The following is a 120,479-nucleotide window of genomic DNA, read 5'->3' as shown; positions in this document are numbered from 1 at the left end:
AGCCAGAGGTTGCACTGGCAGCACATCCCAGAAAGCCTGCGTTTCAAAATGGCACAGCTTTTTTTTTTTCTGCTGCTGCTGCTGAGGCAGGAAAACCTCTCTTAAAGGAGCTTCAGCATGCCGCCAACAAACAGTAAGAAGCTGTGTTAAACTCTGTAATTTTTTTTTGTCTAGAATTCCTTTTCAAACCCTTGACATGGATTTAGTTGGCCACGTGGGCACCAATTTGCGTGTTTGTGTATCTCATTTAAAAATGTAATGTATAATTTAAAAATAAAGGTTAATACATAATCATCTATATTAGTCAAGCTTGTAGTCATGTTAGTTAGATTTTCTAGATTATAGAGATATATTTCAGTTAGATAAGTATTCTTTAACTCTTTCAGAGACCTTCAGAAAACAGCATTTAAAATGTTTAAGAACTTAAGATTTTTCATGACAGTGAGACACATCTGCTCCTGGCAGCACAAACTACTTCAAGAGGAAGACGGGCATCGAAGAGGCTTCTTATGGAGTTGGTTAGCCATTTGGGCAATAAACTGCTCTTAATTGGACATGCAGGACCCACAGAAAAATGACTGCTGAACTTGCCTAAAGGTGAGACGGTCCTTCAGGATTCCTGCTTCATGAAAGAGTCTACCAGGCATTCTGCAGGGCACAAAAGAAGTGACTGACAAACTGCCAATATAGGCTGAACTGTCTTTGAAATTTCCTATTTCATGAAAGAGTCTGCTGGATACTATGGGCCAATAGGCTGAAGATGGGTGCCCCAACAGTACAGAGGAACTTTGGGTGACTGTCCAGGCAGTAAGATGTGTCTGTCATTTCTAGAGTTTTGGAAGTTGCTTATAATGTACTTCCTGTACATTATAGGTAATATTATATCCTTCTGGATATAATCTTTTTCTTTTTCTTTCTATTAATTTTGTTGTGCTTTGTTTTTCATGAAAGGGTTTCTGTGTGTAACCCTGACTGTCCTGGAACTCTTTCTGTAGACCAGGCTGGCTTCAAACTCGTAAAGGCCTGCCTACCTCCACCTCCTTAGTGCTGGGTCTAGAGGTGTGAGCTACCACACCTTAATCTTGTCCCCCTTGTCTCTGGGTTCCCACAAGCAAGGATGAAACCATATATCCCAAAGCCAGTGCACATTTCACCTCACATGAGGCTTTTGTGTGATTTATTTCTCCACAGTTGGCGTCACTGAGGCGAGCTATTTCTAGAACCTACTGCTTTGATTTATTAAGGAAAGTCTGCTGGTCACAGAAGGAATGCCTATCCTCCTATCTGTCCTTTGTGATGATATCTCATTTGTACAAATAAAGCTTGCCTGAAGATCAGAGGGTGGAGCTAGCCACTAGCTAACCATAGAGGTCTGGAGGTCTGTCCAGATAGACAGGAAGTGATATGGTTGGGTGGAGAGAGGAAGTGATAAAGTGGGAGGAGACAGGAACTCATTCATTTTTTGGCTGGAAAGTTGAGTAGATAAAGTGACTGTGGTTCGCTCCTTTGCCTCACTGATCTATCAGCATTTTCCCTATATCTGGCTCTGAGCTTTTATTATTAAGACCTATTAGAACTTGTGCTACCATCCTTAGGTTAATTGTGAATCATGACCCTCTCTACTTTCAAGTTACGAACTCCTGTGTTAGTCAAAATTCTCTAGAGGAATTGGACCAATGGAATTTTTTTTTATTAATTGATCTTGTGATTTTTTAAATATTTATTTATTTATTTATTTATTGTGTATACAATGTTCTTTCTGTCTGTATGCCCAGAGGCCAGAAGAGGGCACCAGATCCCCTTACAGATGGTTGTGAGCCACCATGTGGTTGCTGGGAATTGAACTCAGGACCTTTGGAAGAGCAGGCAGTGCTCTTAACCTCTGAGCCATCTCTCCAGCCCCCAGACCAATGGAATTTATATAGAAATTATAAAAGAGGACTGTGCTGGATAGTTTTTGTCAACTTGATACAAGCTGAAGTTATCTGAAGAGCATTTTAACACCAGACAAGAGATGCAGAATTTGGAGTTTGCCCAGCTCTTTTTTGGTCTTGGTTTGATCCAGTGTTTTCCCACTGTGCTACCGTCCCTACATTGTGAAATGGTAATGTATATCCTGAGTCATTATATGCTAGAACTCTGTGATCTGCTTTTCAGTTTTGATTTTACAGGAGATTACAGTTAAGAGGTTGTATGAATCTCAAAAGAGACTTTGAACTGTCAACTTTCAAAAAAGTTTGAGACTGTTAGACTATGGGAACCATGGAAGTTGGATTGAATGCATTTTTGCATAATGATATGGCTATAACCCTTTGGGGATCAGGGAGTGGAATATGGTGGTTTTAAAAAAATGTCTCCCACACTGGGAGGTGTGGCTTTGTTGGAGTAGGTGTGGCCTTGCTGGAGGAAGTATGTCACTGTGGGGGTGGGCTTTAAGGTCTCCTATATTCAAGCTCATATAGAAAATGCCTCCATAAGATTGCACTGTAGGCGAGCATGTAGGATGTTTAAATAGTTGGGTGGGAAGATTAATGGGGGAGGGCCCAGCCCATTGTGTTCAGGGTTCTATAAGATAGCAGACTGATCAATCCATTAATAGCAAGCCGGTAAGCAGCACCCCTCTACAGTCTCTGCCCTGTTTGAGTTCCTGTCCTGGCTTTCTTCAGTGATGGACTACAGTACAAGTGTAAGCCAAACAAACCCTTTCCCCTCCAACTTGCTTTTCAGTCATGCTGTTTCATCATGGCTATAGAAACCCTAACTAAGACAGGGACTTGGGTTTCTCTTCCTGTGAAGAGACACCATGACCACAGCAACTCTTCCGAAGGGAAACATTTAATGGAGTGGCTTACCGCTTCAGAGGTTTAGTCCGTTACCATCATAGTGGGACATGGCAGTGTGCAGGCAGACATGGTGCTGGAGCTGCAAGTACTACATCTTGCAGGTAACAGTGTGACACTGGGCAGTGTCACAGAGCATACACGGGACACAAACCCCACCTCCACAGTGACACACTTCCTATAACAAAGACCACACCTACTCCAACAAAGCCATACCTTCTGATAGTGCCACTCCCTGTGGGGTGACCATTTTCTTTCAAACCACCACAGGTTGGCATATTCAATAGGGGCTAGGACACCAACAATGGCCATCTGTATTTTGGAAAACCTGAGAACCGAGAAGTCCATGAATCTGGATGACTTGGCAGTCAGTCTGGTGCTAAAAGTTTGGATGATTTCTAGATGGCAACTGATTTTCTGTCCAGGATGGAAAGATGAAGAGCTTTCAGAAAATTTTTAACTTCTTCTGCTGTCCTAAACACTCCACCCTGGAAAGAAGACTTCACAAATGAGAGTCCTCACCCAAATATTACAACATATATATTACACACACATATATATATGGTGGTTTTAAAAAAATGTCTCCCACACTGGGAGGTGTGGCTTTGTTGGAGTAGGTGTGGCCTTGCTGGAGGAAGTATGTCACTTCCTCCACATATGTGTGTGTTTATATATATATATATATATATATATATATATATATGGAATTGGAAGGAATTGGAAGGGTTGGGGAGACTGCTCTAAATGTTTGTTGCTTGAGCATGACAACCTGAATTTAATCCCTAGCATCCATGTAAAAAAATAAAAAGCCATGCACGGTCATGCATGTGTATAACTTCATCATTAGAGGGCAGAGATGGGTAGATAGCTGCACTGGCTCGCCAGCCTAGGCAAAAATACCAAACTTCAGGTTCCATGAGAGATGCTGTCTTCTGTGAATAAGGTAGAGAGTGATAGAGCCGAATATTAAAACCCTCCTCTCATTTCTGCAGGCCCATGCATTCCAACTGCCACACACATGCACTCACATGTCTGCACACACACACACACACACACACACACACACACACACACCACAAATTGAAGTTGGAAATAGAACAGGTTGAGGTAGATGATTTCACATCAGGTGGCCTGAAGAATCTTTACTGGATAGATTGCTCAAAGACCTGTTCCCTGAAATATCTGCAATAGTAACAATTACAGGTACGGACTCCCTGCAAACTGCAATGATTGTTAATAATGGGAAAAGCCAAGTATAATATTCAATTTTTAATGGAAAGGCGAGGAGCTGAGGAAACACGATTCAGTCTGCTTCTTTGAAATATTAGAGTGTTAATCTTTGAAAAACAGTGACCAAAAAAAGGGAAAAAAAACCCACCCACAACTTATATGTTCACAGAGGGTAGCCAAGAATCTATCATCCGAGGTAGGTTTACGGAAAGCAATCATCAGCTGAACTTACTGTAAACCTTAAACAAATAAATGGTAGAAAGGAGTAAAATAGTACATTTGGTTAGATATCTGCTCAGTGCTGACCTCACATGGATTTGTGATTTAGAGATAATTCAGTTATCTGGACTCTGCTTTGTCTAGAGTATTCAGATTAGTGAGCACACTTATATTTGCCATGAATATATGTCAATGTCTGATTCATTCATTCACCTAACATGACTTAATAAACTAGGTGTTATTTTTGTTTTTCTGTGGCCAGGTTACTAAAGAGCATGAAGCTTGACAGAGACAGAAACAGCGAGTCTTTTCTTTCTCTTGGAGAGGCTGCCTCTGCGTCGTATTGAATAACTATATCCCTTCCCAGTCACACGCCCTATAGGCTGCACAGTTTTCTAGTTTTTAAAGTTATTTAAACTCTAGCTTAGACTAATTAATAACTTTCCCCTTTGCTGCCCAGAAGTTATAATAGCTCTGGCTGCTCATGGAAGAACCCTGGTTTGATTCCCAGAACCCACATGGTGGTTCACAAGCATCAGTAACTCCATTCTCGAGGGATCCCATCACCTCTCCCAGCCCCCACAGGCAGGCAAAGTACTCATATTTATATAAAATAAAAATAAGTAAAATCTTAAAAGAAAAAAACAGGAAAGAAAACGAGTTTATATTGGGAGGGAATTGGGCATGGAGGAAATAGAACAAGAACACAGGCTGGGGACCACGGCCAGTAGGCCTGCCAACCCATCCCTATGCTTGCCTTGTTCTACTTACAGCAGAAGCACGGAGCTTGTGAGTGCATATCAGCTGTTAGCAATTGCTTTCTAGCCTGGCATGGTGGTGCACCACATCCCTTTAGTCCCAACACTCAGGCAGCAGAACTCAAGAGATTTCTGAGTTCAGGGCCAGCTTAGTCTACATAGTGAATTCTAGGATAGCCAGAGCTACATAATGAATATGCTAGAGAGTCATCGGAGTGGAAGGGACCTCAATTAAGAAAATGCCTCCTTAAGATTGGGTTGTAGGCAGGCCTGTAAGGTTTATTGTTGTGCATAGCATTGGCTGTCCTGGAACTCAGCTCTGATTCATGTGGAATTAGTGATTGACGTGGGAGGGCCCAGCCCCTGGGTTGGTGGTCCTGGGTTCTATAAGAAAGCAGGCTGAACAAACCATAAGAAGAAAACCAGTAAGCAGCCCTCCTCCCTGGTCTCTGCATCAGCTCCTGATGCCAGGTTCCTGCCCCGTTTGAGTTCCTGTCCTGACATCTTACATGATAAACATGCTGTGGAAATGTAAGCCAAATAAATCTTTCTTCCCCAAATTGCTTTGGTGGTGGTGTTTCAGAGTGTTTGGCCTATTCTCTCAAGCATGGTTTCTCACCCTTTGGTCCTGACCCTAAGTCCTGGTACAAGGCAACCATGGTGCTCTCAGGCTCAGAGCCCCTGGCCCCTGTTCTTTACATGATAACACACAGGACAGCCTGTGCATACTTACTGGTCCTCTCTGAATTCCTGGTATGCTAGGAATTGCAGACCCTTTGATCTTACTTCTCTGCCTCACTCATGGGAACCGCATCCAGTTCTGCAGTCAGATCTGACCCAAATACCCCTTAGATATGAATCTGAATGACTGCTTCCTGGCACCCTATATCCCTATATTTTATGGGACTTTTGGAACATCCTGCCAGCAATCCAATGAATGAAAAAAGCTACCCTATTCTTAATCTTTCTCTTACCCTTGCTCCAAGCCCTCTCCTTGTTCTTTCTCTTGCCTCTTACACATTTCTTTGTCTCTAATTTCCTCTCTTGCTTTTTCTTCTCCTTTTACTTCTCTTTCTCTTGACTGCCTGCCCTTTTAAGTCTCCACTCCGACATGGCCTTTCACTCTTCTGCTTTCCCCATGCCCAATAAAACTCTTCCATTAACTCCATTGCACGCAGCGTGTTTGCCTAGTGGCAGGACCCACGAAAAGGCAACCACTTCATGCTCCACTCTCAACAGATTCGCTCTCTTCCACCTGCAATAAATCTGCTTTCTCATTTGCTGATGGCTTCGCCTTCCATTCAATAACAACAGTTGGTGGGTTATCCACCTCTGACCTTTCCCCTGGATGTGAGGCTTCCTTTCTCAAGCACAGTCCTCTCCTTACATTCTGGCTTTTTTCAAAGTCCTGGTACCAGGTGACTGTGTCTCTCTCTCGGACTCAGAGCCCTTGGTCCCTGTTCTTGCATGATGTACTGAAACAGTTTGTGCCCACTCAGTCCGATCCTCCCTGGATCCCTGGGGTGCCAGCATATTTAGGCCTTTGGATGTTCTTTTGGAGACCCACTGAACACTCTTCTCAAATCAAATCTGGCCTCAGTATTCCGTGAACCAGACAGTCGGGGAACTGAGAAAGAATTCTCCACTTTCTTTCTTTTCCACTGCTCCAAAACCTGCTTGTGTCTTGTAGAGGCATTTCAACCATATTTTAATAAATAACTGCCTGAAGATCTGAGGGTAAAGCAGTCCCACCGGTTAGCTTTACAGACCAGATTATGGTAACACACACTTTTAATCCCAGTAGCCACAATGACACAGATCTCTTTAATCCCAATAGCCACAATGACACACACCTTTAAACCCAGTAGCCACCCTACTTGCCATAGAAATCGGGTGGTGCATGCCTTTGATCCCAGCTCTAGAGAGGAAGACAGCTCTCAGATGCAGTCTCATTCTGAAATCCCAGGAGGCAGGATGTCCATTTCACACTGTGTTCCAGGTAAGAGCCAGTGGCTGGCTGTTTTGCTTTTCAGATCTTCAGGTTGAACCCCAATTGCCGACCCTGAGTTTTTATTAATCATGCTTCAGTGTCTGCTCTCCCTCTCTAAATGTCCTATTTAGGTCCGCTGCAATGTGGGAGTCAGAGATGGAGACAGTCCTCAGGAAAGATAGAATGAACTAACTGCTCCTTACAAAACACCTTTGTTAAAAGGTCTTGGGAACTTCACCTCGACTGGGACCCTGCTTTTTGAAGCTTCAGCGGACACCAAGATCAGCTGCCTTGTACCCAATTCCAGAAGAACGAGGCTTCACCCCACAAGCGCACTCAACTTTACTGGAATGGGACCCCCCTATGGAAGTGGATGCTTTTCTTCCTGACCCCTCTTCTTGTTCTCCTATTTTTAACAACCACACCCTGCTTCATCAATTTCTTCTCTATGTATCCCCAATGATAAGTCCAAAAATCTCTGATCAAACAACTAATTAGCTATTGTTACAGGACTACCAACTGTTAGTCATAGAGCTGGAGGTACAAGAACACCAAACAAGTACAGGTGGTGAGAACCAGCAGCACCCCAGGGGTATCACATTCCTCAGATCCAGAAAAGAGACTCACAGAGTGGATTCGAATGTAACTCTTTCCTATCCCTCCATTTAGAAGGTACTAACTCTACAATGACTGCTCTCAGTAGTCAACCACTTGTGTCTCCTGGTAAATTGGGTAGAAAGAGGATGTCCAGGTAGATGATGCTGTGGTGATGGGAAAGGATCAGGTGCTTTAAGATTTGTTTATGTAAAGATTAGAAAGCTTAATTAGTGATAAGGAAGGCTGAATTTAGATATTTAAAAGAATAAATATGTTCCAAATTTCTCTCTCACTATGCTATTGTTATATTAAGACTCCAAAAGCTCAGAGTCTTAACATTAATTGGTGGAATTCCAATAAGCTATTAATCTGGCAGTGTACTACCACTCTGAGTATACTGCCTTGTCTGTAATGTGGATTTCAGTACAGATTACAAACAGTGGGAATGCTAATGTGTCTAAACTCACCTTTTCACAAACTCAAAGAATTCTTGTAAACTCCAGGGGATCGGCTTGGATTTATCTCCAACATCATCTTGCCAGGTCCAAGAGGCACCAGATGGCCCCACAGAGCACGGACAGTGAAGTGAAATGGCCAGATATTCCTAGATTTGACCAGCACCTCCTAGAGATTGCGATGCCCTCAGGTCAGCAGGAAGCAGCCTCAAGAACACAGTGTCCTCATCCCCATCTCACCTGCTACCCCTTCCTAACTCCTCACCCTTTTATAGTAAACGAAGGGAGGAATGGTAGTAGTCAGTCTTCTGTACTGGTCTGCCCGTAGGGCCAGGATACATTGTCCTCAGCTGCAGCCACTGACAGCACTGCTGTGCCCATTCGCTGTGTTCCCTTATAAAACACAGGCTTTGCCCACCTCCTGCCTCTCTCCCACCCCTGTTGTCTCCAGGGACCGGTCTCTGCCCCCTTCTCTGTCCCCTTTTCTGCCCCTTCTCTCTCCTCTTTCAATAAAACTCCCATGTGAGCCCTCTTGTAGGTTGTCCCTCCTTCCCATCATTTTTTTTAAAATTATAGTAACAGTGAGACTCTGTCTCAGGGAAAAAAAAAACCCAAAACACTGCTTTCTAGAACATTCTTGGTTTTGCTGTTAAACCAACTACTCAACAAACAAAACACAAACAAATGAAGAAGGGCTTTGAACATCTGCCCAGCTGTTTCTCTGAGCCACTGTCCTTTCTCCCACTCTGTTATACTGGGTGATACTTGATAGGTCTCAAGGGACTAAGGGCTAAGGTGCCCATTAGCACATCAATGCTGATGCTGGCCAGGTTCTCTGAGCATTCCTCAGTCTCTACAGGGCCTTCCTGGTTGGGCTGGGCTTCCCTCCTTCTTGCTCCTCTGACCCTTATATAACTCAGCCATTGTGGGTATGCTAGTGTCTTGGCCAGTCTCTTGGCCCAGGCCACCTCTCTTGGTCGGAGGTTCTGCTCCGTTGCTCTTCCCCCTTCTCCTGTCATGGCCGAACTCAGGGTCATGTTCACTCTGGACTCTCCCGGATGTCTCTGCCTCCTGCTATGTGTTGACTGAGGTTTTTGTCCCATCTGATCCCTCAACTGTTCAGTCCCAATGAAACACACAGAGATCTACATTAATTATAAACTGATTGGCCCATTAGCTCAGGCTTCTTATTAACTCTTATAACATTTATTAGCCCATAATTCTTGTCTGTATTAGCCACGTGGCTTGATACCTTTTTCAGTGAGGCAGTCACATCTTGCTTGCTCTGTATCTGGCTTCCTCTGCAGCTGGGTGACTATTGCAGACTGACTGTTTCCTCTTCCCAAAATTATCATTGCCGTGCCTCTACTTTCTGCCTGATTACTGGCCAATCAGTGCCAACAATTAAAAATAAAAATAAATAGAATTTAAAATAAAACCACATAAAGATGAAAAATACACAAAGAGTCTGAATACTGTATGTTATTGTGTTGTTAAATTGTTTGATGGCTGAGGAAGGAGCAAAAGCTGCTAAAAGATATTTGATTATAAATGCTGCGGGATTAATCCAACATATATATATTTTAAAATTCATTGATATGTTACTTTGGGGAAGAGGTTTTGCTTTTGTTTCCACAGAAAATGGGAGGTTGCGAATTCATTCTGGGCTAAGAAAAATAAGGTTTGATTAAGGAAGACCAACTGAAGAATCTCTGATAGGAGCCAATGGTCCAGATATCTGAGTTCTACATCCAGAACAGATTCAAGACTGCTGCCTGAGATAATCAAGCCTCACAGAATACTTCAGTCAGGACTTAATCATAATTCTAAATTTTCTTTAGGTCCCCATAAGATTATCAGTGCCACCAATCAGTGGGAAATAGCCTGGAAAACTATGCCCATATTTCCCAAAAATGGATTCTGGATATTTGCCTTTGGTTAGAGTGTTGGTTACAAGTTGTTATGGATAATGGCCAGGAGAAAAGCTAAACAAATAGATTCGATTCAGAGTTCTTGTTTGTTTGTTTCTTTAAAAAAAAAAAAGGGGGGGGAAGTGCTGTGGAGCAATAGTCTGTACCCTGTCACTTGTATTTTAAATAAATGCTGACTGGCCAGTAGCCAGGCAGGAAGTATATACAGGGTTACCAGGCAGGAAGTAGAGGCAGGGCAATAAGAACAAGAGAATTCTGGGAGGAGGAAAGGGTCAATCTGCAGTCGTCACCCAGCTGCAAAGGAAGCAAGATGTGACTGCCTCGCCGAACACAGACAAGAATTATGGGCTAATATAAGTTATACGAGTTAATAAGAAGCCTGAACTAATGGGCCAGTTTACAATTAATGTAGACCTCTGTGTATTTCTTTGGGACTGAATGACTACAGGACCGGTTGGTACAGAAACCTCTGTCAACAGCTATACTTTCCCTTTTATTATAATAAGCCTTCTCCGTCATACCTAGGAGCAGTCATGCCCTTCCTTTTTTTTCTTTTTTTCAATAAGTACTCAGATGTTCCCTTAGAAGGATCTAATGAATCCACACTGCTGCTGCAGGACTCTCAAGGAAGAGTCACCACTTCATGAGGAAGGCTGCATTTCCCATTTCTGTGAGCTGATTTTCTTCCAAGCCAACAGCTGCTCTGTTCTTCTAGAGGTCCTGAGTTCAATTTCCAGAGACCATATGGTAGTTTATAACCATCTGTAATGGGTCTGGATGCTCTCTTCTGGTGTGCAGCATACATGCAAACAAAGCACTCATATCCATAAGCAAATAAAGCTTTTTTAAAAAGCCAAGCATAATGGCACATGCCTTGAGAGGCAGAGACAGGTGGGTCTCTATGAGCTCCAAGCCAGTCTGGTTTACATTGTGAGTTCCAGGATAGCCCATCTTTAAAGCAAAGAGAAACAATCCAACCCTTACTCAGGAAGTTTCGAGAAATGGCTAGCAGTTAAGAGTGCTTGCTGCTCTTGCAGAGGATCTAAGTTCGCTTCCCAGCACCCACATCCAGTGGCTCACAACCACCTGTAACTCCAACTCCAGGACCCTCTTCTGGCTTCCAAGGGCAACTGTGCATGCATAAATACACAGACCCACACATACATAAAAATAAAAAATGCTTTTAAAAATATTTGACATAGACTGTCTTAGTTAGAGTTTCTATTGCTGTGAAGAGACACCATGACCATGGTGTCTCTTATAAAGGTAAAATATTTAATTGGGGTGGTTTTATATCTTCAGAGATTTAGTCCATTATCATCACTGTGCGACGTGGCAGCATGCAGGCAGACATGGTGCTGACGCTCAGAGCTCTCCATCTTGCAGACAACAGGAAGTGTTCTGTGACACTGGGGAGCATCTTGAGCATGTATGAGATCTCAAAGCCCACCTCCACAGGGACACATTTCCTCCAACAAGACCACACCTACTCCAGCAAGGCCACACCTCCTAATAGTGCTACTCCTTTTGGGGGGCACTTTCTTTACACCACATAGGCTCTCACTCTGTTGTCCCCAGCTAGCCTGGAACTCACAGAGATGCTCCTGCCTCAGTCTCTCAAGGGCTGGGATTAAAGGCATAAATCACCTTGACTGACCTAGAAGAACTGTTCACAGAGAATGCTGCCCTAAAGGGCTGGGATGAGGAGAGGAATTTCCATGTGATCAGTAAGTCACCACATCACGGTCTACAGAACATGTTCTGACTCCTTGCATTTTGGTTTTTCGAGACAGGGTTTCTCTGTAGCTTTGGAGTATCTCCTGGAACTAGCTCTTGTAGACCAGGCTGGCCTCGAACTCACAGAGATCTACCCGCCTCTGCCTCCCGAGTGCTGGGATTAAAGGTGTGCACCACCACTGCCCAGTCCTCCCCACTTTACTTTCTCTTGTGGTGACAGACACCACAGCAAGAGCAAGGAGACAATGCTCACTGTTCTGGGGCCTTTTCCAACCACCTGGCATGAGGAATAGAACCCAGAACTCTGTGACCGCGTGCTTCAGAATACCTCGGTACTGCCACAGTTTGGTCCCAGATGGAGGAGAGGCACTTAGTTAATTACTCAGGTGGGTGGTAGGTAACTCTTGGTGCCCAGTTGTGTGAGTTGAGATGTCTTTCATAACACAAACACTATCACTAAGGGACGTTTAGTGGAGGGTTTATCCCCTCCCTCAATTTCTGTTTATTTCATTTTCATGTACTTTTTTTTCTTTCGTGTTTTGCTTTGTTTTTGAGATAAGGTTTCTCTGTGTGTATTCCTGGCTATCCAGGAACTCACTCTGCAGACCAGGCTGGCCTCAAACTCACAGAGACTTTTCTGCCTCCGACACCCGAGGACTGGGATTAAAGGCATGTGCTACCCCTGCCTGGCTCATGCACTTTTTCTTACACAGTGCCATTGCCCTAAGGTGGACTCATATCATCAGACAACTGGAAAAAGAATCTGGAGAGGACAGCTTTGACAGAGACCTGAATTCCAGTCTCAGCTTGAGACCTTTAGTCTCAGCTTCCCTTCTTTCTGGTTAAAAGAACATTGGCCACCCCTCAGACCTGTCCACCTTGCTTCTTTAACCCATAGGTCTAACTATCACTCTTCACATGCCTCACACTGCTTCTCCAGAACCTTCTAATTCTGATCTGAACCATCGTTATTCTGATCTGTACAATTTGGTTTTGTTTTCTTTTTTGAGTTGAAGTCCCACTGCCCGAGACTAGCCTTGACCTTAACCTTGTAATCCTTTTGGTTCAATTTTCCGCAAGCTAGGATTACAGGTACCTGCTGCTGCACCCTGCTTGATCAGTACAATTTGATAGGGATTGGATTATTGTTCCAAGTACTTTTTTTTTTGATTCAGGGTCTCATGGTACCCAGGCTGAACTTCTTACATAGCTGAGGATGACCTTGAATTCCTGATCTTCCCAAGTACTGGGGTTGCAGGCGTATGCCACAACACTGGGCTCATTCTTCTAGTGCCTTAAGAAAAAATTTCTGGTCCTGTGAGATAGCTCAGCGGATAAAGGTGCTTGTTGACAAGCTTAGTAACCTGAGTTGGATCCCTAGGATTCACATGGAGGAATGATATAACTCCTACAGGTTGTCTTCTCACCTCCACATGAGCTTGAACACACACACACACACACACACACGCACACACACACGCACACGCTCACAGGCACAAATACACACAGAAATGTAATAAGTTTTAAAGAAAGAATTGTGATATACTTCAATTCTCACTTCCGTTTCTGAAAGTTTGCTCCCCCACCGTGTGTGTGTGTGTGTATGTGTATGTGTCTGTGTCTGTGTGTGTGTATACACTAGTTAATTTTTGTCAACGTGACACTAACTAAAGGTACCTGGGAATATGGACCCTCAATTGAGGACTTGCCTCTATTAGATTGGCCTGTGGCATGTATTGAGCATTTTCTTGATGGTTAGTTGAAGGAGGAAGGCCTAGCCCACTGTGAACAGGACCAGCGCTCGTCAGGTAGTCCTGGTTTGTGTGAAAAAGTAGCTGACCATGAGCATATAAGCAAGCCAGTAAGCAGCATTGCTCTGTGTTCTCTGCTTCATAGCTTTTATCTCTCAGCAGAGACGCAAACTTCCTCTCTTCCTCTCTCTGGTAGACTTTTGGGTTTCCCAGCACAAACATGTCTCCCCTTTTGGAAACTTCTTTCTCCAAGGAGTTGATTTCAGCTTATCATTTTTCTTTGGGCTGAGCAATCCAAGGTCACGATGCCCCTTGCAGAATCTTGCCTGCCAAAGGCTGAGTTTCTTCCTCTAGAATTACACCCGGGGTACAGTCCAACAGGGGAGCTCCACTTTAGGCTTCAGACAGCTTGCCTGTCTCCTCCTGAGGCTATGCAAATAAGATTCTACAAGCTTGTTTTGGTTTTCCTGTGGGTCATGATTAGACTAAACACACACAGCTACCCAAACATTCCCACTGCCCAACGGCATACAATTATTACCTGAATCTGTGGGAGAGAAAACTTTCCCCCCCAAATGCAACATAATCTTCACAGATTCTCCTGCCCACAAGGGGGTGTGTTGTTTGCCAGCTAGTTTCAGTTTTATTTCCCTCCCCTCCAGCAAAGGGAGAGATCTGTCAGTGGTTAAGAAATAGGCCTTGGAGCTGGAGTAATAGCTCTGTGGTTAAGAGCACATACTCCTGCAGAGGACCTGAGTCCACTTCCTGTGGGGTCCCCTTTTCCTCGAAGTCCGTTGGCCCCCAGTCCAGGAGGATGAAGGGGCAGAAGCGGTAACAAAGGGCTATGTACAGCCTGTGAACACGATGGAAGTAGCCAACTTTATTCCAGAACATAGGGGACATATAGGATTGGCGACTCTTGCTGGAAGCTCACCTAATGTGCATTAAGTGCTTTAGCTGGATTCGTAGCAGCATGGCCCCATCATGTCACCTAATTACCATATGGGCAGTAGAGGAAGAACATTTGCAGGGAATTGCATCAAGAGTCATCAGCCATCTTTTATTTGTTTGTTTGTTTAATTTTGGTTTTTCGAGACAGGGTTTATCTATAGCTTTGGAGCCTGTCCTGAAACTAGCTTTTTTAGCCCAGGCTGGCCTCGAACTCACAGAGATCCGCCTGCCTCTGTTTCCCGAGTGCTGGGATTAAAGGCGTGTGCCACCACTGCCCAACCTCCTTCAGGTCTCTTTTCTGTCAGTTGTTCTCTCCTGACACAGTTCTGCCCCTCCCCCTTACTTTATTTCTGGTTGTCTTAGAGCTTTACATAAATGACATTATTCAGTGATGTGGGATGTTTTCTGTATATGTGTTATACTATTGATTGATGAATAAAGTTGTTTCTGCCAATTACTTAGAGTAAAGCTAGGTGGAAAGTTCAAACAAAGAGAGGGAGGGAGGGAGAGAGAGAAGGTGGAGTCGGGGAGACACCATGTAGCCGCCCAAGAAGCAAGGTGTGAGGTGATAAGCCACAGGCTCATGGTAAAATATAAACTATAGAAATTGATTAATTTGGGGCTGGAGAGATGGCTCAGCAGTAAAGATCACTGGCTGTTCTTTCAGAGGTCCTGAGTTCAATCCCCAGTAACCACATGATGGCTCACAACCATCTGTAATGAGATCTGGCACCCACTTCTGTGTACGTAGTAAATAAATATTGTTTTAAAAGAAGAAATGGATTAATTTATAGTTAGAGCTACCAAATAAAAAGCCTAAGACATTGGCCAAACAATTGTAACTGATAAAAAGTCTCAGAGTGGTTATTCCAGGAGCTTCGGGAACAAACAGACGGAGAGAAACTGCTCCGGGAGACCAGCAGGACAGAGAATTCTTTAGTCTACATCAGTGTTAGCTCTTTTGTACAACACGATTCTGTGCAAAGCTTTTATTACCAACTGACTCTTCTTTCTTCTTTTTCTATAATTTCTGAATAATATTACATTCTGCAAATGTACCAAACTTGAGCATTTGTGCTGTTTCCAGTTTGGGGTGATTATAAACACACACGTACACACACATGTATATAAACACACACATATGTATATAAACACACACACACACACATACACACATATATGTGTAATTTTTGAGACAGGATTTCTTTGTGTAGTTCTGGCTGTCCTGGAACTTGCTCTGTAGTCCAGGCTAGCCTTGAGTTCACAGAGATCGGCCTGCCTCTACCTCTGGGGTTCTGGGATAAAAGGTGGGTGCCACTACTGCCCTGCTTGATTACAAACATTCTTGTATAGGTCCTTAAAATTTTTTCTTCTTTGTGACAGGGTCTCACTTCATAGTTCAACCTGCCTTCAGATTTACTATATAGCCCAGCTGTAAACTCACAGCTGTCATTATTCATGCATGGACCACCACACCTAGCAGATGCAGGTCTCTAAATAAACACAAATTTTTATTTTTCTTTATTAAATATAGAGAGAGAAAATTGGTGAATCATAGGGTAAGTGCATATTTCCTTTTATTTTTCTTAATATTTTATTATTTATTTTGTGGGTATGGGTGTGTTGCCTGCATATATGTCTTTTACATCACGTGCATGACTAGTGTCCAGGGAGGCCAGAAAAGGGCATGGGATCCCCTGGAACTGGAGTTACAGATGGCTGTGACCTACCATGTGGGCGCTGGAAATTCGACCCAGAGCCACACAGGAGCAACCAGAGCTTTTAACTGCTGAACCATCTCTCCAGCCCACATACAACTTAAAATGACACATTTTCTTCAATTTGGATCAGGGCCAGAGCATCCTGATTGGTCTCTTGGAAGAAGAGAGTAAAAACAGCATCTAAGTAAATCCCCGGGAGTAGGCAGGAGTAGGTGACTGAAGGACTTAGCAGGCTGTTTGTTCTGCCAGCAAGACTTTTCCCCCAAGACGGATGACCTTTACCCACTGTTTTCATTTACTTTGTAGATCTGAGCATCTAATCCAGGTCCTTGCACATGCTAACCCAGCACTATCTCACCGTGCACATGCTAGCCCAGAATTCTCTCACTGTGCACAGGCTAGCCCAGCACTCTATCACCGGCCAGCATGCTAGCCCTACCCCATTATTACCTAAAACTGCCTTCCAGTAGACACATGATAAAAGGGTTTTTTAAAAACATATTTTATTTTAAGTTGTGGGTTTTTGTATGTGTATGTGAGTACACATACTCATGTGAGTACACATGTGTGAGCGCATGTGTGTGCGTGAGTAGTGTGAGTGCTACTGCCTGGAGAGACCAGAAGTGGGGCATCAGGTCCTCTAGAGCTGGAGTTACAGGCAACGATGAGACTATGGGTTACAGACTGTGGGTTCTGGTAAGTGAGCTTAAGTTGCAAGAGCAGTGAGTGCTAACCAGTGGACAATCTCTCCAGCTCCTTAAGATTTATGGGGTTAAGATCACTCGCTGCTCTTCCAGAGGACCTGAGTTCAGTTTCAGCATCTGTGTTGGGTAGTTCACAACCACATATAACTCAATCCCCTTCGTGTGTGTGTGTGTGTGTGTGTGTGTGTGTGTATGGCTTGCACATGAGTAAAATATTTAACCACTTTTGACTTAAAGAAAATCTTCTTCTTCTTCTTCTTCTTCTTCTTCTTCTTCTTCTTCTTCTTCTTCTTCTTCTTCTTCTTCTTCTTCTTCTTCTCCTCCTCCTCCTCCTCCTTCTTCTTCTTCTTCTCCTCCTTCTTCTTCTTCTTCTTTTGAAATAGGGTTTCTCTGTAGCTTTGGAGCCTATCCTGGAACTAGCTCTTGTAGCCCAGGCTGGCCTCAAACTTACTTCCAGATATCCACCTGCCTCTGCCTCCCGAGTGCTGAGATTAAAGGCGTGTGCCACCCAGCTTGGCAGTCATTTTCTTTTGTGTTCTGCTTGTCTAATTAGGACAGTATATTGTCAGAAGTCGAGGTGGGGCATTTTCTTGCCCAGTGGCTTACTTTTGCCACAAAGAAAGTAAATATGTTGATGTGGGAGAATTATCTGTATTCTGTCAATCATATTTTAATAAAACGCTGATTGGCCAGGCAGGCAGTACAGGCAGGAAAGCCAGGCAGGAAGTAGAGGTGGAGGAAAGAGACTGGGAGTATTCTAGGAAGCTCCTTCTGCGATTCCTGCGCAAACCACCGAAGAGGCAGCATGTAACTTGCCCAGCTGAGAAAGGTACTGAGCCATGTGGCTAATGTAGATAAGGATAATGGGGTAACATAAGTTATAAGAGCTAATAAGTAGCCTGACCTAATGGGTCATCAGCTTTATAACTTATAGAGATCTCTGTGTGATTGATTTTCTCTGGGACTTGTCGGCTGTGGGGTACCGGGCGGGACAGAAACCCCAACAAGTCAGCCGTCATATTACAACATGTGGAGTTTCTTTGATGTCCATTATCTTCTCTGAAGTAGATTGTGCTACTAGGAGCAGACATGTCTCATTGACATAAAAAGAAGAAGAACCTAGGTTATTAAAACATCGTAAGTGCCATATTTTGCAGATCTCTGAAGTATTTGAAGATGACCTGTCTAAAAATATATTTTTGTTTGACCTTGAAAACATACCTGATGTGATTACAAGTTCGATTATAATAGGTGACTAATTACTAACCTGTATTTCCTTATTATCCTAAACAATACTAATAATTTTCAAAGACTAGAAATTTGCATTATATTGTTAAATGAGTTGTATAGGCACAATACCTTGAACAAGAGTAGAAATGTATGTACAGTATGTTCTAACAAAATTATCTCAATATATAAAATTGTATACAATATTCAAAAGTTCAATCCAATGCAAAACATTTAAAACTAGTAGTTGCTTTTTAAAATTAGATTTAATAATCTTCCTTTTTAATCTTATCATATCTATATCCTCCTTTTTCATTTCAAAGTAGATTCAATAATCTACCCTTTTATCCTATCATATTAATAGTATCTATAATTCATTGAACAACCAAAAACCACCCACCCACCTCTTGGGAATGTGGGCATCATGTTCTTAAATTTACTTCTTGCTGTCTGGGGGGTGTGAGAGTATCTTTAATGGATCCTGTAAAGAAAACTTAGGAATCTTTAAACTGGGTTCCATAATGATTCCACTAAATTCCAAGAATGCCCTTGTTGGTGTAGACTGCTCATTCATTTCCTGGCTGCCCAGACCTGAAATACCACACAGAAACTGTATTAATTACAACACTGCTTAGCCAACGACTCTAGCGTATTCCTAGCAAGCTTTTGCATCTTAAATTAATTAACCCATTCCGATTATTTTATATTTTACCCTGAGGCTTGTGGCCTGTTGGCAAGGTTCTAGCTGGCAACTCGAGTCTTTCTCCTCTGGTGGCTACACGGCATCTCTCTGACTCTGCCTACTCTATACATTTCTTCCAGCCTGGCTACCTTCTGTTAAGCCATTGGCCAAAAGCAGCTTCTTTATTAACCAACGGTAACAAAACATAATTACAGAACACAGAGGGGAATTCTACATCATGCCCGCATCCCTACACCATGTCTTACTTGTTATCTTTTTTTGATACTAACAATCTTGACAATTATTAACAGAGAGTTACTAATTCACAGTGCTTGTTTATTGGTGTCTCCCTGGTGCTAAGTGCTCTTGAGCTCCCTTTCTAGGCACCTGCTGATCAGTTTTATACCATTTTCAGAACAATATCTATTCAAGTCTTTCACTCATTGTTTGATTGGGATATATTTGCTACTGGGTTGTATACGTTTTCTCAGTATTAATCGTGGATATTCACCGTTTGAAAATATTTTCTTCCATCCTGTAGGCTGCCCTTTTCCTTTACTTTTTTCTTTTCTTTGCTGCACAGAAACATTTTAGTTTGATGTAGACCCACATTTTGTTATTTTTGAAACCTGAGCCTTAGCTTTGGTATGCAAGAAATTACTGCCAAGGCCATGCTGGTGAGTGTCCTCGTCCTCCCGCGTGTTTTCCTCTGGGGGTTTTATGGCTGCAGGTTTAATGTTTAGCCTTTAAAAATGCATTTTGAGAAAAGTTTCTGTGCATGGCATAAGATAAGGGCCCAATGTCACTCACAAGTGGGAACCTGGTTTTCTATCTCTACTTACACCCCCGCCTTTTTTTTTATTATTATTTAAAGGAGCATGTCTCATTTAAGAAAGAAGATAAACCTCACATGGTTGAGGTTGTGGGTAAATATGATCTCAAAGTATCTGGAGAACTGGTTTTTACTTGACTCTATAATTTCAAATATTACAATATTTATAGATAGATGCAAATATTCGGGGCATGAATATGACTTTATGAAACAAGTAGACTTAATTTTAACACTATACTGAGAAGAACCAACTAAAATCTCATTATTTCTCCCCTCCCCCCAAATGTCAAGTGCATTAATGATCGGTTTTGAATAAGTAAACTGTGTTTCTTTCTTTTTTTTTAATAAAAGTATTTATACACTTACCTGGCCTCTAAGATATTAAAAACTAGCATATAAAGTCCATAGCTATGGGTTAGGAATTCAAGCAATATACTACTACAGGAGACACCATTAATTTGTTACAAATTCTCTAGTAACGACCCAGTGGATAACAAATGCCGCAACATTTAAGTATGACTGAGCAAGGTGGATATCTATGGTATTTAGGATTGCTATTTAGCTTTATAACTTCAAACAGTCTATGATAATGGTGGCTGTGGTGATACTTTGTTTGTTTCTGACAAATAAAGCTTCCCTTCCCTGGAGATCAGAGGGTGGAGTTAGCCACTAGTTAGCCTCCTCCTTCCCCCTCCCTATTTCTCTTCTCTTAGTTTTTCTTTTATTTGAAGACCTAGATTGGCCTCTACTCCTATGCAGCCGAGAATAGCGTTCTGATCATCCTGCCTCCATTTCCCAAGTGCTGGAATTACAGACAGATACTACCAACCTTATACTACTGTGCCGAGCTTGGGTTTAGGTGGTGCTGGGAATGGAACCCAGACTGCATGCCTGTTAAGCAAGCACTTTACCAACTAAGCTATTTGCCTGGCCATCAAATATCTTAATGGCAAGACGCGGTTTTTAGAGACATTATTTTGGCTTAAGACAAAGCTGGGAATTCAATGAAGAATCGTTTTGTGTTTGTGTAGAAGTGAGAATATAGTGCCAACCCCAAGACAAATGAAGTTGTGATATATATATATATATATATATATATATATATATATATATATATATATATATATATATATATCCCACAAAGGTTTTGTGTGGTTAAGAAAGCGAAGCTATTAATAAGCTGTTAAAGATACTCCATGGAACGCCAATTCAGGAGCATATTTAAGCTTACTTAGCCCCTCCACCCCCAAAAAACAGCTAAGTAGGTATTTTCTAATCTTTCTTTTTTTGGTCAGTATTTGTCACTAGTTGTCATTAACTCATTATTAATGGTCCAAGCGCTCAGATGCTTCCAAACCTTGCTCAATACAGGCCCCAAGTGTTCCTTTAAGCCCCAAGAGGGAACCGGCTTTGGCTGAAGCCAGTGCCCAAAGCCACACCCACTGCCTGGCCTTGGGACTTGGGGCTGCCCCTGCGGCGTTTCTGCTCACGCGTCGCCTCGGATCCGGCGGCCGGAGCTCCGGTGTCCCCCGCGGGAGGCGCGACAGCCCCGTTGGCCCGCCGATGGACCGACAGAAGCCTCTCGGTGCACACAGCCGCGCTCTAGCTCATTTGCATATAGACGGGCGCGGCGCCGCGACAGCAGGGAGCGCGGGCGCGGCCCCGGGCCGTGGCGCGCGCGCGCCCTGACAGCTCGGCCCTGCTCGCTCACTCGCTCGTTCCCGGCTTCCGAGCACAGCATGGCGGTCAAGGTGACTCCAACTCTCTGCTGCTGCCTTTATTGCATAAGAGACATTCCAAGGGCCCCGAGTGCAGCCCCCCGCCTCTTTCCTTTGCTTTCTTTGCCTGGTTCTTGGCCAGCGCGTCCCGGGGCTCTAGATTGCGGGTGGAGAGCTGTGCGGGGCTTGGACCGGAGAGAAGAGGATGCCCGGCTGGGGGAGGGGAAGGAGGAGGGATCGTGAGTTGAAGGGGCTCGTGAGGACCACGGTTGGGAGGAGGAAAAGAGTGTTTTGCCCTAGGTACATGGGATTGCGAGGACAGAGTTGGAGAGAATAGGAGAGGGAGTGAGAACAAGTGGACAGGAAAGCCGGGGATACCCAGGCATCCGCGGTGGGGGAGGGGGTGGGTGTTGTCATTTGGGGCCTCAGAGCAGCCCAGGGACACTGGCTGACATTTATGTGACAGGTTGCAGGATGTCGAAAGTATCCGTTTGTTTTGTGGCAGCTCGCAAGGTTTAGGTTGGATGGAGAAAGGGTCGCCGAGATGACGATGTGTTGTTACTGCTTTCCCTAAGAAAAGCTGCTAGGCCCGGGTATTAATTTGGGTGTTTTACGTCCCCTGTTGCTCCCCTCTTGAGGTTCTCTGGATTTACAGCTTGGTGGTTGCTACTGTAGAGCTAGTAGATGTGGAATAACGCAAACGATTATATTGCTTGGTTTCCCTTCCCAGTTCAGAGGAAGTGCCGTCTGTAATTTGCTGTATCTTGGATTGTTCACACCCATTTTTCCCACCCCTTAGCTCTAGATCCCCAGTTTGACAGGTGTTATCAGCAATTAAGCTTTAGGGTTGTTTTTACACTAAATACCCTTTGAAAAGATAAGCACGTTATTAGCAGAAGTAAACTATAATCTAAAAAGATTGTATGGTTTCTAGCTAAGCATTAACCCATCCCCACCCCATACCCTTATAGGTGCATACAACCAAGAGAGGTGATCCTCATGAGCTGAGAAACATATTCCTACAGGTAAGTGAGAGATTTTTTTTTTGCATTTTATTTATTTGGTTTTTGAGACAGGGTTTCTCTGTAGCTTTGGGACCTGTCCTGGAACTAGTTCTGCAGACCAGACTGGCCTCGAACTCACAGAGATCCGCCTGCCTCTGCCTCCCAGGTACTGGGATTAAAGGCATGCGCCACCACCGCCTGGTTTAAGTTAAAGAATTTTACATCAAGGAAAGAATAAAAAGAGCATAGTCATTATTCCTTTTCAAGCTCTAACTCTGAGAAATAGTCTACTTCCAAGTGTTCTCATAAGCATGAGTAGAGGACGTAGTTTGTGCTCTTGCTTGGTTTTTCGAGACAGGGTTTCTCTCTGTAGCCCTGGCTGGCTGGAACTCGCTCTGTAGACCAGGCTGGCCTTGAACTCAGAGACCTGTCTGAGAGTTGAGGGCTGGGATTAAGGATGGGCACCACCTTGCCCAACTGTTTGCGCTTTTATTAACAACTGATTGAAAGATTTCCTTTATATTGGGGATTGATAAGAGGTTGGTTTTCCTGGAGTTACTGTTTTTGTGAGCATGGTTTGAGATTATTTATAAAGTTTTTCTCCTCATAATGTCTATGTCATTGGTTGTACAATAATATAGCTGTTATAGCTGTGTTTTCCCTTCTAATTATGACAACCATAGGTGTGTGTGTGTGTGTGTGTGTGTGTGTGTGTGAGTGTGTGATACAACTTGTTTGCTTCAGATTTTTCTACAAGGAGGCTGGTGAGATGGCTCAGCACACAGAAGCACTGTTTGTTCTAGAAGACCTGGGTTGGATTCCCAGCACCCGCATGGCAACACTCAGTTGCCTGTATCTCCAGTTCCAGGGAATCTGACAACTACTTCTGGCCTCTGAGGGCACCACGTGTATGTGGTGCACAGACACACACACAGGCAAGCTAACCATACACATTTTAAAAAAGGAAAAGCTGTCATAAGTATTTGCCGTCTAACACCTCATGTTAAGCTTTTAGAATCAGTGGCTAAATTTAGACTTAATTAAAAAACTGCTTACGTTTTTTTAATTTTCTTAAATTCCTAAGGTATTTTACTAAAGATTGTGTTTTTCTCGGAAGAGCTTTTCTTTTTTCCTTTTCTCTTTTTTTTTCTTCTTCTTTTCTTCTCCTTCTTCTTCTTAGAATTTTGTATTGTGGATGTGGGTTCTGTGTAGACACTTAACCTTGGGTAGACTCCTTCTGGGTACTATTTCCCTCTAGAAATGAAAGGTGACCTTCAAGGTTCCTTCTGATTTCAAAAGTCTATGATTCTATTTTAGGAACAGATTCTATCGTCTACTGGTGCACCTAGGCTAGATAGTACTTTTTTTCCTGGTTTTTCGAGACAGGGTTTCTTTGTGTAGCCCTGGCTGTCCTGGAACTAGCTCTTGTAGACAAGTCTGGCCTAGAACTCACTGAGATTTGCATGCCTCTGCCTCCCAAGTGCTGGGATTAAAACCATGTACCACCACCACCCGGAATAGATGGCACTTTTATCTGAGACATGTAGTTCCTTAATTATCGTTGGGAAAGAGACTGCATAGGTGAGCACACTGCATAGTTCATGGAGAGGAATTAGTAAAGGCAGGGATGTAGCTCAGGTTTAAAACATTTACCTACCTTCTTTGAGGCCCTGGGCTTGAGTGTTTGCACCAAAGAAAACAAAATAGAATTAGAAAAATGAGATTTATTTTTAACTTTTATTTTTTTAGACAAAGGCTCACCATGTAGTCCAGCTTTGAATTTAAATTTTTATCTATCTATCTATCTATCTATCTATCTATCTATCTATCTATCTATCTTCTATCTATCTATCAATCATCTATATCTATCTTACCATGTAACTCTGACTGGCCTGGTACTCACTGTTACACTGGACTAGCCTCAAATTCATAAAGAACTGCCAGGGGTATCCTTGAACTTGTTTGATCTTTCTGTCTCAGGCCTCCTGAGTGCTGGGGTTATACGTGTGTACAACCATGCTTCTTGGGAGCCTTACGTTTCACAAAGTGTATTAAGAGAAAGATCCTTGCCTGGCAGTGGTGACGCATGCCTTTAATCCCAGTACTCGGGAAGCAGAGGCAGGTGGATCTCTGTGAGTTCGAGGCCAGCCTGGTTGGTCTACAAGAGTGAGTTCCTGGACAGGCCCCAAATCTACAGAGAAACCCTGTCTTGAAAAACAACAGCAACACCACACACACACACACACACACACACACACACACACACACACAAGAGGAGGATCCTTTCTGGAACAAAAGTAATTAGTAATTATAATAGAACCACACCATTTGTGTGCTAGGATCTTCGTTCCTCACAAGTCGTCTTTGGGACACACAAACACCAGTAGAAGCCCTGTCATATGATTAGAGTCAGTTGTCTTGTGGAGAGTTCATGTAATTTAGTTCACTTTGTTTTCTGACTAAGCAAGCATGGAAGAGATCAGCTGAGATGCGGAATGGTGTGGGGAAAGAGCCCTGTTCCAGGTTTCAGGAGCATTCTTTTGCTGTTGTTTTTCCAAGATGGGCTCTCACTATACAGCTCTGACTGTCCTGGAACTCTCTGTGTAGACCAGGCTGGCCTTGAACTCACAGAGATCTGACTGCCTCTGCCTCCCAAATCATGGGATTACAGATGTGAGCCATCACCGCCTGGCTTGTATCTTAATTTTGTATTGAAAATTTGTGACGTTTATTAATTTACATTTAGCACTAAACATAAATTCCTGACTCAAACATCATCATTATTATTATTTCGTTTTTCTAGTCAGAGTCTTGCTACATAGCCCTGGCTGGCCTGCACTCCTGTAGCTCAGGCTAACCTTGAATTCAGTGTTGGGATTACAAGCAGGAGGCTCCATTCAGCTCTATTGGCAGACCAGAGAGAAACAGTGTAAAGATACTTAATCTCCTGGAAAGCCGAAAGCTGCTGGGAAGACATTGTATTGAGTTGCAGCAACTTTTTGTTCCTAGCCTATTAGGATTTTATTCCTGGTTTGTCTACTTCAAACTATAGTAATTTAGAACAATTGGGTACTTTTATAAAAAGTTTCATTGTAGATCCCTACGGCTTATTAACATCTTAGAGATAATAAAATCCACGCTAGCTACATTTTCCTTTAACAAATAGCATATTTATCACATATATTCTTAAGATTAAGAGTATGTGTGTGTGAGTGACTGTGAGCGTGGGCACGCACCTGCCACAGTACACGGGTGGAAGTCAGAAGCCACCTTTCAGGACTCAGTCCTTCCCTTTCACAGTGAGTTCTGGGTGTCGAACTCGGGTCGTCAGGCTTGCGTAACAAGCTCTGTTGTCTGCTGAGCCATCTTGCCAGCCCTTCAACAGTATTTACTAAGATCTGTTATGTTCCATGCACTTGTATTGCATTTAGTAGTCATCATCAAATTAAATCATTTGATAATAATTAAAGCAGAGAATTGAGCCAAGACTGAACAGTGACAGATATTGTCTTCTCTGAGGCCCACCCCCTTTCTAATGGGCTGTGGTTAAGGAAGTCAGGACCCATGAAGGCGAAAACATAGCTATTTGTAGAGTGATTGCATTGGTTTGCCTAGAATAGAGGATCATGGAATAATGGCAGTGGCTGCTGCCATTTTTTGATCATTTACACTACTGTAGTGTACAGTAGCTCGGTGCTTTAAAAATAGTCTGTTAATATTCTTACCACTCTATGATGTAGTCTTGGTAGATCTGTTATGTGGATTCAATTAAATGACTTGGTTAATGTCACTGTGATAGAGATCATCATCAAATCAAATGAGTTCCAGAATCCATTCTGTCTCTCTCTCTCTTTTTTCCTTTAAGAAGAGCAGCTTTGGCCAGATATGGTGGTTCATGCCTTTAATCCCAGCACTTGGGAGGCAGAGGCAGGCGGACCTCTGAGTTCAAGGCCAGCCTGGTCTGCAGAGTGGGTTCTAGGACTGCCAGGGCTGTTGCACAGAGAAACCATGTCTCAAACAAAGAGCAGTTGTTGAGGCCATGGTGTCTCACACCTTTGATCATAGCAGAAGCGCGACGACCTCCTCAAGGGGCAGAGGCAGAGGCAGGCAGATTCCTAGGTCAGTTTGGTCTTCCTGTCGAGTTTCAAACCAAAAAAAAAAAGAGGCAGCTTTATGCTAACTTTCGCGATTAGGTTGTAGAAGAAAGAATCTAAAACTCCTGTTCTCCCTTTTTTGAGACAAGGTCGCACTATGCAGCCCTGACTGGTCTAGAATGTTCCACATAGACCAGCTGGCCTTGAACTCATAGAGATCCATCTGCCTCTTTAGTACTGGGATTGAAGACATGCACTACTATGCCAGGCTGAAAATCCCTGTTTTGATTCTTTTTGGGGGGGTGGAGGGGTTCAAGACAGGGTTTCTCTGTAGCTTTGGAGCCTGTCCTGGAACTAGCTCTTATAGACCAGGCTGACCTTGAACTCACAGAGATCCGCCTGCCTCTGCCTCCCAAGTGCTGGGATTACTGCCTCACTTTGACTCCATTTCTATTCACCTCTAAAAGACATTTTATTATTGTTATTATTATTTTATTCATTTGTTTGTTTGGTTGGTTGGTTTTTCGAGACAGGCTTTCTCTGTGTAGCTTTGGAACCTGTCCTGGAACTTGTTCTATAGACCAGGCTGGCTTTCCAACTCAGAGGCCCCCTGGCTCTGCCTCTTGAATTCTGGGATTAAAGGTGTGCATCACACTGCCTAGCTTATTATTTTTTAGACTAAGTTTTACTCACTTTGTAGCCCCAGGCTGATCTCCAAGCTGCAAGCCCCCTGCCTCAGCCTCCCACGTGCTGAGTTTACAAACAGGCCTGTACACACACACACACACACACACACACAAACACATTAATATACACACATTTATACATATGTGTATATGTGTATATGTATGTATATGTGTGTGTGTGTGTGTGTGTACTCTTAAATATTACATGCTTGGGAGGTTGAAATGGGGTGATTTTTGAAAGACAAGAGTTATAGTAAGGATTTTAGCAGCTTTATTTTTCTGAGAATATACAAGATAAAACTACTTAGGAGGTACGAATTAACATGCTCCTTTGTGCTGTAACTACCTAGAAAAATTAGCTAGGATGTTTGGGTTTGAGATAGTAGGTAGACTCTGTGGGGTTCTGAGTGGGCAGATTGGAGTGGTAAGTCCTGGCAGTTGTGTGTGCTGGATAAAGCGTGGGGAGGTCGGAAGTAAGTGACGGTGTCAGCTGAGAGGCTATTGAAATACACCACGTGGGAGTAAAGACCCGGAGGAGCTGAAGTCTGGGGAAGCGGAGAGGCAAGCCAACACCAGGGACTTGGTTCGTGCAGAAGCTATTGGGTTTGCTGTTTACTACAGAAGGATTAGAGGAGCAGAGGAACTTGCATTTTAAGGGCAGATGTCAATGGCTGGAACATCTGTTTTGGGAATTGGAGAGGGTGGCTACTGAGTTGCGCTTCATTGCTAAGTAGATGCGAGCCACTAAGTTAAAGTCGGGTTCGGATAGACACATGTTTGTGTGACTGTTAGACCAACCCTTGTTAGGAGGACTAACTGTAAAGCAGGGCAGAGAACCAGGAGCCGATTTATAGCCAGCACTTCTAGCTGAAGAGGGCAGGAGGAATTGAGTAGGAGGAAGCAGTGCCATGAGAATTTGAAGGAGGGGTTTCACAAAAGCGATCAATCAAAGATTAAAATAGCCATCATTCTGTTAGTGTAGTCTAGTCTGCATAGGACTCTGAAGTACATTTGAGTTCAGTACCATTTGAGCTTGCTATTTGAGCGTCTCCAGCGGGCAGAGGAAATGGCTACGTGGGTAAAGGCTTGCCCTACGTGGGTGAGCACCAGAGATGCCTAGAACCCACATAAAAGCCAGGCAGGTGTGGCAGCTACAGCCTGTAATCCGTTTATGGGGGAGGTAGAGTCTCCGTTCAGCAAGAGAACTTATCTCAAAACTACAGAGCAGTGGTAGAAGAAACCCAAAGTGAACTTAGGGCCTACACATTCACATGTGTCCAATACATGTGAACACATATACACATATACTATCCATGCACACATGTAACAGATGTTCTTTTGGCCACCAACTGGCTCTCAAATCAAGAGGGGATTAGTTATAAATTACGCATGCTCAGCTTTAGCTTATGATCATTTCTAGTTAGCTTTTTTTCCTTTAATTAACTTGCTTTTCTTCATCTACATTTTGCCTTGGGTTTTTTTTCCCCCTTTCTTTATGCCTATTCTGTGTCTGCAGGCTGGTGGCTGCCTGGTTGGCCCTGGGCATCTCCCTCTCTTTCTCCTTCGTTCCCTCCTGAGCTAGAGTCCTCTTCTTATTCTCTCTGCCCACTAGTCCTGCCTACCCCGCTACTGCCTACTTGTTGGCTGTTCAGCTTTTTATTAGACCACTCAGGTGCCTTAGGCAGGTAAGGTGAAGCACAAACCCATCTCTACATCGTTAAACAAATACAGCATAAACAAATGTAACACATCTTTGACTAGTTAAAGTAATATTCTGCAACATACACATACCCAGAAAACATTTAATTTAAAATTTTAGGACACAATTGAGAGCTGAATGTAGCAATATACACCCATAATTTAGTACTCAGGAGCCTGCCCAGTTCCAGGGCAGTTTGAATTACATGGAAAAAACTTTGTCTCAATTAAGTCTTTAAAATAATGACAAAGCAAGTTGGAGAGATGGCTCAGTGGGTAATAGCGCTTACTGCCTTCGCCGAGGACCCATGTTCAATTCCCAGTCCCCACACTGGGCAGCTTACAACCACCAGGAACTTCAGCTCCAGAAAATAAGATACCTTCTGATTTTCATGGGCACCCCTGTACACAGACACTTACACATAATTAAATATAAAACAAATCTTTAAACAGCAACACAATTATTTGTCATGTAAGACAGTAAAAGAATCTTTCTTTTGGGGGCGGGGTTCAAGACCAGGTTTCTCTGTAGCTTTGGAGCCTGTCCTGGAACTTGCTCAGTAGACCAGGCTGGATGCTAGGATTAAAGGTGTGCACCACCACTACCCAGCTAAAAGAGTCTTTTTTGAAAGTGCAGAAACATCTGTAGTAGAGCCGTGTGTAATTCATGGAGGGCTTCAGAAAGAGAAGCGTCAATCAAAGTAGAGGGAATGCTCCTTTTCTTCCTATGTGTCCTTTTGTTCATTCTTTCTACGTATCAATTTATTTATTTGGTTTTTTGAAACAGGGTTTCTCTGTGTGGTCTTGGCTGTCCCGGAATTTGTTCTGTAGACTAAGCGGGCCTCAGAGATCTGCCTGCTTCTGTCTCCTGAGGGCTAGGGTTAAAGACATGTGTCACCATGCCCAGCTTCCATGTGTTCGTTATTACTTCTCAAAATTTGAGGAGGTATTTTTGTTTGTTCCTTTTTCTTTCTTTTTTGAGATTGGGTACCATATATCCCAGACCAGCCTGCAGTCCCCTGAGTAGCTGAGGATAACTTCAAACATCTAATCCTCCTGCCTCTACCTGTCCAGGTGCTGGGATTCAAAGCCAGGCATCGGTATTGGGCAAGCATTCTGCCATCTGAGCTACATCCCTAATCCATATATTTTAACTTTTTTAAATTTTATGTGCATTGGTGTTTTTCCTGCTTGTATGTCTTGTGAGGGTGTTGGGTCCCCTAGAACTGAAGTTATAGACAGTTCTAAGTTACCATGTGGGTGCTGGGAATTGAACCCAGGTCCTGTGGTAGAGCAGTCAGTGCTCTTAATCACTGAGCCATCTCTCCAGCCCAAGCTTTCTGTTAGTTAATAAATAGAGGTATTTGGGGCTGGAGAGAGGCTCAATCAGTAGGAGCTGTTGGTACTCTTACAGATTCCCAACACTCACACAGTGGCTCACAGCTATTGGTAACTCCAGTTCCAGGGGACCCACCAGGCATGCGTGTAGTGCACATACATGCACACAGGCAAAACATTCAGGGACCTCAAGTCAATAACTAAATTTAAAAAGCAAAAGACATTCTCTAGGATTCTGCCTTCCCCACCTCAACTCCCCCAAGCCTAAGAAATCAGAGCACACCAGATGAATCCTTAGCTGTTCAACTGCCCTGTAATTTTACAAACAGTTCTCAAGCTCAGATTTTACTATGGTCGCCCTTATACCTACCATTTCTTGATTTATCTCTTTCTTCTTTTGCCTTTCTCTCGCACACACTATCATTGACCCAATTTTTCTCCATCAGAAGTGTCCACTAGCGAAAGGGTACAATGGGAGTAATAGGAGGGAGAGGAAGTGGGGCCAACAGGGACACGGCCGGCTGTTTCGGACCTGATGAGTGAGTGCCAGAGAGGAGTTAGCCTTCTCTGCACTGTGTGGCAAAGGAGACTTGTAACAACTCTTTTCTATCTTAAAAAGATCTCTTAATTCTTCTCAGTTGGTAATTTTTCTGTGTTTGTTTATTGGTTTATCGTATGCTGAAAGCACACATGTTGAGACCATACCACTATGTATGCCAGACAAAGTTTGCTGAGATCCAGAATTCAAATATTCCTATTTCTATTCTTTTCTTTAGTGCCAGTGGACAATAATGGCTATATAATGCACGAAAATACACTTTTTGGTCTTCTGTGTTTTCATTCATTCATTCATTTGCTATGCTTTGAACCCAAGATCTTTCTCACACCAGACAAGTGACATCCTTAGCTCTGTCTTGTTTATTTTAAATTGAGTAAGTGGAAGGTGGTAACGTTGTAAAGCAAGAATGGATTTCTTAGGGTTTTGCAACAGCGTGAGTGTCTAGTGGGAAGAAGCAGCCTCTGCTCACTAATACGTGTTTACGTGCTCTGTTGTTTACTTGCCTTAGAAGGACAGCTGAGGAGGGACTTAAGCAGGCTTTAGCAAAGGATCCTCCTGGTCTGTGTTGAGAAGTGTGGGAGGCACATTTCTGGAGCGTTCCAACTGAGAGATTAAGGAGTTGGGAACATGGCGGTCAGCGAAGTGCTTGCCACACAGGCACGAAGACCTAAGCTTGGACCCCCAGCTTCTAGGAGTGACCCACAAAAAGAGATGGCTACAGGTCTGACAAGCACAAGAAGGAAACAAAGAGAAGGATGAAAGGAGCCCTATTCTTCACCACATTCAAGAGCTCGGCAATGGCTCCTGTGAGCGAGTTAGAGTTTAGAACTGAACACTCAGGGTCAAGTGGTGGAGAGAATTCCGAGCACAGGGCTCACGTCTATGTGGCTTGGATGCAGAAAATGGTTTTTGCTGTGTTCCACAGCTAGAAAGGAAGCTGGTGGGCTTGAAGCATCCGTGAATGAGAAGTTCAGCGAGAGATGGGGCTGAAGGAGCCACGTCTATGTAGCAGGCCTTTGCGTCTAGGCCATGCAAGAGTTTAGATTTCTTCTCTTTCTTAGCAGCAAGATAGAAAACATCAAAGGCTATTTTCTTTTTTTTTTCACGTTGGAATGGTCGAAATTATAGTTTCAACAGAACATATTTAAGTAGATCATATTGATATGTAAACTGGTTTTTGCATTCCCATGCTTCCCTGTGGATGGCCACTTTGAGTAGACGCTGCTACTTTGAGGTTTCATTTCCCGCCATCTGTCAACAGTGCTTGTAGAACATCTGGAAGTGGTAAAGACACGCAGGAGATCTCAGAGTCAATCCAGTTGCAGCCAACATGGGTGTTGTAAGCTCAGTGCTTTGTTTTGCTTTTTAGCTTATTGTGTGTTTGGACTTTCATTTTGGTTTGTTTGTTTTGTTTTTATAAATTGGATTTCACTAGGTAGCCCAGGTTGACCTTGAACTCACTTTGTTGCCCGGGCTGGTCCTGAATGCTAAATCCTCCTTTCTCACACTCCCACGGGTTGAGTTCTAGGCACTAGCCACTACACCTGGCTTCCAACCTGAGTTTGAATTCTCATTTGCCCCATTTTGAATGTGCCTTGGGAATGCAGACTGCCTTTGGAGTCTGTTTTCTCTCTGTCTAAGGACTGAAACACTCAATGTAGACGAGTCTTTAAAAGATTGAGTAAGGTGACCGCTAAAGCCGCCTGATACCCGAAGAACCAAGTCAAGCTCAGTGCCTTGTCTCAGTTCTGCATAGCAATGAAGACTCCTTTTCCCAGTGAATGCATCTTAAGTCCTTGTCTAGGTAGCTGGGCTGAAATTCATAAAGAGACTCTGCTGTTAACGTGTGCGTATCCTCATGTGTGAGTCATCGGGTCCATTCTTAAGGCGTGCATCTGCATGTCTTCCCAAGAAGATGCCATGTGCAGATGTTACCAACCTCAGTGGTAATTTGCCTGTACAGTTCTGAGAAGATGTGTGGTCACAGTCTGAGGCTGGAGAGCTGTGGCTGTGACAGGCAGCTGCTGTTTCCTTCTGAACTGTCCGTTGCTTAGTTGGGACGAGGAAGGCAATAATAGTTTAATTATAAACTGTTAGTACGTTCAGAATCACTCTTATTTTCTGCTCCAAAAGCATCTTTTTGTGGGCCTAGAGTGATAGGTCAGTGATTGAGAGCACTTGTCAGTGTTGCAGGGGACCTCAGTTTGGTTCCCAGCACCTGTTAGGTGGCTCACAACCATCTGTCACTCTAGTTACTGGGGATCTGGTGTCTTTGTCCCCTTTGGGCACATGTGTGAGCACAGACATACAGATACACACACACACACACACACACAAAAAAAAAAAACCAAATAAACAAAACCCCCAAACAACAACTTCAACAAACCCCAAACACATATTTTAAAAACTAACGAGATGCAGGCTAGATTCATTCATTGCATCTGGTTGATCTCTCTCTCTCTGATCTTATCAACATCTGCCCGCTCAGGATAAAAGGCTTTCTTGTTCCGTGGCAGCATGTTGGTTTTCAATAAAATTTTAACAACATCAAGGTGTGTTATCTCCCTAGGAACTGTACCTTGATTATCAGAGATACACTTTGTCCAGGCTTATGAACATACATGCTCCTTGTGTGTTCCATGGTTACTTAGAACAAGAGACTGAAGTATTTATTTAAAGAACAATACAAATGAATTATTCAGCTTAATCTCCCCTGGGAAGCTTCCTGGTTCCAGTTGTTGGATTCTCTGAGGTCATTTTTTTTTTTTTGATTTTCAAGGTTTCTGATCCTTTTGAAGAGAAATTGATTTTGGAATCCATTACAAACTGCATTGTCCTAGCTCAGAGTAGGACTAGCTATAATGGACAGAGAAAACATTGGCATTTTAAGTTTTACAATCTTTTTAAAAATTAATTTAATTTATTACTGTGTTGTGGCTTCTCCCCTTCCATCTCCACATGGGTTCTGGGGTTTGAACTCAGGCCATTAGCCTTGTGTCATTAGGTGGTAAGCTCCTTTACCCAGTGAACCATCTTGCAAGTCCAATTTTGAAATATTTTTTTTCTATTTTTTAAAACATATACGAAGTAGAAAGAAAAAACAAGCACTAGCGTTTATGGAAGCGAGGATTCTGAAGAATTTGTTTGCAAAAATCGAATAGATTTTGTTCCTGAGGGATCTGAAGGTTCTATATGTAAATTTAATATTTATATTAAACCCAGATATACGGGGCTGGGGATGTAATTCAGTCGGAAGAGTACTTGCCCTGCAAAGCACACGATACTGGCTTTGGCCCCCAACACCCTAAAAACCTGCTATGGTGGCTCACACCCGAAATTCTTGTCCTGAGGAGGCTGAAGCAGCATTGGCACCACAGGTTTGAGACCAGACTGAACCTTGAACCTAGCAAGGCCTTGCCTCAAAAGGCCTAAAACTGGGCTGGTGAGTTGGTGTAGTGGATAAGGACGCTTCCTGGCAGGCCTAGTGACTTCAGTTCTGTTCCTGCATCCACCCGAGGCATACGCTATATAAAAGTAAAATATAAATAAATAAACAAAATTAAGTGGATGGAACTACTTTTCTTTAAAACACATGATTTTAGTAATCTTGGAAAATTTTATATTACTCACTAACTTATTTTAAAGTGTTTCTATGTCTTAGTGAAGTTCTTAAAGTTAAAAAGTCAATTTGGCTTCTTCGTTCATTTTTGAGACAAGAGATTGTTGTGTAGATCTGGTTTGTCTGGAACTTACTCTGTAGTCAAATTCTTAATCCTCTTGACTTAGTCTTCTGAGAGTGAGGTTTACAGACGGGAGACATCACACGCTGCTTCACGTATGTGCAGAAAATTCTTTCTTTCCCCTTGAGACATTTATGATAGAATAGGCTTTCTTCCCGGTTGACTCACTGTATCAAAATAAGGTTGCTCCTATATCCTACGGTCGTACAAGTTTCGGGTGTCAGGTGTGCTATGGCCTCTGCTCCTCATGCAGACGGCGTGTGCAGCGAAAGGGCATGCATTCCTGACTAAATTTGGCTGCGGTGGGAAGCATGAGCAGCAGTAGTGGACAGTGAGAGGATTAGCTTCACGCTCTCAGCTCTCGCCCTGGTACACAATGTCCTCTGTTATTGTCCCCATACCTCATTTTTCCACATGGGAAGCGCTCTAGGTGATATCTCTTGTTACCAAACTCAGGGACGCCATCTCTGGAGTCAGTGAAATTGGAAGGACGTTAAAATTTAAAATATTGGGTCATATCAAACACAACGGTCATGGAGAGACTGCTTGTTTTGACTCCTATTACAGCCGCGTATTGGTTATGCAGAGACGCCGTTTAGAGCAGTCACAGGTGATCTGCTGGCGAGCCGACCCCGGGCAACCTCAGTTTGGAGAGAGGTGAACCCTAAGAAGAACAACACCTTCTTTGCCTCCTTCGTGTTTGGGTAAAAGCAGGAAAGTCGGTAGGAGGGCACTGTGCCCCTCCCCTTTCCTGTTTCTGAGCGGTGGCTTCAACACTTGTGTTTTCCCATTTCCAAATACTTTTGTATTGAAAGTCTCCTTTTACCGCAGCAGCGGGCCAGCTATTTTGCTTGTAACTACTTGTCAGAGAAGAAACAGAGATATTTGCTCATTTAGAGATGGAGTCACGGGTGTTGCCCAGGCTGATTCCTGGGCTACACCAACAGTTGCCACCGTGCCCAATTGAGTTGCTTTATTTATTTATTTTTATTTTTTTTCTGCTAAAATTCCCCACTAAGTTACTGGGTTGGGGTTTACTGACTCTGGTTTTACTGTTCATCCTCCTAACGATTGTGTGCCTTACTTATCAGCACTGAGACCTGTCTGTTTAGATGTCAACTCTCAGGCATAGTACCCAGCATGGGCTTTTGACGAAAATTTGATTTCCACAGACTGTTTGGCTTAAAAAGAAGTTTTTCTAGATATATGACTTCAGTTTTGGTATGCCCACTCAAAAAAAAAAGTTTGATCTTGTTACATTATATAATTTCTGAGTTCAAAGATAGCCTGATCTACATAGTAAGTTCCAGGATAGCCTGAGCTACACAGTGAAACCTTGTCTCAAAGAAACAAAAAAAACAAAACAATAAAAAACTACTTGTAATACATCACAATTTTAAAAAATTATATTTATTTTTAATTATATGTATATATTATATACAATATATTATATATGTGTGTTTAATTACACACACACACACACACACACACACACACACATACACACACACACACTCTGGAAGGGCAGTAAGTGCTCCTAACTGCTGAGCCACCTTTCCGGACCCAAAAGCTCAATGTTCATTTTTTGCAATTTATTTACTTATCTATCTGATTTTTGTTTGTACCCTACACTGACCTGGAGTTTGCTAGTCAGCACAGGTTGGTCTCGAACTTGTGGCAGGCTGTGTGCATCAACCTTCTTGAGTGTTTGGATTATGGGCATGAGTTTCCATGCCCAGTGCTGAAACAAACAGATAAATAAAATGTATGCACACACACACACACACACACACACACACACACACACACATTTGAATCTAAGTCATCAATGAATCTGTTTTTTTAACTGGCATCACTCAAACAGATCACATTTTATCGTTTTTAGACATTTTACAAAATTTGTTCCTGTTAAGATCCCCCCGCCCCTTAGTAGAAACTCAGAGATCCGTGAGTGCTTTGTAAGCTATAATTAACACAGTTAGCTTGTAAGGTGAGTGTCCTGTATTTGAAAGGGCGGCTAAGGTTAATGTTAGTAAATTGCAAGGGAGTTTCTCCTCTCCAGTTTACGCCAGTCAGGGGAGGCCTTGATGTATTCATCATTTGGCTTCGAAAGGCCAACTGCTTCAAGGTGGCACCGTCTTCTTCCCTCAGGCAGCAGACAACTCAGCATAATTGCAACATGCTTTTGAATATGAAACTTGCTGATTTTAATATGTGATTTTGATGATGTATATGAGGACGCCAGGCTCTCATAAGCTCTATTTTGTTTCTCAAGCCTCAGACCGCCAAGGTGTTCCTAAGCACACGTGAACTATACTTCGTGTAAATGTACGTGTCTCTGGAAATGCCAAACGCCGTGTGCATGTTTGCGTTCCGAATCCTTGTGTTGGGTTGAAAACGTTTAATCTAGAAACCAGATCACTTATTTCTTGTCAGCTTCTGTGAGCTTCTTCTGGGTGACGTCTTTCATGTGTCCTTGACTTCGTGCCCAGGAGGGATTTACAACTGCTTGAGGAACATCTTTAAAATGTCAAGTGATTAACTATAAAGTTATTTGGCGGAAGGATATTATTCGGCAATTTTATGTCAAGTCATTTTAGGTTACCCTTTGAAATTATAAGAACAAAAATGAAAAACAAATGTGTAAAACTATTAAATTACTTAGGATATTAAATGTTATTTTGGGAGACTCCAAGCTTTATTTTTAATATTTTTAAATATAATATTTAATGAATTAGTTTTGTTTTGTTTTTTGAGACAGGGTTTCCCCGTGTAGTCCTGGCTGTTCTAGAATCTAGGCTGGCCTCGAACTCACAGAGATCCACCTGCCTCTGCCTCGTGCTGGGACCAAGGGTGTGTGCCACCACCACCCAGCTGAGCAGCACACGTCCTTAACCGCTGAGCCCTCAAAATATCATTTTAAATCTCTTGCCATTTTTAATGCAAATATTCAAAATATTTTAATTAGCACAAAGAGAAGACCTCAATAAGACCCTTAATATTTTTAATTTCAATTCTGATATTATCTTTTCTATTCTCTCTCTCTCTCTCTTTCTCAATCTCTCTCTCTGTGTGTGTGTGTGTGTGTGTGTGTGTGTGTGTGTGTGGTGCAGGGGTGCAATGGTGTGGGGGCTTGAGCTGAGTTTGCCCCAGGTGTGGCCCTCCCACCACAGAACCACCCCTACAGCCTCCTATCTCCTATGTCTGTGGTGCCAGCTCTTCTCTATTAGTCTAAGACCTAATTTGTTTTAGCATTTTAAGCAACCCTGGGTAGCTTCTAGTTTCCATTCAGAAGTCTCATTGGTTCTGTCTGTTCGGGCAACAGGCTTCCTGACATTGCCAAGTAATTGCCTCTAATTGAATGGGTTAATTAGTTCACTGTTTTCTGTAGAAGTCAAGTACTGACTCCCTGCTGAGGAGAAGACTTTGGGTTTATTTCCCCCCTTCAGCTATACACTCTATCTTTCGATTAAAATCAAGTTAAAGTAGACTGGGAGAGTCGGGGAGTTGCTGTCTGGCATCATTTGTAACCCGAGGTACTGGCAAGGCCTCTGTCAGTTCATGTCAGCCAAAGCATTTGTTTTCCTGTTGGCGACTGTGTCCTTAGCTTGCGCTAATGCTGCCGTTTCCTGGGTTTTAAAGTCGGGGGCATCCTGAGGATTCTCTGGGTACCGCCTACTTTCACTGTATGTTCTGGGTAGGCTGTGTGCTTGTCCCGGCAGCCAGACTCGGGCACCGGAGAACACGTGCATCTCGATCAGAAGGAACGGGCAAGTAATTTCTTACTCAGGGCTCTCTCCTCACTCTCGAGAAAGCAGTGTCCTCCCAGAGGTGAAGTAAACTGCTGTCGGCAGTGCCGGACACTGGGGACTGCAGCTTCTAACTTCCCCGATTTCCTGATGGCCTCAGGGACTTTCTCCTGGCTCTGTGAGATGGACACTAACTACATGGTCTCCTTGTCTCAGTCATGCCCTCCCATCTTCATCCACCTGAGCAGGACAGGGATCGTTTCTCTCACAGAATAGAGTCTGTTATCTGGTCAGCTTTCACAGCCTTCCATAACTTGGTTCCAAAGACTTTTTCAGTCTCATCTTCTGCTCCGTACCTTTGTGTGTAGGTTGGACATTGCTATTCCTAAACAGTGGAGTCTGAGATACTCCAGAATCCAAGGTTTTGAACACTGACATGATGTATGTAGAAAGTACTATACCCAACCTTATATAATTGACTGAGATCAATATTCAGGCACACTGAAAAATACTGTATTAAAGTCACCTTCAGGCTGTGTGTAGAAAGGTGTGTGTATTTCTTTGCTGTTGCTGGGATAAAACCTCATGACGAATACTACTTCTAGAAGAAAGAGTTTCTTTGGGCATATGGTTCCAGAGGGATAAGAGTCCATTATGGCAGGGAGGCACAGGGGCAAGCTGCAGACAGGGCTGCAGGAACAGGAAGCTGAGAGCTCACTTCTTCAAACCCAAACAGGAAGCATAAAGAGGGAACTGAAGTGACTGGGAAGCTTTTAATTTCAAACTCCGCTCCCAAGTGACACGGTTTCTCTAGCAATGCTGTACCACCTAAAGCTCCCCAAACAGCCACTAACTAGGGGCCAAGTGTTCAAATGCTCCAGGCTATGGGGAACATTTCTCTTTTAAATCTCAAGAGTGTGTCTGAGGGCTGGAGAGATAGCTCAGTGGTTAAGAGCACTGACTGCTCTTCCAGAGGACCCAGGTTCAATTCCCAGCACCCACATGACAGCTGACAACTGTCTACAACTCCAAGATCTGGCATCCTTACACGGACATACATGCATGCAAAAACCAATGCACACAAAATAAGAATGAATAAATTATTTTAAAAAGTGTGTATGAAACAATGGAACTTTGTGTTGAGCTAGCTCATTATGGAGCCAGGTGTGGAGTACCCCAGTATTTGAGGGGAGTGGAGGCAAGAGGATCAATTCAAGACCAGCTTCTTCTGCATAGTGTGTTTGAGACCGGCTTAGACCACCTGAGATCCTGCCTATAAAAGAAAAATCAAACAAACCAACAAAAATAACAATTGCCAGAAATACTTCCCATTAGTATATGCAGATATTCAAAAAATAATCTGTATTAAAAATACTTCTGGTCCCAGGCATTTTGGGGTACTCAGTCAGTATTCATTCATTGTTCATATTTTTCTCTTCATATTTGTGAGTGTGCTGTGTGCTCATCGTGGGGTGAGGATGGGGTGTGTGTAAGAACCTAAGTGTGCCTTCTCTTACTAAACCTGGAAGTAGACAGGCAGGCAAGTCCCAGCAATCCTCCTGTCTCTATCTCACAAGTGCTGTGGTTACAGATGCTTGCATGGTCACCCTTGGCTTTTTGCATGGGTGCTAAGAGTTTGAACTCAGGTCCTATGCTTGCAGAACAAGTGAACACTCTTACCCTCTGAGCGATCTCTTGAGCTATACCTCCCTCCCTGCTTCCCTCTCAATCTCTCTCTCTCTTTTTCGTTTGTCTTTCATAAACAGGAAAAGAAAACACACACACAATTACATGCTTAAGACAGGACAGTATCACCCACCACTTTTGGTGGTGTTAGGAGTTAAACCTATCTCCTCCTTCATTCTGTGCAAATGGTGTACCCATGAACCATATCCCCCAGCCCCAAACTCTACTTATTACTGTTTCTCCAGTTAACCCCCTCCCAGAAACAAAGACTTTTCTCACTTCTAAGTTATCTCCCCAGGCTGAAACCTCCTTTCTCTGGCTGAGATCAGATGTTGCTGTTTCTCTCCTCCCCACCCATCCCAGCTGCCCTTACACGGATACTTCTTTGGTTTCCATGGCGTTCTTATGATCTTGCTTAGTGTTGGCAGTCATGTTCCCGATGTTGGTTGACTCATCAGGCTCCGTAAATCCTGCTATCAGGTTTCTTTGTACTGACCTCCCTCGCCACTTCCAGTAGCCCCGTGACTGCGGTGCCTCTCCCTACTCCTGCCTGCCCTTCGCTCTGCTGAGTTTGTGTTCTTGTTTAACCTGTCCAGGGACTGAGGATGTAGCTCAGTTGGTAGAGAGCTTGGCCAGCTTGGATCAAGGCCAGCGCTACAGGGTAGCTCATGCATGCGATCCCAGAACTGAGGGTACGGGGTGGGGTGGGAATGGTGGGGTAGAGTTAGGAAGATCTGAAGTTCAAGGTTATAGTGAGTTTGAGGCCAGCCCAGAATACAGGAGACACTGTTTCTAAAGCAAAAATAAATGAAAAAGCCCACATGTGTCCTATGCAAATGTTGAAGAAAGAACAAGGGATGAAGTATGTTCCAAGAGCTGATCAACTACACTTATCAGTGTCTAGAATTTGTTTACTGTTATTGCTAATATCTTATACGATATTTTGGTTTGGTTTTTCAAGACAGGGTTTCTCTGTGTAACAGCTCTGACTGTACTGGAACTCAACTTTTAGACCAGGATGGCTTCATAGAGATCTGCTTGCCTCTGCTGCCCCCTTCCCCCGCATTCCCGCCCCCAGTGCTGGACTTAAAGGCATGTGCCCCCACTGCCTGGCCAGTTCATTCTTTTTAAGGTTGATGTTTTCCCCTTAATTTTAACTGTGTATATGTGGTGTGGTGCGGGGTGATAATGTGCGTGTGAATGTGTCTCAGAAGGCGAGAGGCCTTGGCTCCCTCGGGATCTAGTGTTATAGGCATTTGTGAACCACCCAAACTCACGGTCCTCCTGAAAGAGCTGGAGACAGTGCTTTTGTGCGGCGCTGTTCGGCCAGCCCTTGGTTTGCTTTTTAGTTTGTTTGTTTGTTTGTTTGTTTTTGATCCTTTGTTTTTAGACCCACTCTTTCAGTTTATCAAAGATTTACTTGATCGTCATGGCACAGGAGTGTGCACGATCTAGAGTTCTAGGAAAGGAAGGAGCTTGTCTAAAGACTCACGTGAGCCGAATTGTAACAGAGCCAGGATTGAAACAAGGCAGCTTCAGGAGCGGCTTTTGTAGTCATGTGGTCCGGACGTGATTCATCTGGAGGATGATGCTTCTCAAGTGCTCTTGATGGCATCAGCTAGGAGAGAAGTCCACCTTCACTTGTAAGCTGACACAGAACGTGCTGTGACCTTTGATGTTTTCCGAGTAAGACAAAGGAAACATTTCTGGTTTGAATTCCCTCTCCTGGTCGGAAGACAGATGGCTTACTCAGTTCACATGTATTTGAAATAGTTAACCAAAGAGCAAACCAGCCGTCCCTTCACTGATCCTTCTGCCTTTAATTCCCCAGAGGCAGCCACTTGAACCTCCTTTAGCTATTGTTTTGGTGTTTGCTTTTATATTTTTATGCTGATGTGTATAGGCTTTTCTCATTTCTTAAGTATGCAGGACTGGGCCCAGGGCTTTGTGCATGAGCTAGCCTTCTTTATGATACTTTCAGATTTCCCCTCCGTCCTCCCAATACAGTTTTAGCATTTGATTATTATTTAGTATCATCATTCTGACTGCAAGTAATTATTTTGAGCTTCGTTGTGCTTTTTCGATTGTTCGTTTGAGACAGGATCTTGTTATATAAACCAGGCTGGTAGTGAGCTGGGAATGAGCTTCCTGATTCTGCCTCTGCCTCTCCAGTGCTGGGATTGCAGGTGTGTTGCTGCCATGCCTGGCTTAATATGTTTTTTTTAAATACATTTTGTTTATGATGTGTGCGTGTACGCTTATGCATGCTGGCACAGTGTACGTGTGGAGGGCAGAAGGAACTTAAACGACTGTTTTCTCTTTCCACCATGTTGGCACAGGCCTGAACTCAGCTTGGCAAACTTGGTGGTAAATGCCTTTACCCGAGGCAGGCTAGTCTCAAACACTATATGGTCCTCCTGCCTCCGCCTCCTGAGTGTTGGAATTACAGATGTGAGCCCCCACCACCCCAGATCAAGTCATTAATTTTGATATTTCTTCTTTTTTCCAACAAAATACTTTTTTTTTACAGTTAAAGATTGTCCAGCTTTTATTTGCTTGTTTGTATACCCCCTACCGATTCACTAATTGAATGGATGTTTTTTTTGAGTGCCTAGCACCATTTTTCTTGCTGGGGGTATATTAGGGAACAAACTGGACAAAGATGCTCCCCCGATATTTCAGGTAGGAGATGGTAAAATACGGTGCTGGAGGAGGATAGACACATGCTAGAGGGTAGGGGTTCTAGATGCACAGCCAAACTAGAGCATCAAATAGGTGATGAAGGTGGAGCTCTGTGATGAAGTGACATCAGAGCAGGCTTGCACTCTTCCCAGCATCCCTTTCTTTCTCACGGTGCCTTGGGTAATTTGGTCTTTGGTGTTTCCTGGTCGCTTTGCTTCCTGAGCTCTCTGTCCGCCCTGGAGGTCTGCAGCACCAGGGTCCTGGTTCCCTTGCCCGTTTCCTCACGTGCCCCTGGTTCCTGCATAACCACTCTCTCTGATTTCACTCTCTCTGAAAAATTAAAAGTCAATTTGACTAGATCAAGCGAGTTAGCAGAGCTGATGAAGGCACCAGGGCTCAGCATAGTGGCTGAGTTTGACACCTGGGATCCACATAGTGGAAGGCGAGAAATGGCTTTGGGAAGCAGCTCTCTAACTTCCACGTTCATGCTGTGCCGCGGGCGCCCACCCCAGGTGAATACAAGTAACACAAAAGGCCACAGTTCCCCCGAGAAAGGGTGCACAGAGGCAGGAAAGTAATGTTGAGAATATGGATATCTCAAAACAGTGTAGTTAACGTTACATGTGATGGAGCACTTAGAATTCCCAGTTCGAAACGATCTTGGGCCTCCATCCTCTGTCTACAAGTGTTGCCCTAATTCTTTATTCTGACCCAGTGTTTATATCTGGGGACTTTAAGGATTTTTCTTTTTTTATTTTGCTGTCCTGCAGTTTTATGAGGGTGAGTGAGGCTTTGGCAATTTTTTTTTACATTAATTATTTCTCTCTCTCTCTCTCTCTTCCTCTCTCCCTCTCTCTCTCTTCTTGTGCTTGACATTTAATGAGCTCTTCTAATCTTCAGTTTGGGAAATTCCCAGATCTTACTTCTTTGCTGGTGATGAAGCTTGGTCATGCCACCAAGCACAGAGTCCTCAAAATGATAAGGGGTTTCTTTAATAAGAATACTTTTTAAAAAATTGACATGAGATGTAGAAGACTTTTTGCTTCTTTTTTCCAGTGGCTGGGACTTGGAATAATAGAAGGTCTCTTTAGAATACGTCTGGGAAGTGAGGTGTCTGCAAGCTTACAGCTTGTAACATGAGAAGGCCGGGCCTGCTAGTTTGTGTTTTCTGTCCTGCCCGGTTCCCTCAGCCTGTTTAGCCCCAATGAAAATCAACCATAGAGGACTCAATAAGTTATAATGCTGATTGGCCCATTAGGTCAGACTACTTTAGCTAACTCTTACATCTTGATTAACCCATTTATCTGATCTATTTTAGTCATGTGGCTCAGTACCTTTTTCAGTGGGGCAGCTCACATCCTGCTGCTTCGGTGGCCTGGGCAGGAGTGGGAGGAATCAGCGTCCTCCTCCCTAGAATTCTCCTGCTCTCCTTGCATCATTTCCACTTCCTGTCTAGTTTTCCCACCTACACCTCCTGCCTGGCCAATCAGCGTTTATTTAAAACATGATTGACAGAATACAGACAATTCTCCCGCACCATTACCTTCAGGGCCTTGGCCTCTCTTTCACTTTCCTTAATTTTTCTGGTATCTCTTATCTTAATGTTTTTATTTTTTACTTCCTTATATTAGGTTTTCAGTGCTGTAGATTAAACTCCTGATAGGATAAAGTGTACCCCCCCAGCCTACATAGTATGGTTTTACACTTATTTAGGGTGTGTGTGTGTTGTGTGTGTGTGATAGAATGTTTGTGTGGAAGTCATAGGGCAGCTTTTGGAAATCAATTCTCTCTTACTGTGTGGTTCTCTAGCATTGAACTCAGATCATCAATCTTGTTAGCAAGGGCCTTTACCTACTGAGTCATCTTGCTGTCCCCTATGTATTTTCTTTTCTTTATTTATTTAAAAAAATTCCTTTATTTTTATTTTATGTGTGTTAGTGTTTGCCTACATGTTGCGTCTGTGCACCACATGGTTGCAGTGCCCTAGGAAGCCAGAAGGGGGAGTTAGAGCCCCTGGCATCGGAGTTCCAGACTGCTGCCTGCTGCCACGTGGGTGCTGGGAACTGAACCCAGATCTTCTGGAAGAGCAACCAGTACTCTAACCCCTGAACCATCCCTCCAGCCCCACCTCACGTATTTTTAACTGAGATTGAATAGTCACATGGCATAAAGGTCCCTGTTGTAATCATTTTAAAGCATACTACTTAGTGGTTTTATCTTAAATATTTATAATGTGTGACTTTCATCCATAATTCCAGAACACATTCCTCGTTCTCAGAGAGAAACCACAGACTCATTGAGCAGTTAGTTCCTGTCTCCCTCTCTCAGGTCCCGGCAGTCACCATTTTGTGTTCTTCCCCATGTACTTGCCTTTGGGGACTTTTGATATAAATGGGATCCTACATTATGGCCTATTGTGTCCAACTCATTTCACCTAGCAAGGTTCGTCGAGGTTGACCATTTATCAGCGCTTTACTGTGGTCTTAAATTGGTCTCCGCGTGTTTGGTTTTTCCCTACTCAGAGGTAATATCCACATTCATTATCCTTGTGTTGATTTCAGTACCGTACTTTGGCTTACATTCCCCCAAACGACTGCTAGCGACCTCATGATGTTGACCCATCCTACATTTTCATGTGCCTTGTTTACCTATGTTTCAGTATGCCAGTACTGAGGTGGATGGAGAACATTACATGACCCCAGAAGACTTCGTTCAGCGCTACCTTGGCCTGTACAACGACCCCAACAGCAACCCAAAGATCGTGCAGCTCTTGGCAGGAGTAGCTGATCAAACCAAGGATGGGTAAGAATTTTATACCTGTTTTGAAAATTAATCGTCCATTTTATTAAAAATGTAAAACTGCAAATTTCCTATTTTTTTGAGACAAGGTCTTACTACATAACTATGGTTGGGCTGGAATTCAGTCTGTAGACTAGACTAGCCTTGAACTCAAGGAGATCCTCCTGCTTCTGTCTCCTGAGTGCTGGGATTAAAGGTGCGTCGCCATGATCAGCCCGCATCTTGAATTATTTAAACAATGTATTCACTTTTATGTGTGTAAGTGTTTTGTCTGCATATATGTATATGTTCTATGTGCATGATGTGTGAGGCGCCAGAAGATGGCATCAGTTCTCCGGGTATTGAGTTACAGAGAGCTGTGAGCTGCCCTGCGGGTGCTGGGAACTGAATCTGTGTCATCTGTAAGCGTAGCAAGTGCTCTTACCTGCCGAGCCATCTTTCCAGCCCTGTATCTAGAGTTTTAATAGTAATCAATATCTTTCCTTTGAAACTTATAAAATCGTATTATTTACTACCATTATCCAACTTGCTGCCATTTCTTATTTTCTGAAAAAAAATTTACATGAGAGAAACCATATCTTATATTGAATAATCTGAGGATGGGCTCCTTATTACTAATTTTAAAAATTCATTTATTTGAAAAATACTGAATCCCTGCTAATGTGTCAGACATTATCCTTAGTGTTAGAATGTGTCAGAAAACAAGTCACGAAGGTAATAAAGAAAATTTAAAAAGTAAACGATAGCATGTTAGGAGGATATAAGCACTGTGAAGATCGTAGGGAGTGATTTGCATTCATCTGTGTACTTATCCAGTTGGAAAACATTCTGTTAAACACCACACCTTGCCAGGTGCTATTGGGCTTTGTAAATACAAGCATGAATAAAATGAAGTTGCTGACCTTAAGAGTTAAGCTCATAGTTTAGCGGGAAAGAGGACCAGACAAAGAAAACACCTGTCAGTATTTCTGGGGTAAGACAGAGTGATGATATATCTAGAAAGCGGAAGTGCCCAGGATGCTTCCTTAACTCTGAGTACTTAGTGCGGCATCACAGGAGAGTTGACTCTTGAATGAAACCATTGGGAGTCTTTTGGTAGTGGGACAAAGGGGGACAGGAATTCCAGGGAGGGGGAAAAGGATTGCCTTGGGACACGAAAGGGCGCAAGCGCGTGCGTGCGCGCGCGTGCATGCGTGTGTGTAAGTAGTGGGGAACTTATGTTGTAAGTACTTTGGTGTGACAGCTTTGGCACTGCTTTGTTGCTACAGAAGACGTAGTTGGAGTGAAACTGGGAACTTTGTGTGCTGGGCTTTTGTTGTGTCTTCTACGTAATGACTCCCAGTCGTGCGGTGCTTTTAGCCTGGTAGTGTATGGGTGTGAAGCCACAGAAGCAATAAGATTCATCTTACTGTGGAGTTAGTCCATTCCTCAAGGGGAGCTGTTAATGTTAGCGAAATTGCATGGGGCTGAACTATGGAACAAATACAATATTTATTGAATTACATAAAGAAAGCAATTGCTCACTGTGGTAGATTTCAGCTATATCTCCAGGTCCCCAAGGACCCAGGATTTTTCCCCTAGATGTAGAGATGATTGTATAAAAAACTGGGCGGCGAAGAGTCTTTATCCATCACTATAAATACGATCATATGGTCATATAAGTATGATCATGCTTTAGAAAAGAAGGTCAGAGAAGACAAGACTGGTCTCGCACAGTCTAGTTGCTGACTACTGTAATGGCTGAAGGAGCAAGACTGGCCCAGGAGCTGCTTCCTGCCAGAGCTGACTCTGAGTTCACTTTTACTGTCCCATAGAACTAGGCCCAGTGCAGGAATTGGTACATTCAACGACTGTTTACTCAATGAGTCTTTAATGACTTGGAAAGATGTATCATTGAAAATGGCAGGTGTTGGAGAAAAGTTATACATTTCTGTCTAATCTTTAAAATGTCAGATCATTTTGATATTAAACTTAATATTTAATAATGTCAGATCATTTTTAATATTAGATTAAAGGCACACACCTTTAATCTCAGCACTTGGGAGGCAGAGGCAGGTCGATCTCTGTGAGTCTGAGGCCTACCTAGTCTATAGAACCAGTTCCAGGACAGCCAGAGCTGTTACACAGAGAAACCCTGTCTTGAAACCAAACCAATCCAAAATGTAAGATTAGCTCCCAAACTGCCTATCAGGTAATTTATCTAAGTAGCGGTTAGTTGGAATGTCTATGGAAATTATTAATTTGTTTAATTAGAATTCTTCTTTCTGAATTATTAAAGGTAGCATATACATTTCGCTCTTTTAGAAAATGCTGACATGTTTGTTGTTGACCTGATTTTGTATTTATTTATTGAAACAAGAGTCTCTCTATTTAGTCCTGGCTGTCTTGGAACTTACTATGTGGACCAGGCTGACCTTGAACCCACAGATTCACCTACCTCTGTCTCCCGAGTGCCAGGATCAAAGCTGCATCACCACACTTGGCCCTATTTTTCTCCCTTTATTTTTATTTCATATTTTGCCTGCATGTATGACCCAAGGAAGCCAGGTCAGAGCATTAAATCCTCTGGGACTGAAGTTGCAGCTGGCTGTGGGCTACCATGTGGGTGCTGGGAACTGAACCTAGATCCTCTGGAAGAGCAGCCAGTGCTCTCAACCTCTGAGCCACCTCTCCAATTCTAGACATGGTTTTAGAATACCCATGTTTTCACATAAATACCTCACGCCTTTTGTGACCGTCTTGTTTTAGTTCTCGTGAAACTTATTACTCTTCTAGTATGAAGTGCATTGTCAAAGTAGGCCATTTTTCATGTGGTCAAGAAGAATCCAAGTAGTATTAATTTGGCAGAGTAGATCAATAATAGCTTTGTGTAGTGAAGAATCTAGTAATATTGAATTGACTTTACTCCCTCCCCCCCCCCTTTTTTTAAAATACAGAGTCTCACTATGTAGCCCTGGCTAGCCTACAGCTCACAGATCCGCCTGTCTCTGCCTCTCAGTGCTGAGGTTAGAGGTGTGAGCTTACCTTTTAAAGATGCCCTCCCACGCTCCCTTTTCTTGTGGTTGTGAGAGATGCATTTAAACTTATGTTAATCCCCCAGCTTCACGCTCCCAAGTGCTGGGTTACAGGCATCACCACATCTGGCAGCCCTTTTCACTTTTTTTTTCCATTTATTTTTCATTTTGCCCACAAATTACTTCCAGAAGTAGGGGTGTGTGTGTGTTGGGGGGGATAGAGTTTTCTAGAAGACTTGGATTCTTGCCTGTTTGTGGATGCATGATGTTTAGAGGTTGTTGAACTTTCTGACTCCAATGCTTAATAGATGGATTTGTATAAGAAGTTTTCTAGGAAGAAACTTCAGGCTTTCGGAAGGCTCAGTGTTATGGTTTACATCGTAATCCAACAGAATCAAAGTCTTTGATGACGTTTGACTCATTCCAAGAAGTCGGCCTTTGTTTGACAGTTAAGGAAAAGAGGCTTCCTCGGTAATAAAGTATTAGCTCTTTGAGCATCCAGCCCCCTTTCCTCCCTGTAAACTACAGCCGCCAACTCCCTTTTCTCCAGCGGTCTCTCTCTCTGTCACCATCACCCAGGTGAGCGAATGAAGGATGAGAATGAAACATAGTTATTTTTATTTTGGCCTCCGTTAAGGCTCTGTTACAATCTTTGTTTGTTTGGTTTTCGAGACAGGGTTTCTCTGTGTAGTCCTGGAACTCACTCTAGACCAGGCTGGCCTCGAACTCAGAGATTTGCCTGTCTCTGCCTCCCAAGTGCTGGGATTAAAGGCATGCGCCACCACCACCTGCCTGGCCTGTTACAGATTTTTGATGCCAAGTCCAGGGTGTGCCGCGAGATGGCCACAGTGGTATCACTTAGAATCCCCCTGACCAAGGGAAACCAAGCGATGAGTAGGATCCATAGAGACAAGTTCAAGATACTTGATGGCCTGTGAGGCTGACGCTAGCTTAGGGGTGGTCAGGAGTCTTCCTTTGTTGATCAGGTCTGAGACTTGCTTTTAGAATATCCGTGCTTTCAGGCAAGTCTTTTGTGACCGCTTTTATATTGATTTTGGACCTCTCTGAGCACAAAGGAACGTAGTATCTCACCTGATATTTTCCAGCCCAGGAACTTTTCTCTCTTGCCATCTCCTGCCCACCATTAGACGGTGAAATAAGAGAGTCACGCAGAAGCAGCCCCTGTGTGGTATAAATAGCCTGATGGGGTGTCTCAAAGTCAAGCCGTCAGCCAAGTGTTATTTGTGAGACCGTGGCTTAAACTTGGGAGTTCTAGTTGCGTAATGAAAAGCGAGATGATTTTATGCATTAAATGCAGATCACGGAGGCTATTATCATGTGCTCTGCTCTAAAATATTTAGACAGTTGCTTCTGTGAAACTCTAACTTCCAGGACAGTGCTTTCTATATTTAGTCCAGCCAGGATTTCATCTGGAAGTGCTCTCCGCGCTACTGGGAAGACCCAGTTCCTTTCTCTGATTCTTCATTAGTGGTTTTTGTTTGTTTTGTTTTGTTTTGTAGAGAACTACAAAAGTCACGGAAACATTTTGGCATCACATTAGTTTTCGTTCTGATAAGGGCCTTGGTGGGAAAGGCATACTACACATTCCCAAAATGCGTTACTTCAAAGTTATAAAATACCCAATTTCAAATAAAAATTCTCAGTACTCAGGAGGTCGAAGCAGGAAGATCAGGATTTCAGTGTGGTCCCCCACCCCCACTGCATCCCATAAAAGCAATTTAAAGAATAGGTGGACTTTGGCCAGGGATGAGGTGCTCATCCTGCAAAGTCTGGGGACCTGGCGAGCCATCTCATGCCTGATTTCTCCTGCAGATGGACCAGTAGGGAAGTCAGTGGCTATAGATGTGCCCCACTGGCTCCCCTACCCTAGCCACTCAGTAGTTTGGTGGATGTCTGGATATGATGATGGGCAAAGTGTATCAATTTAGCAGGTTCCGTATAGGGCTTGCATTTTAACAGGAGCTGCTTGCTGCATATAGTAAACTTCCGTAAGTCACCAGTGTGACTTACCAGGCATAGGGAGCCGATGACTACAGCTGACTTTTTGGAGGTAGCTCCTGCTTGGCACCAAGAGCTACCAAGAGTCACTTAGGACCAAAAACCGCCGGTTGCCCAAGCTTGCAATGTGTCAAGGGAAATCAGAAAGCTGGATATTTGTATTGAATCTTAGAATTTCCTAATGTTGCCAGCAAGTGCGTGGGGAAAAGTAAGTCTTTGTTTGCCAAAGAAAGCATATCTGTTGGACAGATTCCACTTGTTAACCACCAGCTGTGGCCTTTGCTGGATAGGGAGCTAGTTTTTGATTTTCTCTTATAAAAAAGAAAGTTTTGTTACTGGGCATGAAATATGTTTCAAAGTGATACAGTCTGTATTTCAAGGTTACTTGTATTTTGGATGCCCAATTCTGGATACTTAAAAAAATCAAATTGTTGCCAGGCAGTGGTGACCCACGCCTTTAATCCTAGAACTAGGGAGGTAGAGGCAGCAGATCTCTACAAGTTCAAGGCCAGCCTGGTCTACAGAGCGAGTTCCAGGACAGCCAAGGCTACACAGACTCAAAACCCTGTCTCATTAAAACAAACAAACAAAAAGCAAAATAATAAAACAAAATGCAACAAGAATCAAGTTGTTGCAAGTTTGTTTGTTTTTAAAAAATACATAATCAGCTCATCTATTGCTTTTAAGTTTTAGAATTATTACATATATATATTTGAGACAGAGTTTCTCCGTGTTGCCCTGGCTGTTCTGGAACTTGCTCTGTAGACCAGGCTGACCTTGAACTCACAGAGATCTGCCTGCCTCTGCCTCGTGAGTGCTGGGATTAAAGGTATGAGCCACCACAGCCCAGTGCCACCATGGTTTTCAGGGAAGGATGCAGGGCAATTGCCAGCAACATGAGGTGGGCAGATCCCAAATGCCAGGGATGGAATTTAAGGGTCCACCTCTGAGCCCAGGTGTCACCCCTCTTTGCAGACATACTTTTGATGGTGCCTTGGGGTTTATTTAATAGCAATGGTGTTGGCCATAGCCAAAGGGCAATGGTGCCTGTTCATTGCCGAGCATCGTACATTTACTTCACATCACGGATTTCTCAAAGCAGCTTGAGACTTACATTTAAACTTTTCCATATGAGGAAATTGAGAGGCTAAGGAACTTGTCCAGGGCCATCCTTCATCCCTGATACTGTACCTAACTTACTTTAAAGTCAGACTGTCTTTAACAAGCTTTCAGAAGACCTAGGAGGGTGGTTTTGTAGGCGCCCAAGCCAGTAGTCCCAACACTTTGTGCATGGATGCAGGAAGATCAGGAGTTCGACATCATCCTCTACCACGTGGAGACTTTGAGGCCAGCCTGGGCTATGTGAGACCCTGTCAAAAAGAAAGGAAAGGAAGGAACAGAAGTGTGGAATCTCAGCGTCAATATTACTGTGATTCTTACAGCTGACGCATGCATGCTCCATGAGGCCATTAGAGGAGGTTTGGGCTGTTTTGACTACTAGTTAACTGCAGAACTCACTAAATATATATCTTAGGGCTTAAGTTCTAGAAATTCGTTATGTAAGATTTCACCTTTTGTTCTGAGGGTTCACTAAAGATGTATTATTGTCTTTTCAAACATAACAGAATAATACAGTGATTTCTTGTGTTCATCACTCTTGGTAATTATCAAAATAATTATTCAATCTATTTCATTTAAATTTCTGTCCTTTGACTTATTTTGCCAAAAGCTCCAGATGGCATAATTTGTGTACAAATACTTTTTTTTTGTATTTCTAGAAGATTCCCAGCCCTCCTTATCTCATGTAGCCTAGGTTAGCCTTGAACTTGCTATATAGGAGAAGCTGGCCTCGAACTCCTAATTTTCCTGTCTCATATTCCCAGTGCTGGAGTTATAGGCATGCACCACCACACCCGTTTTGAAGTCAGTATATGTGTGTGTATAAATACATATATATGTTTAGATATAGATACAGATTCTTCAGCTGAAACTTTGAGATAGAAAAGATTTCTTATACCTGAGTTACACTTGGGCACAAATGCGAAGAGAGGTAGAAAACCGCAGATCTGAGGCAGAGGGCCATCGGGGACTGTTTTGGTTCTAATCAGGGCAGTCTCTCAGAGGTGCGTTTGGTGAGCTGATGGTGAAATCTCAGATCCTTGGGGATGAATTACCAACAGAAATTACAGTCAAACCACTTGCCCCAGCATCCCTTCTTTCTGCTCCGTCAGCCCCCGGGGCTACACAAGCTGATTTACAGGGACCTCTACGTCATCTCTCTTCTCAGGCACTTTTACTCCCTCCTGCACTTCGCTCCGTGGCGCAGGACTTTCACGGAAGACGCACGGAGGCCAAGAGAGCATCTTTTCTAAATCTTATTTTCTGGGACCCCCGTGCTGTCGCGTGGTTTCCTACAGGCTGCGTTTCTGTGGCGGCGGTTAACATGCTCCTTTGTGCATCGCGTTTTCTCTAAATTGATGATTAGTTCTAAATCACTGGTTCTCAATGGGGGTAATTTTGTTTTCTGGGACATCTTCGACAATATCTAAAGACATTTTCGGTTATCACAACTGATAGATGAAATTGACATCTCGTGCTCAGAACCCAGGGATGCTGCTAAATATGCTACAAATCATAGAAGACCCAACAACAAAAGATTACCCAGCTAAAAATGTCAGCAGTGCTGGGGTTGAGACACTATTGATCAAATTCAGGCTTATTTTTGGCCTGTTCCTGTCTTTCTGATGTTAGGAGCTATTGATTAATGCTCATGTTCGTTAATTTGTTAAGGGCTCACAAAAATGTACTATTCCTTCCCTTCCACGAATGTATCCACCCTGCTTACCCTGAGCTACAGTCCATACGACACATAGTAAATGCCTGGTGTTGATGACTCTTGAGGAGAGGTACCCAAGGGACGTTTTCCTTTCTGTGACTTCTACAGGAAGTATACACCCATGCTCTCAGGTGTGTCTTACTGATGTCTGAGGGCCCCTTTCTCTTAATCCTCATGCTTTAACTCATATATATATATATATATATATATATATATATATATATATATATATGGTATTTACATATCTTTATTAAATTCCAACTCTGATTCATTAAAAGGTCCAGTATTGCCCTATTTTCTACTATCTAGTAGTTAAAAGCAATTTAGTGTGTGTGTGTGTGTTTGTGCACACCCGCAAACATGCGCTGTCTTGGAAGCCAGAAGTGGACATTGGATCAACAGGTAGTTGATGTGGGTGTTGGAAATTGGATCTGGGTCCTCAGTGAGAACACCACATGCTCCTAACGGCTGAGCCCCCATCCCACCAGCCCCAGTAACATTTTATCTTTTGTTCCAGGTTGATCTCCTATCAAGAGTTTTTGGCATTTGAATCTGTTTTATGTGCTCCAGATTCCATGTTTATAGTGGCTTTCCAATTGTTTGACAAGAGCGGCAATGGAGAGGTGACATTTGGTAAGGGGAAACGAAAAAGATTCTAAGTAATAAGTGAAGTTCCCAATTCCGGTCCAGCTCTCTCCATTCCCAGATGTAATCACTGAATGCATGTCGCTGCTTACTTAGGGCCGAGTCAGTGAGTGAAGCAGTCATTCCTAAAGGGATTTATACAAATAAAAGTGGGCATTCCTTGCTTCAGAGTGTTAGTTAATAGCAAAAGGTGAAGGAATTTATGCATGACGTTGCTCCAGCTCATTCAGACACTGATACTGTGACTTCCTAAGAGAGTCGGGGGGAGCTTTCCTTGTTCCAGCTCAGCCTGGGCAGAAGCTCTCCGTGAAGTGCAGGTATGAATTCCAGTGCGTGTCTTCTCATGTTTGAAGGGCTTCTGTTCTACTTCAGGTTTGAACAGGGAGTTTGGAGATTCTCTGTGGCACCTTGGGAAAATTGCTACTCTGCTATTTCCCACCTGCGAAGGGTCATGGGGATGGTGGACTTAAGGCACGATTAGAGTCTCCAAAGCCCCCACCCCTCTTTGGTTTTAGGACATAAAGCCTAGACAGGTAGATTTGTCATCTGAGGTAGATGCAGAAATTGATTTAAGTCCTTCAGCAGCAACGTTGTCTCAGAAGTGTACAAACTAGAAATTTTTTCCTTTTTTTGTTTCAACTGTCATTCATCTTTAAGGTGCTCATTTGTAGAAATTACTTGATGATTAGTAACAGTGTTGATTGATCTTTTCTTTAGCAGCTTTTCAATAAAAAAGAACAACAATGTAGTGATCTCAAGGATTTAGAGCCCCCTTTCCTTTTTCTTTTATTATTTGAAAATATTTTTTTCTTATGATTAAAAATAAATAACATGAAATTTTCCATCTTAATCACTTTTAAGTGTTCAGTTCAGCAGGGTTTGGGATGTTAGACAGATTTCCACAACTTTTCGTCTTCCACAAGTAAAACTGACCTCCTTTTGTGGTGTGAATTACCACAAATATTTGTAGAGAAACCCTTGAAAATCAGGCTTTCCTGAGATCCCAGCACTGGTTGTCCCCTCTGCTGCTTCAGTTATAACAGAAATGTCCTTTATTACACACGGTGGCTCACATCTTTAATCCCAGCACTTGGGAGGCAGAGGCAGGTGGGTCACTGTGAGTTTTAGACCAGCCTGGTCTACAGAGTGAGTTCCAGGACAGCCAGAGCTATATGGAGATCTTGTCTCAAAAACAAAACAAACAAAACAGAAACCATAAAGGAAGCAACGTCACCATAATTCTAAGAACGGCGAGGAAGTACAAGTCCATCAGAGGGACCGGTTGCACCTTGCCTGTGACTTAGGTGGGCACATTGTCTCCTTTTGTAATTTTCTCCCTCTCTTCATTGGCCCAACCCTCCTCTGTGAGGAACATTTAAAATTAAAAATACTCTGCAGAGCATGTAGCTGGGCATCCTCCTGGCTCTGCAGCGAGCTCTGGCCATTTTGCCTCCTGCAGAACACTGACTTTCTGCCCAGATACCCTGAGCTGTAGAGAAAGCACAGTCTCTATCACCTAGTTAGTCAGCATCAACTCTTTGAGTGTTGAGCATTCTCCCTGTGCAGGTAGCACACGCATTCACATGACTCCCTTCCAAACGTGGCGCCCGTTGGGAAACTGGGACACGTGAGTGTGAGCTAGTGACGGTATCCCTGTGCTTACACCATGTGCACACTGAGAATTAGGTTTCTCAAAATCAGATTCTAGTTTATCTTGTCTCCTGCCTTGATACTGTGTTTCCTCCATTTGGTTGCTCTCCCCAGCTTGTGTATGTCTTTTTTTAAAGTGTCCTCGAAGACACTTGATGAACAGACCATCAACAGATTCCTGTCACTGTTGATTAGGAGACTGAAATGATACAGGAAGCAGCTGAGTGCTGGTCCACACCTTACTTCAAGAAGATAAAAGCTCGTGGATATGCAATTAGGTCCTAACTTTATTATTTTATGACTCTCTTATTTTTCCCTTGGGTTATGATTTATGGCTTAGGATTTTAAGAAATATAGTCAGGGTGAGAAAATAGTTTGAGTTTTTAACAACCCCTGCCATAGTCTGAAGGACATATGAACCTTCCACCCCAGAGTCTTGCGTTCCTTATTCTGTCCACTAATGTACCGATAATATTATTATGGGCTATCTAAAAGTTCCTGGGGTCCTTGCCCAGTGTGTCTGGTCCTTCTGTTTCCCCCTCCCTTTTCCCATCCCCCCTTTCTCTTTCTCCCACTCTTGTTTTGTAAGGGACTTTGATCTTTTCCTCTTCCTGTCCTCCGTCTCTAGTTCTGAGGATCCACTTTTAGGTCATTTTTCTTTCTTTCTTTCTTTCTTTCTTTTTTTTTTTGTATCTGGGGATTGAACCCGGGGCCTCATGCATTCTAGGTAAGCATTCTACCACTGAGCTCAGGCCCAACTCAGACCAGCTGTCTCAACTGATCTGAAAACAATGAGAGTAAAGAAGAGGCTATTTGACTTATGCCTTTAAGAAGATAAACACTGCACCTGTTACTTACAGCAAATGCCATGTAATAAGATTTTTAAGGTTCACTCATTCCAGGATTCCAGATTCTCTGCATAAGGAAGTCATCATCTTGAAGTTTATTTTTATAGGACTTTTAGGTATGTGACGAAGGTCAGTTTTTATGTTTGAATCCATTTAATAAAATGAATTGTTCTTATATATTTATAGACGCATGTTTAGGGAAAAGACATTTGATATCCACTTTAACTAGAGTTAAGTAATTTGCACCAAATGGCCTTCTATTTCGTAGTTGGATCTAAGGTACAGTTTTCTCTTCTGCACATGAGGGAGCGTGAGGAGAGATGTTGGATGTAAATTGCAGTAGAATGAAGACCAATCGTTTTGCCATTGCCATACTTTGTGGGCTCTGACAGCAGTGCTGGTGTTATCTGTGCATTTGTATATTCTGTTCTCATCTGTGCCTTTGTTTTAGATATGTTTTTATGCATCAAGATAATATATTTAAGATTAGCATCTTGGCAAGTATTTATATACATAGCAGCATTGGACATTTAGTTGAGTACCAGACAAGGGTTTTTGTTGTTGTTAGACATGCCTCCATTCTGGAGAGAGGGCTTCTACCACGGCCTTGGTAATACAATGGTAATACATTTCAGAATGAAAGCTCAAGAAAGGATTCCAGAGTTCTGTTTCTGTTTTGTTTGTTTCTAAATAAATAAAGCATTAGCTGAGATTTTCCTCTTTGATAATCTCTAATAAACTTTTAATGCATGCTGTGGGTAATTACTTAATGGCATGTATCTCTGTCACTGCCTGGTGGCATGAGCCTTGTGGAGGTCATTGCATGACTGGTGTGTGCTAGGTACAGTGTACATGTGCCCGTGTCTCACTGTTACCTACTAGTGTGCTGGTATCCTGCTGGGTAGACTTAGGCAGAGGTAACCTAACCTCCATTAAGCGGTGATATTGCATGGTGCTGCTATTTACTGCCATGCATTTATTTATATTTTTAAAAAGAAGGTATTTATTGCCTTATCAAAGATTTAGTTCTAAAAAATAAACCCAAACAAACAAAAGTAAAAGAAACTCTTAACTGTTTACTAATGAACAAATACGCTCTATGGATTTTCAATGAAACACTCATGCACATTGTTCTCTGACATGTTAGGACTGGGAACTCAACAGAATGCACTTTCCAAGGACACACCCATACTGTAGAAACCTTCTAAATCTGGGGTGCCGTTTGACATAGTACTGTGTTGGTGTCAGGATAGATAGCATACAGCAAACAAAAAAAATGTATTCCACATGTGCCTTTGAAACAGATTTTCTCTAAAGGGAAGGCAGAGCCACCGCTGGTATTCCAAGTGTCAGGACACGGTGGTGTAAACACCATGAACCCTGTGTGTGCCCGTCCTAGGGAGACAAAACTGTAGACTTGGATGACGTGAGAGTCTTTGGCCATAAGACTAGGATAATTGTGTGCTATATGGGCACATGGCGTGTTTGATTAAATCGCAAAGAGATTTTAAGATTCTTCGTATTGTTTTTAGACATCACAGAAAGGGCCATTTTGGGAAAAAAAATACACAAGCTACAAAGTAGCTTAGAGTTTGAGGCTAAAGGAGAGGACGCATTTTATGTCACTTGATGGCTGACTGTTAATGTCAAGGCTTGTAGTGTCTGTGATGCTCTTTAACCGTGAACTCATCTTCCCTGAGAAACGAACCTTTGCGTGTATTTGGCAGCAGGACTGCTCTATTTGACTGCTCATACAGTAATCCCTTCTGGAGGTAGGTAAAGCTAACAGACGCTTCCCTCGGAGTCCAGAGGCAGGTCACCCAGGTCCCTAAACTTCCTGGAGAGTCTGCACGCTTCGGCTGGGACTTCCTCCTCCAGTTCCGGCTGTTGCTCTTTTCTGTTGTTATTGTTGTTGGTGTTTGTTTTCTTTCCTGGGTTCCTAGTTGTTCCTCTTCTTCCCTCCCAACTTTTCCTTCACTGAAAAGCACATCGACAAGTCTCACTGTTGTGTCTGTTCAATTATACACCAGGGCAGTCACCATTTACCACAGGTATCCTCAGGGCCTCTCTGACTTCGCCCTAAACGCTGTGTAGGTGAAACCCAGCTGCTGAGGAAAAAATTTCCCCTGGCAATAAGAAATGCTTGGTCTCAAGCCTTTAAGGTGGAAGCAGCGGCTCGTGCTGGGCTGGGATCCTTGAAATCAGGATGTCAGGCTGGGCTGATGGTAGGCGGGCTGTGTCATGGGGCTGATGGCTTGTATACCTACAGGAGGAGTTCTCTGGCCACACCGTTGGTACAGCAGCTCCTTCCAGGCTCATTCATGGAGCAGGCATGGTGGCAGTCTTGGAGAAGAGTGCCAGCCCCGGTCAGAGGTAATTTTGTACTGCAGAAAGGTGATCAAGACCCTGGAGGAAGCGCCCATGAGAACCAGGGGCGGGATGAGGGTGGATGAGATGGGGAGACGAAGTGTGGGCTGCTGGGGAAATGGACAACTCTGTTAAGACGAATTTACATAATATGCTTCAATGTGTATTTCACCAAGCCCAGTCTTTATAAGAGACTGATAGAGCTAAACTGACTAATAGAAGTTCTTGGAACATTTTTTGCTTAATCACATTGTCACCGTTACCTGCCCTCCTGACAAATCACGTGCTCATCTCCTTTGGAGCCAAGAGAACATACTGACAAGCTCCTTTTGCTATCTGGCCCCGATTCCCTCTTCAAAGGAATTGTAAGGCGTCTTTTTCCCAAAGCCAATGCTCTCCGCAGGAAGTTTAAAAGTGGTCTATTGTTTTCTCTGTCAGAAGCATGAATGGATTCCCGTTTCTCTGAGCAGTGCCAACCTAGTATAACCTCCTGGATCATGATCTCGCTGCCAAGATGTGACTGTCACGCCAGGCCAGAACTGCGGCCACGGAAATAGTGCTCGTAAAGAGTGCTATTTAGAGCTAAAAATCCTTGTTTGCCCCTGGAAAGGTGGGATTCTCTTTGGGTAGGAAACTTCACACAGAGCGGTGAGAAAGGGCAGGTATGCTCGGGGTTAATGGCAGTTCCCCTTCTCAGGTCCTGTGAGACCTGCTGACCCAGGAAGATAATTGCGGCCGCTGCTGCTGGAGCTATAGACTCATGCAGGTATAGGCTCCTTAGTCCTCGGGCTCTGACATCATGTTGTTTTGTAAACACATCCCAGTGTAGGAACATGTGCGATTATAAATTGGACGTCAGTCGTTGACTCTCTCTGTGACATTTCTGAGCCGGCTTCAGGAGACGGATCCTGGACTGGTAACAGATTTGTAGACTACATCTCGAGAGATGCCAAGAGAGGTTTACAGTCTTAGCAGCCCTGGTGACTCCAGTTGCAGCCCCGGGCTGTGTTGCAAAGAACTGAAAGTACCATGGAATAGTTAATAAACTGGTGGATGATGTTTCAATGAAGCCATGCAGAGCTAGCAGGGGACCATTTGGGGAGAAGTGGAAAATGTCCAGATACTACTCGTAGAAAACGCCACTTCTGTATTTGAGAGCCGGCTATGACTAATTTAGATGACTATTTTAATTGCTTGAACAGCAGTCTAAGATTTCATAGATTGCTAGGATGTTAGTAAGAAAGTTTACCACTAAAAGCCTTTATTATAGGGCCGGGGCGTGGCTCCCTGGTAGACTGCTTGCTTAGCCTTGGCTTGGCATAGTTTCAATCGTTAGCACCATTTTAACAATTTCTTTTTCACTATCAAGATTTTCTTCCTAATATGTTGTGTAAATTTAGTGTGTAAGCCCAGTATGGTAGCTCATGCCTATAACGCCAGTCTTCAGAAGCAGGGGGATTGCCAAGAGTTCACGGCCACACTGGGTATCAGTATGAAACACTGTTTCAAATAACAAAACCAAGCCAAGTGGAAACTCTATCAGGCACAGTAGTGTAGGCCTGTAATTCCAGCCACGAGGAGGCTGAGACGGGAGGATTGTAAATTTAAGGCCCACTTAGGCTTCAGAGTGAGTTCAGGCTCAGCCTGGGCAATGACACCCTGTCTCAAAATAAAAAATTAAAAAGAATTGGGGATGAGGAGTAGAGATCACTAGCAGGATACTTAGGATACTTACCTCAAATGCTTAAAGCCCTGGACTCAATACCCACTATGACAAATAAATGCATAAATAAAGACAATGTAGTTATTTTGGTGACATCAGGAAAAAAATAGAAATGACTACATTTTTTGTCTGTTGTTTGAAGGCTTTTGAGTCTTTGACTTTATTTAAGGCTTTTTCACACTTAAGATAATTTCTAAACCATACAAAAGGGATTCGGTTTTATCTATTGATACATTAAAAATTATGCCTATATTTTTCCTTGTCTTTTGTTTTTGTTTTAGAGATATTGCCACGCTAAGCAGACTCAGACCTGCTATGTAACAGTGTGTACATTTCATATTAAATAATTGAATATTGTGAATTACAACCTTAAAAACGGAAGTGACCATGAAATGCAATAATTTGTGTTACCCTATTCTGCATTCTATTCTGCTTTTCATCTGTTAGTTTAAACACCTCTTTTGTTAGGCTTTTTCTTTCTTTCTTTCTTTTTTTTTTTTTTTTGAGACAGGGTCTCCCATGTAGCTCTGACAGGCCTGGTATTCTTTATGTAGACCAGGCTGGCCTCCAATTCACATAGATCCTCCTCCTGCCTCTGCTTCCTGAATGCTGAGATTAAAGACAGGCACAGCCCTGTCTGGTTTGTTAGACTTCTAAATCAAGTAAAGTTAGTTAATTTGGGAATATAGTGACTTAGTTATAATTAGATGGATCCTAAAAACATTTTTACTAGTATTCCATATTTTAAACATTTTACAATCCTAACTGTTTAAATTATTTTATAAGCTTTAGCATATTTTACAACTTGAAATTTCATTTACATCCCCCCCACACACCCCCTGAGGTAGAGGATCTGGGGACTGGATCCATGATCTCATGCACGATGGGCAAACGCTCTACACAAGCTACATCCCCAGGGTCTTGTTTTAAGGCTAACCTTTCCCATTGATTTGAGCCAGCATCTCATGAATTGATACTGTAGTCTTTTCAGAATAAAAGCCCCATACAGTGTTTAGTTTATGTTTAAGGTGGACATACTTGGCATGGGTTGAAAACGCTGAGATCTTGTTGCTACTTTGCCAAGAAATCCTGCATCCATTTATTTGAGAGAGAAGAGGAGAATCCCATCTCCCCAGTGACATCCAATGCCTCCTTTTGACTTCGCTACGCCCTGTAAACTAGAGCTGTCCCCTTGAGTTCAGACTTCTAGGAGAGTTGCCCAGATGCAACACTTTCATTAAGAAAAAGGATCCATGAAACAAAGGGAATCCATCAGACCCTCGCCAGTTCCGAGATGGGTATTGTATTCAAAGACTGTCAATATCCAGAGAAAACAACACAGTTAGAGGTGATTATAAAACATTCAGCCTATGCTTATTAATTCTTTAGGATAATTGATAGCTATTGATGGCAGAACGCTTTCACTAATAAAATTGGCTTAAATTGGGAAATAATTTGGTTCTTAAGACATCACTAAAAAAGGCTCCTGCTCGCTTAACTCTGCTAATGAATTTTTGGTTTTTTTTGGCATGAGCTTCTGAATTCGTCTACCCAGTCTATGCCTGTTAAAGTAGTAGTCATTTGCAAACCAGTTTTTGTAATAAATGTGAAACTGTAAGAAAGTGAATGATCTTGCTGGTGCAGGAAGACAGGCAACAGAGCTCTGGTTGTATCATATAGCGCGACCGGTACCTACCAAAAAGTTAGCGTCCCGTGGATGGTTCTTCATTGACAAGCGGATCACTAATTTCACTTATCTTAAAATATTTTAATAGTTCAGACTAATAATCATGGATTTTAGGGGGATTCTGAGGCTTTGTGGCAAGACCCTATTTTTGACACTATTAGTTTTAATAAGGTGCTTTACTGCTGAGCTAATGATATGCTGTTGGTAGTATTTCTTATAGCTATCTTCAATAGTCATATTCAGGCTAGTGTGAATGTAATAATCATGCCTCAATCAAACCATACTTAGTATGACAAATATTGCATTATACTGTAATTTAGGTATTCACACTTCTGATAAAAGGCTTAATTCAACTCCTTGAGGAACCAGGAAAGCGCTATTGATTTTATGCTGGAATGTAAAGTAGCAGTTATTTATATTGCAAGATAGAAGTCGCTTCCTAATTAAAATTAAATCTAGAGAAATTAAGACTCTCATGGCCTCATATGTAACAGTACACAGTCTTAAGTGAAAAATTATATTTGTATCAGTTGCGTTCCTGCATGGGTTTCTGGGCACAAAGAGATTTGCGGTTCCTCTTAGTAGAAGCAGACGGTCTTGGCTTTTTAAACTTTCCCTAATTCTTCTCTGTAGGAGCATTGCAGTGGATCAGATGATTCGGTGACAGTGTGACTCATGCGACTTTCTTTTCCCTTTTTAAGAAAACGTCAAGGAGATTTTTGGACAGACTATTATCCACCACCACATCCCTTTTAACTGGGACTGCGAATTCATCCGGCTGCACTTTGGGCACAACCGCAAGAAGCACCTGAACTATGTGGAATTCACTCAGTTTCTGCAGGTAAGCACCCCTGCCGGACACTTGTCTAACACAGGGACAGAGGAAGTCCCCATCTCACCCCCTTCTTCATTTCCCGCTCACTGAAGCAAGGTCTTGCAGTCATTGTTTTTCCAGTGTGTACTTCTGTTTATTTAAATACTCACCTTACATTATCCCTTCTTAATTTTTCTACTTTCAGCTGTGTTTGATTGAATTCTAACTATGTGAGATTAGGAGTTCTTTTACCTCTCACTTCCAAGCACAAACTTGGACATATTCCACCCTCGTTCATCTATCCATCCTTCCTTTCTCCCTCCCTCCCTCCCTCCCTCCCTCCCTCCCTCCTTCCCTCCCTCTCTTTCTCTTTGTTTCTTTTTTTTTCTCCCCAAGAAAGGGTTTCTCTGTGTAACCCTGACTGTCACAGAACTTGCCCTGTAGACCAGGCTGGCCTTGAACTCACAGTAATCCTCCTGCCTCCATATTCATCCTTTCTATAGTTCTGTCACAAGTCTATTTAGAGCAACAGTCATTGGAATTACTGCCTGAGTAAAGAAAATAAAGAACTCTGAGACTTTTCTCACATGGGAAAGGCTCTTTCTTAGTCCGTCATTAAACTTAAGTCATTTGACGGGACGGTGGCTTTTAAAGCATTTCTTGCTTGCTTTCTGCCTTGTGGTGCTGACATTAAGAAGCCCAGTGCCGTGTTCATGTCTGATTTCTCTTGCACTCTGGAGGGTTTTAGGGTTCCCTGTCCATGCCCTCCCCACCCCATCTCGTTACTAGTTTATCACCTGGTTGTTTCCAGGTTTTAATTTCTTCTTATTCAAGAAACTGAATAAGGGCATACACAGATTGCAGTCTCAAAGAAACTTTGTTCCGGGCCAAAGTGATAATACCGAGGAGAATAAATAGAAGTACAGGAAAGCAAGCAGCGGCCCCACGAGTGAGAGAATGCTCGCAGGCCGCAGGCTATTGCCTGAGACTTCGCTTATAGGGTCTAAGGCAAAGAGGGACTTGCTACTAAGGGGCGTAATATGGGCAACTCTCTATTTCGATTGACAAATTTGAGTTACAAATCTTTACTGCCTATATTCCTTCCCACAATGCACCTGATTTTCATCCTATGAATACCCAAGTATAAATAGGTGTGAGATGGGAAATAGCAGGACCAGCGAGATAACTCAGTGGGTAAAGGCACTTGCTGGCAAGTCTGATGAACTGAGTTCAATCCCTGGGACCCACATGACAGAAGGAGAGAACCAACTACTATAAATTGTCCTCTAACCTCCACATGCATGCTCTGGTGTGTCCCCCCTTTTTATAGTGTATTACCTTTTTAATTGAAAAAGAATTAAAGATGGCAAATGGAGTTTTTTTCCTTAAAAGCTCACTTAGAGGACATAATTTGCCTTGTTGGCCATGTACCACCAAAACAAATTTGTGCTGGGTTGGCCCCCCCTACCCTTCTACAGAATATATAACTGGGAATGCATTTGAATACAAACTATCCATATTTAACTGCTGTCAGGAAAGAGAAACTTGCGTATTATTTGGAGGAGGGTGCATGAACAACTTGATACAGATGGGAGTCCTGGGTTACCTACAGGTTGCTAGGTGCATTGTTAGGAAAAGGTGTGCATGGCCCATACCAAGTGGAGTCATTCCCACACTGGTCCGTCTTGCCTAGTTGATGACATTTATTGATATATTTACTTTTAATCATTTTTCTGGGCATTTGGTAGGATCTCATAAGAAAATTTTTATTCTCAATTTTCCTCTTCTTTCCTTCTGGCTCTTTAGAGTTTTTTTATAATTTAAATATAAATTTATATTTGTTGTATTTTGAATTTTTTAGGGTTTTATTTGGTTCTGAACATTTCTTTTTAAAATTTATTTGTTTGCTTATTTTAATAGCATAGCTGGGTGTGTAGTGTAGATGGAAGTTTCTGTCCTGCTCAGTCCTGCAGCCATTCAGTCCCAAATAAACACACAGAGGCTTATATTAATTATAAGCTGTTTGGTCTGTTAGCTCAGGCTTATTATTAACAAACTCTTACAGTTTCAATTAACCCATAACTCTTGTCTATGTTTAGCCACTGGTTTGGTGCATTTTTCTCAGTGAGATATTCTCACCTTGTTTCCTCTGCATAGACTGGTGACTGCATCTCTTTGCCTTTCCTCTTCCTAGAATTCTCATAGTATGGTCACCCTGCCTATATACTGGACAATCAGCATTTTATTAAACTAATACGAATGACAAATCATTACAGTGTACAAGAACATTATCCCACAGCAGTGTAGTATAGTCTATAGGCTGAGGTAGGGATAATATTCCAAATTGGAGTTGGTTTGGGATAGTCTTAGTTAGAGTTTCTATTACTGTGAGGAGATACCATGATCACAACAACTCTTTGTTTGTTTGTTTTTCGAGGTAGGGCTTCTCTATGTAACAGTTCTGGCTGCCCTGGAACTCACTTAGTAGACCAGGCTGGCCTTGAACTCACTGAGATCCACCTGCCTCTGCCTCCCAGGAACTGGGAATACAGTGATGCACCACCACTGCCCAGTTTATGGAAGGCAACTCTTACAAAGGAAAACATTTAATTGGGGTGGCAGCTTACAGTTTCAGAGGTTTAGTCCATTAGCATCATGGTGGGATATGGCAGCGTGCAGTCAGACATGGTGCTGAAGGAGCCAAGAGTCTCCCCCCCCATTTACTAACCCTGGAGAGGACTCAAGGGTTGCCTGTTGGTCCGGAGAGTTTAGCAGAGGAACCAGAGGCTGATGGAAGCCAGTACAGAACAGGACCCTGAAAGCAGCAAATAAACTTCAAGTCTATGTCCATAGCAACTGCTGAGGCCGCCAGCTCTACTCCCTACTCAGCAGAAGTCTCTTGCTCTCTCTTTTTAAATTTATTTCTTTTTATTTTATGTATATTGGTGGGTTTTGTTTTGTTTTGTTATAAACTGATTGGCCCCTTAGCTCAGGCTTCTTATTTACTAGTTCTTATAACCTATATTAGCCCATAATTCTTGTCTATGTTAGCCACGTGGCTTGGTACCTTTTTCAGCAAGGCAGTCACATCTTTTTTCCTCTGAGGCTGGGTCACGACTGCAGACTGTATATTGCTGCTTTGCCTACACGTATATCTATATCAGGTCACTTAGAACTGGAGTTGCAGACATTTGTGAGCCATCATGTGGGTGCTGGGAATTGAACCCCCGTCTTCTGGAAGAGCAGTCAGAGCTCTTAACCTCCGAGTTCTCTCTCCAGTCCAGAAACCAAGCCTCTTATTCGGTTTCGAGGTAGTCAAGGATTGCACTGAACTTCTCATCCTTCAGTATGGAACTTCTGGAGTGCTGGAATTACAGGTGTTGGCATAGATTTTGTACTTCTAGCAGGATCCCAGTCTTTACTTCACCTGCAGAGCTGTCTGGAGTTCTTGACCCCTTGAAAGATTTAGAGGGTTTGATATACTTGTCTTTAGCTCACCACCTTGCTAAGAATTTTCAAATTTTTATTGTGAAATCTCATATGTATACAGAAAACCATATAAAACAGATATATAGCATAATGTGGAGCATGCCCATAATCCCAGTACTTGAGAGGCGTAGACAGAAAACTCAGGAGTTCAAGGCCAGCTTTGACTATACAGAGGGTTCAAAGCCAACCTGGGCTACATTAATTTAAGTCTGTTTTTTTTTTTAAAGATATACACACACATATGTAAAAAAATAAACAAAAAGGGTGAGACTGCAACAAAATATTTCATCTCTCTGTCTATATCTATATATATCCATCCATCCATCTGTCCGTTCAGCCATTCATTTGTGGCTTCAGGGCATGAAAATTGGGCCTCATGTATTGCATGTAAACTTTCTACCAGTGTGTCCCCCAGACTCCCAAAGAATTTTAAATATCAAGAAGAGGTAAGGCAGAGCTTTGGTGAATGAATGACAATGAGAATACCTAATCTTACCTTTGGATAATCTTTAAATATGACTGCGGTTTCCAGCTGCATGGAGCATGAGCATGGCATCTGAATATACATCATGTGTCGTGCCAGCACATCCATGTGGATTACATCATGAGCATGGCATCTGAATATATGTCATGTGTTGTGCCAGCACATCCATGTGGATTACATCATGGGTGCCCAAGACAGAAATGCTCTGGCTTTAATTTTTCCAGCATATCCTGGGGTACATTTTACTGTTTTTATTGAAATATCAATATTGGTTTTACAGTAGTTCAAAACATCAGAGAGTTTCTGGATTATTTTACAGTTTGAGAGTGACTGTGCCCCAGTCTGACAGGGTGATAATAAGCACAGCTTGTACGGTTTCCTGTCTCTAACTTCCATTTCAGAATTAGGAAGTATTGCATTTGCCATTTGGTGGAGTTTCACACTGAGTTTGGTTTTTTTTTTCTTTTTAAATCATTTGAAAAAAAAAACTGGTGTCTGACACAGAGAGAAGGAGAGAGACTGACTCTGATTGCGACATTTAAGAGTGAGAAACTGAAAATGAATGTAAACTCTTGATTCAGGAAGCTCTCATGGATGGCAAGAAAGTAAATCATTGTGTGTTATAGCAGCTGGGAGAAAGCAGTGAAACCGCTGTGTGCTTTGTTTCCAGAGATGGAAACTTTCCAAGTAAAACCCAAAAGTCTCCCCCTTCCCCCACAATGCTTTGGTTCCTGCCAGCTCCGTTCCGTTTTCTTCCCCCAAGGAATACCAGGTATCGCCTCTGTCAGAAAGCCTCGTAGAACAGTTCAGAAGCTTGGTTGTGATGGACATGCCAGGGGAGGCCGTCTGTCCTTCCTTTCTTTGCAGAATGTGTGCTTAGGATATGTTCCAACCATTTCAATGCTGTTTCTCTTTTCTCTGTAGGAACTGCAGTTGGAACATGCAAGGCAAGCCTTTGCGCTCAAAGACAAGAGCAAGAGTGGCGTGATCTCAGGTCTGGATTTCAGTGACGTCATGGTCACCATTCGGTCCCACATGCTCACTCCTTTTGTGGAGGAGAATTTAGTTTCAGTAAGTAAGAAGACAGGCTTTCACTTCCCATTTCATGAACTGCTTTGAACCTCAGGTTCTGGATACCTCCTTATGTCCACATGGCTCTTAACTAACCAGGCTTTATGTTTAGGTGGCAGAAGTTTAAAGAATGTTTGTGTGTGTGTGTGTGTGTGTGTGTGTGTGTGTGTGTAGTAAGATGAGTGGTCTTTTCTCAGTTTCTAATTTCATCCAGAGCTACCATCTTGCTCTCATGTATTTCCAAACTGTTGATTTCCGTTTACAGTGTTCAGTCTAAGGGACATGAGAGTTTGTAGACAACAGACTGTGATCACTGTATTTCAGTGCACCCGTGCCTTCATCTTGGCTTCTGTCACCTCCCGCCCCAAGCTCCGGCAGCCTAGTTAGGACGCTCCTTCCTCTGTGTGCTGGAGAGGTGGTCACTGGTTCATGTCAGAAGGCCTGGAGGAAGCATGGGGCCACCAGCCTCTGGAGTCATTGCTCTCTGCCCCTTCACCTGCATTCCGAGTGTGCGTCCCAGACACAGGTCTTTTGTTCTGTCAAAATGGGGACCCACAGCCAATTCATGCCACTCACTTCCTTACGCGGGGTGAAACTCTCCTCACTCACGTGTTTCTTTGTACACACTGTGTTGTGTGGATGTTTTTAATTACTGCTTCTTTGGGATGGAGGAAAGCCAATGGGTCCTTCTGTTGTTTCAGCTGAAGACCATTATCCCCGACTTAGACTGGGGTAGAAAGATCAACTTCTGGTCTTTCTCCTTGGTGGATTTGAACATGGAGCCTGTCACTCTCCCCTCCACATGTCACCTCCCTGACAACCCACCCCCCCTTTTGTACCCTCACCTCATACCACAACCAAAGATGAAAGGAAGGGCCCAGAAGGAATCAGGGAGGGAAGGAGAGAAGAAAGGAAGAAAATTCAGAAGGAAACATTCGCTCAGCATAAAAATACAAAATCCATTTTGTATTTTCCAACTTGGCTACATGGTTGTTGCCTCAGTTTACCAAAATACGGTCACAACCCTCAGAGGAAAATATTAAGGAATCTGAATCCTGCATTTGGTATCCAGATTGACATTAATAAAAATAAAATCTATATGAGGGCGGGCAGAGACATTTGTCCATTGTTGCCTATATGTATAAGGTGGAGGATTTAAATGTCAAAGAGAAACCAGAGCATCACACTATTTGTGATCGACTTTTCTGACTGGGGTTGTGACCTTGATGTTTCTATCAGTATTTCTGTGAGTTTTAGATACTGACAATTTTCCAGCCCCTCTGCCTTGTTTCTGTTTGTTTGCTTGTTTGTTTGTTTTGAGACAGGGTTTCTCTGTAGCTTTGGAGCCTGGAGCCTGTCCTGGAACTAGCTCTTGTAGACCAGGCTGGTCTTGCATAAACTCACAGAGATCCTCCTGCCTCTGCCTCACAGTGCTGGGGTTAAAGGCATGTGCTACCACCGCCTGGCCCCCTTCCACCTTGTAACTTTGAAGTTAGACTTTTAGAAACGGAACAAACAAACCAAGAAGCAAAACAACACAAAATCCTTCTCTTTTGAGGCTATACCTGAATGATGGGCAAAGGGAGAAGTTTCTCGGCCTCCAGAGATAATGAAGGCCATTACCTGCTATGCTGAGCTTTGTGACCTGGAAACCCTAAGGATGTAATTTAAGAGTGAACCCTTGCCAGAACTTCTGTACATTGGGGCGCTTTGGGGAGTTGTAGTTTGCATGATGCAGGATCAGAGAGCCACACAAACTAGGTATCTTTTGTTTTGTTTTGTGAGACAGGATTTCTATGTGTAACCCTGGCTGTCCTGGAACTCACTTTGTACACCAGGCTTGCCTTGAACCCAGATATCTGCCCGCCTCTGGCTCCAGGTACTGAAATTAAAGGCATTCATCACCACCTGATGCAAACTAGGTATCTTAAGAGTAACAATAGCTTTTAAAAAACTGAGAAAAGTTGATGTCATGAAATGGTCTCAGGGCTGGAGAGATGGCTCAGTGGTTAAGAACACTGCTCTTCCAGAGAACTTGGATTCAATTAGCAACCACATGGTGGCTCACAACCATCTGTAACTCCAGTTCCAGGAAGCTGGATGCCCTCCTTTGGTTTTCTCTGGCACAAGGCACACAAGTGGTGTATCACACACATGTAGTCAAAATACCAGTATACATAAAATAAATTTTAAATGGTCTTAAAATTTAAGGTTGCTAAGACTGGAGGGGTGGCTTAGTGGTAGTGTCCATAGTAAGTTTAGAGGAGGCCTTGGCTTCAATCTGCAGCATGAAAAAAAAATAAAGTTGTGTTTTTGTGTATGCACAGGGGAAAAATAAATATTTTAGGAAATATTCCTTATATTATCCATTGATATTTTTCCAGGACCAGCAGGCATTGCATAGTTGGGGTCTAAAAGAATCCTGTTTAAATAGCCAGGTTTTGATCTGCAGTAATTGTATTTGTTGTTTCTGACCTTAGCGGTGGATGAACCACGAACTCCAACTTCCAGATGTTGCTTTCTTCTTTAAAATCTAAATTGCATAGGCTTCCCTGAGGGTGCAAAGTGCACCATGTCTTAGTCATGTATTTATAGGCTGGTAGTTAATTGTTTTAATGACGGAGACTCCTTCGGGTCCACTTTGAGAGAAAGAATGAATGCAGAGTCCCAACCACGTTTCTTACATTTGTGTTTTCAATGTTTCGTTTCCTAGGCTGCTGGAGGAGGCACGTCACACCAAGTTAGCTTCTCCTACTTCAACGCGTTTAACTCCTTACTCAACAACATGGAGCTTGTTCGTAAGATCTACAGCACTTTAGCGGGCACGAGGAAAGATATCGAAGTCACAAAGGGTAAGATTTAAAAATTGACTGCCATCTTTGAATCGGTGCTTTTCATCAGATAGACGTGGGGACAGTCTAAGTCTGCCGCAGGACAACCGGAAAGTCAGTTGCCACACACACACACACGTGTGTGTGTGTGTGTGTGTGTGTGTGTGTGTGTGTGTGTTTCACCCACACTCATGCTTCACACGGGCCTCGAACCCCAGGTGCCTTTAATGAGATGCTGAGGCCGGAATGCTAAAGTGCCTTTGACAGTTTTGAAAAGAGCCTTGGCCCGATCTGTCAAACAGGTCAGTGGCAGTGTGGCAGCAGCTTGTTTGTACTGGGAGCGAGTTGCCACCGAGAGGAGCAAGCCTGCTCTCTTTGGGTGGGTGACGACAGGATGTTTTGGGAGACCTGAGAACAGCCACCTTTATCCCGTGACTCTGGAGACCAGAGTGAGTAAGCAAGGGAAGTGAGAACTAGAATGTCTTGGCGTTGTCATCGGAGCTGGTCTATCTGTTCTGCAACGTCATTGGTTTTCAGGAATGCAGTTATAAGCAGAACTTGTATTTAAATTCAGTTTTAGATGTTCAGAAAAGTGCTAAAATTCTTTTGCTTCCCGGTTATATTAGGCTCTTGAGATACTAACCTTTGTTTCTTTCTCTTCCAGAGGAATTTGCCCAGAGCGCCATACGCTATGGACAAGTTACTCCGCTAGAAATTGATATCCTGTACCAGCTTGCAGACCTATATAACGCTTCCGGGTAAATTGTCCTGTCTTGCATGGTATTCAGGAAGTGGGGACTTTTTAGATTTGACATACCTTTCCTTTTACCAGCGGTCTTTTCAGCGTATAGATTCTTAGCAAGAGAAATAGAAGGAGAGAGAAGACAGAGGGTTCAGAAGGGAGAGGGGGAGAGAGAGAGAGAGAGAGAGAGAGAGAGAGAGAGAGAGAGAGAGAGAGGGACAGAGGGAGTGGGGAGCAAGGGGCAGAAGCAAAGAGAGAATGGATTGAAGCAAAGAGTCAAGCAGAGTGGAGAATTAAAAAAAGAGGTTAGGGGTGAGGGGAAGAGGGAGAAGGAAGAAAAATGAGTAGGGTAGTGAGTTAGAGAGAGGATTTAATGTAACCTTTCTCAAAGTGTTCTGAATTTAAAGAGGTTTGCAGGAATTTGCTTAAGTCTGTAAATTCATGGAAATCAGCTGAGTACATGGAAGAATGTTGCATTGAGGAACGGTGTTTCCTTTGTGATTGCCACAAACACTCATTTTCTGAAGAGTGTGTACCCAGTTTGTGTTGGAGAGTATTATTTTCTTAAGATGTGCCTCATAAATGATCACGCTTCCCCCAGAGGCAAGCTCAGATGTTCATACTTTTGCTTTTTATAAACTAAAACCAAAAACGTGTGCAGAGGGCATTTAACATGCAAAGACGGCAAATCCACGAAAAGCCCTCATCTACAAGGACCCAATCAATGGAGAGGGTTAAAGCTGTGTATGGTCTGCTAACAACCTGGGTTATTGCTGTTTCTCTCAGGCACCTGTGGTAGTTCATTCAGGAACTACCTGAATTCAGAAATACTAGGCCTGAGGAGATGGCTCTGTAGTTAAGGACACTTGCTCTTGGTGCAGAAGACTCAGATTTGATCCCAGCATGCACCGGGTGGTGCATCCCTGCCTGTAACTCCAGCTCCAGGGGATCCAAAACTCTCTGGCTCCAAAGGGCTCTTGCACTCAACATGCATATACCCTCATAGATGCAGACACATGCAAATATACATAATCAGAAATGATTTTGAGATATCTGGAGACTGTGGAAGTTGGCGATGCGTATGTGATTATATTGCCTTCTTGCAGTATGATGCATTGCCGGACGGGATGTGATGCATAGTCGTTCACCTGCCTTGTGCATCAGCAGGGTTTGGTGATTGACGTAAGCTACCAGGCCATGTCTCAACCTTCTAAAATTAACACTTTTAGGCACATATTTTGAGCCTCTTTCTTGTAAATGAATGTTTTTAAAAAGTCCTTAAAACTACATCTGCATCTGAAGTAACTATTTTTTTTTTTTAGCTGGCTCGCAGACTGTGCTTATTTTTAAGTCAGTTTTGGCACCCACAGTGCTGCATTCATATGATTCAAAACTCAAGGGCTTTGAAGAAAAACGGTGGAAAAGAAGACTCCTCCCACCCTGTGCCTTCTCTTGAAGGCAGCCAACCGTATTTGCCCTTTTTGCTTCTAACCTTCCTTCTGGGGCACTGGGGCCTTCTGCGTTCTTCTTTCTTCACTGTTGGTGTTCATCACTGGGGTCCCATTAGATCCGTTCCCTCCTCAGTGACCTCCAGAGGCTTTTGATTTTATTATAAATAAGATCCGATGGCTTATTGTTTTTTTCCTCACTAAAATGGTCATAGAAGGTGAATAAGGAAATGGCCCCTTTAAATGCTAGCTCTTCAGGGATTGGAGGAGAAAGGTGTGCTCCATGGGAGGGGTCTGTCAGTATCTAATGATTCTCTTTGCCACTTTTCTCCTTTAAGGCGCTTGACTATGGCAGACATCGAGAGAATAGCTCCGCTGGCTGAGGGGGCCTTGCCTCACAACCTGGCGGAACTTCAGAGACAGGTATGGGTAGCCTGCACTATGCTGACCATCAACAGCGCCGATGTGGTGAGGGTCAACAGCCTAACGATATCAATCGGCGTGAATATTATCGACTCTAGAGCTCCTAGCTCAGAGGTTCTATTGACTGAATTATCACCCACGCCTGCAAAGGCTATTTTGACGTGTTGACTAGTTTTTGAGTTTCATTCTTCTAACTTAAGATAAGGAGTTAAAATGGTCTTGGGTGTGACCTCCTTTTCAGTCATTTGCCTAGTCATCTTTAAAGAGGAGTGTTCAGGCCACTTTGTAAAGTGTATAAATATAAATCTATATATTTAAGCTTATATGTATGTGTGTGTGTGTGTGTATACTATATATATATAGTCTTTTTTAAGTTTCAAAGCATTTTGCAAACAAACCATCGCTGCGGTTGTACCTAACAGATTATAAGAGGGAAAAAGGAAATGTATCTAATAGTGAACCAGAAAGAATTTTTTTCTTTAATGCTAAATATGATCGAAACAGGGCTCATGTCTTGTAATGTTAATATAGCTCTATTTTGGATTTCTAAATGTTCTCAGTAGAAAAAGCCAGATGGCCTCCAAGACTGAATGGAACTGTTTCTTTCTTTCTTTCTTTTTTTTTAATGAAGCCTTGTTTTAAATGGAATCCTGGACTTCCAAGCATTCGAGCAAGCTTCAGCTGTAGCAGAGGTTCACGCACCTTGTGGAGACTTAAGGTTTAGGGGAGCTGGCCTCTTCCTTCTGATGCTTCACTGGTCTTGTCCTTGAGGAACCTGTATTTCCCATTGTTCTTTATGAGGCTGTGTGATGTTTGGGGAGATAGGGAGGGAATGTGGGAAGCAGAAGGACAGGGGACAGGAGGGATAGGAAGGGGCCGATTGCCTTTCTCCTCACGGGAGTCCTGGGTGAGCAGCCGGGGTGGGCTTGCTGTTATTCATCCTTGTCAGTCAGGTCAATGAGCAATCAAAGTACTCAGCCAGGTATGGTGTGAAGTGCCTGTGACTCAGCACTCAGTAAGCTGAAGCAGAAGGATTGCCGTGAGTTCAAGGCCAGCCTGAGCTATGTGGCAAGACCCTGATTCCAAAAAAAATTAAACAGAAAAGATGTCTTGACTGTGGAAAGCAGGAACACTTCTGCATGAGGTCCTCAGACTTGCCTTCTGAAACCAGTGAGGCTTTCCAACTTCACCGTAACAATAAATAAGAACTTTAGACTCAGCTGAAGCAAAGAGAAGACAGAAGAGTTGTTAGGTGTCCTCACTTAATATTGTGCTTTGTCTGGCTCGTGGCAGAGCAGTGTCTGTGAGGGACTGCAGTTTAGTTCTGCTTCCCTTCCTCCAAAATTTGTTCTTTCTGCTATCAGTTTCTCTCCTTTCTGTTCTTTTTGGTTTTTTCGAGACAAGGTTTCTCTGTAGCTTTGGTGCCTGTCCTGGAACTCGCTTTGTAGACCAGGCTGGCCTCGAACTCATACAGATCTGCCTGCATCTGCCTTCCAAGAGCTGGGATCAAAAGCGTGCACCGCCACTTGGTGCTCTAAAAAAAAAAAAAACAAACTTAAGACATTGAACTATTTAAAGATTTCTTAGAGTTGAACTTTATATTTTACACTATGCATTTGTGAAAATTGCTGTTGAGTTTTGAAAACCTTGTGAAAGATATGGGACAGTGTTTTGTCTCTATCCTTGTGGTAGGGGTTGGGGGCAACTCAGTGGTTGAGTGCTTGTATAATGTGAATTATACCTTGAGTCAACCGTGAATGCCACAAAAATAAATGAATAAACAAGTATGCAAATACTTGTAATTGAGAAATAGTTCATTTAACTTCTTCAAGGGCCAACAGGATAGCCTAGTGGATGAAGAAGTATATTAGTCAGGGTTCTTTAGCGGAATGAAACAGATTTTGTAAATATAAATATCTGGGGATTTAGTAAAGTGGCTTACAGCCTGTAGCCCAGCCAGTCCAACAATGGCTGTCTGTCAATGGGAAGTCCAAGAATCCAGTAGTTGTTGAATTCACGAGGCAGGATTTCTGAGCTGATCTTCAGTAGATGCTGGAATCCTGAAGAAGTAGGTCCTAATACCAGTGGAAAGAATGGACTTGCCATCAACGGTGAGGGCAAGCTGGCAACGAGCAAGAGCTTTAGTCCTCTATGTCCTTTCTATAAGCTGCCCCCAGAAGGTGTGGCCCAGAGTAAAGGTGGGTCTTCCCGGGTCTTCCCACTTTGGATGATTTAACTGAGGAAAAAAAACCCTCACAGGTATACCCAGTGTCTTGGGTTTTAGTTCATTCTACATGTGGTCAAGTTGGCAACCAGGAATGGCCGTCCCAGGAGCTTGCTGCTGAGCTTGGTTCCCTGAGTTCAATTCCTGCCTCCACTCTCTAGCTAGCCTAGCTCAGTCTGCAAGCTCCAGGTTTAGGAAAGCCCCTCCTCTCAAGGAATTGGCTGGAGAACAATAGAGGAGGACGCCTGATGTCAACCTCTGGCCTCCAAGAGATCTCATGCAACAGTAACAACTTGGGTAAGGGTCTTAGTTTGGCCCACTGTTGAAGAGACACAGGCCCCTTTATAGTTCTCCTGAGGATAGTCTTTTTTTTTTTTTTTTCCGAGACACGGTTTCTCTGTAGCTTTGGAGACTGTCCTGGAACTAGCTCTTGTAGACCAGGCTGGCCTTGAACTCACGGAGATCCGCCCGCCTCTGCCTCCCAAGTGCTGGGATTAAAGGCATGCGCCACCACCACCTGGCTTGAGTATAGTCTTTACTGACAGTGGGAGATGGCTCAGCAGCTATAAAACCCTCACTGCAGAAGCCTGGCCACCTGAGTTTGGTCCCCAGAAACCACTTAAAGGTAGACAGAACTGATTAGACAGTGTTGTCCTCTGATTTCCCCGTGTGAGCCAGGGCCATGTGTGCCCCTACACATCTCGCCCACGGCCAGCAACAGTAAATAACATTTAAAAGCGGATGTCTAAGAACCCTTGCAGCAGCGTTGAGTACTGGAAACACACCAGATACTTGCTGAGGGGAGAAAGGAATATAGTGCGCAGAGAGAAAACGATTGGTTATTTTTTTCTGCTTGTAGCGGGCCTGTGATGTTGTTCAGGCTAGCCCTTGACTCACGGTCCTCCTGCCTGGAGAGGGGGTAAGAGGATCATCAGAGGTTCAAGGCCAGCCTTGGCTACATAGCAGATTTGAGGTTGACTTGGGCTACATGCAAAAGTATTTTAGAATAGAATGGGAATGAGGGAGAGAGAGAGATTGGAAGTTTCTTTTGTGTTCTGCGGGCAGAACCTACATACCAGTCAGGCACTCTACTTCAAGCTATATTTGAAGCTAAACAATGATCCTCATCCCATCATTACTGGCCTTGAACTCTCTTTGTAGTGGAGGTTGGTCTTGAACTTGGATCCTCCTGCCTCCATCTCCTGAGTGCTGGGGTTGCAGCTCTGTAACAGCACACCTTTCTATGAGTGCTGGGAATTGAACTCAGGGTTCTGTTGTGTGATGTTTTACTATTTTCTCTTTTGGCTTTTTGAGGGGCCCACTACCCAGCTCCCAAATAAATCACACACAGACACTTATTCTTACTTTGAATGCCAAGTCTTAGCTTAGCTTGTTTCTGACCAGCTTTTCTTAAATTAACCCATCTACCTTTACCCTCTGGGTTTTTATCTTTATTTCTGTCTACCTTTCTTTACTTCTTTCTCCATGGCTTGCTATGTAGCTGGGTGGCTGCCCCTGATACCCTCTGCTCTTGGTTCTCCCTCCTCCCGGATTTCGCCTTCTATTTATTCTCTCTCCCCGTAAGCCTCGCCTATCCTTGCTCCTGCCTCGCTATTGGCCATTCATCTCTTTATTAGGACCATCAGGTGTTTTCGACAGGCACAGTAGCAGGGCTTCTCAGAACAGATGCAATATAAACAAAAATCACACACTTGAAAATGGTATTCCCCAACATTGTTCACGTTAGACAGGCATTGTACTGACTGAGCTGTGTCCCCATCTCCCCAAATGGAAGTTGCGGTTTGAAGAAACTGAGTTAAATAAAAGTTAATAGAAGGCTGCAGAGAAAAAGATGTGCCCATTTTTAAGACTTGTAATAATTTGAAAGTTAAAACCAGGTTGTTCCTATGTGAGAATGGGCAAAGGAACCTCCTCTTTTTCTCTCATGGTGTCCCCACATTTACTTTTCAACTGTATGGGATAAATGATCTACAGGAACCTTCTTGGGCATATAGCTCCGTGTGTGTATGCGTGTGCTCGCGTTGCATCTATGTGAAATTATAATCTGAAATTATAACAAAGCTCTAGGCCATTTGGTCAAAATGAACTGAGTTAAGCTTTGCTGTCAATGGTTTTCAGCCTTCCTAATGCTGACTCTTGAATACAGTTCCTCATGATGTGGTGACCCCCAACCATAAAATTCTTTTTATTGCTACTTTATAGTTGTCATTTTGCTACAGTTATGAATTGTAATGTAAATATCTGATATGCAACGCCCAAAGGGGTCAAGACCCACAGGTTGAGAGCCACTGACTTAGATATTACAGGGTTGATTTCATTTTTATTTCATGAGTGCTGTTTCTTAGTCTTAAGGTTTTGTCTTGTGTAGTTTGTAGTCTCATGAACTGTCTTTGATCTTGGGTTTGTGAATCCACGTAGGAAGACATTACAGTTTCCTGATGAGTTCTACAAAAGTGAAACTTCAAAAGGAAGAAATCGGGTGTATATGCAAGCTATTATTGACTTGTTAGCCATTTATCTCATTAAAAATTTTAGTTTGGAAGATACCGCAGTCTCAAATGCATCTGAGCTCCCCCATGCTGGGAGGAAAGTATACATACATTGTTTTATAGACAGAAACAAGAAAATAATTAAAGTCTATATATTTTTCCTGTACCTGCTTGGCACATGTACAGTCTCTGTAACATCATGGTTTTGGGTTTCAGTCTTACTTTGTAAGGCTAAAAATATTTGAATTGCATTGGAGGGTCAGGAACGTCATGGGTGTGGCTTGAGAGTCTGTTGTGTGTTCCCTAGTTGTACCTGGCTCCTCTGACCACACATTCAGCTCATGTAGAACCCAGCCCTGTTGCTCCCAGATACTTGCTTAAAATTGACTCTGGTTATTCTTGTTCTCTCACGCTGGTGGGTATTATTGGAAGAGGCCTTCTCACCGTGAAAGCGGCCTGGTGTAGGCTTGATTCATCAGCTGACACAATCCCATCCTACATTTAACAAAAACAAACAAAAAACCCGAAACAAATTTTAAGAAAAGAGGCGGGGGGATAAAAAGAAAAAAAAAAAAAGGACCTCTCTTCAAATGAAATCTCAAATTTCTGAGGGAGACAGTTAAACTCACTTAAGAATCTCAACTGTGTTTTGCTTTGAAAAACACTTAATTAGGCTTGTTAAAGATGAACCTCTCAGTCATGATCATAACCTTAAGGGGGAGAGTGTCCTTCCCTTTGGCCTGTTTGCTCATGGAAGGTGATCGTTTTAGTGCTGAATATTTTCTTTCTGTCTAAATGCTAAAAACTCAGTACGTAGTCATTAATAGGGAAGACAGCTGTAGGGGCATTCCTTTTATGAATATGTATGATGTGAAATCTATAGCATTAATTACATTAATTTGCATAGATGACTACAAGGGAACCATAAGTTGTAGGGATAACTAAGCCTTAGGAAGAAAAAAGTCTCGGTAACCCTGCTCTTGTGTGTTTTCTTACAAATGCTATTTAATGGAAATGAAGGTGACATTTCTGTCAAAAGGCATTTGGGCGTTTATAGCTTGAGATGTTTTAGCTAAGAGTTAAAGCACAGAATAATCCTTCAGTTTTCATAGGATTTTGCAGGCTTATAAACACTCTTTGAAGAAAGGGAGTTGAAAGAAAAATCTGTATTGTTGAACGCAGGAGAAAACTCCCTTGTGAATAAGGGAATTAGTGGTTGCTTGATGCTTCTTCGGGATCATAGACCCTATTATTTTACAAGAATCCTCCACCCCCCTTTAAGATAGGGCCTCATTCTGGACCCCAGATTTACTTTAAATTTATTTTTTAAGTTTTTATTTTTTATTTTATGTTTATGGATATTTTGCCTGTATGTATGTATGTATGTATGTATGTATGTACATGTAATACTCATGGAAGCCAGTAAAGGGCATCTTTGGAACTGGACTTTTAGTTGGTTGTGAGACTCTCTGTGGGTACTGGGAACTAAACTTGAGTTCTCTGGAAGAGCAGCCAGTCTTAACCAATGACCATCTTTCCAGCCCTTGACTTTGATCTCTTGATTCCTCGGCTTTTGCTGTCCGAGAAGCTGGGATGACAGATTTGCACCCCCATGCCTAGCTTTAGTCTATATATCTAAATCCAGCTTTTTTCCCCTTGAGGTATAGTCTCCTATAGCCCAGATGGGACTTGAGCCTATCGTAACTAAGGATGACCTTGAACTTGGAGTCTCCTGCCTCCATTCCCTTAGAACTAGAGTTCATGTCTGACTTACCATGTCCAGCTAATGGCTTTAATTTTTTTTTTTTAGTTTTGTTTATTGTGTGGCTGTATTTGTATGTATGTGTGTGTATGAGTGGAGACACACACGTGTCATGGCACATGTGTGGAGCTTAGAGGACATCTTTGGCAGCCAGTTCTCTCCCTTCACCCTGGCCTCTGGGGCTCAAACTCGGATCATAAGGCTTGCACAGCGAGCCCCTTAGCTGCCGAGCCGTCTTGTCAGAGGCCGCTGCCTCCTCTTCTCCTTTTCGAAAAGCTCGTTACAATGAACTAGATATTTTATTCCTTTGTTCCAGTATCTTATAGAGCATAGTAAATATTCTCATACGGATACTGCTAAGTTCCAGACGCACACATCGATGTAGACAAGTTGCTCCTGGTGCAGGACCCGTGGACTAGCATCTGAGTCCCAGTGAGATTTATTTCATTGCTTTATCTCACTGTCATCCTAGATTTTGTTAGAACTATGAACGTGGGAAGGCAGTAGTCATTAGAGATTCTAGATGTGATCTGTCTTCTCTGGTCTGGAACTCATAGAGATCCACCTGCCTCTTTCCCCTGAGTGCTGAGATGAAAGACCTGCTTTACTCTAGGCAATTTTGACACAGTTCTAAAACGAAGGGTTTTTGGTATGGGCGGTTCGTGCCTGTCATTCCAGCGCTTGGGAGACGGAGGGCCAGTGGTTAAAGGATCCTCAGCTATGTAGCAAGTTCAGGGCCAGCCTCGGGTCTGAGACTGTGACTCAGAAAACGTAATAAATGGGATTGGTCAGGTGGCTCAGCATGTAAAGGCACTTACCACCAAGTCTGACAATCTAAGTTTGAGTCTCAGAACCCACGTGGTGGGAGGAAAGAACTGATTGCTGAAGGTTTCTTCTGACCTCCGCATGTGAGTTATGGCTGCATGCAACTCCCTATCTCAACGTGTATACAGCGGATGAATGAGTGATCGATCAACTATTAAAAACAAGAAAATTGTCACTTAGTTAGAGAGGAGTAAATGTTATCTGCTGGTATATTTGCTTACCTAAGAGGTTCACTTCTGGGAGGGCTAGAAATGGGACTTAGTGATACATTGCTTGCCCAAGCTCCCACGAGGCCCTGGAACCAATCCTCACTACTGTACAAACAAGCAAACTTCTCAAGGATAACAATGTATTCCCCAGGAGCAGTCTGTATGTGAAAACTAAGAAAATGCCACGCTATATTTTTCTGGGTATGGTTTTGTTTGTTTGTTGTTCAGTTTTTTTATGTTTTTGAGTGTTTGGAGAGCATATGTATCTGGATGCATGCTTGGTACCCTTGGAGGGCAGAAGAGGGTCTGGGAGTCCCTGGAACTGAAGTTATCAGGTGGTGGTGCACCACCGTGTGGGCTGAACCCAGACTGGGTCCTCTGCAAGCTCAGTGAGTGCTCTTAACTACTGAGCCATCTCTCGAGTGCTGAGATATTTATTTTCCAAAAAACACTAATATCCTGTTGGCTTTCAGTTTTAGATTTCCCTTTTTAACCTGAAAAATGGCAGACTGTAGCATTTTTCACTGGCAGGCTACTTTTTCAGACATTTTTTTCTGTTTCTTCCTCCCCGCAGCAATCTCCTGGCTTGGGCAGGTCTATCTGGCTCCAGATTGCGGAGTCCGCTTACAGGTTCACTCTGGGCTCGGTCGCTGGAGGTGAGTACCGTTTCGCTGGTTCTTTCAGGCTGGTCTTGCTGTAACATTATCCCAGCAGACAGGCCGGCTCAGCAAAGGTGCAGTTCATTGTTCCTGGGGTCAGGACTGTGAGGCTTTCCAAAGGCTCTTTATTTCGGGGGGCCTGTCTTAGCACGGCTGTGGCCCTCTGGCTCCAGTCTGTCTTCAGCGTAAAACCTCTGTAATGACGGGAGAGCCTGAAGTGCGTCTCTGCACTCACCTTAATTACATCAGTTAAGGCCAGCGTGAAAAATGGCGACTAAAAAACGGAGTTTACAGGGTCAGGCTAGGGGCAGGGAGGAAGCTAAGATCAGAGATGCAAACTCAGAAATTCGTGAACTAGAACAACCTCTCACGGAGAATCACCATGGCTGGCTCGTGGTTCTTCTCTCCTTTCTCTGGCTTCAGAGTGTCCAGATATGTTGGTAATTTGCTAAAAAGAATCTCTCCTCCCTCTCTGCTCACAGCAGTAATTAGAAAGCCCGTTAAAAAGGTTTTCATTTTTGTGTGTGCGTGTGTGAGCGTGTACAGGTCGTGGTGTGCATTGTGGAGGTCAGAGGTCAACTTGTCCAGAGTTGATTCTCTCCTTCTACCGTGGGGGGGGTCTAGGATTAAACTCAGGTTGTCACCCTTGGTGGCAAGCACCTTTGCCTGCTGAGCCACCTCTCCAGTCCAAGATAATTTTACTTCAACAATCTGTAAAGAAAATGTATAAAACCTGAAATTGCTTTGTTGAAAAAAAAAAACTTCAAAAAATGATTAAAATGCTCTGGAATTTTTAAAGCAAGCTGGAACTGGTGACTAGGATTTTTTTTTTCATCCTCAGCTTTAGAAAGTGCCAAGTGTTTTCTGGCTTTCAACAGCCCCAAAATAGAGCACTCTAGGTCCTATGAAATATTTCAGTCGCCAAGAAATTCTAAAGCGTGACTATATAGGTTTTTGTTTGTTTGATTTTCAACCAAATTCTATATCTAGGGGTTGGATCATGTCAAGGATTTTTCTTCCAGATGGCTATAGCTTAGATTAATTTACCAAAATGTTTCAGTGAACTAAACTTTGAAATTACAACCTCTTAGCTTGCGTACCGTTATTGCATAGTTATGAAGGAGGAGCAGGTGTAATATTTAGGCATTTAATAGAAAATGAGAAGAAACGGTATCTCTGCATGAGAGCTTAGTGTCAGATAAAGGAAACTGAGGGCAAGTTTTCTAATGTTGGTTGGTATTGATTTGAGAATCTACTTTCTAACTCATGGACCAAAGGTATCGAAGATTTTTTTTAGGGCCGTACACATGCTAGGTAAGCTCTCTGCCTCTGACTTATGGAGCTGTTTGTAGACCCCACTGGTTGCTATTCTGCCATCTTTTGGCTCTATTAATAAGCAAAAGAGGGGCTGGAGAGATGGCTCAGCGGTTAAGAGCATTGCCTGCTCTTCCCAAGGTCCTGAGTTCAATTCCCAGCAACCACATGGTGGCTCACAACCATCTGAAATGAGATCTGGCGCCCTCTTCTGGCCTGCAGGCAGACACACAGACAGAATATTGTATACATAATAAATAAATTTTAAAAAAAAAGTACCTGGTAGTACCTTTAAAAAAAATAAGCAAAAGAAATGTGTAATAAGTTGGCTCTCTTTTGTAAGAATAGACAGTTTTATTTCTCACCTGCAGAGATGAGAGTTGATGTCCTTATGGATGTGCCAGCTAATTGTGTTCTCTTTGCTGAACCTAAAAATTGTTCTGTTTGTAGCTGTGGGGGCCACAGCAGTGTATCCCATAGATCTGGTGAAGACCCGGATGCAAAACCAGCGTGGCACGGGCTCTGTGGTTGGGGAGCTGATGTACAAAAACAGCTTCGACTGTTTTAAGAAAGTGTTGCGTTACGAGGGCTTCTTTGGACTCTACCGAGGTGAGTAAGCAAATCTCAGCCGCTGAAGCTGGCCATGTTTCTGTCACCATCCGCAGATTTAAGTCACTTGTTACGGAGACCAGCCAGGGCTGTTCCCCCACCCCCACCCCACTCCCTTTGCTCAGTTTCCCGCCTTGCGTTCTTTCTCAATAGCAGTCTGCAAACGGGTGTCCCCTTCTCTTTCCTGCCGTTTTTAATTCTTGGGCTCCAAATTCTGTGTATGTGAACATGCTCTTTGAGGGCATGGACCGGCAGAGATGTAGAAAGGAGAGCTATACTAACAAATTCCCCGTGAAATCGAAGCCAGGTGCTACTTGAAGGTGAGTTTACCCTGGGTATACACTTGCTTGAACAGAAATGCCCGTTTTTCCCCGTCTTTTCCAAGGAGACCCGTGATAAGTCTTTTCCAATTGGGTCATCTGAATTTTTAAAAGGCAGGAAAAGCTTATGCCCCAAGCTTCAGCCAGTCTCCCTTTCCTCCCCACGGCAAGCAGAGCACGGTGTTCCTTTCTCTCGTGGAGACTATTACTGAGCGCCGGACTGTCGCATCCCAAGCTGCAGCCCCGTGTAGAATTCTCCTCGGCCCCAGTGGGCTTTGTAGGAACTTGTCTTCTTGGAGAGAGGATGGCTTTCATCTACATGTTTTCACCTTAGAATTTAGGGTTCTTTGCAGGGGAGATTAATTTTTTAATCCCTTTGGGCGCCACTTGGAATTCTTTGAAACACCATGCTCTGGTCCCGGCATTTATGTAATTTACTGTACGTGTTTGTTGGCATTCCCAGGCTTACTAGTCGCCTGCATCTTGTGAGCTCTGTTGAACCATTTGGCTCGAGACTTTTCCTAAGAAAGAAAGACTGGGACTGACCAGATGGGCAAGAGAAGAAACACCTGTAGTTGGCATGTATTCAGGCACTTGAGTGGACACCCTTAGAGGCGAGGAAGGTCAATGGCCTGTTTGTTGTGGGCCCTGTATTGGAGTAAATAGGCCCAAACACCCTGCTTCTGAGAGCGAATATGATGTAATTTGCTCAGATACTCAGATCGCTTTAGCTCTGCAAATCCCAGCCGCATAACTTGTACTACAGAGGCAACAGTGGCTACTGTCCCGGGTGTTCAGGGCTGGTGGCGCAAAGGCTTGTTTTAAATGAACTTAGCTCTTCACACCTAGATCTTACCTAATGGGGAGAATCACGGTGGAACAGCACTGAGGTTGTTCATTTCTTTGACATCTCCAATCTTTCACTATCAAATAATGGTCTTTCCCTTAATTAGTGTAGTTTTAAGTTACAAAGGGTGTCTACAGAGAGCTATTAGATGACTCTAGCCATGTCGTGTATACCCTTCTCAATAGATAGATACTTCTAGAAGATTTTGTTTGGAAGAGCTATCTTATTAATTAAGAGGGTGCATATAGCAAGCCGGGGAGGATGCCGTTGACTTTACTGAGGGTCTAAGCTGATGAAATGGATTCTTTAAACGAGAGACTTTTGTATGAGATGATTGTAGGATCCCTGCCTGGGAGCACAGGGATTGTTGAGATTGTCATATGTTGCTTAAAACTGGCCCATTGTTCTGTCAGATGACTGACAGAGTTGCTGACAGATTCGCTAAATTTCTTTGCAGCCAGCAATGATAAAATGACACAGATCAGTACTTTATTAACATTCCACAAGCGTTAGGGAGGAAAGTTGTAAAACAGATACACACCCTGACACCGTTGCCCTGGAGCGAGGCTAAAAGTAATAGGGTCTGAGGATCAGGGAGGAAGCATGGGAAGACTGCCATCTGCTGATTTATTCTCTCAGCTCAGTCCGCGGCCCGTGGAAGGTGTGCCGGCTTGTGTTTGTCGCTGGTAGTTCAGTTTGACTGACAGTGGCCTGTCTGCAGGGCTGCTTGCTGGCTCTCCACTTCCGGAAAATCACTCTTTGGCACCTTCCAAGGAGGCCTAAGAGAGCAGCAAGCAAGCATGCGGGAGGCAGGAGTATCAATCACTCCCCCGGTTCTGAAGCTATACGATGTGTTTCTTGCTAGCAGCTTTTTAAAATGTATGCAAAAGGAAAGGAAGAAAGAAATAGGCCGGCAGCTCGGTAAACGCGCGTGCTCTGGAAAGCGGAGCTTCACGGGCACCTACGGTTTGCACGTAACTGTTTCCGGCCAGCCTGGGAAATGTAGCTTTCTAAGCATGATGCTTTCTTTTGTTTTGGGAAGAGTCTTCTAAAATGCCTTAAGCTTGACAGATATTAGTAAAATATAATTGACCTATGCTTTCGCTTATAGACGATGCCCACAAACTGATACTAAAAGCTGCAGGTTTCTTTCTTTACAGTTGTGGCTTTCTTTTAAGTAAATGAGTTCCGAGTGCTGGGCTTCTCTGGAGAGAGGATAATGGGAGCGGATAGTCAGTAGCAGCCTCGCTCCTTTGTGCCGCACGGAGTCTATAGCAAAGCCTGGCTGTGCTTACCGCACACTACTGCCCCGAGCCTCTCTCCCGGCCTTCAGCACAGGCATACGGATGTTTGTGGGCTGCTGCTGGGGCAGGGGAGATCCAGTTAGGGAGGGGAGAAAACCCAGAGGGTCCATTCTTCCGTTGTGTACTTTAGGCAAGGCACTGGACAGCAAGGTTTTATTTATATATTTATCTTTATGGATGTTAAAAGAAAACATTTATAGTTCCGAGTAAATGACATTATATATGACTGGTCAATTGTATATATGTATGTGTGTGATTTATATATTTATATAATGCATAGGATATATATATATATATATAATTATTTAGGATAATCTTTTCCCCATTTAGATGAAAACCCCGAGATACTTGTTGGATACCTTCAAGGGAAACACTCCCTTGTTGGGTTTATCCACTCACATAAAGACATGATCCTCTCTTTCTACCCAGGTCTGATACCCCAGCTGATAGGAGTTGCACCAGAAAAAGCCATTAAGCTGACCGTAAGTTTCTTGCCGCTGAACTGATGTCATTTCCTTAGATGGTCGTGCAGCCAGCAGCAATGCTGGTGAGACTGCAGCAATGCTGGTGAGACTGCAGCAATGCTGGTGAGACTGCAGCAATGCTGGTGAGACTGCACTATCGAGGCCCTTGTAAGCACTTTCACATCTATGTGGACACATTTGGTGAAATCTTACTTTTATCATGAGACAAGTATTTTGATAATTCAGAAATACGATGGTGTGCAAGCAGAGGAGATGACAGGAAATTCTGATGAACTGATCTTGTCTTTCTTATTAGGTTAATGATTTTGTCCGGGATAAATTTACCAAAAGAGATGGCTCCATCCCACTGCCGGCAGAAATCCTCGCTGGAGGCTGTGTGAGTGTCCATCCTGAGTATTTCCTGCAGCAAACATATCCCTCTAACCCTTTTACAAAGTAGGAATGAAATGCAAGTGATATTTCCTCTTTAAATTTTGTTTTACTACATTTTTCTTTAGTGTGTGTGGAGTGCATACCTTGGTGTTTATGTGTGACGGCCAGAGGACAGCTTTCAGGAGCCGGTTTTCTCCTTCCATCGTGGGGGTCCTGGGGATTGAACTCAGGGCTGCAGGTTTGGCAGCAGGCACCTTTACCGCTGAGTCATCTTGCTGGCCCAACATTCTCCTTTAACTCAGAGAATGGCCTGAGAGAAGTCTCGTAGTAATGATGCTTGAAAATGGGTGTGTGTGCATACGATAGGCTTGACTGCCTTCCTCGGGAGAGCTGCCACCTCCTCTGAGACACAACCACTCGCTGGTTTGAAGCTCAGCAATTGCGGCTACTCTGTCTGAAAGTGAACCCGGGGATCTTCTTGGCTTCACCCATGCTGTCACTGGGTTTCCCAGGCAGGCCACCACGTTTGGTTTTATGTGGCTTGTGGGGATTGAAAGCAGGTCCTAGGGCTAGCCTTGCTAGCTGATCCTTCTCCCCATTGTACAGTCTCATTCTTCTCTTCCTCTTCCTCTTCTTCTTCTTCTCCTTCCCCTTCCTCCCCTTTCCTTTCTTTTTCTTCTTCTTCTTCTTCTTCTTCTTCTTCTTCTTCTTCTTCTTCTTCTTCTTCTTCTTCTTCTTAAGGGTTTGTTTTTTTTTTGTTGTTTTTTTTTTGTTTTTAAGATAGTCCTGGCTGTCCTGGAACTCGCTCTGTAGACCAGGCTGGCCTTGAACTCACAGGGATCCACCTGCTTCTGACTCCTAAATGCTGGGGTTAAAGGTGTGTGCTGTATAATCTGATTTTGAGTATTGTTATTATCAGCTTTCTTTTAAATTTCTGAAGCTCTATCTTCTAGACTTTAAAATATACATACATACAGATATGATTTTTATTTCATGTGTGTTTTTCTTGCATGCATGTAAGTGCACTGTGTGCACTCAGTGCCCATGGTGGCCAGAAGGGGGTTTCCCATCACCTGGAACTGGAGTTATAGACATTTGTGAGCCACCACGTGGTTGCTAGAAACTGAACAAGTGCTCTTAACAGCTGACGCAGCTCTTTAGCCCCCTTCTGACTTCTTACATTCTTAAGTTTTGTTTTTTTAAGCATCAAAGGAAATGCAGGAGCAGATTGAGTTACTGTTCATTTCTCCGCCCTGGAACTCTGAGTGCGAGGCGGCTGGTTAATTGGGCCCTTCAGTTTTATGTGTAGGAACGAACCTGCTATTGTAGTTTAATTAAACCTCCTTATGGTGCTGCAATGGGGCAGGAAGAGCCTTTAACTGTGTTGTGGTCATTGGCCAAGATTCTAAAGCCAGAAACTGAGAGTGTAGCTCTTGTAGAGCTCAGTTAGTCTGTGTTTAAGGTGTGAACACGGCATTGGATTCAGACCGACCGACGCATCTAAGTTTGCAGCCCAGCAAATGTTATGTGTGGTGTGCGCCTCACAATTGCTAATGTGATCTGCTCGAGACTTTCATAGTTCGGTTCATTCCTGAACATGTTAATAACTTCTGGTTGAACTGGCCGGAGGTCTTGGCGAAAACCTCACTTGCTCATGAAGCCTGAGATGATGAGGTCAGTGACCTTAGAAGTTTTAATTCAGAGAAGATGTCCCTGGGGTCATGGGGAGCAGTTGCTCTGGGCTTCTTCATGATGAGACTTGTCAGCGGGACCCTTGCCTCGTGTGGGGGATGCAGCCAGGCTTGCGTGTTTGGTTATATGCCATGTCTGTGTGTGCTTCCTTAGGAAAGAGACGTACTTGGCTCAATTTGTCATTTATGAAAGGTAAATGGTTTGATGAGAATAAGCCCCACCAACATGTGCCCACTAAAATATGTTCCTCCACCTTACATTGTTATTAGATGCTATAATTGTTTCCCTCCTTTGCAAATCATAAATACATTTTATAGGTGTTTTTAGCTTTCATTTCATTATGAAGCTTTCTCACTCATATTGACCACAGCACACACAGACAGACCTGTCTGTAATTCCTTGAAAGCTAGGCATCTTTTGTTGTGGAGGGGTAGTGCGTGCCTGTAATTCCTGAAGTAGGGAGGTTAATTCAGGAGAATCAGAATTTCAGGGTTATCTTTGGTTACATATGGGTTCAAGGCTAGCCTAGGCTAAATGAGACCCTGTCTGGGAAAGAGAAAGAAATAAGTATATTTTCTTTTCCACACAGCTAATTATTTCTGTGCTGTGTAGAGGATTTTGGTCCTAAACTGGCCTGGCCTCTTGTCTGACCTGTGACCTAAGTGGTTAAGCCATAATCGGACATGTATAACTTTGTTCTTGGTGTGGACTCTTGTCTACAGGTGCAGTCTAAGACGCCCTGAGGGTTTGGCTGACACCGAGTCATGATTTATTTCTGGATCTTAATCCTAACTAATGCTTGATTGACTGATAGCAGGAGAATTAGTGATGTGGAGCTCTGGGCAACGAGGAAGGAAAATGTGCATTATTAAATAGTGATGTATTTTTTTTATTTCTATTTTATTTTTTGACCCAGAGTTGCACTGTGTAGCCCAGGCTAGCCGTAAACTCATGATGCTTCTTTAGCCTCCTCGGTGCCAGGGTTACAGGCTCACGCCACTTACAAAGCCTGATTTTTCTACTGATGAACCCTCAGACTACAAGGTAGAAGCTTGTCAGAGCACAGCCCACCACTTCTCTCCAAAGTCAGCAAACTCCACCAGAGAATCAAGTCCGAGAGGAATGGCCAAGCCTCTGTTTGCAGACCAGCATGCACTTCGGGGTAGAGGATGACCCTGAATAAGGCCCTGTGAGAAGCAGCAAGGACCTGATCCAGAGTCCACACCCTCCATGGTAGTGATCAGATAAACGTGTGGTGTCCCTGAAGGGGGGAGGTTTAGCTGAGTGCTGTTGCTACGTTCCTACCACCACCGAGTGATACCCAGTTGCTCTCTCCTCAGCTACCCAGTTTTAAAACTACCTAGGTTACTTGGGAAGGAAAGATCTGGCTAAGTTGGATGCTCTTCCCAGCAAAGGGATCAGCGAGGGCCCTGGCCTAGTTTCTTGTAGATGGGAGGGAACATGGTTGCCATGAGAATAGGGTGAAAATTCAGATCTGCAGGTACACATCCTGCTGTTGAGCTTTTCTTTGTTTTTGTTTTGAGATCGGGTCTCACCATAGAGCCCTGGCTAGTCTGGAACTCTCTATATAGACCAGGCTGGCCCTCAACTCCTAGAGATCCACCTGCCTCTCCCTCCTGAGTGCTGGGATTAAAGGCATGTGCCACCACTGCTTGGCTGTTTGTTTTGAGATAGGGTCTCACTACGTAAGCCCTGGAACTCACTCTATAGACCAGGCTGGCCTCGAACTTACAGAGATCCTCCTGCCTCTGCCTCCCATGACCTGAGATTAAAATGTTTGCCACCACATCCAGTCTGTGTTATAATTTTGTGTGTGTGTATCTTTGTGTACACATTTGTGTGTGGTATTGTATATGTGCATATGAGTGTGTGTCTCTGTTGTGTATACGTGTGTGTGTGTGTGTGTGTGTGTACAGAGGCCAGATGAGGACAAGGTCTCTCACTGAACCTGGAGTTAGGCTGGTGACCAGCAAGCTCCTGTCTCTGCCTTCTACAGTGTTGGGGTTCCAGCAATGCATAACAAAGGTAACAAAGCCTGGCTTTTTATATGGGTTCTGGGCACTTGAACCCATGGTTTCCCGTTTGCAGAGCAAGCATTCTCACCCACTGAGTCTTCCTAACTCCACCCAGAGTTTTAGATAAGTTAAATAGCAACCTTACAATTTCTAAAACGTTTCAGTGCTGCTGGATATAGTTTGACTACATGATCCTAGTCCTAGTGTTTAAAGTTTAAGAATGTTAAGTAATTTTAAAAACACATCCAAGCATTATTGAACTGACTGAGAAGTTCTCCTTAAAACTCCATAGCACACAGGGCTGATCCGATGGATATGTGCCTTGCTCCAGTATCAGTGTTCATGATTGCCACGCTCCCTTACTTGGGGATCCACATCGACAGTTTGTTTCTGTGCTCCAGGGTGTCCTATGGGTGCCGGCATGCTCACCTTCAATGCAGACAGCGATTAATGTGACTGCATGTGTAACATGCGCTGTTGGCTCCTTTCCTCGGCTGTATTAAAGAAAGCGCATTACTTGTACACTGCGAGATTTGAAGGCGTGCACAGCTTAGTCAACTGCGGCATTCCTACGAGCCTCAGATGAGAGAAGAGAATCTCAAGAGAGGGAGCTGGGGGCAGGCAGGCGGGATGGGATAACTCACCAACCGGTAAAATGTGAAGGGACAGGCTGCGTGCCAGGGTGCACACCTTTTCCCAAGGCAGGAGGTAAAGACCTGTAGATCCCTGAGTTCAAGGCCAGCCTGGTCTACTTAGAGAGTTCTAGGACAGCCAGGGCTATGCAGAGAAACCGTGTCTCAAAAAACCAACCAGCCAAACAAGCAAACCAAAAACCATGAAGGACTTTGTGTTTATTTAAACATAATATCCGTATTTAACACTTAGCCCCTGAAGGCTGGTATACTGGTAGTGGCAAATCTGGGGGATTATGATAAAAATGTATAGTTCTTTTCTTTTTATCTTAATCTGCCTTAATATAGAATATAAAGAATGTGTCCCCAAATACAGTCTTTACAGGCATTATTTAAAAAAGCGATTTTAGGGAAATAGTAAACTTTTCAGTTGGTTTGGTCTTTAATTCTAGCTACAGGAGTAATTACTTGGATTATCATTTTAACATAATTTTCACCCAGCAATCCTTTTGAAAGTACTGTTTGCTTAGATTGAAACATTGAGATGCCCCCTTCTGCTTGCAGCGCTGCAGATTATGACAGAAAGAAATCCAGGCAAATCAGCATGGAAAATGGGGCAGTGCATCCTTGTTGGGGGGCCTGTGTGCCTGCTGGTGGTCGGTGCTGTGTCGGGACAAAAGGGGATTAATTTCCTGGGGATTCAGGACAGTCAGCTGCCTGGAGGAGGAGAGGAAGCCAGGGCCAGTGTGGTGTTCAGAGTTGTGAGTGTTGAAGGGTCAGGATTTAACCCAGAGGCATTGAAGTGTGGCCCCAGAGTAGTTAGGAGCCACCTTGCTGTCCTTTGGAAGGGGGTCACAGAGGGTGATCGGCAGATGTGGAGGAGCATGGGTGGGAGGAGCATGGGTGGGGGTCTGAGATGACGTCATGTCTGGACACCTGTAGAACTGCCCCTCAAGGAGCACACTTCTTACTTTACAGGAACATGCGCTGCAGCTGAGTTATGACTATGTGATGATTTTGATTATATGAATACCATTTTAATTGAATATTGTGTGAATATAGTTTTTGATTATATAATGTAAACAGCCGTAGTTTAAGACAAAATGGCACAAATGAGATTTCTTCGCTTCATGAAGGGAGATGATATATATGTGTGTGTGTGTGTGTGTGTCCGTGATCATGCACTCATGCTTATCTTTATATTACAGAAACCCTAAAAGGAGTTGTAGCAGTTATTTTAAACGTTCTTTTCCCCTCCTCTACTACTTGGCAGATTTCAGGTGCAAATTCACTTTGAATATTTGAAAATCAAATCTGATGCTCACCCCAGAGTGTGGACTTTGCCTTTGCTCTGAGGGTGTCACACTCTGGGTGACTCAGAGTTCCGCTTTCCAGCTCTGTCTTGGATTTTTTTTTTTCCTTGTTTTGTCTTGGAACGATACTAAAGTCTGCCTTTCCAGGTTCCTTCCTTTAATGTGAGTGTCGCTGGTTGGGACCCAAAGCTCTGTGCATGCTCACATAGAGTGCAGAATTTGACTCAGAGGAGAAAAGTCTGGCTGTAAAGGGGCTAACGTTGTGTTCATTTTTCTGCAAGTTGGCAGACCGAAGACAGCGCTCTGCGGAACTTTCCGTTCACCCAGAGCTCACCGCCTACATCTTCATTTGCTTCTTTTTTTCCAAATTGGGTTTATCGATTTTGTTATCTTGACTATGCTTGGGGTTATCCTGAAGGTCAGTGTTGAGAATGGCCTTGACATTTCAAGTTGAAATAAACCTAAATCCGGTCATGGTGGCCCACATCTGTAATCCCAGCACCCTGCAGGCTGAGACAGAAGGATTGCTGTGAATTCTAGCTTAGACTGAGCAATCTAGTGAGTTACTCCCAGGCCAGTTTGGGCAGCAGACTGAGTGAGACCTTGCCTTAGCTGAGGTGCATCTCTGTGAGATCCTCTCACCGAGCACAATGTGAACCTCTCCTTCCCCAGTCCAGCCCCGACGTGGCAAGAGCTTGTCTGTCTCCTTTGCTTGCAGGCCGGAGGCTCGCAGGTCATCTTTACCAACCCACTGGAGATAGTGAAGATCCGCCTGCAGGTGGCGGGAGAAATCACCACGGGGCCCAGAGTCAGCGCTCTGAACGTGCTTCAGGACCTGGGACTCTTTGGGCTGTACAAGGTAGGTTGATTTCTTTGTCTAGCTGAGTGGAGAAGCCATAATACACAGTATAAACATGAAAGAACGCAGAAGCCAGATGACACTCCCATCCCCAACTTGAGAAGCAATCTTATCGGCAGTGTGACCTATGACCCAAATGAAGCCAGCGCCCTCGGGTAAAAATTGCGGATATACACAAGAGAGCTCCTGTGGTCAGATATGTGCAGGGCATCACTTCCATGGAACAACTGGTTTCAGGCTCACAACCTTCATCCCATGGGGCCTCGAGAAGTTTCTGTGGTACTCAGGATGGGTTGGGGCTGCAGAGAAATCCTGTGCCTTTTCTGAGCTTTATTACGTTCTCGTCGTACCAGGAGGGGCTTCTCTTATCTTAGTCTGACCATGGTTTAAAAAAAAAGATAGTAGAATTCGACAGGATTCGAGTCTTTAAGAAGTTAAGTGGGGGAATTTGTCAGTAATGAATTCCATTAAAAAACAACAGCGACCACTGTGCTTGCACAGGACGCAGTCAACGGGTTCCTCCCGGCGGGTACCCTCGCTGCCGTCACTGCTGATCAGGTGTAATGGAGCAGAAGCCGGCGGTTTTCTTTAGCGAGGAGAATTTTTCTTTCTGTTCCCTTCCCTGGTAGAAGGGGAGATGCGGAAATTTCACCCCTATGGGGGACTGTGTTTCCACAGCACTGAATTTATTTGTGGATCCATAACCGCTGAAATGTGTAAATTCACCTCTGCAACTGCAAATTAGAAATTAGGAACGTCTAGATTAGCGCTGCGCAGCCACAGGGTGCCCCGGAGCCTGGCTGCCAGGCTCGTCTGTCTTTACGGAGTGTCGTGTCTCCACTCTGCTCCTTCCGCCCACCCTCTTCGCCATCCGTGGAGACTCCCTTGGAGGGCAGAATGTGTAAACATTGGTTCTGTCTGGATTACCCTATAAGAGTCCTTGGGTGTTTTCGTTTTTATAAAAACAGAGCCATCGGGGAATCCAGTGCTTGGGTTTAACATTTGTCTGTGAGGCAGAACTTCAGGCTGGGGCTGGCATGGGTCTCTGGCAACACTGAGGAAGGTGCTCGCTGCCCTCTCCGTGGCAGGGACAGGCTGTCTTGGGTGGAACTAAGACTTTAGGTTTTTCCTCTCCCTTCCTTAGGACAGTTGCCCTTCTCCATTGCCTCTGGCATTCCGCCTGGCACTCCCAAGGCTTGGAACTGATTGAGAATGATTTGGCAGTTAGTTAGGGGTTTTTTTTGGCGGGGGGGGGGGCGCTTGGGAATCAAGCCATTCATTCTGGAATCTTATTCCTAACACTTTACTTCTTCCCCCTTCCACCCCATCCCCGCTCTAGTTCCCTAGCCCCACACGCAGCAGAGCTGAGCAGGCCAAGCAGCCTGGGAAGTTTGAGACTCCGTACGAATCCTAAGATGTTGCCTTGCTTAATGCACAGAAAGTTCCAGTTACACAGTGCCAAGGTGCAGAGACCCGCAGCCGAGTGCCCTTGGAGTTAACTGTACTGCGCTTTAGTGTGATCGCCACGACAGAAAACAAATGAAAACCTCAAACCCTAAGTCTAGCACTTCTAGAAATGCCAGAAAGCTCTCTGTTGCCAGAGTGCTGCAATCGCCAGGGTTAGCCTGGATACCCGGTTTCCTTCGGAAAGCTTTCCGTCACGTGTCCTTGCTCTGTACCGCTGTCCCCTGCCTAATTCCCCTCAAATCACTCCTAATGCTGTTTGAAGGACATCTCAGCTTGCTTGTCACCGGTGCCTGCCGGCTTCCTGTTCGGCCATTCAAACCCTGTTTACACACTGTTTCTCACTGTTTCCTCACCGTGTGACAGGGTGCCAAAGCGTGTTTCCTCCGAGACATTCCCTTCTCCGCCATCTACTTTCCTGTGTACGCTCACTGCAAACTCCTTCTGGCTGATGAGAGTGGACGCGTGGGAGGCATCAATCTCCTAGCGGCTGGAGCCATAGCAGGTAACCACGGACCCTTTTAAGACAAGAAATTCTCGTAAGAAGTATGGAGTCTCTGGCTTCGCCCTTTCTTTCTGGAAGTTATTGTTGGAATCTGACTTAGCTGGATAGAGCCGCCTTGGCTCCTTTGTTGGATATGCTAGGATTCTGATGAGAGTTAATTACATTTGCATAATGTGGATAAACAACTTAATGCAGCTTAGTAACTTGGAGCCAAATTAGATCTGCCCATCTAAATTGGGCTTTCATCATTAACACGGTTCTTAGCCTCCTGGGCTCCTGAAACCTTGGGTGCAGCCAACTAAGGTGGTTGAAGGTCTTTGGCAGATCAGTTTCTCCGCTGATCCAGTCAGTGCTGATGTTCAGGCCCTGCCTGCCCCTATACTTGTCCTGTGGAGAGGAACGTTCCTGTATTGGCTCAGAAGCTGAGCTTCACGAAGCTATCTCTCTTGCCCCCACAGCTCTCCTCAGACCAAAGCAGCACCCCGCCGCAAACTGCCCTCAGTCCTCAACTCTGTTTTCATCTTTTTTCTGACCTCAGCATTTGGATTGGTTAATAGTTGCTTGAATTGGTTTCCTTCTCTAGTAGGCTGAGTGCTTTGGCGGGCAGGGCTTTCATCGCGTTCATCTGGCCTTCCTTGTAATAATAGTAGAGGCTCAGCTGATGGATTACATGAAGATCTTCATCTGGTCTAAGACACCAGATGAGAGTCCATCAGGAAGAGGAGCATGGTAGTCAAAAAGGGCTCAATGTGCTCCTTCTGATTCACAGCAAGGGGGGTGTTTGAACGTGTCTGTGAGTGCATGTGCGCGCATGTGTATCTCCTTACTCTTAAGTTACCAGGAAACTAACTTGGAATAGAAAGGACCAACCAGGCACCCTTAGATGCAGTAGCACATTGAAATGATGGGGAAGGAAGAGGCCCGTCTGCCTTCTGCACAGTCAGTAATGAACCCACACAGAATCTAGCATGTCCAAGACTAGACTCCTGGTCCCTGCTTTATTTTATTTTACTTTTTCATTTGTTTATGTGGGGGGGGGGGGCAGAGATAGGCCCTATGAATTTAGTTCCAGGACAGCCAGAGCTATATAGTGAAAACCTGTCTCCAAAAAACAAAAATAAAAAAGGATTAATTTATTTTTATGTGTGTGTTTGCCTGCATGTATGTATATACACCACATGCATGCCTGTTGCTGGAAGAGACCAGAAGAGGGCATCAGATTCCCTAGAATTGGAACTACAGACAGTTATGAGTCATCATGGGTGCTGGGAATCAAACCCAGGTCCTCTAGAAGAGCAGTCAGCGCTCTGAACCACTGAGCCTCCTCTCCAGCCCCACTGCTTGGCTCTTAATTGCTAGCTTAGCCTCTTCTTCTGCTTGTGCTGAGTATGATGTTTTATCTTAGGAGCCCTGGGTTCTGAGAGTGTTGAAATGGATACATTGTTCTTGCAGTGATAACAGGGGAAAACTTGTTTTAATAAACAAAAACCAAGAAGACAGGGCTTTGAGCCCTTACCTGGGGCCCAGCACATGCTTTGCCCCCCCCCCCCCGACATGTGTGATCTCGGTTAGCCGAATGAGAATTCCTGGCCAGATCACCTGCTTAACCCGGCACAAGGGCCCCAGCTCCTTTCATGTACTCTGCAGACTGTTATGAAGGGGGCAGCATCTTCCCTTCAAGTTTTTCCTTGTGTTTTCTAAATCATCAGCAAAGCCAGCCAGGGAAGTCTGTCTGGTCACTCACAGCCCAGCATCTGCCAGCAGCCAAAGAACCATGCAAGCAGTTCCTAGTCTCACCAGCTCCTTGCCTGTTGATATCTTCTGGGTTTTCAAAGAGGGGAGTTTTTCTAATTATTACCAGTCAAGCTTCAATAGCAGGTATTGGGAGGTCTGGAGAGCTGCTTCAGAAGGCAGGCAATTTACCCGGTGTATAGGGTGCAGGGTTGATCCTAGGGGAGCCTTGGCTTCATTCTCTAACCAAGCCCCCTCAGGACCACCAGCTCCATTTGCCTAGCGAAGAGACAGTGATATTTAGGCTAAATTGAATTCCTTCTCCCGTCCCCCCCCCCCCCGCCCGGGGAAGGCCATGCTGCTCCTTCAAGGTCTGTTCTGTTTTATGAACAAAAGCTACACTTGAGAAATCCAGTCTTCTGTATCCTCCTCCTCCTCCTGCTGCTGCTGCTGCTACATCTCAGGTGACCCCAGGGAGCTGCAGCACAGGGGAGGAGGAGCGGCCTTTGGGTGGTTGGCTCGCAGGCTACTCTTTAACCGAAAGCCTGCCCTGCTCTCATTCAGGTTGTGATGACTTCTGTGGCCTGAGCAGGTCCAGAGGGAGGGCCAGTCACCTCTCTCTTAGCACCTCACACTGGCAAGTGTTTTGATGCTTTTCACACCCCTACAGTGTGTGGTTGGCAAGAGTCAACCAAGACCACTACGGTTTGGCACCACATATATTCCGTGGGTCATTAAATCGATGTCCTCTTTTATATTATACATGAAAATACTTGCGTCTTATTTAAAGATGAAAAATGTAAAAGTAGTTGAAACTGGAAAGGGAGCATGGGAACTGTCCTGTCGCTGTTATTACATTTATTACATTTTTCTCTCTCATAGTTCTTTGGGATGGTGCAATCAAGAGAGGTTTCTTTAATTCAGGCAGAAAAACAAAACATTTCTCCCTGATTCTGCTGAAGCAACTAGCAGGGTTGGGGACACTTCCTCTTTCCCTTGGTGCCTAGGAGCCTGTTTAAGGAACTTTGACTTTCCTTGTGGTCACAGTTGTGGATCGTCCTGTTGGATGAATGACATCCTGAGGATGAATTAAATGTGGTTTTCTCCTCCAAGGTGTGCCCGCTGCTTCTCTGGTGACCCCTGCTGATGTTATCAAGACAAGATTGCAAGTGGCTGCCCGGGCTGGCCAGACAACCTACAGCGGCGTCATCGACTGTTTCCGGAAGATTCTCCGGGAAGAAGGGCCATCAGCATTCTGGAAAGGGACTGCAGGTAGCTGCTGGGGGATCCTCCGGAGTGGCTGTCTTGCTTTCACGTCCTTCCCCTGTCTCTCAGTGGTAGCCTTGGCACAGCCATCCCGGTGTTAAGTCTGCCCTACCCTGTCGGTCTTTTCCAGCGCGAGTGTTCCGGTCCTCCCCTCAGTTTGGCGTCACACTGGTCACCTATGAACTTCTGCAGCGGTGGTTCTACATCGATTTTGGAGGCCTGTAAGTGCATCTACTTCACCCAACCCAGACCAGTGCTTGCTCTGTTCACAGAGCCTTTTGGGGAATGCTGAGAAAATGGATGCTACCGAGTCCTTTAAAACCAGTGCATAGAAAGCAACGGCTTTAAAGGTTCCCATGTTAGAGTCAGACCTTATCAGAGTGACTCGGCAGAAAGTATTCAACAGCTATTAGGGACATTTTAGGGTGACATTAAATGGAAATGCTAGGTGAATAGTTGTCTTTTTTTTTTTTCTAGTGAGATTGTGTCATTATTCGTTGGGTCGTTTAATATGGCCCAGAAACAACCCAGCATGCAGTAGCATGCTGCCGAGGTGACAGTTCCTCATTCCCCATCGTTTAGTCCCTAGATGTTCATACTGCTGGTTCACGCACATGGTTTCAAAGAGAAGCAACGCCAATGGGTCAGTCCTGGTAGGGGGAGGACCCCAAACTGAGCTGCTCCAAGCTCAGCACTCAAAGTCTACCCCAGGGAGAAAGAAGAGCAATTGCTTGTTGAGTCTGCAAGGAAGTTGTATCCAAAGCAAGCAAGCAAGCAAGCAAGGAAGCAGTTACTAGCTGTTGGGGCCGAGGTGCGCGTACTGTCTGGAGACTCCATCTGTTAAGCTCGTGAGCGCCTCCCCTGCTGAAAGCCTTGGTAGGGAAAGAGCCCAACAGTTGACCCAAGTAGTGGAGGGGCCGTCCATAGAAAAGATGCAGAAGCAGCAGTTCCGCCGACCCACTGCACAAACACCAGTATTTGGCTTTTCTGTAGCTTTAGAGACTGTGGAAGCAAGAACTAAATCCGTTTCTGCTTTGAAATTGTACCAACTTATATGCTTTTATGAAGATTTAATGCATGCCTCCTGCATTAAATTAGAAAACAGAAAAAGTCCACACAGAGCCAGCTTCCCAAAGAGTATTATTAACTGAGCGCATTTTCTTCTGATTGTCCTCTGAGAGTCAGCTCATGTACACATATAAACACTGAGGGTGGGGCCATTTTTCTTGTATATGAGATCTGTGAAGGCAATATTGTGATGAGGTTGGAAATCACAACTTTTTTTTTTTTTTTTTTTTAAAAAAAACCATTTATTCTTTGGTTTTTCGAGACAGGGTTTCTCTGTAGCTTTGGAACCTGCCCTGGTTCCTGCTCTTGTAGACCAGGCTGGCCTCAAACTCACAGAGATCCGCCCGCCTCTGCCTCCTGAGTACTGTGATTAAAGGTGTGCGCCACCACCGCCTGGCTGGAAATCACAATTTATGCAGAAGAGGTGATATGCAGAGAGCTGAGACAGCCTTCCTCATAGTGTGTGGGTGCCCCGACATCCATGCTCAATGTCAGCCGCCTCCGCCTTCATCAGCCCTGAGCTCTCTCTGCCTTTTCCGTGTCCACAGCAAACCTTCGGGCTCAGATCCGACACCGAAGTCCCGCATCGCAGACCTCCCTCCTGCCAACCCTGATCACATTGGTGGCTACAGACTTGCCACAGCCACGTTTGCTGGCATCGAAAACAAGTTCGGCCTTTACCTCCCCAAGTTTAAGTCTCCTAGCGTGGCCGTGGCTCAACCCAAGGCAGCGGCAGCAACTCAATGACGTGGCAACTGCAGACCGAGGCCCAGGAGAACGGCCGGTACCGCGTCCAGTCAGCTGCATCGTCCTGTCTGCGCTGGGGTCAACCACTTTGTATGCGACCTATACGTGTATTGTTTATAAAGCGATCATACGCCCAGGGAGAACCGCAGTGCAGTTTCAAGCTTTAGTCTTATCTGTTGAAATGTTTTCTGAGCCTTGGCATGAATTCCGTGTTCTAGACTCTGCTTCGCACAGCTTGTCCCTGCAGTGACTGTACATATTGTACATCTTTGTACAGAGACACCTTGGCACCTCATCCCAACAGATCACATTTATAGAAATGGTAAAGCAGTTCTCAGTGGCTTGAACTGTACAGAATGTTTTGAAAGTGTTTTATTAAGAATCATGTACGAATAAATGTACTAAAGCTAAATCCATTCTCCTCTTGGTGACTTGCGGAAGTCAGCTTCAGAGTTGAATATATCCGACTCCAGTTTCCATCCTGGAACAGGAAGGGGTTTGCTGATGACAGGCAGAACGAGATGATGCTCGAGGCATCGAGCAAGAGATGGTTTGAAACGGCGCATGCCCGTGGATGCCTGAGGACCAGCTGATGACTTGTGTGCGCCATGTGTTTCCAGTCATTTGTTGTGGAGTGCAAGCTTCCCGTTAACCGGAAGAGGCTGCTCCTGTCCTCACACACACGGCAGCAGGGTGGGCTCGAGCTCGGCTCCCTTAGTTTGCTTTCCTCCTGTGCAGCAAGGTAAAGGCTAAGATGTTGAAAGAGCAAAGTTTGGAAGTTTCCCTCCGTATGGTATGATACGAATCAAAAATAAATGCCCAGCAAAATGTCTGCATGGAGTCGGTTTCCTTCATCGGTGCCCTCATGGTGCTTTCTGTCTGAGTTGCTGACTCTAAGTGACAAGTGGCCGAACCTGTGCCCCTCCTACTTTAGGTAGACTCTGCTTTGGAGTGAGGGACATGAAGCAGAGCTCCTGGGTGGTGGTCTCGTGGGTCTGGATCTTCACAGGGAGTCCCCATGGAGACGGCTTACATCAGAGGGTCTCTCTCCTGGGGTCCACTTACTCACAATTACTTCCAAATGCTCCAACCACACTTCGCTATGGCTGTCCCTTGACAGGCAGTGACATCAGGACCTGTTTACTTTGGCAGAGTGTTCTAGGTAAACTCGGCTGTGCCGGTGACCAGGATGTGAGGAGATATACAGATGTATGTAGGATTAAGGGAAAACCTGGAGATGACCCAAGTCACCCAGTGCCCTACTTAGTGCCCATCAATTGGGGGCTGACAGCCTTAGGCTGACAGTCCTAGGAACTCTGAGTCCGAGGAACAAAAGGTGTTTTAAAGCAGGCTCTTTTTCTCTTTCTTTCCTTCCTTCTTTCTTTGCTTTCTTTCTTTGTCTTTTTCTTCTTTTTTTTTCTTTTTTTGAGACAGCATTTCTCTGTGTACCCTTGGCTGTCCTGGAACTAGCTTTGTAGACCAGGTTGGCCTGGAACTCACAGAGATCCACCTGCCTCTGCCTACCAAGTGCTGGGATTAAAGGCGTGCGCCACCACCATCTGACTAAAAGCAGGCTATTTCTAATGTGTTAGATTCATCTCTTTAGAATGGAACACATAGCATAACCACTCGGTACAATCACTCTTGCTATGCCTGCTAAAACTATACAAGAAGTCCATGGATGTGAAATTGCATATATAGTAATTACATAGACGGAGGAAGATGACAAAGTCCCCACTCCCTGCTCTTCAACTGCCACTCCCTGTCACTCCTTGCTGACAGGTTAGGGCATAGAGTTGTGACCCGTTTTCCATACATCTCCATCTGTACATATTTATATGTTTAAAACTAGACTTAGGCAGTGTATGTGGGATTCTGTGACTTTTCTTCATATGACTCTGAGGTCTTTCCACATTGGTTTATAAAAATGCATCCTGCTTCTGGCAGCGGCACAGTATTTCACTGTAGGGATTATGAAGTCTTTAAAAACAATCCTATCATTGTTGCAAACAGCACTGTGGATCGAGGAGGACGCCTTTGTTTGTGTGTCGTGAGCAGCTATGCTGGTATTCATCAGGGGGCATTCGTTCATGAAGGAGATGACTTTTATACTTTTTATACATCTTGCCACATTGCTCTTCATGACGGTCTTATTCTCCTTTCTTTCATGGTGCCGAGGAGATTGCCCGTTTTGTAGGCAGACCAAAAACAGTGGTCACTGTTTATTTTTATTTTCCTATTTACGAATGGGCTTGAGTAAATGTCTCTTTAGTTTGTTTGGTTTGGTTTTTTTGAGACAGGGTCTCACTCTTGTAACTGTAGAGTCTGGGAACTCCCTTTGTAGATCAGGCTAGCTCTGAACCTGTACCAGTCTTTTGCCTCCCCTCCCAGGTGCAGGGATTTAGGTGCGGGTGGCCCTATCTGCTGTCTTCTAATCTTTGCTGGTCATCTGTGCTACATTCTTTCTATGAAATATGCAAAAGGCTGATGAAATGTATGTATGTATATACGTACGTACGTATGTAGGTACGTATGTAGGTATGTATATCCACACAGAAAATGTACATGCTTATGTTAAAATAAGTCATGTGGTGACCAGAACAAGAAGTAGAACGTACCCCACACCCCAGAGGTTACCATCCACTCCTCCATCCTTCCCCCTCCACTCCACCCCTGCCAGCCATTCCCTCATTTCTCTATGGTTTTACTGCTCACATTTACATCCCTAAATACTAGAGTCTCTGTCCTTCTTGAGACAAGATCTATTGTAGTCCAGGCTGGCATCCTACTTGTGATCCTCCTGCATCAGCCTTCACGGTGCTGAGATTTTAATAGGTCTGGGCTACTCAGCCTGACTATCTATCTATCTATCTATCTATCTATCTATCTATCTATCTATCTATCTATCATCTATCTATCACCTATCACCTATCACCTATCTATCTATCTATCTATCTATCTATCTATCTATCTATCTATCTATCTATCATCTATCTATCTATCACCTATCTATCTATCTATCTATCATCTATCCATCTATCATCTATCTATATATATATCATCTGTCTATCTATCTATCTATCTATCTATCTATCTATCTATCTATCACCTACCTATCTATCTATCTATCATCTATCTATCTATCTATCTATCTATCTATCTATCTATCATCTATCACCTATCTATCTATCTATCTATCATCTATCCATCTATCATCTATCTATATATATCATCTGTATATCTATCTATATATCCATCCATCATCCATCCATCTATCTATCTATCAATCATGTGTGTGTGTGTGTGCACGCATGTGCACATATGTGTGAATACCGGTATGCAGGAGCTGCAGCACGTGTGTGGAGATGAGAGGACAACTGCTGAGACTCAGTTCTCTCCCTCCTCCATGTGGGATCTGGGGATTTGAACTCAGGCCGTCAGGTTTGTGTAGCAAGAGCTTTCACCCACTGAACCATCTTGCAAACCCCTGACCTATTCTTATTTTTGAAATTTGTTTGAACAAAATTATATGCCTTTGGGACTGCTTTTGCTGGACATGTTTGTGAGGTTCATCCCTGCCGTTCTGTGTAGGTAAGAGTTTGTTCATTTTATTGTATGGTTGCATTATGGTTCACTTCCTATTTTACTCTTGATTGGCATTTATTTTCCCAGTTTGTGATTCTTATAGACAACGCTGCTGTAGATAATGTGGCCGTCTATTCTGGAGTGTGCCTCTTTCTTTTTATTATCAATTATTAGTGTGTGTGGGGGGGTGTTTGCCTGTACTATGCATTTTTAAATGACACTGGAAACGGTACAGGGGTCGTCACTCATTTATTAAATCCTACTGAACTGTTCCCAAAGATTCTTGTTCTAAGTTACATTTTCCTCAGGTGGTTTGAGTTATTACTATCTTACTAAATTGGCAAGTATCTGGGTAATGGTGGCGCATGCCTTTAATCCCAGCACTTAGGAGGCAGAGGCAGGCTAATCTCTGTGAATTCGAGGCCAGCCTGGTTTACAAGAGCTAGTTCCAGGTCAGGCACCAAAGCTACAGAGAAACCTTGTCTCGAAAAAATAAATAATTAATTAAATAAAACGGCAGATAAAAATCATGGTAGTTTTTAAACAATTAATTAGAGACAAAGTCTCACTATGTAGTCCAGTCTGATCTGAAACCCACTACATGTACCAGGCTGCCTTGAACTCTCAGAGATCAGCCTACCTCTGCCTCTGGAGTTCTGGGGTTCAAGGTGTGCACTACCACTCTTGGCTATATAGTGGTTTTTAAATGGCTTTTTCTTTATATGTTGGCCATTTGGAGTTCATCTTTGCTAGAAGTATGTGTTTCTTTGCCCAGCCTCATGAATTGGCAACCTGATGTTTTATTTTTCCCTTGAAAGATTTATCCTCTCCCCTGAGAACCCTCTGCGCTCTCTCTCTCTCTCTCTCTCTCTCTCTCTCTCTCTCTCTGTGTGTGTGTGTGTGTGTGGAGAGAGAGAGAGAGAGAGAGAGAGAGAGAAAGAGAGAGAGGCACCACATGTGTTCCAGTGCCCCTGAAGTCAGAAAGTGTCAGCTCCCCTGGAACTGGAGTTATAGGTGGTTGTGAACTGCCCAGCGTAAGTGCTGGGAACCAAACCTGGGTCCTCTGTGGGGCAGAAAGACCCTTTAACCACTGAACTGTCTCTCCTACTGTGAGTTTGTTTTACACAACATTTTCCCTACTTTGTGCCTTGTCTTTTTATGATGGTTTTGATACATTAATATTTTAATTTTAATACATTCAAATGTATGGGTATTTTTCTTACAGCTAGCTTGCCGAGCATCTCATTTAAAAATTATTCTTTTATTGGGTGTGTTGCTCGATGATAGCTTGCTTGCCTAGCAGTCACAGGACCCCAGGTTCACGCCCCAGAACCACCAAAAACAACACAAACAAAACTTCTAGGTAGAAAATAATAAACAGAGTCTTTCTTGTTATCCACTTTATGTTGTTACTTTGCCCATTCAGTGTGGAATGGTCTTCTTGCCTCTGGCAACGCGGGGAGTGGGGAACGTCTTTGTTTCTCTGAATGGCAGCCAGCCGTGCAGGCACTGTTCACTGAAAGCCGCGTCCCCACTGTTGTGCACTAGGAATCCGCGTGTGTTTCGTTGTCTCTGGGCTGCTTAGCATAGGTTTCTCTGTGCTGATCGGCACTTTCTCCTTACTCTATTAGTTTCTGTATCTAATACACAGATGCTGGATACAGTGTAGCACTCCTTTGCCCCTGTCCTCTGAGAGCTGTGATTCTTGGTTCCTTGTTCTTCATGTATATTTTATCAGGTTGTCAAAAGCCATTCAAAAAACACTGAAAATTTGATTACATTACTGAAAAAAATTTGAAACATTACTGAATCTGTAAGCTGCCTTGGAAGAATCTGTATCATTACAAATGGGGGCTTCCGATGCAAAAACATACTTTATCTCTACTTATTTTCCATGTCTTAATAAAAGTTTGTATGCATCAAAGGGATCTTGCTATATGTGTTTTTAGGTACCTCATGCATTTTGATGATATAGCCAATTTGCATGTATGTGCATGTATATGTGTGTGTTCAGTGCATGTGACACTAGGGGTTTAGGACAAGATCTGTGTATGGTAGGCACACCCTCTACATGCCCATATATTCCTAGCTCTGAGTTTTTGAGACAGGGTCTCACTATATAGCCTGGACTGGCTCAGCATTCTGACTCTTTTTGATTCGGCATCTTAAGTTCTGGGAATTGTAAATGGACATCACCATGCCTAGCACAAGTTAGGTCTTAAAATTTTTATTTCTGCCAAGTAAGAATCAAATATTCTCCTGCACTGTAGTTATTTTAAAAAATTGAAAGCCATAGAAAAGTTTGAAAGAGAAAAATGAATTTATTCAAACTTTCTACCCAAACTAGGCTCACTTATATGATCTTACTTCACCTTCATCTAAACACATGTTTTTGCTGAGCTGGGGGAACTCACTCTGTAGACCAGGATGACTTCAAACTCACAAAGATCCTCCTGCTTCTGCCTTCTGGGTGCTGGGATTAAAGGCGTGCGCCACCACTGCCTGGCAGGAAGATATCCTCTAGCTAAACAGTAGGCAAAAAATAAAGGTCTGGAGAGCAGGCTCGTGGGTTAAGAGCGCTTGCTGCACTTATAGGAGACCGGGGTTCAGTCCCAGTAACGAGGTGCCAGCTCACAGCCGTCTGGAGCTCTGGAGCTCTTTACACAGGCACCAGGCACACATAAAGTATATTTCCATGTAGGTTAAACACTCATACACATAAATAAAATCTTCTTAAAAAAACTCAATTAAGACTTCATATTATCTGATAATAAATAGAACTTGAAGTTCCCTAACCATTCCGAAAGTGCCTTTGTGTTTCTGACCAATGGCTGCACTGGGCTCAGCGGTCAGACAGTCCCTGTCACTTTGCTACATTTTGGTAACATTGTGGGCCATTGTCTAGGAGAAGGCCGTTTGCTGTTTATCTGGGTGATCCGTCCCTTCGCTCCCCATCACCTAAACTCTCTCCAGTCTAGCAATGCTGTTTCCTTTTTAATGTCTTTACTTTGTAGTATTCTTTTTTCTCTTTCGATTTATGCTTACCTATTGTGTATATGTTTGTGGGCATGCGTGTATCACAGTGTGCCCGTGGAGGGCGGAGAACAGTTCCTAGGAATTTGTTCTCTTTCCTCCATGAGGATGCCAGGTGTGGTCCTCACAGAGCGACATTACCAACGCCACCATCCAATTTCCATAAATTCTCATTGCTCTCTAAGATGTAAATTAGCATTTTATATTCACACCAGAAATGGATGTGTTTCTCTATAGGTCATCAACACTTCGGCCTTTCTTTTTGACTGTTCCCAGGGTGTGAAGTGGTCCCACACTCTGTCTTGATTTGCATGTCCCTAATGACTAATGATGATCACGCACTGTGAGCACGTTCTTCCATTCTGTAACCTATGTTTAAGCTAAGGCCTACCGTGTCTTGTCTCCATGGTGTATAGTTGTTTATACATTTGGGATGTCAAACCCTTTATTGTTTTTATAGATATTCTCTTCCAGTCTGTTTTCTGTTTTTCAGTGTTTTCTGGGTCTGTCTCTTGAAGCATGAAAGTTAAACGCTTTTTTTTTAAAGTCTAATCATTCTTTTTTAAAATTGTATTGTGATTTAGTAAAATTTGTTAATTTATAGGGGCACACTGTGCACACTGTGGCACGTGGGAACGGAAACTGGTTCTCGCCTTCTACTGTGTGGGTCCTGGGGATCGAACTCAGGTCATCAGACTTGCTAGTAAGCTCACTTACCCACTGAACCATCTCCCCCACTACTCTTATTTCCTACAGCATCTATACATGGCTCATACTAAAATCATGAGGTTTTTTCTCTTGTATTTGCTTTGAAAAATTTTGTAAATTAGCTCTTACATTTAGGTATATGATCTTTTCTTTAAAAGAAAGTTTTAATGTGCCCTGTCTGTCCTGGAACTTGCTGTGTTGAACTTACAGAAATCTGCCTGTTTCTGCCTCTCATGTGCTGGGATTAAAGGCGCATGTCACTACGCCCTGCTGATGGCTCTATGAGTTATTTTTGTGTGTGAAGTGAACACTTAAATTCATCTCCATGTGGACATCCATCCAGTTGTCTCATTTTCTGCTCAGTGAGTTGCCTTAGTGCTTAGACTGACCGGGCATTAAGGATTTATGTCTAGATTCTCGTTCACCTACACCACTCTCTGTCCACCAACAGCACCATCTGATTACTGCAGCTTCAAATTCAGCTTTGAAATGGGAGTTTAGTTCTTTTTCAAAATTGTTTTGGCTATGTTGGATTTTTTGCCCAAAGGTCAGAACAAGATATGGGGGTCCCGCAGAAGTAGAATTACAGGTGGTTATGGGACGTCTGATGTGGGCACTGGGAACCAAACTCAAGTCCTTTGGAAGAGCAGTGGGTGCCCTTCGTCACTCTTAGCCACCGCCCCAGCCCCATCTTGCTCATTCGTTTTGTTTTGTATGTTTTTCTTTTTGTTTTATTCTTACTTTTTAATCAAGTTGTCTTACTAGGGATCGTGTTGAAACCATGGAGGTCAGTTGGGAAGAACTCCAATTCTAACACGTCCGAGTCTTCTGCTGTACCAGCTCCGGAGCTCTCTCTAGTTACAGAAATCCTTGAAAGCTCACCTATGACTGTAGTTCTCAGAGTACGGGTCTAGTAGATTTATACAGTTTATCCCTAAGCATTTTATTGTTTTTGGTGTCTTTAGTGCTTAGACACGCCACCATGCCCAGCTTCTTCTTCAGATTGAGACCAACTCTCGCTATGTAGCCCATGCTGGTCTGGAATTTATCCTTTTGCCTGTGCCTCCTGAGTCAGGGAGTACAGTTGTGTGCCATTGCCCCAAATACTACGTGTTCTGGTGTACTCATCTCACATCCTTCAGCCTTATAGTCAGTGCTGGCGGTTTGCTTCCCCTGTCTTTCTGTCCGTCTTTCTTTCCTTTCTTCCACTCCCCATACTCTCTTCCTCCTCTCTTCCCTCCCCTTTATTTTCTTTCTCCTTCCTCCCTCCCTCCTCCTCCTCCTTTTAGTGTTTCATATCCACTCCTGAGGTTTGCACAAACTAAGGAACCAACTCCTTCACTGAGTTGGAGGCCCAGCCCCCTCTTCCTTTATGATCTTTGTAAAACACATATTTTATAGTGTCTCATCGAAAATTCTGGTTTTCAAATTATTTCCTTAGTGATGAGAGGTTATAATAAATATGTTAATTTGTAGCAACCCTATATTTCCAGTGACATATATTTCAGTAAAACATACAGCATTCCTCTGGCCCAGCTGTTCCCTCTCTGTGCCATTGTGCATCTCTGTTGTCACATATTATGACTCCAGCCTTTACATTATTGTTCCTTGCAGTTATGTTTTAAATCTATTGAAGAAAACATGCCTTCAGCCTTCAGTATTTCTCTATTGTTCCCATCTCTCTCTCTCTCATGAACATGAGTTACCCTCTTCTGTCATTTCTTTTCAGATAGAAATTCCTTTAGCAATTTAAAAGCAGGTTGGCTAGCAATATATATTCTCGGCCATTATATTACCATTCCTACCATTATGTCATTTTCTCTTTATTTTTGGAAGATGGTTTTGCTGGATATAAAATTCTTGGCTGACAGGCTTTTCCTGAAAATATTTGGAGTGTAATCCTATTTATGATATTCATTATTTTAAATAAATGAGTTGATTGTACCATGGTTTTTCTTTGTTTTAAATATGATTGGTTTAAGTGTGCATCTCTTTCCTTTTTCTGTCTTCCTATCTGGGTATGCCTGATGTTTCCTGGAAGTCTCTATTTTCCTTCTTCTCCTGTCAAGTCTTCAGATTTTGAGGACTTCATTTCTTAGATATAGATTCAACATCAAAATTAATCTAGATTTTTGAAATATATTTATTGATCAATATGGCATTTCTTCTCACTTCTGATATATTTGTGCCTTTTGATTCCGAGATTTTCCAAAGTTTTGCAGAGCAGCAACTTCTAGCCTTACCAATCCTTTTGTTTGCATTTCTATTGTGTTGATTTCTGCTCTTAACTGTTCTGGTTCCTTAGATTTATCCCCCCCCAACTTCTTTTTTTTAATATTTATTTATTATGTATACAATATTCTTTCTGTGTGTATGCCTGAAGGCCAGAAGAGGGCACCAGACCTCATTACAGATGGTTGTGAGCCATCATGTGGTTGCTGGGAATTGAACTCAGGACCTTTGGAAGAGCAGGCAATGCTCTTAACCGTTGAGTCATCTCCCCAGCCCCCGCCTCCCTCCAACTTCTTGAGATGAATATTTACCTCTAACAGTTTCTCCCAGTCCTTTGCAATAACCAGAAGAGTAAGGTTCGAGAATCTCTTTGCTGGAAGCCAGCAATCCCTTACTCCTTGCCTTTCCCTAAGAGTCTCACCATTTAGCCCAGGCTGACCCGAAGCGTCTGTTTCTCCTGCCCCAACCTTCTAAGTACTGGGATTGCAGGTGTGTTCTGCCACCCTTGCCTTTATTACTTTCCTACAGACGCTTTACGGCAGAGGTTCTCAATCTGTGGGTAGAGACCCCTTCCGAGGGCTGAATGGCTCTTTTACAGGGGTCGCCCCTAAGACCACTGGAAAACACAAATATTTACATTGTGATTCATAACAATATCAAACTGACAGTTAGGGCATAGCAACGGAATAATTTTACGGTTGGGGACACTACAACATGAGGAATGTATTCAAGGGTCTCAGTGTTAGGAAGGTTGAGAACCATGGCCTTTTAAACAGGTTCATCCAGATAGGTTTATCTGAGCAAAAGGTGGCAAAGTGTCTGTAATTCCAACTTCTAAGGATGCTGAGGCAACAAGGATCCAGAGTTCAGGGCTGGGCCCAGCCAACAGAATCCTAGCTTCCCACTCCAAAATAAAATAATCAGCCAAAGAAAACTTGTACCTTAGGAAAACACAGACTCCTCCAAATCCTCAAAGGCCTCTCAGGGTGCTGACACACTTGGGCTTTACATTTAGACCTCAGCAGACATGAAACCCATTAATAAAGGCCTGGGCAGCGCATCACATCAAGGTGTTTGCCCCAGTCAGCTCAGTTATCGACCTGACACAGCGGGGAAGGAGCCTCACTGGGTTGGCCTGGTGGCATGCTTGTGAAGATATTCTCTTAAGTGCTAATTGATGTAGGAGGTCCAATCCATTGTGGGCAGTGCCATCCCTGGGGAGGGAGCCTGGGTAGTTATGAGGAAGGTAGATGAGCAAGTCAGAGCCAGGGAGCCAGTGAGTGGTTCCACTCCTGCCTTGGCTTCTTGATTATGGACTGAAGGCTAATAATTAAACCCTTTCCTCCCCAAGTTGCTCATGGTCTCTGTGTGTTTATCAGAGCACTGGAGAAGCAACCTAGAGCAACTGGTGTTCACTACATAAGGTTTCGATCTGCGCTGGAGATGACGTTCTGGATATAATACAGAGCAGTGACCTGTTAGTCCAGGCTAAAGGAGAGGAAGGGCCATTTCAGGGTGGCGCTAAGTCCAGAGGGAATGTGTACTGTTTGATAAGGGGACAGCTACATCAAGGATTCCGATGCCTCAGTGCCACGGCAGTGGCAAGGCAGGCTCAGAGGGATGGCAAAGCTTTCCTCTGGTCCAAGGGTGAACGGTGACAATGTGTTCAGAACTCCCCCAATCTGCGAAGTTTGAAGACCGCTCCCCTACGGACTGTTTTTTAACAAGATTAGCTAACCCTAATTAGCTTTTTAACCCTAATTAGCTAACCCTCCATGTTCAGCTATATGCAATAACCCTGCCTCCCTGTTCAATCGCAGATAATAGATAAATATATAGGTAATAGATAAACACAACCATAGATAAATACTCCGAACTTTCAGCAATGAGTCCAGGCTACCCAAACCAAACCCAGCTGTGCTCTGTCGTTTCCTTGTTCCCTGCAGCTCCAGCTAGGCCAGTCTCTAGAGGTGCAGAGCACAGCCCCTCCCTGTAGTGATCCTCCCCGAGTGAGCTCATGTCCCCACAGTGAGCGCCTGTCACCACCAAGGGCACCAGTCCTCACAAAGCGGAAGGGTACTGTAAATATTAGACCGCTGATGCCGCTGCTGCGTCGCGGTATAATCTTCAGAAAGTTTGTTTGTGCGCTCATTCGAAAAGGAGTCCCGCCTCCTTGTTCCTAAGGCTCAGGAGTCACAGCCCATGTTGCATGTCACTTTCCCCTTGGCTCGCTGCTCCTCAGCATCAGGTGACTGTGAGGGCTCACTCCGTGGCGAGAGAACTTGAGAGAGTAACTCCTTTTGGACACCAAGGCATCTGACCCTTTAAAGATGAGCTCCTGTCACAGAGGAGTAAATGCAGGCTTGGGAGCTACACGGGTGGATCTCTGTGGATCCGAGGTCAGCTTGGTCTATTTAGTGAGTTCCTAGTAAGCCAGAGAGCTACATCGTGAGAGCCTGTCCACCCTCACCCCGTAAAGTTTTAAAGTAAGGCCTCTCTCCATCCTCACATTCTTTAACAAAGGAACTAAAAATAAACTATTTGTATTTTACAAACTCTTCACAAATGCATTCCCTCACAAAACCGCTACAGAGAGTAATAATTATTCTCCTCATTTAAGAAACACTAGCTGGGTGGTGGTGGCACACACTTTCAATCCCAGCACTCAGAGGCAGGAGAATCTCTGAGTTCAGGGACAGCCAGGGGTTCTACTCTTACGTGTTCCAGGTTATCTTATGTAATGGGGACAAACAGGAATAGAACGTAGGCTTCTGTTTCTGAGATAGGATCTCACTGTGCAGCTCAGACTGGCCTCACCCTTATCCTTCTGTCTTGGCCTCCTAAGTGCTGAGGTCAGAGGCATGTACCACCAGGCCTGTCTTGGAACCAGAGTCTGGGGCTCAGTAGCCTTTCTCTTACAGCAGGCCATCTCTAAGTATAAGAACTTTGTTCCAGGGCATTTCCATTACTTTGCTCAGAAAAAAAAAGTACTTTAAAAATTCAGTATGAAAATCCACAAAAGATAAAATGACTTGCTATCAGCATCTTCCCAGTGGCATTCCTAATTTCCAGCCACAGGGTCAGGTCTCTGCACGCTCGGTGCAGGGCAGGTGTGTTCTACACCCCATACAATCACTGCCCCACAGCTTTCTGGGCAAATCAAGTACATTACGAGAGAGGCAGGATAATACATTCCCAGAGACCTGAATAAGTGACCTCACAAAGTGGAACAGACCTTTCAGCAAGCCTGCCCGAGTGCAGGCTGCTCCGGCTCTAACTGGGGACTGGTAATGGAATATTAAGAAGCCCAAACTGAGATTCCTGCTAAGAAACTAACAACACAAAATACTATAATTTTGCAAAAGTTTGTAAAAGATTGCCGATTGGCTGTGGTGAAACTCTCCGTGGCTAGAAGCGGCATGCTGAAAACTTAAATGCCTGACATCCATTCGGACTTTTAGGCTGAAGAATTGGAAACATGGCAAGTTAGAAAGGGAATTTAAAGATCTGAAGTTCAAACATTAGGTCTGAGAACGCCGGCTTGCCGTGAAAGCCGCTGTGATTTGATGACTACGTGCAACTGGCATTCTGGCTCGGAACTGGGGAGTCTTTTTCTAAAGCTGATCCCATGTTCCCTAAATATCAAAAGAGGATTTTAAAGTCTATGCTACAGTAAGAAAGTTATTATCACTTTGGGATAGTGGACTGGGGATGAAAAGAATGCTAATTTATTCTTCAACTGAAACACGGAAGATGATTTTACTTTGTCTTTTCCATGTGTGTGGTATGCATGCATGTTCCCATGCTTCAGGAATCCTGTCTAGACTTCTGAGATTACAGGTGAGCCACCCTTCCCGGCTGGCACTTGTGCTGGCTCCAGGGATCTGAGCTCTGGTTGTGCTGCCTCCTAGACAAGAGTCTCAGCTGCTGAGCCACCTCCCAGGCCGTCTGGTCCTCGTGTCAACACCTTTCACTTTAAATTGTGTTATATGTCTGTCCACCTGAGCACAGGCACCCATGGAGGCCATGGAGGGTGTGGCAGATCCCTTGGAGCTGGACTTACAGGCAGTTGTGACCTGTGGGATGGGGATGTAGGTGCCAGGAACTGAACCTTGTCCTTGCAGCAAGCATTCTTAATCGGTGAGTCATCTTTCCAGGCCCTGGATGATCTTTTCATAGTGCCTTTAGGACAGCACTCTAATTCCCTCAGATCTATAAGACAGCTGTCTAATTATTTCCCAGCATTTATAATAGAAGAAATGATTACATTGCGTGTATGTGTGTGTGCGCACGCACACACATGCATGTAAAAGGAAAACTCGTAGGAGCAGGCTCTCTCCTACGCTCAGGTCAGGCTCGGTGCGAAGTGTCTTTAACTGCTGTGTCACAGTGCTAGTATTTTTAACTCTTTAAGAATTTTATTTATTTAATATTTTTATGAGTCAGATACAGGGTTCTACTTGGGAGTATTTTCCCAGGACTAACAATCAGCAAGGTGACAGCTCAAAAGGACTTTTCTTAAAGTTATGTAGCTCGGATCAAAACAAAAACAAAACCCACCTCAACTGGAACTCCGTAACTGGCATCAAAAGCACCAGTGCTGCTGGCTTTTAAGCCCTGGCCCTCTGCTCAAGAAGTGCTCACCCACACCCTGGGGCCCCGGGCAGTGAGCGGCGGGAGTAGAACTGAGCTGCAGTCAAACACGGATCTAATTATGCAGCTCTTCCAGTTAGGAAATCACTCCAATGCCAACACCGAAACACTGGATTGTGAAAAACCATTCCAATTGTCGGAGAGAAAGAAAGAGGGAAAGCGATGGGCCTCGCAGACTTACGGAGTCTCTGCACGGGTAAGTGGTCTATCTGGCAGAGGAGAGCACAAAGGAAACCATTCAAAGACTGGGACAAGCCGGCCCTGCCTCCCCTTCCGCCTCAGCGCTTCCTCCTCCACTCTAAGTTGCTCGTCCCTTCATGACACCGTTCTCAGTATCATTACAGACACATTTTCTACACTGCCTTGCCAAACTTTCTCTGCAAAGGAAAAAAAAACTTCTACTGGTGAATATTTGACTTGGATGATACTAAAAATGATCTCCGAGACTTATTGCAAGTTAATTAATGTCTTTAAAACCGAGTAGGCTTTCTCAACACAAATAAGGGTGACGATCTTTAACTTCCCATTCAAAAGCTGAGAAACAACAAAAATCCAGGAAGTCAGCCAGAAAGATGTGACTTGTTTCCTGTCTAGAAAACAGTAAAATCGATCACAAGTGAGCTACAATTAATGTCACAAGGTATTTTTCAAAATTACAAAGGTCTTTCACATCTACAAGTAAAAAATGCATGATTCCCCGCCCCAACCAATTTAATCTCATCCGTCTTGTGTGCCTATTACAACAGCCTCAGAACTGCTGACACAGAGTGAAACTTATTCTCGAAATTATTTCAGACTCCAAAGATAATTTCTTACAGCCAATGTTTATGTTTGAAAATATGCACAGTAAGGTTAAATGAGCAAAGTCTACATTATGTTTTGTGTGTGTGTGTGGTGGGAAAGAAATTAGTCTCCTAAAGCAAAAACTCACTGGCAATAAGTGTTTTATAAATACTTGTCAACTGTTGTTTTTTAATTAAAAGAATTTTATATGTCTAGGTAATTTTGCCTGAATATATGTTTGTGTATCACATGCATGCCTTGTGCCCACAGAGGCCAGAAGACAGTGTTATATCCCTAGGAACTGAAGTTACAGATAGTTGTGAGCTGCCATGTGGGTGCTGGGAAGCGAACTCAGGTCCTCTGGAAAAGCAGCCAGTGTTCTTAACTGATAAGTCAACTCTCCAGACCCTTTATTTTCTTTTACAAAAGAACAACTTAAGACCAGTGACCATTTGATTTGCCATGTCAATTTCCAACCCCATTCGACATTATATTTTAACATTTGTATTTCCTTTTTATCCAGTCGCTCTTACAAACTAAGAACAGGAACACAGCACCTCTAAGCATATGAATCCTACAGAATGTCAGTGGGCTCCGCTGACACTGAACTTAGGACTTAGACATTACCACCATAAAATGACTTGAGAGGTTTCTTTGGTATGTAACAGACAAATAAGAGTTGGGGGGTGGTCAACTCATGAAAACTAAACATTCTAAAGTGGAGAGGTAACTGATACAATTAACGTTACCAATTTCAGAGTGGGGAGGCAACTTAGAAATAATGTAACTGATAATTCAGAAACATAAGAATAAGGCCCAGGCTTGGCTAACATCTCATTTCTCACAGATGTCAAAGCTAGAACTACAATTTGGGTCTAGTACTTCTGGCCAGTTATTCCTTATGCCACAGAGTACTATGAATGAAGTTCTGTTATGGAGAACTTCTGCTATGTAGAAGCTCTGCTATGGATAAATCTCTCTCAACAAATCCTTATTATTTAACCAAAGTTCAAAAGTTCAAATTCTAATTCTAATCTTTTAGTTCAGAAGGATTTAAAGGTAAGGACCAAGAAAAAGGACACCTAGCCTTCCCTTGTCCCACGACAGGCGACTCTCACACCAGTGCCGACACTTGTCATCTGCCTTGCATATTTGTAAGCTGTGCTAGCAAATTCCAAGATGTAGAGAGGATTGAAGGGCAGAGTGTGGGCTTTGAGCACAGCGCCTTCGTGGCTGCTGCATCCACGAGCAAGCGTCTCTCCAACGTGGCTTACTGTCAAACAGCTTACATGCACAGTGTTGCAATCGGTGCAAACAAAGACGCTGAGCATTTACCAGATGGAAGGAAAGTAACAGATCAGGCAAACCTAACCAAAAAGAAAGTTTCCCCTGACAAATTACCCAACACTGGTTCACAATGACTAGGGAGAGCTACATTATCCCTGTATGGGGTGTATTTAAGGCCACATAAGCTGGCTGTTTGCATTAAGAACTTTTAAAAATTTAACAAAAAAAATTTGTAAGAGAAAATTTCAAATTTCAAGAAGTAAAAATGAAAATTTGAAAAGTTAACACATATTTGTTTATTTATAGATGACTACCATAGAACTATAGAGAAGGAAAAGGGCATCAAAATGAAACTTGAAACAGGTAGGTGAATGCATGCTGGGAGAAAGAGTAATGTTCCTACACAGTGAAGGCAGTGAGAACATAACAGACGAAGAATGATGTACTGTATTGCATAATAAGGAATCATGGTTATTTAGAGATATGCAGAACTTATTTAGTCTGTGCTTTAGAAATAATTATATATAGTATTACAAGTTGAAAAGAACCCATAAGAATAATTAACAATATATACCTGTGTGTTAGCATCCAGAAAAGGCTGCATTCTGTAAAGTCGTCAGCAGTATTAAAAATGACACCAATCCAAAACAAAATGAATATAAAAGGGGCATTGTAAGCTTTGCTCCTGCAGTAAGCCCAGGTTATCCAGGGAGTTTCCTTTTAATACTCGTTTAATCAGAAGCATGCAAATAGTTTAGGATCTACTTAGTCATCTTTGCCACATCTGCTAAGGTTGCATACAGTCCAGTGTTCAGGGCTAGGCAGGGATTCGAGCAGCTGCCTCCTCCTCTGCATCAGCTCGATTTGCGTTAATTTCTGCGAGTGTTCGGCCAAATCTTGCCCATTCATCATTGCGGGGAACAGCGATCTGCTGTTAAAAGAAAAACAATGTTTGCTGAGCAACAAAATAAAAAAATCATCTTATCTAGTAGTACTCTGTTTTCAAATAACTTTCCCATTAAAAATTAATAATTGACCTAAAGGGCCTTTCCATAGTCACAGAGACTCTAACAACTCACAACATTCCAACACAAAAGACAGTGTTCGTAAAGCATGTCAAGACAGCTCAGACACGAATCTGCTGTTCCCACCACAGTGCAAGGGTGGCAACAGCGGGGCTCTGTCAGCAGACTTCCTGCACCTGTGATCCTGCTGGTGGAGAGGAATCCCTCCCAAAGTTTGCAGTGTATTTCTTGCACCATGACTAGTAGGGAAGTAATGTTCTTGTTTTCTTCTCTGAGTGAGGATTTCTCTGTGTAGCCCAGGGTGCCTCCAAGCCATGATTCTCTCGAGTCAGCCACCTGAACACAGGGTTTTTTGGAATGTAAGGTACTCTGTCTTGAGTCTTTAACTCCTTTGTGAGAAGTTGTTGCTACTGAGCACAGTGTTGAATCAAGAGCAAAGAAGAAAATGAAGTGCATGGTGCTGTTGCCTCCCGAGGCAATCCAAACTTCCCTACAGCTGCTCTTTACCACAGAGACTAACACTGCCACGACAGGGCAGTCATCTAATGCGGTCAGTGAACAAACTTGCTTCCCCGTCTACAGTATCTAATAGGGCAGTTACCAGCCACGTGTGACAACTGACGCTAAGTTAGTTAAAACTACTACAAAATCACTGCTGAGCTTGATGAAGCACAGCTCTTCAACAGGATGTGCAGCTAGCAACTACCTACCAGTCAAGGCAGATAGAGAACATCTGTGCACACTGTCCGACTGGCTGCTCTAAATGGTCCAATCTCTCATCTCAGCCCAGGATCTGACTGCTGTAGCCACAAAGTATCAGGACAAGATGGGGAATAATGACAAAGAAAAGGTCCAGAAGGCTCTAGAGGCTCCGGTCAGAACTAAAAAGGAAGAAATCAGCCCTGGGCACTGTGTTCCTGGGTGCTGTCCCTAGCCAATCAGAGTGACAATGAGCTCACCTCATCCTGCTGAATTCTGTCTCAGTTACTAAAGAACTATGGGAAGGGGCTGGAGAGATGGTTCAATGGCTAAGAGCACTGGCTGCTCTTCCAGAGGACCCGCGTTTGGTTCCAGCACCCACAAGGTGATTCACAGCAGCCTGTAACTCCAGTTCCAGGGGATCCAATGCCCTTTTCTGGGCCCCACCCCCACCCCCGACGCTTGCATGCCCACAGTGCACCTACATATACACAGGCATACATAAACACATTAAATATTTTTGGGGAAAAAACGCCTATCAAAAGATGGCATCTTTGATTCCTACTATCTGGCTCAAACAGATCTATGAATTTTATCTCAACATCAATTCTATAAAACTCCAAGTTCACTTGTAACCCCATGTCTCCTTTCCTGCCTAAAGACTTTCGAGCAGAGCAGGAATCTGGAAGCACGGTAGTGTCACACAGCACCACCTTCACATCTGCTGCATGTGGGCTCAAGACGCTCAGTTAGAGATGGTTCCAGAAGCTGCTCTGTGGGGAAGTGCACAACCATGTAAACTATACAACGCATGGCCCATGACAAACTCAGCTACCACAACATCTTCACTTCAGGGCCACTAAGCAGATGTGTCAAAATTATAGGCCCCATACCTCTCCCACATCATAGATGACAATCTGTCCTTCAGAATCACCCACGGCAATCTCTCTTCCAGAGTGGGTCCATCTCACACGGTTAAGAGCAGGGTTTCCTTCCACAGAGATGCTGGCAGTAGGTACCTAAGTAGGTACAACAGAGTTAAAAGTTTCATCAAAGTTTCTATACACAAAGAATAGTAATTCTTCTCCAATCTGTGTTTTTAAAAAGCAGATGATAGTAGATAAAAGATAACCCCAGCACTTGGGAGGCAGAGGCAGGTGGGTCTCTGCATTCAAGGTCTACGGAGCAAATTCTAGGTCAGACAGGGCTACACAGAAAAACCCAGTGTCAAAGAACAAAGCCAACCCCCTCAAGCCCCAAATCAACCAAACAACAAAAGAAAAGCATTTCCCCACCTTCCCTCTGTTCAGAGATTTATTATGATGACATTAACTTCACCCTGGAAGAGGAGTTGGGGAGATACCCAGTCTTATCTAAGAAATTCTCACATGGCTGCAAATATCTCATCAGTGGAGAAGTTTTAACTTCTTTAAGTAGTCAAGCTGTTTAAAAATATGAGACTAAAACTCATTTTAAAATATTTAAAGGAAAATATTTCCAACGCCCCATAAACAGATCACAGTTCAGTTTGAGAGGACAGGAATTCCTGCTGCAGCTTGTGCCTCCCCCAGCGGAAACCGGGTGATCCGATCACAGCAGCTCCAGGAATCAGCGCACGGCCGTGGTACAGTAGGCTTTCCCAAGCCTCCATCCCAAAGAAGGAGGAGACAACAGCAACAAGGGCAGCAGGCCCTCACTCAATTACAGTCATAAACCTTTGGTGCAAAACCTAAACTAAGAAAGCAAACTTGGGTTGTGCACGGTGGTGCATGCCTTTAATCCCCATACCTGGGGTGGGTGTGGAGGGTAGAAGCAAGTAGACCTCTGTGAGTTCAAAACCAGCCTAGCTTACATAATAAGGACCAGGGTTATGTACTGAGCTTGCTAAACAAAGAAACACATAAACAAATTGGTACCATTTTAGAAAATGTACAATCAAAATTTAATTATACAGCTTATACTTTTTTCCTAGCAGTATTTGAATGCTCCCCCTGCACAAAACCAGTAGATAACAGAATTAAAATTCTTGCATTTTCAACATATTTCTCCTTTCCTCATCTTTGTATAACCAAGCACTTAACTTACAGGGATCTGGGAAGATGCGACCAGGAATCAGAAGAAATGAGAGGGCACCTCCACAACCACTACTGACAGCTGGTAGCCTCACTTCTGCTAACCAGTGACCTGTAACCAATATAAGGACCTAAGAACATTTTAAGCCTTTATCAACTGGCTAAGGATAGCTCACAGAG

General features: G+C 43.6%; 2 protein-coding genes and 1 long non-coding RNA gene across 3 annotated transcripts in view; 2 read left to right on the top strand and 1 right to left on the bottom strand.

The window, feature by feature from the left end:
- Nucleotides 1-21,267: 21,267 nt before the first annotated feature.
- Nucleotides 21,268-101,054, top strand: Slc25a12 (solute carrier family 25 member 12). Its single transcript, XM_087900050.1, has 18 exons — nt 21,268-21,376; nt 22,315-22,368; nt 45,239-45,381; nt 53,765-53,880; nt 62,869-63,008; nt 67,879-68,025; nt 70,739-70,877; nt 71,521-71,614; nt 73,385-73,469; nt 81,574-81,655; nt 83,423-83,581; nt 86,482-86,534; nt 86,833-86,913; nt 93,301-93,441; nt 95,272-95,410; nt 98,255-98,413; nt 98,538-98,628; nt 100,024-101,054. Exons 1-18 carry the CDS (start codon nt 21,365-21,367, stop codon nt 100,220-100,222), a joined length of 2,034 nt encoding a protein of 677 aa, XP_087756176.1. The 5' UTR covers nt 21,268-21,364; the 3' UTR covers nt 100,223-101,054.
- Nucleotides 53,889-60,621, top strand: LOC146890410 (uncharacterized). The gene is made up of 2 exons (XR_014998817.2): nt 53,889-58,763; nt 59,196-60,621. It is a non-coding gene; the product is annotated as an uncharacterized LOC146890410 (long non-coding RNA).
- A 15,721-nt stretch (nt 101,055-116,775) lies between the features above and the next one.
- Nucleotides 116,776-120,479, bottom strand: part of Dync1i2 (dynein cytoplasmic 1 intermediate chain 2) — a 52,123-nt gene continuing 48,419 nt past the window's right edge. The window contains 2 exon segments of the mRNA XM_085680967.2: nt 116,776-117,434; nt 119,121-119,246. Of these exon segments, the coding sequence (XP_085537093.1) occupies nt 117,321-117,434; nt 119,121-119,246 (240 nt within the window). The 3' untranslated portion in view covers nt 116,776-117,320.

Source organism: Myodes glareolus, chromosome 21 (assembly GCF_982192425.1).
Source record: "Myodes glareolus chromosome 21, mMyoGla1.1, whole genome shotgun sequence".
Taxonomy (NCBI): Eukaryota; Metazoa; Chordata; class Mammalia; order Rodentia; family Cricetidae; genus Myodes; species Myodes glareolus.
This window is presented reverse-complemented; position numbering and strand designations above follow the sequence as displayed.

Bases quoted from the DNA above. Each gene is read 5' to 3' on its own strand.
- Slc25a12 (XM_087900050.1), top strand. The intron at 68,026-70,738 runs GTAAGTAAGAAG...TTCGTTTCCTAG, and splicing joins TGGAGGAGAATTTAGTTTCA to GCTGCTGGAGGAGGCACGTC. The intron at 81,656-83,422 runs GTGAGTACCGTT...TTCTGTTTGTAG, and splicing joins TCTGGGCTCGGTCGCTGGAG to CTGTGGGGGCCACAGCAGTG.